This window comes from Gouania willdenowi, chromosome 20, assembly GCF_900634775.1.
Source record: "Gouania willdenowi chromosome 20, fGouWil2.1, whole genome shotgun sequence".
Classification (NCBI taxonomy): domain Eukaryota; kingdom Metazoa; phylum Chordata; class Actinopteri; order Blenniiformes; family Gobiesocidae; genus Gouania; species Gouania willdenowi.
In genome coordinates, this window is record NC_041063.1 from 16,159,176 (window position 1) to 16,279,302 (window position 120,127).

General features: G+C 37.4%; 6 protein-coding genes and 1 pseudogene across 11 annotated transcripts; 4 read left to right on the forward strand and 3 right to left on the reverse strand.

The window, feature by feature from the left end:
* Positions 1 to 14,233: 14,233 nt before the first annotated feature.
* On the forward strand, positions 14,234 to 22,507 carry agtr1b (angiotensin II receptor, type 1b). The gene is made up of 2 exons (XM_028434594.1): positions 14,234 to 14,809; positions 20,437 to 22,507. Exon 2 carries the CDS (start codon positions 20,531 to 20,533, stop codon positions 21,620 to 21,622), a length of 1,092 nt encoding a protein of 363 aa, XP_028290395.1. The 5' UTR covers positions 14,234 to 14,809; positions 20,437 to 20,530; the 3' UTR covers positions 21,623 to 22,507.
* A 237-nt stretch (positions 22,508 to 22,744) lies between these two features.
* cpb1 (carboxypeptidase B1 (tissue)) lies at positions 22,745 to 31,319 on the forward strand. The gene is made up of 11 exons (XM_028434593.1): positions 22,745 to 22,829; positions 24,599 to 24,674; positions 24,756 to 24,880; positions 24,983 to 25,082; positions 25,161 to 25,262; positions 26,895 to 26,999; positions 27,085 to 27,195; positions 27,295 to 27,385; positions 28,968 to 29,170; positions 30,660 to 30,744; positions 30,939 to 31,319. Exons 1-11 carry the CDS (start codon positions 22,765 to 22,767, stop codon positions 31,124 to 31,126), a joined length of 1,251 nt encoding a protein of 416 aa, XP_028290394.1. The 5' UTR covers positions 22,745 to 22,764; the 3' UTR covers positions 31,127 to 31,319.
* Positions 31,320 to 34,121: 2,802 nt separating this feature from the next.
* gyg1b (glycogenin 1b) lies at positions 34,122 to 50,116 on the forward strand. 3 transcript variants are annotated; one of them, XM_028435128.1, is made up of 8 exons: positions 34,122 to 34,275; positions 36,096 to 36,231; positions 36,342 to 36,516; positions 36,594 to 36,756; positions 43,396 to 43,522; positions 46,870 to 47,086; positions 49,091 to 49,129; positions 49,350 to 50,111. In XM_028435128.1, the coding sequence occupies exons 1-8, from the start codon at positions 34,269 to 34,271 to the stop codon at positions 49,494 to 49,496; spliced, it is 1,011 nt and encodes a 336-aa protein (XP_028290929.1). In that variant the 5' UTR covers positions 34,122 to 34,268; the 3' UTR covers positions 49,497 to 50,111. The 3 variants fall into 3 exon arrangements, with proteins under 3 accessions (XP_028290929.1, XP_028290930.1, XP_028290931.1); XM_028435129.1 differs by lacking the exon at positions 49,091 to 49,129 and having other exon boundaries at positions 49,350 to 50,115; XM_028435130.1 differs by lacking the exon at positions 34,122 to 34,275 and having other exon boundaries at positions 36,138 to 36,277; positions 49,350 to 50,116.
* Positions 50,117 to 51,321: 1,205 nt separating this feature from the next.
* bdh1 (3-hydroxybutyrate dehydrogenase, type 1) lies at positions 51,322 to 58,493 on the forward strand. Of its 2 annotated transcripts, none has more exons than XM_028435126.1 (5): positions 51,322 to 51,557; positions 51,778 to 51,888; positions 54,364 to 54,505; positions 54,575 to 54,727; positions 56,663 to 58,493. In XM_028435126.1, the coding sequence occupies exons 1-5, from the start codon at positions 51,345 to 51,347 to the stop codon at positions 57,127 to 57,129; spliced, it is 1,086 nt and encodes a 361-aa protein (XP_028290927.1). In that variant the 5' UTR covers positions 51,322 to 51,344; the 3' UTR covers positions 57,130 to 58,493. The 2 variants fall into 2 exon arrangements, with proteins under 2 accessions (XP_028290927.1, XP_028290928.1); XM_028435127.1 differs by having other exon boundaries at positions 51,488 to 51,601.
* A 705-nt stretch (positions 58,494 to 59,198) lies between these two features.
* On the reverse strand, positions 59,199 to 89,960 carry nck1b (NCK adaptor protein 1b). Of its 3 annotated transcripts, none has more exons than XM_028435122.1 (5): positions 89,795 to 89,960; positions 77,518 to 77,568; positions 75,601 to 75,841; positions 63,608 to 64,362; positions 59,199 to 62,284 (listed from the first exon to the last, which is right to left on the reverse strand). In XM_028435122.1, the coding sequence occupies exons 3-5, from the start codon at positions 75,824 to 75,826 to the stop codon at positions 62,084 to 62,086; spliced, it is 1,182 nt and encodes a 393-aa protein (XP_028290923.1). In that variant the 5' UTR covers positions 75,827 to 75,841; positions 77,518 to 77,568; positions 89,795 to 89,960; the 3' UTR covers positions 59,199 to 62,083. The 3 variants fall into 3 exon arrangements, with proteins under 3 accessions (XP_028290923.1, XP_028290924.1, XP_028290926.1); XM_028435123.1 differs by lacking the exon at positions 89,795 to 89,960 and adding an exon at positions 88,848 to 88,881; XM_028435125.1 differs by lacking the exons at positions 75,601 to 75,841; positions 77,518 to 77,568; positions 89,795 to 89,960 and adding an exon at positions 73,229 to 73,399.
* Positions 89,961 to 95,879: 5,919 nt separating this feature from the next.
* slc35g2b (solute carrier family 35 member G2b) lies at positions 95,880 to 98,568 on the reverse strand. Its single transcript, XM_028434562.1, has 2 exons — positions 98,230 to 98,568; positions 95,880 to 97,236 (listed from the first exon to the last, which is right to left on the reverse strand). Exon 2 carries the CDS (start codon positions 97,210 to 97,212, stop codon positions 95,962 to 95,964), a length of 1,251 nt encoding a protein of 416 aa, XP_028290363.1. The 5' UTR covers positions 97,213 to 97,236; positions 98,230 to 98,568; the 3' UTR covers positions 95,880 to 95,961.
* Positions 98,569 to 107,664: 9,096 nt separating this feature from the next.
* Positions 107,665 to 107,778, reverse strand: LOC114454604 (uncharacterized; annotated as a pseudogene).
* Between the last annotated feature and the right edge of the window lie 12,349 nt (positions 107,779 to 120,127).

Below are 120,127 nucleotides of genomic sequence, written 5' to 3' on the forward strand. Positions count from 1 at the left end.
GCAACATTTCATTAGGTGGGAAAATAAAAAAGAGGGGGTAGTGTTACACCCTACTGTGTGGGGGAGGTGGGGGGGCTAGGGAGAGAGAGTTAAGGGGGCATTAAAAGGAAGCTAATGTAGAGATATCCCAGATATACTTATCCAGCTTCGTAGTACAAGCCCTTTAAGACACAATTGTTATTGTTGTGTGATCAGGTATTAGGCCCTCAATCTTGTTTTTATTGTTTATTTGTTAGATGGTTTTTATCCTCAAATGAACAGAACCATATTATCTGTTATGTGTTCTTTCATTGTTCTGTTTATCTTTTCTAAGTAGTTGTCAAAATGTTGGTTATTCACTTTTGTATGACATCTATGCATTTGCAATTGGAGGACATGTGCAAGTACAGGAAATACATATGAGTAAAAGTTTGTTTTTTCAAATTAAAAGCGGAACACACTAAAGTTTCCCATGTCCAAATACCAACTGACGCACTGAGGCCGGATGAAAATGCTCAAGAACCTGCAAAGTGCCTGACCACTGCAAACCTTAATATTGCCGCTTGATGATTCAAGTAATGTGTGCCTTATCGTACGGGAAAATTCCATTTTCATACCATTCTTTGCAAAACTCTAGGGACTGTCATATGCGACAATCTCCGGAAATCTGCAGCTTCAGACATACAGCAGAGACATAGGCACCAGCAATCACCCCAAGGTCAAAATCAACAAAAGCAAAACTTACATCTGACATCCTGAGTTTTTTTTAATAGAACTTCCTGCAAGCCTGTGACGTCAACGCCAATGATTTTGTTAGAAATTTGTTAACAGTCCTGGATGGTATTGTTGAAATTCCGAGAATGTAAATATATGAAAACAAAACCACATTTTCAGTTCTAATGAAGTAATCGAAACAGGATGTTACAACCACAGATTTTCTGATTTGTGGAAGTGGAATGTAACATGATGGTAAAAATCAAATAGTTATGGTTCTTTTTAAATGAGAAGTTGTGAACATGACCTGCAGGTAAAAAAAAAAAAAAAAAAAACTAAAAACTGAAATAAAAAAACATGCCGATAAACTTTACTCTAATGGTGAAAGATTACCAACTGGTAGGTTATTTCCAAATTCCCAAATTCATAAGAAATTGCATGTTTTTATTGACTCATGTTCATATTTTCTGTGTGTGGTGAACTTGGAACACATAGATTCATCTTATCTCTTATTTCGTCACCACAGCAAGTCATTTGCGAGTTTCTCCATAGAGTTTGTATAGTTTAATCCAAATACCCTGCTGGGACTAACTAACCGGAGTCTTAATATTCTCTTAAATTTTTCAGATATCACAGCAGGAAAAATTGGAGGACTACTCATGATAGATACATGCAGTGAAACATTTATTATCTACGTGCACACTTAAATTGGTCAAAACACAGACTAAAAAATTGACATTTTAACAGTAATAACATTGTAAAATTTGAGTTTGAAAACATAAAATGAATGTACCTCAAGTTCTGATATAACATATATGTCCTTAATGATCTTAGTGTTATTTGTGTTGAATGCACTCTAATTGGGTCATGTTGGGTTGGGACTAAAGACATTTTGTTTATTTGGTATGAGGCCGAGTTGTCAAAGGCTAAACTTCTTTGAGAAACATCTGTCAAATGCAAAACTCTTTGTTACTTCAGAGATGAGAACTTGACAAAACATTGCCAGCATGGATAGAGTCACCAACCTCCCTGAGGACGGGGGTGTTTATTCGGTCCAGAGGGCCTCATGGTTATTGATTCAGCTGAGTTCTGAACGCCCCGGCAGTCCCACACAGTAACAGAACGACTGAAGGGGGTTAAAGAGGAAACGGGTACGAGCCGAGATCCTGCACGTAACTCTTCTTTTTTTTCTTCTTCTTATTTGTAAAGACGTGTATCTTACCACAAGACACATAGACAGACGTGATTTATATCCACATGTATATATATATCCTTTATTTAACCAGATAAAAGCCTCATTGAGATTAGAAATCTCTTTTCAAGAGGGACCTGGCATGTGAGTTCTTGCTTTCTTTTCCCATCTTTAAACCATTTATCTATTTTCTATTTTTAAGTTAGTCTGCAATGCAGAAAAAGACACAAGTCTTGTTCACGTGCTGTTTACATAAGGAAAGCCAGGCAGGGGATAGGAACAGGTTCCAGACTCTCTGGTGCACCAATGAGTGTCTGGATCTGTTTTGTCATGTGGACACAAACACACAAAGACCACGACAGCGTGAGTAAACAGCCTTGCACAATGAACTTTACACTTGCAGCCTTGTAGAGACTCTGAAACTTTCTATTCACAATAAGTTGAAAGACAAAGCAAAGTAAGCATAGAGGTCAACTGTTCACTAGACCCCCTTTAAAACTTTAAAGACACAGAGACAAAATGATCCATTTGAATTAGTGTTATCTCAGCTTGACAATAACCCAAACTAACCTTTAGCGTAGCTTCCTATAGCTCCGAGGCACATCTACCTCTTCCTCGTTTATCTTTAGCAGAACTTGAAGGAAGTAAAAAAGCATCTGTAGGAGGTTCTATCAATCTTAAATATAATTCCACTGATAAACCTGAACGGAAGGAAGCATTACTGCCCTTTTATCCTCCCTAGATCTAACACCAGGCCTAAAATGTTCATGGGAGAGGTTAAAGCAAAGGAAAAGCTGCAAGCCTCCCTCGGCATAGCCCCCTCTCTAGTTTCCCATCCCTCCCTGTGTGGAGATGTAAAGAGGCAACCTTGGGGAGGCCAGACCAAAACAATATGCATCTAAAGGCCTTCCCACCACTTCTAGTCCAATATCTCCGATACTTCCTGTTTGTGTAACAGATTTGTTGTTTTTAACATATCGGCTGACGAGTAGAAGCCACCGTTATTGTACATATCTAGCCTCAACTTGGAGGTCAGTCGTTTCCATGACGTTGAACAAGTAACAGAAACTCCAGGGTAAAGGTCAATCCAGGATCGCTCTGAAAACAGGTTGAACACGTGCTGTACTCCGTTTCTTGCCGTATCAACCAAAACAAGACGAAACAGACGCCGCAATGACAAAATATGACTTTTTCTACGGTCATCCTTTGTCCTTCTCCCACACGACCACATTTCCTGAGTCATGAGGGCGACAACACTTACGGGCAGATCCCTTCCCTGTGTGAGATGCAGTAAATATTTTCAGAGCCTTGACGGCACCAGTGGGATAATGAAGTCCTTGGCACCTCCGCAGCACAGAGAAAAACATAATGTTTGTTTTAGTTCCACTGGAAAAGTCCCCTTTTAGAAATGTAAGACTGATAATAATAATAATAATAATTATAATAATAATAATAATAATAATAATAATAATAATAATAATAATAATAATAATAAATAAATAAATAACAGGGTTCCTACAATTCAAGACGTTTTAATACTTTTTATTGACATTTGAAATTAAATTTAAGAACAAATTCAAACATACTGTAATTGGGGGAAAAACGCCACATCAATTACATAGTTAGGGTCATTTTTTGCTGTCACAAAATGACAGTAAAATACACAAAAAAACAGACTAAAATAAACAAAATCACTCCAAAAACACAAGATGGCTACAAAAATAGCCAGCAATCTATAAAACAACAAATATACAAAAAATAAAAACCATTAAGAAAAATAAATCTTTGTGAGACAAGCAATTTGTGTTAAATTTACGTTTTCCCATGTTGTTTATACATTAAAAAAAAAAAAAAAAAAAAACCTTTGTTACCATTTATTTTGAAATGTGAGATTAATTCCAATCATATCATACTAATTGTTAAAATTTAAGATTTTGGAAACATTGATTAAAGACATTTTAATGACAAATAAGGCCTTATTCTTAGATTCATGAATTTAATGCCTTTAAAGACTTATTAAGAATCCGCGGGAACCCTGAATAACTAGATACATAATAATAAATGTAATGCAGAGTGTTTAGTTCTGCAGTGACCCTGACCTGGACATAGATTTTATACTATGTTGGTGTTTTTATTCTATAACAATGAAAATTATTATTATTATCATTATTATTAATAATAATTATTATTATTCTTATTATATAATAATAATAATAATAATAATAATAATCTCTCGCTGCACATTAAACAGTTTTTTGGTGTTTAAAATAATTACAATAAAGTGTATTGTAATCTATTCTGTAGACGTCAATGCTGTGTATTAGATATTAAGGCCACTATTTTAATATTCTGTCGATATTTGCAGCTCAGTATTAAGCAGACATGTATATATCAACATGATGAACCTCTAAAGCAATTTAACAGACAGTAGCTCTTCTTACGGATCACATTATATTGGCCAACCTTCGCACCCACATGCATGAGTAAACCTGTCACAGGTTCACTGCTTTTCCCTCCTGGGACTATTTTTTATGTACAGCCCCCTTCAGACCAGAACAAGTGAGTAAAGTAAAAAAGTTAAAAAAAAAAAAAAAAGTTTAATAATAAAGCTTCTATAATGGCAGACGCTATGCTAATTATTTACAGTTTGCTGTCAACTAGCATATTCCCAGAAACCTTTTTTTTTTTAACTCTACTTAACCCTTTATGGCACAATGTACAGGTTCTTCTTACCCCTAAGATTTGATAAAATGCTCTTAAAATGTTCCTCAGTTAATGCAACATAAATATTTTCACTCATGCAGAAATGATCTTACAAGTCTTTTGAGTTTTCAGTTATAAAAATACAAAGTAAAACACCAGCTTGATGTTTTTCCTTCTTTAAAAAAAATGAGAATAATGAGCCGGTCGTGAGAACAAACCCCAAACAAAAGATAAGATATGGACATAACAAGAGTTGACAAGTTAAGCCTTGTTTATTTGACGCAGATAATGACTCGCTGTGCTGTAAATGCACGCTAATGTTAATGTTACGTTCAGTCAGTCATCTTTCATGTTGTTGTCAGTGGGACTGAGGAAAGAGAAGATGGATGATGGTACTTCACGTGTAGTAAACATCAGCTTAGTGGGAGTTGTTCCTCAGTGGATTCGCTAATCCCAGCAAATGAATATGTTCAATTTACCAAAGTGCATTATTTCAAACCACAATCATAGAGTTCATTTGGTTTTCCGGATTAAAATATGGTTTTGTATTCATTTGGAAATGTGTGTTTTTCCTAATAGTGTCGGATGCCTTCAGTTACTCCAACATCTCCCACACCCACCAAACTCTGGAGTCTCTATAAGTCTATATAAAGAGTCGGAAGTATTAATGATATTGATAGACAATGACAGTAATTGATGTCTGATGCTAAATGTTATCACACCCTGAAAAATTAAGTTTATTTTACATTATAATAATACTAAATATCAATGAATAATAATGGTGGTTGTCAGTGAGGTATATTGAAGAATTGTTCCACACCTAGACCTTTAGCATCATAACAGCCACGTACTGTATGCCCCGCCCACCAAACAAAGATGAGGCTAAAAGTGTCAGATATAATTGTCAGTATGCAGGTGCAGTATGTAGAATTGTGAGACTTGTATGGAATCAATCACGCTCCCCCCTCCCCTCTCTCTCTCTTTCATATTCATCAGTATCATCATGAACGCGCTCACCTGTGGAGCTCTTAGCAACTTTTTTCTCAATAGAGATTAGTGACAAATGTAGGGACTTTATTTTGGGTTATTGGAGATTTTTCTGATGTTTTAGAGACTCTGACATAAATGCACGTATCACTCTGTAGTTGCTGTCCTGAGCAGCTGGTGCTGTCGTGAGTTGCCAGTCAGAGCACCACTCCGCATCCGGACAGCAAATTAATTGCGTCTGTTCTCTCCACCTTCAAAATGTTTCTCTTAAGTTTACATGCGACGTATCCCGTCTGTTATCAATCTCCCTCTGAAGCCATTATGTGGGGCGGACCCTGCACGGACTCAAAGCAGACCTCCATGGAGTCCGTTCCACCCGAGTATGTCTGGGACTTTAAACTGTTGGTTTTTCTTTTCCTGCTTGCTTTCAGTGTAACCGTTGCACCGTTGGGGACTTCTGCTGGAACGTCCACCATTGAACTTTACTACAAAGGACGTGAACACACATCGACTTTAGTCGGGCAGCCAATAGTAACACCCCAAAACAGCTCATGGACCACACTGTTTATAAAAAGATCTCTGATTGGCCGAAAAGTTGAATCACACTCCTGGATTGCTAAGGTGCAGATGGTGCAGAGGTCCCGTTTCCTATCAGAACCCTTTGAATTACAATAAAAGGTGATTATGAACTTTTGACCAAATGAAGCCCAAAAAAAAAAAAAAAAAAAGAAAGAAAAAGATACACACTGCAGTTTTAAGTTACCAGTTTACCATATATTTTCATAAATTGTTGCAAGTATAATACCTTAATATGGATAAATATGACAGTTTCCAAATTCAGAAAAGCGTGAAAACTTCTTGTGGCAAAAAAAAAAAAATGTGTGAACAGTTGATCCAATAATTAGATTGTAGCTTCTTGAAGTTTTGGTCCAGTGTCAGAACACTTTAAATTACAATATGCTCAAAGGTAATTATGGATTTTTGACCAAATGACAAAGTCACACCACATTCCCAAACAATTTTTTTGTTTTGTTTAAAATATTGTTAGATCTTGGACTTGAATGCAAATCCCAAAGGACTTATTGGTAAAATCTATGCTATTATTAATTCCTGGGATCTGGAACCATTGTCTCGTGTCAAAGGAAAGTGGGAGGAGGAACTTACAACTGTAATCCCTGAAGATGTATGGCAATCTGTGATAGATAATATATATTTTTCTTCAATTTGTTTAAGACATAGGGTAATTCAATTCAAAATTGTTCACAGATTACATTGGTCAAAAGTGAAACTGACAAAATTTAAATCTGACCTAGACCCCCATTGTGATCGCTGTGAAACCGAGCTAGCGACTTTATCTCACATGTTTTGGTCCTGCTCAAAACTGACACACTTTTGGGGATCCATATTTAGATTTCTTTCGGATGTATTTCAGATTAATGTTGAACCGGCCGCCACAACTGCAATATTTGGTATTGTACCTCAATTTTCTAAATTTAATCAAGAACAAAAAGATGTGATCGCGTTTACTACACTTATTGCCCGAAGGCTTATACTGCTTAAATGGAAAGACAAACGCCCTCCATCGCTTAGAATCTGGTTTGCTGATCTTTTGTCTCATCTAACACTGGAGAAGATACGATATTCTATAAGAGGTTGTGTCAGTAAGTTTTTTACTCTTTGGCAACCCATCCTGGATGAAATTAAACAGGTGGATCCCTCACCTATTCTATCAGAATGATGTCGTATTCATATTTCTACTCTATTGGTTACATTTTTTTTTTTTCTTTTAGGTGCAACAGGGTGGGAGTGTTCTGCGGGAGGGGGGAGGGGGGTTATATAAAAAAAAAAGAAGATTGTTGTATTTCCTTTTCTTCTGTTTTATATCATGCCTACAATAAAAACACTTTGAACAAAAAAAAAATATTGTTAGATCAGCGCAAAATAAAAAAAATGTAATATTCCTCACACCCTTATTTTCAAGGCAAACAACCAAAAAAATGACTCCCAAAGCCTCCAGAGAAATGTGATGCTTTCATCTGCATGCTAAACAAGAACAGGCAAAGTACAACAAGAGCTGAGGCCTCACATATTGCCAAAGCAAACAGTGAAGACACAAACACCGAAGGGCAAAACTGACTAAAGCCTTCAAAACGGACACAGGAAGATACGTTAAAGAGCCGAAAAGATACCTTTGAAGGAAGTGTGTGACTAAAAACAGGAAGCTGTTACCTGGAAGAGCTAAAGCCCCTTGGATCTATGACCTTGGCTACTTCTTCCGAAGGAAGAAGCATCTCCTCAAGGCTGGATTAGAGATCAGCAGCAGAAGCTCAGCAGAAAACAAGAGGACCAAACTGAGGAGAAGCACAGAGGGCCATTAAATGCATGAGTTACTTATATTTCAACTTCATGATAAAGATTAGTTAGTAATCAGCATCTTTTTTCAATTCTTCACACAGCTATCATATCTAAAACACTTCCTAAATGTAAATTAAAAACAGAATTTTACCATTTCACTATGATTAGCTCTTGTTTTCTCACTATAAATTTGAATGTCACACATTTTTCGAGTTTTCAAATTCCTGTTGGTCAGGAAAGCATCACCTTACAAGGCAAAGTTGGAAATACCATTTTTTTTTTCCTATGTGTACATGGTGTAATTATTAGCTATATTAGTTCCACCTGTGCACTGCCGTCTGAAACCACTCAACAAGTCTGGAACTGTGAAGAGTACATGGTCGTTTGGAGTATGGGGAAATAAGTTTCATAACAAGAACTATGCTTATTGGAAACAGAGAGACTTTTGAAAAATGACACACGGTCAGAATATAGCGAGTGAAAAATAAGACCAACCGCCAAAGGGATGTGTCTAAATCATGGAGGGAAAATCCAGTATTACAGCTAGAATAACATGAACAGAAAGTTTGGGAAAACGGGGACTAATAATTGTTTCTTTATTCATTCTGTTCACTCACATTTGCAACAAAATAACGAAACCAAAGAAAAGTGAACTATCATCTAAGTTTTTGTTTTGCTTTTGTTTTTTTTTAACAGAACAATCTAAAGATTTGATCTGTACATCTGTAAGTACATCTGCTAATGAATAATTATTGGTGAACTAAATCATTCATTATTAGGTGAACTTAACTAAAGGTTGTGTAAGATTGTTCCAGGTCTTAAAACACAGATAATATTGGATAATATTACAAATATTAAATAACTTCACTTGCAATTGTTTAGCAGGTTTAATCTGAACAACACAATCTCAGCTTTTGAGCAATTATTGTTTGATAAACACTGAAATGTGTCATTCTGCTGAACCCCCACGCCTCAGTAAATTAAGAGATCAATAGGAAAATAACCAGTCATCCTACATGTACAGTATACTAGTACCATTCAAAGGGTGGGCTGGGACAATAATGATCAGCGGACACCATGTAGAAGTTGTTATTAAGTCAGCGATTGTCCACCTGTGGCTCTTTATGTCTTATTTTTAATTATTCCCGCAGAAAACCTAAAAAGGGGAAACTTTTTATTTTTAACCTTTTTTTTTTTTTTAAACCTAATTCCTTTGGCCATTTTTGCATCTTTTGACACTTTTTTCAGACTTTAGTTACCTTTTGCCAATAAATATAATTTTTTTTTCATATTTGTTATCCAGTTTTTTGACACTTTAATCCAATTTTTGTCCTTTCTTTAATTTTTTGGCCACTTTTCATCCAAATTAGCTAATTTTTGCCCAATAAATACCACTTGTTTCCTTTTTTGCCCTACATTTTGCCTGTTTTTGTTCCACACTTTTGTACCTTTCCACTACTGTTTGCAACATTTTGCCCATTTAAGCTACCCTTTGCCATTACATAACACCCGGTTCCTCTTTATTTGCCCATTTTTTGGCCACTTTTGACTGCTTTTGGCCACTTTTCACTTTTCTTTGCCACTTCTGGACCATTTGTAGTCTCCTATTACCATGTCTGCCTCCACTTGCTCATCAACAAATAAAAAAAAAAAAGTAGGGGACCGGACCGCCCTATACTTTGGGTCGCCGGCCCACTGGGACGATACCCAGTATACCAGATGGCCAGTCTACCCCTGGTACCATTAAACAGATATTATCAAATTAACAGTGTAATTTAATGACAGCTCATCAGAAGTGTATAAAGCAAATGTTGTCTCATGAATTTGAGAATAAGAAACATAATTCAAAACGCAAACCAAGCATATAAGCCAATTTTTTTTTTCTTTTGAAGTATTTGCATTTCTTTAAGATACAAGGAGGTTTAGTCAACACTGAAATTATTTAACTTTTTAAAAGTTATTCATTAAAATATTAGTCAGGATGACAGGGTTCTGATGGAGATTATCTCAACAATTTAACAACAATAGATCCCAGGTTTGTACTCCTTTGTACTCCTCACCCACCATGCTGCCACTTGTCTTTTTTATAATAAATTCAACATATACAAGTAAGCGATGATGCATCAGTCTAATCCTTTCTGATCAGCACATTTTGGCAGGAGCTCAGTATGCAGAGTATTGTTGTTCTTGAACAGGTGGTCGTGTGCTGGTTTAGCTATTTCTTGCCCTGTTGTTGTGGTATAAAAAGTCAATTCTTCCCTGCAGTGCTCTGTGTTACCAGTAATTACCAGAGCCATCAATTCATTCTATAACCACTTAAGTGAGAACACAGCTGATCTCATCAGAGTAATTTAATTAGCCAAAACCCTCCAAACTACAACACCTCTGAGTTTAAAAGCAACGCCCTGGCCTCTTCCTCTCTTTAATAGCCCAGAAATTATGCATTGTCCAAGAAATGAGCAATAAATTACTACACTTCCTTGGAAAGAGTAATCTTGAGTTTCTTCCAAATTGCGCAACGTGAATTGAAAAATAATCTTGAAGGCACCATTTAAGGCAGGAGTGTCAAACTCATTTGAGGTCAGGGGCCAGATACGGACCAGTTTAAGTTTAAGTGAGCCACAGATTTTCTGTGGGGAAAAAGAGCAAATTAAACATGAATGTACCCTGGTATATCAGTCCTTGCAGGATCTTCACTAAAATGTCCCTGATTTTGGGAATTTGGCAAAAATTCGTAGAATAATCTGAGGAAGATTTGCCAGATTTTGGAAAAATCGAGAGTTCTTTTAACAGTTTGAGGTTAAAAATGACTTCCGTCATGTGATATAAGAACTGGAAAACTGACTTCTGCAAGTATAGTGACGTTTCATAGAATCTTTGTATTTAAAAACTGAATTAATTGGTGATGCTCTGAAGGGCCTTGAGTTTGACGCATGGGATTTATTTTTCAATAATGCTTTTATCAATGCATCGCTATAAGAAAAAAATTGAAAAAAATGTATAAAAATAAATGAATAAAAACCAGTTACTGTTCCTGAAAAGATACTATTAAATAGAAAAGATAAAATCCTTCTCCATCTTTTTCGATCTCAATGCCAAATCATAAACACGTGTTTCTCCTTGGACTGTAAATCAGTGTTCTAGCGTGGGGTTTTGCAACAACATCCTGTTCTTCCAGAGGGTTATTTTCATGTCGAAAACACAGTTAGAAATTCTGAGCTTCTCTATCTTCACTTCCTGAAAGGTCTCCTGGGTCAGATATAGTTTGTTGATAAGTCTTGTGGCAGCAAAATCAAAACTGTGAGCATGACGTGACATCATTCAGCGGCTCGCTCCCGTGGCAGGATACACAATAAGATAATGTGTAACTAATGGACGATTCTTATCGTTGATAGGGATTGAATACCTAATGGCAGCGGATCATAATACCCTTGAGGTGTAAATTGTTCCGTTGGTGTGTAAAGTGACTTACCATACTCCAGGGTTGGGCTCAATTACATTTTTCAGTTACAATTACATCTTCAATTATCCACGTTCAATTACAATTCAATTATGATTACAGTTACCAGAATTTGTTCCAATTACAATTAAATCACAATTATTTTTTTTATCCTCAGAAAGTCAATTACAATTACATTCTAAATTACTAAAGTTCAATTACAATTAATCACAATTATTGAGCCAGAAATGAATAACCTAATAAAAGTTAACCTTCCTCTTGTGTTAGCTTTCTGTTAGCATCTCTTGTGATAACGGGTCATAAATCAGCTGAAAAATACACAAAAAACAAATATCTATCACCTAATTCCTTTTCTATCTATTGTTTACCTTGTTAGGCTTCATAATTAATGAAAATATAAGTTTTAATATTTTTGGTGTGGGCGTTCGAGCCTTTTTTAATGTCAGTATACCCCTCAATTTAAAGGGGCAGAAAAATTCACTTCCTAATGGTTTTGCTACAGTGATATACATTCCTTTAGCCTTATTCAAAGGGCCAAAGTTGAAAAAGTTCTGTTTCCTTCCTCCCTTGCTATTCCACATTTTGTAAAAAGTCAGCTCCAACCAGGCGAGTTGGATTTTTCAAGTGTTGTGACATCACAACCTGAGAAACTCCTCCTCCTGACAATCCTGGCTCCTCCTACCCTACATAAGGTTATGAGCTCCTCCCTCTCAGACTACCTCACAGGTAAACCAATCATAGCGACGCCAGGTTGATATTACAGTTAATATCTTTATGTTCAGTGTATAGATAATCCAGTAAATAGAAAAACCGAAGAGCACTCACAATCAGTTTCACTTTTAGTAGCCGTTATACCGCCTCAAGTTTGGGAAAATAAATCTTAAATACTATGTTGTTGGGGTTCTTAGAACAAATGGAGTTGGGTTAAAAATAGCAAAATACTGGACCTTTATATATATTTTTTTTAATGGTAAAATGTGGGAAAGCTTGATATGAGACATTTTAATAATTGTTAACTACATATGTGTAGAACTGTACATAGAACTATGACATGGTTTCCCAGTTTAGCGTTAAATATATAATTGACAATGTTTTATATAATTTCTATGGCAATTACAATTACAAAAACGATTACGACAGCAACAGATTTTTAAAATTACGCAATTACAATTACAATTACCCAACCCTATTCTTCCCTGAAAAGTAGAGCAGAGCCGCTACTCTCATATCTTTTTACACATCACTGTATGTATACCTGTTGCCTTTTGACCTTTCCTGACCCCAGAATGTGGCTGCCATAGAAAAAGCTCCACAAATGCGATGATTCTCGAATGACAAAGTCACACCCGAGTGAGCAAGAGCCACCAAACAGGACCTCCATATAGTCCAAGTGTTTGTTTTTCCTCTCTTCCCCTGTTTGTCTTTAATCCAGGTGATGGCTTTCTTCATTGCCCAACACTGCGGCTAGTGAAACCACGGAGATTTAAGGGACGACAGCCTTGCCTGCACATCCATCACTATCCATCTCCATGACATTTGCTATAGGCTGCGGCTCAGAGGTGAGGATTTGACCCACTTCTCAACACCTGTCAAGCTGTTAGGAAAGAGTCGAAGAGTGAGGAATAAATAACTTCAGCACTATGAAGCGTAATCAGGGTTTCTACAACTTCAGTCAAATTAAATTCAAGACTTTTTAAGACATTTTAATGTCGTTTGAAATTCAATTTCAGACTGACTTCACAGAAAACACAATTGCGGGAAAAAATGCCACATCAATTACATAGGGTTAGGGTCCATTTTCTCACTGTAGGCGCCCAAAGTAAACGCACAAAATGACAGTAAAATAATCAAAATCACTCAAAACACACAAGATGATGGCAAAAATAGCCAGAAATCTATGAAACAACAAAAATATAAAAAAATAAAAACCCTTAGGAAAAGCCATTAAGAAAAATCTTCGTTGGACAGGCAATTTTCTTTAAATTTACATTTCCCGATGTTGTTAAAAGTTGCTAAAAGCATCTGCACAGAGTCCCGCTGCTACCACGTCACTGTTTTGTAGTTGGTTCTGTTGTCGTGATTATGCAATGTTACAGTAAACTAACATTACCATTTATTTTGAAATGTGAGACAAATTACAATCATAAAATCATACGTATGTGTTTTTAGACATTGATTCAAGACATTTTAAAGACAATTAAGGCCTTATTGTTAGATTCATGAATTTAATGCCTTTTAAGTCTTTTTAAGGATCCGTGGGAACCCTGGTAATAATCACCCGTGTGCAGCAAACCGAAAATGAAAAATGCCTTTTTGATACGACCGGATTGCACAACTATAAACGATCCAAGCTGCGCAATTAATCCCACGTGTCAAGATTTAGTTTTGTTTTTTTTTGCACCAAGATCAGCTTTTATGTACATTCACATTTGCCATCACTTACATGGCTTGGACACACATGCATTGCACCATACCTACTCCGCTCTTTACAATGTATTCACGTGTTGGAAAGGGAGCTTGAGAAATGTAAGACAGCTGGAATGCACAACGCAGAGTCGGAAACATCCTCAGGAACCCCAGGAATGAGCAAAAAAAAAAAAAAAAAAGAAGCAGTAACATAACACACCAGCTCCAGCCATGCAATTTTTCCCCTCTACCCTAATTTAAGCTTGGCTCGTGGCAGCTATTAATACAGGGTGCTGACAGGTCCAATCACAATCAGGCCCTGGCCATTCCTTTCATGCTGGGAAAAGGACAAGGGACATGGGGTTGTCAGGAGATGAGAGACGATACAAGTATAAAGGGAAGGGTGGTCTAAAATATGACAGGGAGATTAACAAAGAGCTGCCTGTGATCATGTTCATCTCATGTTATTTAAACTCTAACGCTGAGCTGAACACAGCAACAGGCCCAGGTAGGCACTTACAATAGAAAAAGTTAGCACTCAGTCTTAAAGTAAATCAGCGTTCGTCTTCATCCTGTGTGAAAGACTAAAGTTATTGATTAAAAGCAGACATTAGTGGTAAAAAAAAAAAAAAGGGGGGGGAGGATTTGCCTGAAGAAGAAAAAGAAAAGGAGGAGGAGAAAAAAAAGAGGAGGGAGGAGAGAAGCTGATTTGTGAGAACGCGTGTGGTTGTTTGTTGGCCAGAGAAAGAGAGGACAATATGAAGTAAGTGTGATTGATTCTTCATTACTCGAGGGAGATAGAGAAAGAGAGAGGAAGAGGAAGAAGAAGAAAAAGGGGTGAGGAGGGTGTGCGTTTGTATGTGTGTCAGATTAGGTGTTCCTGCTCGTCTCGCTCCACCACTTAAATTGAAATCACAGACAATCTGAGGGCACACGGCGGTGGTCCCTCCTGTCTCTCAGTCTGCTCTGATCTGCTCTGAACGCATCAGCTGCCTCTCGGTTCTGCTCCACAGGTAAGAGCTCACATTACATCACTCTCAGGACAAAAAGCAACAACTCAGAAACACAAATATTAGTGGAAAAGTCCAAGGTTTCTCAACTCGTCTTCTCGACTGTAAAATCTGACTGAAAAGTTGAACATCACCCTTTAAAACACTGTGGTTTGTGTCATTTAGAGACTGTTGTGAATATTCTGTGTTGGATGTTTATTTAAACTGGGCTCTCAGGGTTAGGGGTGAGAAGGCTTTTGAGACAACTCTGCAACAGCTTTAGAAGGATGGAAGTAACCCCAAAACTCTCCTGCGTACATAGAACTCATTTGTTATCAAAACAGAAAGGGAATATAAATGTTTTTCTGATTGAATTTCATCTGAAAAAGGCCAAAAAGAAAAGGAAGAACTTCGATTCTAATGATGTTTATATAGCTTTAATCAGGACCAGAATAGAGTGAGAAAACATGTGATACGGGATGATAAAGAGCAAACATTCGCTGAGGAAATGAAAACAAACATATTTTCCTTTGTAAACAATCATAGTCCAGTCTCATGGTCATTAGCCAAACTTGTAAAGTGAGTGGAAAAAAGTCAAAAAAAAGTTTAATCATAAAAACAAAGGATAAGAGAAGAAGAAAAAGACGCTGAAAAAAATTCATTTAATTGTGTAGGTCATGTTAAAATGTCATCCACCTCTTCTGCCACTTTCAGTCTGTTTTTTTCTGCTAAAATGTTGTATTTACAGTAGAAAAAAAATAACAATTTATACCTTTTTCTAACCCAGAGTCAGAAAAAAATCTGTAGGAGGCCACATAAATACAATCTGTTTAAAAAGTCTTGATCCTGAAGAAAATGTGTTGACTGACAGTTTTGGTCTGTGGGTGATTGGCTCTAAATTTGGACTAACGTGTCTTGTTTAAAGACCATTGTTACAGAGCATCCTGTTGACTATTGAGGGTTGAAACCAAACAGCGGGGTAACCGTGAGGTGGTAGACAGGAGGTAGCGTATTCCCATTGAGAGGTACCTCACTTTATAATGAGCTAATATCAATCATTAACTCCATCAAACTGACATTTGAGTGGCTCTCTGTGGACGACCAGATGGTGGTGCTACAATGAAAAAGCCTGCTTGATATGACTTAGTAGTTGTGATGTTGACTTTGTAAATATTTAGCTTCAAATTCCTCAAAACATAAGGAAGATGTTTGCTTGTACTGAAAAAGATGAGTCCCCTGAAATGTTGTTCCAAATCCAAATTTAGGAGGTTATTCTAAGCAGCCTTTTTGTGTGCACAGCATTCGGCCCCCCGCTTCTTTGTCTTGTCCGAGAGGATGCACCTTGCTCATGTACATTGTGAAGTAGATGTTTACCTTCCTGTCTGTGGTCACCCAGGGTTTATGGCTACCATTCAGATATGTGCCATCTCACTTTAAGCTCTAAGTCGGTGGAGGCGGCCACACCAAACAACCTGCTTCCGACTCGCCTTCTGTCGGTGTCACCTCAAGCTTTATTATCACACACACACACACACACACACACACGTGCGCGCGTATATAAAGAGCAATCACTTTCACCCTGTTTACAGTCTGCCTGCACACTCATCAGCTTCCCTCTTCGTGGAAAAACACTGGTGGTAAACGCTGTTCCATCTTCTGTTCATTTTAGGATTTCCTTAAACTCCTTAAAATCCCCAATTTTTCGCCCGTGTTGATTTTGCTTATCTCTCTTTTGCGCAGTTTGAAATTATCGCCGCTTGCTGTTTTAATCAAATAGAAAACATTGAATAATAAATCCCAGTGCTGACATCTGCCCAGAGGTGAAAGTGACAGATTACAAGTACTCACGTTACTGTGGTTGAGTTGCTTTTATGGGTGTGTGTACTTTTTGGAGTCTATTTCTAATTCAGTCATTTTACTTGTACTTATGTATGTTTTAAAAGAAGTAAAGTCATTTGTTACATTTCTACACCCAACCATTACTGAATAAATTGTGATTTTTGTGTTTTAAAGTGATCAACGGACATTGTGAAACTACAAAAAATGAAATGAACAGACACCCATCAAATGACCAACCAGATTATACGTAATGCATGGCGCCAAAACAGCACTGAATGCTGGTTATTATTTTGCCAGTTTTAGAATTCATAAATGTAGCTATACTTAGAGCCTGATAACTTTATTATTTTAATTGAATTAATTGGTGCTCCAATTGTGCAAGATTTCCTTTTTAAGTTTATACATGAGATATTTACTGTACTCAAGGGAACCATGGCAAGATTCATTACCAAATTAAAGAAACTACTAACTTTTACTTTGAGTACTATTTAACTGAGCTACTTTTTACTTGTGTTTGAGTATTTTATGTATGACTTACTTGTACTTGAGTACAATTTCAATCGACTAACAGCACTTTTACTTGAGTAGCATACATCAGTACTCTTTACACCTCTGCATCTGCCTTAGTTCTTTCCACTTCCTATTACAGGTGCAGGAAACCCAAACAGATACTGTACTATTCTGTTGCCCTTGGCAGCAGCACATCTTCCCTGCTCCACAATCCCCAACATCTGCAACCGACACTGTTGTTGCGTTAGCGGAAAGGGGATCTACAAGGAGGAAAAATGAGAGGATGTATGGCTTTGAGATTAAATTGTTCTGTTGCTAAGGCTGAGACGGTCCTGATGCCAAGCAACCAGAGGGCAGCAGAAAAGCAGGCGTGGATGGTTTTACTTTAAACTGTCTGCGGTCGCTGCAAATATCATCGTGAGCATTGAAATAGAAAATACATATAGAATAGAATATCTCTCTACCTCTCCATCATTATGACAACTTCATTCTGAGTCAACCATGAGGCGTAGGGATCTGAGTCTTTGAGCAACCATTGCCCTCTTGTGGCAAGAACAGGGGTTATCAGACTGGGTGCCAACTATGCAGTAAAATAAATACTTCACGTAGATTACTCAAAAATTCTATGAATAAATGTGCACTCCACTTTCAGAAAAATAAACATTTTTTTTTTTTAATTAATCTGGTACGGTAGTAATTAAGTAATGCTACATTATTTAGAAAAAAATATAATATTATATCAAGCTATGCATTACTTGATGAAATGTTAGATTCACTACTTATTTAGCAGAAACTTCATAGTATAAGAGTACGCTGAGCAAAGTAACACAGGCGAGTGACTCATGAGAAAATAAAAAATGAGTCTATGAGTCTACTTGTGCAATAGCCCAAAGCTTGCACAAGTAGAATCAAACATTTATTTCTTAATATTATCTTGCACTCCCACCTTCAAAAGAATCAATCAATTTCTGTACAAGCAGCTTATAAATGTTCATTCCAGTTAACATATGTTACATTCAGGGATGGACAGGTCATCTGGCATACCGGGCATCGCCCCGGAGGGCCGCTACGACCCGCCACATTTTTATTTATTTATTTATTTATTTTTTGAAGAGCGAGTTGAGGCAGACATGGTAACAGGTGTCAAAAAATGATCCAAAGGTGGCAAAAACGTGGAAAGAAAAGCGTGTAAAGTGACTAAAATGGGAGAAAAAAACAGTCAAGAATGGGAAAATAAAGAGGAACATATAGTGCATTATTGGCAAAGGGCAGCTTAACTGGACAAAATGTTGCAAACAACAATGAAAAGGGGAAAAATGTGGCAAACAATAGTGAAAAAAATCAAAATGTGGCAATTAATAGTAGAAAAAGGGCACAAACGTGGAACAAAAAAAAGGCCAAATGTAGAGAAAAAAGTGGTATTGGGCAAAACTTAACTTATTTGGATGAAAAATGGCCCAAAAAATTCAAGAAAGGACAAAAATTGGATAAAAGTAGGTATTTATTGGCAAAAGGTAGCTAATGTTTGAAAATGGCAAAAATGGGACAAAGGAAGTTGCAAAATGATCAAAGGAAATGGGTAAAAAAAGATTCCCTCTTGTAAAGTTTTCTGGGTGAATGATAATTAAAATTAAGACATAAAAAGCCACATGTTGAGCATCACTGACTTAACAATGGTCTCTACATAGTGTCCGCTGATAATGTAGTGGGCTGGTCTGGACAGAAAATGCCAGGGCTGAATTTTTGTCCCAGTCCACCCCTGGTTCCATGACCATTTATGAAGGTTTTTTCTTATATCAGTTTAAACGTAGGTACTTCAAATAGGCTGAAATAATGAGTGTTACATTATTCCTGCAGACGACAGACTATGTTCAGGTATTGTTAGTGTTGCCAAAAAGATTTCTTTACATTGGTAATCGAGAAAAAAATATTTGCAGCTATTCAGATATTTTATGACTCTTGTGCTAATATTGTCCCATCATCTCCTCTAATGACTGGGCTTTTCTATTGAGCATAAAGACATTAGAAGGAATGGATTCCTCACGTATTGCTGGTTCAGATTAGTCAGAAAAAACAGACAATAAAAAAGAAAAAACAGCCTGAGGCACATTTTCCACAGCACGCAGGTTTGATTTTCTCACAGAGCAAAGTTTCCAGTGAGCCGAATCCCTGCTGTCCAGTTTGTTTAGGTGTGTGCTGATTAGAAGTTCTCATGCTGGGTACAATGTCTCTCAGCACACAAAGTGTGTGAAACGTGGCATGTCATGTGCAGTGACTTGAGCCCCAAACCTCTCTTTCGATCTCCTCTATGTTCCCTCAGTACTTTAGTGTTTAATGGTGTTGTTAAATCCAAGTTGACACTTTGTCGAGCACAGGTTACAACACATGGTGTAAATGTTGTAGGTGCATAAACACAGTATTTTTTGTGGCTGAATAGTTGTTTTTAGGCCAGTTTAAAGAAACGGGTTGAATGAAGATTTATTTTAATATTAAATAGCACCGTCACAACATCTGTATTTCACAACTTTGTATTTTAACTGGATGAACTACATTTCCCAAATAAAATGCAAGTGAGAATGGATAAGCTGAACCCCCAGAGTCCGAATTACCCCTTGGAACCAGTATGTATAACCCCTGAAAGTCAGAATTACCCCTCGGAGTCAGTATAATCCCTCAGCGTCCGAATTACCCCTTGGAGTCAATATGTATAACCCCTCTGAATCATAATTACCCCTCAGAGTCAGAATTACCCCTCGGAGACAGTATAACCCTCAGAATCAGAATTACCCCTCAGAGTCAGTACGTATAACCCTCAGAATCAGAATTACCCCTCGGAGTCAGTATGTATAACCCCTCAGAGTCAGAATTACCCCTCGGATTCAGTATAACCCCTGGGAGTTGGTATTATTAACACAGTAAAACGTATTCAAAATGACTACAGTTTACTCTCGTCATTAGTCAAACCATTGTCTCAATAGGTTTGAATGGGATTTAATTTTGCCAATTAATCAATAACCGTTTGTTTTGTTTTTAGTTTTCTTCAATAACCGTTAGTATTAGTATTAATATTATCAGCATTTTGTACAGTGGGAAACCCTGGTCAGGATAAACAACTATTTTATAATAATAATAATAATAATAATGTACACTGAAATCAATACTGAAGATGCTAAACATCCTTACTAATAATAAAAAGTGCCAGGTCAGCTTTTAATGAGCTGTGTATGGATTAGCGTTTCTGGGCCATGACAGAAACGCTGTCACAAACAGCCTGTGACATTTCTATTGTGTTTGTTTTATAGGACTGACAGAGGCCCTTCAACCAAGGCCAACATCAGTCACCACAGACGCCAGCCCCGCATTGGAAGTCCTTGGATCGAGGACTATAAAGGGAAAATGCAGAATGTAACAACAGGAGTGACAGAAGGCATAGCGCTGACATGTGGCATGTCTGGGAGCCATGAATTCATCTTCACCCTGGTGCCCATTGTCTATGGCTGTAACTTTGTCATCGGTATTATTGGAAACAGCATGGTGGTGGCCGTTATCTACTGCTACATGAAGCTCAAGACCGTGGCCAACATTTTTGTCCTCAACCTGGCTGTTGCTGATCTCACCTTCCTCATCACTCTCCCTATGTGGGCAACCTTTACCGCCACAGGGTATCATTGGCCGTTTGGAGGGTTCCTGTGCAAAGCCAGTGCGGGCCTGGTGATATTTAATCTCTACACAAGCATCTTCTTTCTTACCGCGCTCAGCATCGACCGATACCTTGCCATCGTGCACCCGGTGAGGTCACGCCGGTTCCGGACAGTGGTGTATGCTCGGATCACCTGTGTGGTGATCTGGATTTTTGCCTTCCTGTTGAGTGTGCCCACTGCCCTGACCAGGGATGTCCACAACATCACAAACTCCAACAACACAGTGTGTGCCATCCTGCACCCGAGCAAAGAGAATGCAAGGACACTGAAGGAAATCCAACTGGCCAACAGCCTAATGAAAAGTTTGCTGGGATTCCTGGTGCCCTTCATCATCATCATCACATGCTATTGCCTGATTGGACGAGCCCTGGTGGGGGCCAAACACATACAGAAAAGTTCCCGCTCCAGGGACGATGAGGTCCTAGTGATGCTGGCAGCTGCTGTCCTGGCCTTCTTTCTGTGCTGGGTGCCCCATCAAGTGTTCCACTTCTTGCAGTTGCTCACTCAGTTGATCCTAGTGGAGAACTGTGCAATCCTAGAAATCATAGATACGGCCATGCCCTTCACAATTTGTATCGCCTACTTGAACAGCTGCATTAACCCCATCGTGTACGGCTTTGTGGGGCGCAACTTCCGCAAAAACCTGCTGCGGCTGTTGCGTTGCTCCCCAAGCGGCGCCACCAGGCCGCACCCAAGCATCAGCTCCAAAATGAGCGCGTTCTCATTTCGTGCCTCAGAGGCTTTGAGCCTCACAGTGAAAAGCAATGCCTCCTCTGACATTAAGTAAAGAAAATTGGAAACAGGGTTGATTTTCCTTTTTTTTTAGTCTTCATACAGGGGCTTATTATGAATGCACTCTTTACTTTTATCACCCAAACTTTATCGCAAAGCTTTCATCCATGCAAAAATGTCCATTGTTCAAATGTTGCATCAATATTTCTATCTAGCTTTTTCATCAACCACATAGCAGCACTCGAGTTTGTCACATACTGTACCTGTTCGTAGTTTTACCATATAAGCATGTGAAATTAATCTCAGTGTCAGATTAAAATAATCTACTATTCAAACACATTAACAGAGCACTGTCCTGCTGGTGAACACCACACATAACTACGTATCACTTATATAACTATTTATACAAGATGTGCATGTTCTGCAGGATTTTGTCAACGTTGAGTCTTAATGATGCCGTGCAGTAATACATCGTCCAGTGATAACCAATCTGTGCGCTCAGCAGGTATTTTACCAGTTGTAACAGTGATCAAGTATTCAGCAAGGATTCCAATGCAGAAAAAAAATGATAGTACATTGTACACATGGAAAAATACTCAAGTGTCGTAAAGTGGTTGTGCAAAGTAAGAACTGTGACTCTGATAACCAATGGTTTAGTTATGGGAACACCAATTCCTCTGTCTTGTAAAAATGTAAAATATTTGTTTGTATCATAAGACGGATGTTTTCTTTTTATATATATATATACGTTACCGTCTGGGTGTAACAGTGGTACACAAACGCTCTAGGTTGAGTGATTACTTTTATTGTTGCTTGTGGTTGTTTTTGTGGTATTTAAAATTTGTTTTGATGGTTGTTTGTGTGTCTGTGTGTGTTTTTTACTCTCTACATGTACATTCTGTAAATATACCAATATAAATAAAGTATAAACACAAATCTGTCTGACATTTACTTTTTTTCTATTTTAATGGATTCCTTCAGTTTGTTCAAATCAAGTCAATTGAGATGGTTTTCCAGGCACCTCCGATCAATCATTGACTGGTTGATCACAGAGCGTCCACGTAGCAGCTACATCATGCAGGGTGTTTCAGGGTGGATGTATGACACGGTGCTCCAACACAAACTGGGATTGGTGGATGGGAGACGAGCCGGGTTATATAAGGGGTCTCAACCTGTGGGGCCAACCTCACTGCCAACATGAAGGTCCTCCTGTTTTTTGGATTGGTGGCTGTTGCCCTGGCCGACGTTACTCGCTATGAAGGGTAAACCTTTACTTTTTTTTTAAATCTAAGCAGACATTACAGTATATGGCAGTATATTATTGACAGCTTTTGATAGTTTTATAAAAAAAAGTATGGTAAATAATTTCTAAGTCAAGAAAATGATTTTGATACTAATCAGGTATTGCAGAATCTATAGGAGAGCATTAATGCCATAACATGCAAACTATTCTATGAAGCAACACTAACATTGTTTTCACAGAGTCTAATTTCACCAATACCTTATAGTAATGTAATTCAAATAATTCCAGTTGGGAGTGTGTGATTATGACACTTAAGCTTCTAAATTAGCTTAACAACTTGCTGCCTTGACACAAAGTCATAAAACTTCTTTAAAACTGTTGCAAAGTCACTTGAAACTGATTTGTGCCAGAAAAACAGTCAATTCCATTCAGACACTGTAACAAAATCCCTGAAAATAGCTGCTGCGAAGCCTGTGTTAAAAAATAAAACACTAGATGCCTACTGGTAAATTATAGACCAATTGTCAAACTTATTTTCCTGGCTAAGATCATTGAGAAGGTGGTCTTCAACCAACTGAGTCAAGTCTTAAATCTGCAGTATGTATCGTAAGTTTTGTTTTGGCTTCATTTGGTCAAAATTTCATACCAACCTTTGAGCATATTGTAATTCAATGTGTTCTGAGAGGACACTGGACCTCTGCACCTTCTCTTGGCTCTGTATTTAGTCTTTAGAAAACAAGAAGCGTGATGCTCCTTTTCAGCCAATCAGAGATATATCTACAGTGCTCCATGAGCTGTTTTGGGGCGTTACTAATGGCTGCTCAACTGAAGCCAATGTGCATTCAAGTTCCATCAGTAGTAAAAGTGCAATGGCGGACGTTCTAGCAGGAAAAAGTTAGGCACAACGGTTAGATGGCAAAGCAACCCAAAAAAAAGGAAGACCGTCGTGGAGAAGCAACTGAACGCCACGGAGGTCCTATGACCTATACTGCAGCCAGTCAGCAGGGGGAGCTCTAAATATAAAAGCTTCACTCCACCGGGGAGCTTGTCCCGTCCATCCTTTTTACAGTCTATGGTCTGGAAGTGGAGTGGTGTGCGTCTGCTCTGACCTCTGGCTTTGTGGCGGGGGAGGGGCTCACGACAGCAGGTGGACAGTAACTAGAGAGCGATATGTGCTTTCACGTCTCTAAAACATCAGAAAACTCTGATAACACAAGACAAAGTCCCGAGATTGGTCACGAGATGCTATTGATTAAAAAAATAAAGCCGCAAAGAGCTACACAGTTGTGTGCATTCACGAGGATGCCGGTGAATTTGAAACAGAGAAGGGAGGGAGGAGGGTGGTTGATTCCACACAAGTCTCACAATTCTACATATTGCAGCTTGCCTTTAACCTTCAACAGAATATTTGATACATTTCAGCCAGGCTTTGGTTCATGTCACAACACAGAATGAGCTCTTTTGCACTTTTAAATATGTAAAGCACATTGAATAAATTATTTTGTTCCATTCCCTTAGATTGTTCTATTCAGAAAAATACCTCCTAATTATATACATTTTTTGAAGACCTTTTGGTCAACGCTGTCATAATTGTTTCCATTTTAGTAATTATTTGTACCACAATACTTGTATTCAAAAACATAACTGCCAATTGCCTTAATGTGTATTAGAAATTTAAATTTTTTTTTTTAAATATGTATATACTGTACTATTGCCATGTTTTCTCATATGCTGCAAACTTCACCTAAAATATGAAGAAGCGTTTGGTTTTTTTTTTGTTTCATACAGAGACAAGGTGTTCCGTCTGAAGCCTGTGCTTGATGAACATGTGACCCTCATCAAGGATCTGGCTAAGAACATCGAGGTATAACTGCTCACACAGTAAATATAAATAGCTTCTCAAACAGTTCAATACTCAACTGTGAGTATTTGGCGCCCCCTGCAGGTTGACTTCTGGAGCCCTGAAGGAGCTGAGCTGGTGACTATTGACATGGATGTGGACATCCATGTACCTGCCCAGTACCTGAACATTGTTTTCACCATTCTGGATCAGAATGATATGGAACATGAGTGAGTCACTGCAACTTTTTTTTCACCAGGAACTGAGTTTGAATATTTAAAACGTAGGGGGAATGAGCAATGATGATGACATTGTACATCCATCGTCCTCAGCGTTCTCATCGAGGATGTTCAGGTAGCCGTCGATGGTCAGGCTGACGGTGGACCCACTCCCAGAGCACACAGCTACACCAAGTACAACAACTGGAATGACGTAAGATTGACAACTACACACCCAAACTCAATCATTCAACTGAACGATTTCATAATTTCAGTTCATATTCAATTTCAGATCCAGTCCTGGATTGCCTCCATTTCCTCCTCCAACCCTAATCTGATTAGCAAGCAGGTTATTGGAAACACATACGAGGGTCGCCCCATGACTCTTCTGAAGGTAATTCAAGATTAAACTCAAATACTAATATCTATTCAAATCGGTGGAGATTTTGATGTCGTTTTGGTATGTCATTTTTTTTTTCTCGTCATTGTCACTTGAAAAACTGTTGTTGACAAAAACTATGACAAAAGTCTTTAGTCAGTAAAATTATCGCTGATTCTAACAACGTAAATCAGACATATGAAACTGGCAGATGATTTTGTGTGGCCCCCAAAACAAAATTATAATTAATGAAGCTGGAAGTAATATGAAGCCCAACATAACACACAAAGCTCCAGAAAAATTGAAAATGACAGCAAAAGGCACAAAATGTCAACTAAAGTACACAAAATGATAATAAAGACACACTAAACAACCACTTGAACACAAATTGACTACAAAAACAACAACATATACAAAAGGACTTCAAAGACACGCAAAATGCCAATGAAATTGCACAAAATGACAGAAAAAAAGACAACAATAACACAAAATATATAACAAAAACACACAATAACTTGGAAAAACACTCAAAAAGGCAACAAAAATGTTTTATATTGACAAGAAAATAGATAAAAATAAATTAAAAACTCACGAAATGTAAAAACTCAGAAAACTCACACAATAGGACTAAAAAAGACTAATTCATGCTCAGATTGGTCTTTATTCTAAACTAGTACAGTGTTCGTCAGAAGTACAGTATGTATTCATATAGTGGGAGCTTAAGTAGAGTTGTCAATTATGGCCAAATGAGTATGTGTTTGAAGATTGGATGTACAAAGAGGTGTAATACTTTAGTGTTATAAATGGGTACATTTGCGGGTGCAAAGTAAAATAGTGTGTGCAGTTTCCCTGGTTTAATACTTTGACCTATGGGACATGCGCACGATAAATGTGTTTGATTTTTTTACTCATTTTTATTTTTTTTGTTTCATGTATTTTTATGTAATGTATGTTTTTAGGAGTCATTTTGTGTATTTTTGTATCTTTCTGTTGTGTTTTTGTGCATTTTTGTATCTTTCTGTTGTGTTTTTGTGCATTTTTTGTATAATTATTGTTTTTTATTGCCATTGTAGTGTGATTCTGGACTAATTTTGTGTATTTTTTTTAAATCTTTTTTGGTGTAGCTTTGTGCATTTCTGTTGTCATTTTGTGCATTTTTGTATAAATATTTAGATTTGTGTATTTTGAGTCATTTTCATATTTGTGTTGTTGTTTGGTGTAATTTTCTGTAATTTATGTTTGTTGGAGTCATTTTGTGTGTTTTTGGAGCCTTTTTGTATATTTTTGTGCATTTCTGTTGTAGTTTTGAGTACTTTTTGTATAAATATTGTTTAGTTTTTTGTTTTACCAATTTATGTGTATTTTTGTATCTTTCAGTTGTCTTTCTGTGCATTTTTTGTATAATTATTGTTTTTTGTTGCCATTGTAGTGTGATTCCGGAGATATTCGCTCCACACACACACACGCACACACACACACACACAGACCTTTCTGGCTTTTATTAGTAGATACTAAATGAATGTTGATAATGTGGCCCTCGAATCAGACAATCACATTTTTGTGGCTCTCCGCTCTGATTGAAGTTGCCCATCTCTGACGTAAATCATTCATTTGGATGATTTTGACTTTATTTCTTTACAATAACAGCTTGGTAAGAAGTCCAGCTCCAGCAAGCCTGCCATCTTCATGGACTGTGGAATCCATGCTAGGGAGTGGATCTCTCCTGCTTTCTGTCAGTGGTTTGTTAAAGAGGTAAATAAGAGTAATTGCAAAGCATTGTGGATGTTTTTCTCAGGCTTTGTCTGATTAAACTCCTGAATAAAAAACTCCTGCCCAGGCTCTGTCCACCTACGGCAGCGACGCCCAGATGACCAGCCTCCTCAACCAGATGGATGTCTACGTTCTCCCCGTCTTCAACATTGACGGCTATGACTACACCCACAAGGGCGTATGTTAACATCTACAGCGTTAATAGCTTTTGATTATAAAGCGTTGGTTGAATGTAAATGTGTAATGCACATTTGTTCTGTTTCTTTGGGAACTATAGAGCAGGATGTGGAGAAAGACTCGCTCTAGGAAATCTGGATCCAGCTGCATCGGTGCTGATCCCAACAGGAACTTCAACGCTGGCTGGTGCAGTAAGTGCACTAAGAATATAAAGTAACAATCATTTCACGTTGCATTTTCACAGCTGCAGGCTATGATATAGACCTCAAACAAGTAGACTTTATTATTCCACAGTATGAATCCCATCCTCCAAACACAGAGACGATAGCGCTGTAAGTTACAAAGCTTCCCAGCCTGTTGAACACCTGTCCGACACATGGCTTCCTTCAAAGCCTTTAACCCACGCCAAAAACCACTCCTCTTTTTCATGTGAGCCACATGCTAGAAAGCAGATGAGTGGACCCACTATCTGTCTTTACCTCTGCCAAGGAGGTAATGTTTTCACTGGCGTCCGTCCGCTAGTCAAAAAGTTCTCAATGGATTTAAATAAAGTTTGGCGAGTTGATAGACAATGTCAAAAGGAAGAATGAGTTTGAGTTCGGAGATGATCCGGAAGGTACTGTAGATACAGTTTACGGGAGAAGTTCTCGAGCAATGATTATTCAAAAAGTTATGAACAGATTTAAATAAAGTTTGGTGAGAAAAGGAAGAACGAGTTTGATCTTGGAGATGATCCGGCAGGTCTTGTGGATACAGAAGGACTGGGCGCTATGGACAGAAACTCATATCTCAATATTTTTTCTCAGATATGCAATATAAATCTTGATAATTTCAATTCAAATTAGGTCTGACCAGAAAAACAATTCTGGGTTAAATCTGCTGATGTAAAATACCACACAGGCACATTCATTAACAAACACAAGCATAATGTGGCTTTTTCTCCTCCAAGAGACAGCATGTGTGAGTGAGTTCTGTAGTGTGGCTTGTGTAGGGGTAGGCCTGGGTTAGGACGTACTTGGAAATCCATCTAACTGTGCTTTTCAAGCTCTTCTGAGAAGTAGTGAAAGCAGCGACTCCTTAAACAAGTATTTTGATACAAAATAAGCTATAAAAAATATGAATATTGATATAGGCGATATTGTAATTTTAAATATTGCCAAAATACAAAACTCAACGTATCTTAAATATTGATATAGTACCCAACCCCAGGAGACAGTATTCAGAAAAAGTTTTGGAACATAAGTGGATGTTAGGCCAGTTATACAGCACCGCCTGCTTGTCACTTTGCACCTCTAAACTTGGCGGAGGTTTACACACATTAAAGTATTATACCTACAATCTTTATGAAAATACATGGTAAACCGGCAACTTAAGATGAAAGTATATGTTAAAATTTGGTTAACTGCGAGTCTTCCTCAGAGGTGATATGTCTCTATGTGACCCTACAACTCATAAAGAAAACATCAAAGCATTTTCTGATGGTTTTCATGTTTCCCTTTGAGTTTTTTCTGGGCATGGTCAAACTAAATAAACAAAACTTTGACATGAAAAAACACTAAATGAACTTACTGGAATTAAGATAAAAGATTCATTGGTGATGAATTGAAGTGGAAATTATGTCAGAGTTTATTTTTCTAAAGCAAAGGCTGTAAGAGATATCAATGCTTTGTTGGCCACATTTTTTTTGGGTGGGGGGGTGGAAACAAAAAATAACTTGCAACTAAACAAAACAAACCAAACCAATGCCGACTCAGCAATGCCTTTCCATTGCAGCCCTCGGAGCTTCCAGCAACCCCTGCAGCGACACCTTCTGTGGCTACTCTCCTGAGTCTGAGATCGAGGTCAAGAACGTGGCCAACTTCATCCGCAGGAACAAGGCCATCATCAAGGCCTACATCACCATCCACTCCTACTCCCAGCTCCTGCTCTTCCCTTACTCCTATACCTACGATCTGGCCCAACACCACAGCGAGCTGGTCAGTCCGCCTCTAATACCGTCCAGGAATCGGTGTACAATCACAAAGGACATATAATTGTGCTTCATAGCAGTGTTACATGCCTCGCTGGAGTGCTGCAGCACTCTGAAAGCATTTGAGACTCATAAAATAATCCTAGCAGAATTGTTTAATATATTAGATTGTTAAGATCAAACTGGCTCTTTACACAGAGATCAGATAAAATATATGATTGATAGCATGAAGCAAATTGAGTAGCCTTAACTTTTATGTTTTTACATCACATAGCTGTGAAAACCACAAAAAGGGGCTGATTGTAATTGTAGTAAAGTAATATTCATTAAGATCTCAACCAGTCCAATCACTGGGTGACTCTTATCTAAAAGCCACACTGCTGTAAATCATTTGCTCCCTCATTCTCATGCCTCTTTTACCTCTCACCAGGGTGTCTGAGGGCTGTGCAGTTAACACTCACACGCTCGCACATCTCTGCTTCTCTATTACTTGCTCTGTGCCAAACAAAGGAACGCCGTCAATTCATCTGCCCATCCTCGAATGTCATTTCCTGCTCATGCATTTCTCACAGGGTTTCATTTCCTGAATCTTTTTTCTCTAATGTGTAAAATCCATCAGAATGTTTTTGATTTGAAGCCGTACAGACGAACACGAGGCTGCATTGCTCACAGTTCTGTTTTTTAAGAATCTAAGGATGAATCTTTAACCCTACCTACAGTATGTTCTTCTTATCCACACAGAAAACCAAAATCTATATCCCAATTTCCTCTTTTTCTATAAAACACAACATGTTTACTCAGATATCAAACACATAATAATGATATAAATACTAATAACGAATATTGATTCTAAAATGTTAAATATTACAAAACACTTGATTTTTTTTTTTTTTAAATAAAAGTAAAAACCAATATTTTTACTTACATATTTGGTCAAAAAAAAAAAAAAATTACAAGTATTTGATTTTGACTGTGCTCAAAATTACCTATAAGTGTGTAAACAATAATAATAATAATAATAATAATAATAATAATAATAATAATAATAATAATAATAATAATAATAATAATAATAATAATAATAAAAGATAAGAGCTATTAAAATAATTGGTAAAAGTGCAAAAAAAAAGGTGAAAATGCATTCAAAACCAATGAAAATTGTAAAATATAAAATAAATACAAAAATACATAAATAATAAATAAATACATTTAAAATAAATAAATAATAATTAGATAACCTAAAATCTTAGGTTTCTTAATAAATCTTAATGTTTATCAGTAATGAAAATATTTACCAATTTTGTCTTTAGGATCACAAAACTGCAAGCTTCACTTGTTTAGCATCATGCCTTATTTATTATTATTATTATATAACTATATTATTTTGTTAAGTAAGAGTAAACACATTTTCTTTGCTGTGAGGAGTTCAGTCTGTTTTAAATATGTCAATAATATGTAGTTTGAAAATACCAATGATTTCTTTGCTCTTTGTGCAGATGCAGGTTGCTCAGGGAGCCTCGGCTGCTCTCCGTAGTCTGTACGGCACTCGCTACACTAGTGGACCTGGAGCCACAACCATCTGTAAGTGCAGCCTAAACATGATTGTGTATTATTGAAAAGAAACGTTTGGAGGGATGAGGCCTTTACAGACAACAAAAGGCAATCAAGTATCCCAAGCAGAGGAGTGGTTGTGGTTGTGGTTGCATCCCCCCAGAAGCAGAATTTGTGTCCCAAATCATCCCTGAGTAACCCCCCCTCTCTTTATCTCTCCATAGACCCCGCTGCTGGAGGCTCAGATGATTGGGCCTACGACCTGGGAGTGAAATATTCCTACACCTTTGAGTTGCGCGACACTGGTCGTTACGGCTTCCTGCTGCCTGAGTCTCAGATCAAGCCCACGTGTGAGGAGACCATGCTGGCCGTCAAGTACATCGCCGCCTACGTGCGGAAGAACATCTACTGAAAAAAAAGAAAGAAAGAACTGCCAAGACCCCTGCCAACTCAAATCCTCTGTACCAGCCCACAAAGCCCCTCACCCTCTTAGCTGCTCCCTGTCCGTATCCATGGATACGGGCACCACCCGTCATGTTTCCTCCCAGTGCTTGACGGAAAGTCAAGATGAGTACAAACAATAAAATCAATGATCCGTTACCACATGCTGAATCAATTTTTTATGTGTATATAACAATATAACGTGGGGTTTACCGAGCTTTTTGCTATTTGGGTGAAAATAACAACAAAACGGCGACGTACAACAAAGAGAATGAAGCTAACACTTTATAGCCCATTACTAATAGGTCAAACAACCTTCTGTACTCACACCAGAATATCAGCTTAACTTCTGTAGAGTGCACTTCAGTCTAGAAGCGCAAACAATTCAGTGTTATTAAGCATGTTAAGAGTCTTTTCAAAATGTCACCCTTGAGCTTGAACCTTGGAGATTGCACTTGTTTAAATGGCTCAGATCCAGGCAGCAGTGGACACTGACAGGGTGAGACTCAGTCCAGGCAGCGACTCAGCATGTTAGAGCCTCTGAGTGATTCTTGGCAGTGTCTTCAAGCATCTGCCTCGGTGTGGAAAAGAAATGAGCCAAAGGGCCGTAGGACATCCAGCTACCCTGGTACTATTGGGCAAATAATACAGAGGTTAACCCCGAGGAACAGCTTTTTAATATTTTAGAAGGTTCTTTCTAAGCCTTAGTCCTAAAGCAGTGGTTCCCAAACAGGGGTACGTGTACCCCTAGGGTTACAGGAGCACATTGCAGGGGGGTAAGATAAAACAATTGATTAAAAAAAATATCAGGAAATGCTCATAGTTCATTTTTGGGCTCATTGTGGATAAATTCACCACTAACTAACACTACTATATTACTATTGCGCAATAAAATACTATATTTTCTTCTCATTTATTGAAAGAGGATTATTTTATGCTGTCGAGACCATTTAATCACACTTCTGACAATAGGAGACAATAATTAGCAACATTTTACAAAGGAGACTGTATTTTCTTACTATTGAAGTAATCACAATTTTTTAATAAATTCCACCCATTTAAAAAAAAAAATGTAGATTCAGCCTTGGGGAACCAATGTTTTGAACCAAAGTGACACAGTACACATGATTTCACAAAAATGCAACATGAGACAAAAAAGATTGGGAACCACTGCCCTTAAGGGATACAAAACACACATTTCATAGACGGCTCAACTGAAAAATTGGTATATTTGTAAACTTTACGAATAGGAATGATGGGTAATTTAAGTAGTTCGACATCAAAATCCGCCGACCGAGTCTTAGGAATAATGTCATAACGTCCACGGAACTTGATGACATGTAACTAGGCGCTAAGATATCAGATCAAAATGCTATCTCTCCATAGACTCTCTATGGGAGTGGAAATACAAAGAATAATCCTGACGTGACATCACCATAGAACGTAAACGCTCTAAATTGGCGATGCCCACATATTCTTATCTATAACCTGTATTCATACATGTAGTGGCATTGAGACAACTTGTTGTTTTCATTGGAAACCTCTCTTAGACGAATATACTATTATTTTAAAACATATAACAGAAGCGTTAAACACGTGTTAAATGCAACATTGGGCATAAAAAGGAATAATGTGTGTGCTATTTGAATGCTAAAAGTTCATATGACTCTAAAGATTATCTAAAGTGCATTCATGTAAAGGGTTAAATATCGCTTTTATGTAAAACTGGACTCAAATATTAAGATTGCATGATTTACAGCTAAACAACTGGATCAATATTTTTGACAAGGTACCTAATTTATTTGTGAAGTTTGGGCAATTCTGAAATTAAGAATATCCATAGATTATCTTGTCATAAAAAAAAATTAAAATAAATGAAAGTGCTAACATAGATTGCCTTTTTTTCATTTTTCTTAATCTTTTAGGCCCGTTTTCTTTTTTCAATTCATTTTAAAACATGAGAACAGGAATATTGTTTAACCTCCACACAGTAGAGTTTTGGTAAACAGTCTTTTACAAAGCTTATCAGTCTGAATAACTGGAAAACCTTCCAAAGAGCAGAGGTTTAGCTTCAAGGGCCACATCGCAAGATACCTATAGAAACAGTATGTATCCACACTAAAGTCAGTATATAGAGCGTTTTTCACAGTATCATCCCGTCTAAAGAGAACATGGAAGAATAGTCACAAAGAACATGGGAAACAAGAACAGGAGAACTGTATATGCTTGTCCATGTATAGGCCTATGCAATAGTCTTTTATTGCTTACTATTATCACTTATTTATATGATTTTATCTTTACTGACTTTTGTAAGAATTGTGCATAATTGAAAAATTGCATCAGCTCAGATGTTTGTTTTTTTTTCTTATTATTATTGCATTTTAAATAAAATTAGAACAATATTTACATTTGACAAAATTGCGTTAATTTAATTTGAAAAAGAATGATAATCTAAAAATCTGCAATTACTACTATTGTTTTCATAATCACTAGACACTTTAAGTGAACCCATTTAAACTCCAGGCAACTCTACATGGGTTCCCGACCCCAAGGTTGAAAAACACTGTACTGGTAGTAGTTTTTTTTTTTTGTTTGTTTGTTTGTTTGTTTTTTTGCTGACAATGCCGTCATAATTCCGCCAGATGGCGACATTTTACATCATGTTAAAAGGAGAACATCTTGTCCCTGAACTGAGAGCAAAAAGGGCATCACACGATCCATCGCATTTACTATTGTCATCACCACCAGTGAAGAACAGCAAAGCTTTGGTCTTTATAAATGTCAAGGCTGCGCACTGATAATGGCCTGCGTGCACGCGCATGTCAAGGCTCTGGGACCCGCTAATAGGCCTCCTGTGTTTTATATAAGACGTATTAAAGGCTTCTAATGCTCAATGTATTTGAAGTTTATAATTGTATTTGTGGATACAGTTGGAATTTCTAACAGCTCGTGCAGACAGCGGGTGGGTGGGTGTGTAGCTGGTCACGTGACGTGGTCCGTGGCTGCTGTCAGTGGTATAAATCCTCGTCAGCGCGTGTCCTCGGTCCTTTTCTCCACGCCAACACTCCCCTAAAAGTCCGGGCTACCTCGTAGCTTCGACTTTCTCCTCCGTCATGGCTGGTATGTATCATTTAAAACTACTTTTTTACTTTAAAAAGAGTCGAAATTTGACGACTGTCATTTTCTTTACTCCACCGCAGCAAACTTTTTATTTATTTATTTTTGGGGGGTCATTAACCCTTCGGGCGAGCGCGTGGCTTTTATTTTGAAAGTTCATTGAGGGCTTAGATTAGAAATAGAATATTTTGTTTGTTTAAGGTTTGTTATGTAAGTGGCAAACAGTGGCTCCAAATCACACAATGTTCAGTTTGTGTTGGATTTCAACAGGGTTATTATGACCGTGGATGGCAGACATGATTCAGAACTGTTATTAATTGTTATGTAACTGTCAATAGATACAATTGCATGTTTTTTTTTTTTTTAAATGTAGTGTTTTTTATTTATTTATTTAATTTCGCAAAATGTAACCATTTCATGACATTGGAGCTTGTTTAGAAAACTCCCATAAAGTCTAATATCACTAAAAAAAAACTTTCCAATCTAAACCATTAAACCCCTTCAGGTTGGATTGGTTTCCTTCTCTGTGCACCAGTCATGTAAAGTTATGCACAAAATGTACAGCCCTGTTTCTACCAATTGAAGAAGGGGCGTGAGAGGGAGGAGGTGTGGTACTGCTGCTGACTGGGAGGACGTTTCTTGGCGAGCTCCAGTAATGGCCCCCATTGTTCATTCCCAAATAGCATTTAGTTATAGAAAATCAAAATCAAGTACAGACTGTGCAAACCCAATGTTCCAATGTTGGCCAGGTCTTGGTCGTTATGTTGTTAAAGTTGGTAGTGTTTTTGTTTTTTGCTTTGCAGTCTGCAGATGTGAACTATATTTCAAAGTATACAAGGAAAAAGAAGAAATAATATAGATAGAAAAAAGAGTTGGCCAGGCATCGTTATTGTTTTTATTTCTCAATTAAAAGATTGGATCAACTCTATTTATTATTTATATAACATACTTAACTATAAATAAATTGTATAAAACAGTGTTTCTCAAATGGGGGTACGTGTACGTGATGGCACTTCATGGGGTACTTGAGAAAGAGAGAGAGTGGAAAATTAACAAATAAAGTGTCAGTTTTGGTCCCACGCCAGGCGTGATATGACCTGAAATGATAAAAACTATAGAAATAAATCTATTCAGGAGCCACTAAATCAGTGTTTTTCAACCTTGAGGCCAGGACCCAATGTGGGGTCGCCTGAAATTTCTGATAAATTGAAAAAGATTTTTGAATTATTATTATTTTAAAAAAATAAATAAAATAAAACAAGACTATAGGTTCTATGCTCTATGGTTGTTTTTAAATAGTTTTCAAAGCAAAATGTTGCAGTCGGACAAAGGGGATACATGGATTCAGAAATAAGAGAAAGGAGGTACTTGAGCCAAAAAAGTTTGAGAACCACTGGTAAAAATAACGCCTTTGTAATTCAGGCCAAAATTCGTTCCGTTAAATGGTTCAAACCAAACCTGAAACTCCCATCCATCATAAAAAACATTTATTAAAAGGCTAATGACTGAGTTCCAGCTCCACATGGGGTTCATAGAGTGCTACTGCCATGATGACTTCATGCCCACTCACAGGCGAGTCATTGTGCTAAAACATGACTTGGCAGGTAACTGATATATTTTCCCCCCCTCCGGTTGTCAAAGGCGGTTTACAGAGACGTCACCGCACTGTAAATACAATACACTTTAAAGATGTGCATCCTCTACAGTAAAGTGAAGTCTTACTTTCAGTTGCAGTTTGTTAAAGTCTTAAATTGTGCTCAGAAAGTTGCTGTAATTCTGTCCGACATCATTTCTTCCATTTGTGTTTGTTTCCATCTCTCTAGATCAGGCCTTTGTTACGTTGGCTACCAATGACAACTACGCTCGTGGCGCCATGGTTCTGGGCAAGTCCCTGCGGAACCACAACACATCCAAAAAGCTGGTGGTGCTCATCGGTCCACAAGTGTCAGACCCATGCCAGTACGAAACGCGAGCTGCTACCAGTGATGCAACATGACTGACCCATGTCAGAGCTTAATTTGGAGCCTCTGGTTGATGTGAGCTCATTTGTTATTGTTGTGATTCTTTAGGTGTGTGCTGAAACGGATCTACGATGAGGTGCGGGTGGTGGATGTGTTGGACAGCGGCGACGCGGCGCACTTAGCCATGATGAAAAGGCCTGATTTGGGCGTCACTTTCACCAAACTCCACTGCTGGACCCTCACGCATTACTCCAAATGTGTTTTCATGGACGCAGACACTCTGGTACGTGTGTTTTCCTGCTCTGTGGAAGCTTGACGCACATTACTCTCCATGACTTTGTTTTTTGTCCGAATTTGTAGGTGCTTTCAAATATAGACGAGCTGTTTGACAGAGAGGAACTGTCGGCTGCTCCGGACCCTGGTTGGCCCGACTGCTTTAACTCAGGCGTGTTTGTTTATCGTCCCTCGATTGAAACTTATGGCAAACTGCTTGAGTTTTGTACAGAACACGGTAGCTTTGATGGTAAGAGAGCACGTTTCCTCCTTTTTTCTTGACTTCCTTTAACCAACATAATAGGCCTTTTCAAAATATTTTGTCTTTCTCAATATGTCAATGAAATCCAATGTTTTTCAAATGTTATAGAAACTCTAACAATCCCAGAAATTAGATTGTTTCATAACGTTATGCACTAAATCAGGGGTTCTCAACTGGTCTCGCACTGGGACCCACATTTAGCCGCAGTCATTTAATCACAACCCATTAGAATTCAGCCAAACAAATTTAGTTGTTCAAAAATAGCTGTTGAAAAAACACATATCTTTTTTAAAACATAAATCTATATATTCAACATGCATTTCACAGCATGCTTTCTCAAAATTCTAAATAAGACAAGTCCACCATGAGAGACAGTATTTGTTGATTTTTGACCAACTGTCCGCAACCCACCCAGTACAGGTCCGCGACCCACCAGTTGAGAATCGCTGCACTAAATATCACTTGGAGGACATTGACCAAATTGGCCGAATCAGACAAGCATGTTTGGGAACATTATAGCCAGATTGTACAAAAGTAGGAAAGAAAAGAATAGATTTAGGTTTGATAGGACATTGGTAAAGAATGAGAATTTTTAAACCGAACTACCAATCAATAATCACACAGTATATTTGATACATTTGTTGATTACAGATAGTTTAATGTCTTACAAGATGAAATATTATTTCCAAAGAGCTTTTATTCCTTCCATCTGACACAAAGTGGGTAATGAGTGTGTTTGGGATTCATGTTTAATGTGTTTGAGTAGTAGGGTTAGTGGCGCATCCAGTTCATTTCCATCTCGTTATTCATAAGTTGACGGTTCAATTTTTGTTGGGGCTGTTTTTCATCTGGTTTTCTCCAATTTTTTTTGTCATTCTGTCATGTTTTGGTGATAAAAATCACAAAGAAAAAAAAATAATAATCGGAAAATAAGCTTGACCAATGAAAGTATTTTAAAAACCCAAAGTGACCAAAGCAGGCGTCTGATACGACTAGAGAGGTACCGACACACAACGATCAAACACTCTGCGATAAGACACACCTATAGGTCATGACGGAGCCCGATTAGGAGATAAGACAAACCTCGGGGAATCCGATTATCTTACAAATTTTCCCAAATTATGTTTCAGGATTTACCCATCTCCGCTTGAGCATCTTTCCCTGTTTAGATGTCTTTACTTGCTATTAAACTTCCCGAAATCATACCAGACATGTTAAATCGGTCTAATAGACTAAACTGCTGTTGCATTTTATGTTTCAAATGATTTTGAAAAAAGGTTACGCTGAAATCAATTACGTCACAAACACAGCGTTAGCACAAAGACTTAGCCGCAAAGCTAGACCCTCACTCACCTGTGTAATGGGGAAAAATACCATGAAAATGCATGAGATGGTCCCAAAACACTATTTGTAAAACAAATAATTAATGCCAACTAGCAGTAATTAAAACCCAGAGCATCTGTGTGATTGTAGATGCTTCTGCTGTGACGTATCTATCTATCACAGAATAAACCATAACACGGAACAAGAATTTTTAAACGGGATTATCGGCAGAAATGGAAATATTTGTCACATTTTATAGACATTCAACCACCCTTCTCTTGTGAAAAACAAGTGCAACATTGTCCCAAAAAGCGCATGTGAAGCATGTTAGGGCCTTTTTTTTTTTTTAAATAAACAAGTCAGATTGCCTTTTCTGTGTCGAATTGACTTTACGTTTCAGAACGTGAAATCTGTTTATTTTGTCCTGCACACCCGAGTGGAAAACAGCAGGTAGCCTCATCACTCTCACAGCACACAGATGCTGACAAGACAGGGTGCAAAGACACCGACAGGAATCCATTACCAACAGAAAAAGACAAGACTAAGAAACGAAACATGCTGCCAGCTGAAAAACAGCTCCAACAGAACTTAACCCAACAACATATGATCAACATAACTCCATATGCCACTATCCAGAATATTTAAAAATAAATCCCAAACACGCCCATCCCTCATATCAAGTCACAATCATGTGTTCATATGCTCTGTAACATAGCGTTCTCTGTAACGTGATGGTAAATGAAGCATGTTTATCTAAGTGAGGAGTCGGACTTCTTCAAACCCAATGCTGGGACACAAGGCCTTCCAGTTAGAGACTTTCAGGCTCTGCTGAGTTATTCTCAGGGGCTCCTCAGGGTGGGGTGACGGGTAAATTTGAGAGGCCCTGTTTTGGCCTGAGCACTGTTTGACATTCACCATATCATCTCTGTCAACTGTAACTGAATTGTGGTCACATATTTGGCTCTGTGTCAGGTTCAGTGAAAAGCTCTTCTGAGAGGAGTGGCTCCTGTTGGTCATATATAACATGTTTACCACTTTAACCTATACCAAAGGGGCAAAACAAGGTTTTTAAACATGATAGAAACAGACACCCAAGGACTTGACTTGAGCTTAGACAGGAGATTCATTCTTGGTAGCAAATATATACATGTGTGTATATATATATATATATATATATATATATATATATGGCATAGGGTGAGAGCTCTGTAACACTGCTGCCAGTAGCTTTACTCTTTTTCACAGGTTTAAATTTAGATTTTTAGTTGTGAATCTTTCAGATACAGAAACACAAATTCCTCATCTCATCCGATACTTATTTTATAATACTTGTCTTTTATTTTACTTGAGATCTTTTTTTATTTTATTTTCACTGCTATCATAATAAACTCCTGATGCTGCTTCTATCGAGTAACTATATCAATAGATGTAACATTGCCTTTGCATTGTATTTGTCAAACTCATGGCCCAGCGGCCAAATCCATTTCGGCCCGCTGGAGAAAGTAATAATTACAGAGAAAACATGAATCATTGTGTAAATTAGACTCAACCATATTTGCAGGGACTTGTATCACATTGTTGTAGTCATTTTAATATTAAATCGTTGAAAAAAAACTAAAAATTCTTACTAAAGCCTCCAATTTTCCTCAAAATATGACATATTTCCCTTAAAGCCACACCGTGGACTTTGTAACCTAAAGAGTTGACACATATGAGTTATTTTAAATGATTCCTCAGGCTAATATACTGCGCTCGACAGTATCAATGCTCCGAGCGGAGCTGCCCTCTTTAAATACCGCCCATGTAAGTTTGGAGAAGACGGACCATCATTGGCCAGGTCATGTGACCTGGAGAATGAATCACTTTATGACAGTCACGTGATCACAGGCTCTGATATACTCATGGAGCTCAGCTAAGGCTTTTGCTACTATTTTTCCACCTGATTGACTCCTGGTCATGGCCGAAGCAAGCAAAAAGTTTAAAACTGCTTCTGAGGTCGCGTTTGACCTAGACGCTCAAATCACGCAAGTCACGCCGCTTGAGGGGGGATAACTTGATTTGAATGTAACCTAATCGCTTCAGTCACTTCAGTCGCGTTCGGTGTGAACGCACCATCAGGAATTTCGCACAAGCAACAGATTCCTACTTACATAAAACTAACTTGACTTTTCTTTAATAATGAGTGATCTCTCTTCAACCAACAGGTCAACTATTGTCTGCATACACAATCAAAAGACAAGGAAGGCTGGCCCGACTGACTGTTTGTTGATTTTTGTGACAGTGCTGCGGCGCTCGTGGCCACAAAGTGTCCAAAAGTTACATTTCTAGCACCTCTATTGGCCAAAAGTTACACAGGGTTAAAAAGAAATTGGTACAAAATCAAGGAAATTTAAAGTTAAAATCCTGTTGAGGCCGATATCTATCACTTATTGCATAGATATGGTTGTTTCTTACATATTTAGTATTTTATGTAAATGTAGAAGTCAAAACTAGGGCACAATAATGTTGAAATTACTTGTTTTGTGGCCCACTTGAGATCAAACTGCTCCGTATTTGGCCCGTGAACTAAAATGACTTCGACATCCCTGCTCTACATACTTAGATACAGTAAATACTACTACTTGTAATAAGGTATTCTAACCTCTGCTGCTTCTCATCCAATTAGCTTTAGCAAAGGGCTCACCTAATCTGTTGAAGAATCCGAGATGGTTGAAGAAAATGTGAACATCGAGAAAAATTCCTTTGTTCTCCTCAAATGACCTCGAAACTTTCACTACACAAAGAAAGAAAACAGGATGTAGTTTATGGGTCAACGTAGCGGTACTACTGTTTGTTCTCGTTTTTGACATTGATTCTTTGGAACGTTGAAAGACACGCTTTTATTCTCATGTGAAAGAGATTCCTCATGGTGGAGTCTGGGGGGAATAAACCAATTAGTTAGCTTAAATGAGCCAAAGCTTTTAAGTGCCAACTCATTGTGGTTACAATGGTATTTTTGGGCATGAAATGTACACGTCACAAGCTCACACAAAACATAGTATACCATTCATTAGTCTAATAGTCTCATAGTCCATGATTAGTTACAAGTTCTTCAGCCTTTACTGTTGTTTCATTTCCTTTTTCTCAAGCCGACGATTCAACGTGATGCTTAGGCTAGCCTCTGTGCGTCTGATGGTAGTCTAGTCTAGTGCGGAACCAGTCTTATTTATAGCCATGGATGATCCTTTCATGTGCACTGGAGCATGTGTTGAAGTTACTTTGACCTTTTGGCATTTCACTTCCACTCTCTTACGTGGAAAAGCCTGACCTGTGTCTTCAGCTCTGTATACAGTGCAGCTCTTTGGAGAAAAAAACAAGAAAACAAGTGGTTGAACCCAGTGGCCCCCAGTGTCATATGATGCCAAAACAAACTGGCAGGGTTTAAATGTACATTCTTGAGGACCTCTGCTCATTCCCGCAAAATGAATACACTCAGTTCAATATTGTGTTTCAGTATTCCTCGGGAGGAGAGGTTACGAGCCCAAACAAACATCAGCTCTGTATGCTATTGTGTACTGCAGTGTTCTGCTGTTTTGCAGATGGTTCAGTCCAGAGTTGATCATGTGTTATGTTGTAACTCTCGATTGCTAAACTTGTGCCAGTTTGGTGACTTGTTACATTACCAGCGAGTAGGAACCATGATGTTGCATATCAAAAGTTCCCCTTGATTTTAATCTTTTGTTTTGTGGATCTGAGAACAAAAGATGTAACATACAATATGTATTTCAGGTTGTGTTTCTGTATTTCAGCTTTAACTAACTAGCCATAAAAGCCCATCTCTGCAGCCCCATCCACAGCTTTGAGATTATGAAAGTCAGCTTCATGAAATGAGCACCTCAGTTTTAAATGAGCCAAAGTCACCATGAATTAAGGGCCTTCAGTTAGACCCGACAGGCCTCGCGCAACTTGAGTGCAGTTGAGAAATGAGCAAATGTTCCTTTACAACACTAGTGCAAGAAAAGAGCAACGTATGCACACACTTGTGTTTGCTTATCTTATTTTAGATTGGGTGTTAGGTAAATACAGCAGGGATTTGTTTGACCACTTTTAAAGCATGCATTGATTTCTTCTTTTTAAAAAAAAAAAAAAACTTGACAAGTCTTTCCAAACCACAGCAATGTCTAACGTAAACTGTTTTATTGCACTTTAAAGAAGTGAAATAAGGCCACAGTAGATGTACTGTATGCAACCTAGCACTAAAATCTAATTTATTAAAAAGAAAACAGTGATTTCAATCATACAATGGTACATGTGTCACGATTAAAGATGTATAGCACTATCAGTAACAAACCGTAAGCACATGCTGAAATACTGACAATAAGACTGGCCTGGATGTGTATAAAGTTAAGAGAAACCATTACCTTTTCTTAAAGTATGTCCTAAAGAGTGATTGTCCATGTTCTAGGGTTACGAGTAGGTTTATACGTGGATTAAATCATAAAGTATTGTTCATTACCAAAGAGTGAAGAAGTCTTCTTACAGGCTTCATACTAAAACTCATCATGTGTTGTTTTAGCTGAATGTGAACTCCAAAGTATTACATGTTATTGCACCTATGTCTAGCGATATACTGTATCATTGTCAGATGTAAATAACCGCAGTGATGTCTAAGTGTTACAAAGGTTTGATATATTTCCATCACTGAACAGTTGGCTATCATATGACAGGAATGTTCTATACATTGTGCCGTAACCTTTTGTCTCCTCATTGCTCGGAGCCTATTGTTCACCGACCACACAACTTTGCACAGGACTTTCAAATCAAATGTCTTAGTTCAATGTATTGTACACACACGTATGTAGGAATAAGTTAAAAAAAAAAAGCTTTTCCTGTATTCTGACTTTAGCTAATGGTAGCTATATGATGCTACAGCTCTTCTCTGGACGAAGTGGATATACTGTAACAATAATAGAAGCTGAAATATTACAAGCATTAAGAAAGATTGGTTTAAACTAACCTCATTAGCCTTATAAGCATTTGCCATATTGTTCTTGTATCTTTGAAAATATTTCCATTCCATAATGTATTTTCTGTTTTTCTTGATATTTGAATGAAAAATGATAAATTAAGGGTAAAAAATTAAATCAACAAAAATCATTAAAATTTCAATATTTGGAATTCAGGGTTGTGAATATGCAAAATATAGTTTTTAAGTATGTAGAATACAAATTAACTTGTCAGTGTTCAGTGTAGATACCCAGTGTTCAGCTTTCCGTAGGTTTACAGGCTTTTGATTGTAATGCTATTGGTGTTTTTCTCCTGCAGGAGGGGACCAGGGAGTATTAAACGGCTACTTCAGCGACTGGGCAACAGCTGATATCGCTAAACACCTCCCCTTCATTTACAACCTCAGCAGCATAGCTATCTACACATACCTTCCAGCCTTCAAACAGTAAGTCATTCACCAAGTCACTGCAGTGACGCTTTCTCAATGCTTACACACTTAGGAAACTACTGCAGTCTCTCCAAGAGACTGAAATCAGGTGTTAAAATTAAAGCCAAAGTGTAAGTTGACTCCTAATCACATGAACGTTTCGCCACAATTCGGAATGACATCAGGTTTCGAGAGCGATGAGCAGTGAGATTCCCACAGCTGAGCTTGAGCGTGCTCCAGCAGGGCTTCAGCCTTAGCTTGGATATCCACCCTCAGCCTCCAACAGCTGATGTGAGCCTTAAAATAGAGCAACTTTATTTAGAGCTCTTTTATGTTTCCCTCAAGCATTGCTCTTTGTGCAGTGTCTTAAGCCCACTCCCCTCCCATCCTCGCTGCATGTTTGCCTCAACACATCGCCCCTCATAGAAACAGGCTCATTAACACGCACTCAGAGTTTTTGGTATACACGGTGTCCACAGCAGACTGACGGGTATGATTAGCACCTCTGTCTTGTTTGTGGTTACCAACAGCAGTGCCTCTGTCTAATTTCATGAGGCCCCCAAAGTAAACATACAAAATGACATGTATGAAAATACACAAAAGAAAAGCAAGAATACATTAAAAAAATACAAAGAATTACAACATTGCAGGAAAATACAGTAAAAGACAAGAAAAACACAGAAAATACTCCAAAAACACACAAAACTACTACAAAAATGAATAAAACAACTACAGTAATCCACAAAATTACTCCAAATAACAAAAAACAACAACAAAAATACACGAAATGACAAAGAAATATACAAAAGTACACAAAAAGACAAGAAAAACACAAAAATGACTCTGCAAACCCACAGTACTAACAAAAACGCAAAACGACAATAGAAATAAACAAAATGATTCCAAAAAATGCAAAATGACAATAGAAATACACAAACAATACTACAAAACATTCAAAATTACAACAAAATACACAATATGACTCAAAAAAAACATACATTTTACAGGAAAAATACACAAAAGAAAAACATAAATGCACAAAATGCAATCACAACAGGCAAGACAACAACAGACATACACAAATGTACTATAAAAACTCGTTCTTTCCTGTGTTAATGCTCACATTAGTCATTATTCTAAATGCTGACATGAATGTTGATAATGTGGCCCCCGCTGTGATAGAAGTTGCCTGTAGAGGCACATTCAGGTTTATTTATGCACACATGCAGTTTTGTATTACTTATCAGGCCTTTTATCTTCAAAACTACAATGTTTTTAAGAGGAAACACAATACAGAATGTACATGATTCCAAAGCAACTAGCAGCTGATGATTTAACTAGTAGCAATCGTCAACATTTAGTACCTGTAAGTAACCTCCTCCAAACGGTGTTGATTTACTGTCTTGTGCATTTGTCCCTAAAGTGTGGGCTGCAGCCCCCTGGTGGACCTTGACGGTACTACAGGTGGATTGGGAATGTGTGAAGTACCTAATTTAAAGAAGAACGTTAAAGTTACTGAAAATCATATTAGTGCTGTCAAAAGATTTTTTAAAAATGTGTGATTAATTAGTCATGCTCTGTAATTCATTAATGAATGTCTTTTAATCACTCCTAAAAAAAAAAATGCCCTCAACAGATGCAGGCGTAGCCATTTACATTCCTCTGCCTTTGAAACTAGTCCCAAGGGCTACGTATCATATTGATGCGTACTTTTGTCAATCTCCAAATAATAGAAAATGCAAGTGAAATAAAACGTCATATGTAGTGCTATAAGTTAGCACGTCATAAACGATAACAATACTTTGACACTGAACTTGTTTTCTCTCTCCTTCAGATAATAATATTTATCCAGTAAGTTTGTTCATTTGTCAGTCATGGCGTGCAGCATGTAGCAGTTATCACTGTCCGAGTGTCCGTGCTAGCTGCTACATGTTTAGCATTGAGGTGGTAGTTGGGGCTGCAAAGCTCCGGTGATAAGGCAAACTCTTTCTTGCACAATTTGTAGACAACTAGGCTTTAGTTTTTGATCCAGTGTTTTTAAAAACCAAAATTAACGCAAATGAAGCTGAGCAGCTCGGCAGTCTACCGTCTTGTATTGTAGTGTGTGCATCAGTATTATGGGTATACCGGGAACACTTGAAATAAGATTGGTTCCGTGCTGTTTGAAGTGCTACAAAAAAAGCGATTAATGGCGTTATTTTTTTTAAGCACGTTAATTTTTCCTGTAATTAATAATCACAATTAATGCGTTAAAGTGAAAGGCTTACATATATAAATGCTCATTTATATCAAAGGGTAATCCAATGCAATGACGCAGGCAGACAGTTTTTATATGATCCATATTTAAGTACACTACTGGTCAAAAGATTAAAAACGACACTCTTTTTCCCAGTTTTTCACTTTATTGTGTCATTGCTCTCTGAAATGAAAGCATAGAACAAATAAGAAATTTCAGTTGAAAAATAAATAATGGAATCCATGAACAATACTGTTCACATGACGCTCATGAAGGTCTGGTACCACAGTGTGTTCCAAGTTCCAACACTGGTTTTATGCAGACAGAGGGGGTTGTAAATAACACCAGTAAGAATTAGTAGCACCAGCTTTCAAGGCTGATCCAACCTTCATTGCTGCAGAACAGCTTTAAATTATTAACCCACTTCGTGTTCACTGAAAAAGGCCTTTTTGTATCATTCTGAAATTATTGGGGGTTTTTTTGGGGTTTTTTCACCTCTGGCTGTTCAGTACTTACCTTTGTACCTTTGTAAGCTATTCAATGGACTTGCAAGACTTGAATTGCAATACATAACTGGAAAAATTAGGGTGTTCTAAAACTTTTGACCTCTAGTGTATTTATCGCCTCCTTTGGCGATAAATATTTTCCCTGGCATTTATGTGTTTGTTGTCTGTTAGCAGGATTACATCAAAAGTACTGGATTTTGACCAAAATGTTACCAAAAATAGAAAGAAAAAAAATCTTATATCTCATCATTGGCAAAATTTTGAAAATTCACATCTTTGTCTCGGTTATGTCTTGTTGGTTCCTCAATTCCTCCGGATCAGATCCAGATAGCGCATTTCATTGCAATCTTTCAAAGGAAATGGGAGTGTCTACACATTTAGACCTACTGTATGGTTATTAATTGATAAAACTGTTATACATTTCTTCCTAGCCTTTAATGTGTAAATGATCATGGTGCCATGATCAGGATCATTGCTCCAGATAACTGCCAATATCTGGAAAAGAGGATATTTGGCCTGTGCATAGTCCAAACTCTGGTCATTCTGTTAAAAACACAGTGGGTAGAAGCATTGGTAAGCAATCCATTATCCCTCTCATTCTTTTTTTCTGTTGTATCTTCCAGATTTGGTGGTAATGCCAAAGTGGTGCATTTCCTGGGGAAGACCAAGCCATGGAGTTACACATTTGACCCCAAAGCCAAAAAGATTTCAGGGAGTGAGCAGGATGTTAGTTCCAACCCCACGTACTTACTGGAATGGTGGATGCTGTATTCTAGCAGCGTGGTGCCTATGCTGCACGAGCAGTACGGAGACCAGACTTTTCACTCTGGATGCGTCGAGGTAAACTATTCATTGATCAACTAGCAAAACATGCCCTTTTTTGATGTATCAGCCAAAAACTTCTTACATCTTCCATTCATCAATCATTCCCTCCTTATGAATATAAATGATGTGCTAGCTTATAACCAGGGGTGCAAGTGCAACCAAAGCGACCAATCCGCAAAAGATCAAGTATTGAAATGTGCATTTGTGCAAATAAGTTTTAGGGATGAATAGAAGTGAACAACAGGAGTCGGCTTCTGTTTGGGAGATGATTAGTTTTAGTTTTTCAGCCACACGTATAGAGCTACAGACATCGTCCAGTGCTCTGATCGCACATTCTACAGGAAAAGACGGAGAAAATGGATTGAAAGAAACACAAGTTATGCAGAGACTAAGTGGAAGAGGTGAGGGAAATGAGTGAAAGGAAACGGAATAAAGTCTGGACATATTTTAATATCATGTTGAGTTCCAGAGCAGAGAGTAGACTGAGTCCTCTAATAGAGCCTGTGTAATATAGAATATTTAGACTTTAGACTAGGCTTTACACCGATCTGATCGGCTCCATCGGATCAGCCGATATTTTGCATTTTATGCAATTAATGTGATCGGCTGTAATTCGTTATGTCTCATTTACACCGAAGAGTTGTTTGCTTTACGTGACATTACTGTATTTCACTCACATTTGTGCACAAAGGTGAAAACCTATGAGCAAACTGCAAAAATGTCTCTCGGTTGGAGCGGGGGGGCCAAAGCTATTGCTGCCTAAAAAAAACCAACCTAAATTCATATGATCGGAGATCGTTTTTTTAAAACTCACTGATTGGTGATCAGCCCAAAACTCCTGATCGTGTAAATCGTACTTTAGACTTCATTATACTACTATTATTGTCGCTGTCTGTTTGATGTTAAAGAGTAACTAAACCCATAACCACTTTTTTCTGCTGAATACATTTGTATTAAGTAGCTAGTAAGTTAGCATAGTATATATCGTTCTTTGGCGATTTTATAGTATAGACTGGGCGTGTCTTAACTGCTTAATTTCCCCCTAGTGGCAGGTCAGCAAAAACCAGAGGTTTAGTTACTCTTTAAAGATCTCATATCATGCTATTTTTCACCCATCTTTATTTGTTCTAAGAAACCCAAAAACATAGTATTTGAAGTTTATTTTCCCAAACTCACCTGTTTTCCAGAGTTTTAGCCTCTGAAAAGTGACTTTCTGAGCAAATCTACACAAACAGGCTGATTTGAGTCCTATTTATGAATATTCATGAGTGGGCATGTCTATAGACAGGACACTGACTTCCTCTCCCCGCACAGTGACGTACCCACCCACTCCGTAGCCGAGCTCATGCTGCTCTGTAAACACGAGACAGAGCGTGGGGGCGGTACATACATAGACTGTAGAAAATACATACATAGCACTGCGCGAAGGACGCTGAAATCCTCACCTTTGTGGGCGTGTCTGTTTACATGTCAATCACAGCAGAGAGCTTCCTGGAGGCGGGGCTTCTCCAGCTCAGTGCCGCGTCAAATTCGTCGTCGAAATGGGAACGTGTCATCAAATTGGAGTGTGTATGAAGCTCTAATAGCACTTTATGATGTCTAAAGCACAGAAAAGTAGATTTAGCCTAACATGGGCCCTTTAAGTATGCAAATAAAACCTTAGATGTATTAAATACCTTATGTAATTTATGTATTCTATTTTCTTTCAATAGTATATTTATTAACTATCAAAGGAGAATGTTTTAAAATAAACTTATTTTATCGACTATCAGTGGGAAAAAACAGCTGATACCGATTGTTTTTCAAAAATGCGCAATATTGGCAGATATAATCGGTCGTGCCGATTATAAGTTTATCTAAGTGAGCACTAAGCAACAACCTGAGGTGCTCCCCAGAGGTACAAACCAAAATAAAGTTATGTGCACCCCTGCTAATAACTCCAAAAACAATGTAAATAGTGTAAATATCATGTCCATAGTTCATGTAACATCCTCTCTGTCTTCCTACCATCCCATAAAGTTCCTGTGCAGTGAAATGATGACAATTGAGATTGAACAGGTATGAAGGAGATCAACTGGTTTGCATAGCATAGTCAGCCATGACCTGCATTGCTCCCAGTTTACTGCTCCCTCCTCTAATGTCCCAGCTTTCGTGTGTGATTGGCTGTGGCCATTAATTTGGATCGGCTACATATGCTTTTAGTTTTAAAGCCAACATCCATCAAACTCTCTGTGTTCCGTCGCTCATTTTGTGTTTGTGCTCTTCTGTGTGTGCACAGAGCGAAAGCACCTTGTCCCTCCCACACTCCCTGCCTCAGCCATCCTCACAAGAGCGGAAGCAGAAATGGGAGCAAGGTCAGGCCGACTACATGGGAATGGACTCGTTTGACAACATCAAGAGGAAGCTCGACACTTTTCTCAAATAAAAGAGAAGAGAACGTGATGCGAGGTCTAGTGCACGAGCAGAAACTGCCACCGCAGCCTGCACTATCCTTCCTACCTGACTTCTAGTCTACTGAGTCAAAATTCTCTTCACCAGCACTAACCCCTTGTACTCCAGAGAGTCAAACTAAAATAGTGAAATATAATAAAAAGCTTAAATGGTCTTTAGACTATAGTGAAATAAAAAAAAAAAAAAAAAAAAAAAAAGGTACTTCAGATTTTATCTTTCACATCAAACTGGATTTTTCTATCTGTGTAACTAATGACAGTCACTCTTGTGTACATTATTTTTTTTTACGACACAGTCAACTACAATCTCTGTGTGTGAACACAAACAGTTTTTGTGCAACACGGACGTTTAGCAAATGTTTACAGCACTTTTTAAAGCTTGGTCACATACTGTTTGAGTTTAAACACGCATTATGACTCGATCTTTAGTGTGTCAGTCAGTGTCCTGTGTTGTCTTTCTCCCTCTACTGCCTTCAGCTGACCAGTTTTTAACTTCCTGCATCTTTATTTTTGACCATCATGTTGATTGTAGTCAGAAAATGTTTTTTTTGGTTGTCGTTTTTTGGAAAACATTAAAAATATCACTTTAAGCTTGGAATTTGTATTTGTGGTTTTTCTTTAAGCAAAGGGTTTTTCTTACCCTTAGAATTTTTTGTCTTGAAAAATTCTGAAATATAATAATTAAATCATGCCAAAATCACAAACACACAAAACAAACTCAATGTGGTTTGCAAATGCAAAACATTCACAAACTTATGCATTTTGTTTTGCAAATAAGAAATGTACACATCAAACAAATATACCATGCTTAAAAAACAAATAAAGCATATTTTACCCATACAATTACCAGAAAAAACAATCCCTCAAGTACAAGAAAACTAGTCTACAATGAAAAACTGTCACATGACTTTTGGCACTTGTTTACTTTGCAAATCCACACAAAAATACCAGTAAACTTTCTACGAAATGTCCTTTTTTGTTGTTGAAAGGCATGTTTCTTTGTATGTCTAATAGGTACATTTCTTATCTGTGAAAACAAAACACATTTGTTTGCAAGCTGCACTGACTTTGTGAATTGTTGGGCGTGAGTAAACCATGCTTTGTGTGTTTGTGAGGTTTTGACATGATTTTAACTGCATACCATGTGTTCTTCCATTGACTAAATAGCTAGATTTAATACAAAACAAGAAACACATTCATGTTTTATAATCTGTCAACGCTGAAGCGGATAAAGGGACTCAAAACGGGTTTTGAAGCGACATAAACCAAACGGGTAAATACTCACATTAGTCCGTCCAATGACTTCCTCAATCGGTGACGCTGATTGGCTGGCCAAGTCGTCATTTTAGGGCAGCCAATGGGGACTCTTCCTATTAGAAGGTCGCAACACTTGATTGAGATAGTTCCCGCCTTGCACTTCCTGTTTTGCTTTCCGGTTTTTTATAGGGTTTTTTTTTTTTTTTTTTTTTTTTCTGATACACTTTCTTGTCTTGACAACAAAACCTGATGATTTTTGTTTAAAAAATATCACAATTTGTATTAATTCCATGGGTATTTCTGTCGTTAAGTGGTTGTGAAGGCAGTGGTTTTGCGTTTAGCTCTGTATTTCTTGGTCAATGACCTGCGGTACCATAACCGCTACTTTACGTTGTATTTATTACATGTTATTGTCTGTGAATGTATTGATAATAAAGATGTCCGCTTGTAAATGAATAGTTTTAAGTTAATTCCTGAGTGTTTTAATAAAGGATAATGACACAGGGGGCGTTCCGCTAACACACAGTAAAGGTAGAACAGTGACCAGTGACACACACTCTGCCAAGATGGCTCCACGCTCCGTGTTCAGGGTCGCTCTGCTGCTCTCATTCTCCGTCTCTCTGACCGTGGTGCTGGGCTTCGGTCTGCCTGCTCTTCTCAATGCCTCCATGAGGATGTTGGGTTTACCAGAGACCAGTGTGACCGAGTGCATAGTGCTGGTTTATGCGGTGCTCGTGTTGTATGTCGCCTCGCCGCGGCTTCCCAGAGGAACAGTGGAGGTAAAGTCTGTCCTATGGTAGAATCTACTGGAACTCAGTTTAATGTAAGCAGTTATTATTTAAAAATAATAATAAAACAAAACATATATATAAATATAATGGAGGTAATTTTTCCAATCTTATTATTTACTGTAGGAATAAAAGCATATAATATTTATTGATATATTATGGTAATTGTTGGTTTTAACCCACATTAACTGTGTGTTTGTCTCCTGTGCAGATAAATAACAAAGCAGTGTTGGTCACAGGCTGTGACTGTGGGTTTGGACATGAACTGGCCAAACATCTGCACAAGATGGGCTTCACAGTGTTTGCAGGATGTTATTTGAAGGTATGGAACACAGGAGACAAAATGTTCTAAAAGCTCTCCGACTCATTTTGTGAAGCCCCCAAAGCGAACAAATAAAATTACTATTCGATAATTTAAAAAAAAAAAAAAAAAAAACATTAGGGCTGTCCAGATTCAATATTGATATCGGATATCGAATTTTATCAGACTGCATCTAAAATCTCCGATATTTATATTATATTTATTCAATTGTAGAATACTGTAGATATTATGATGTCATACCTACTGTTGCTGACTATTGTTCTGTTTGAGTAACATCACGTGTAGTGATGTAACGATATGAAAATTTCACACAACGGTAATAGTAACAAAGGCTGGGCGATATATTGAGTTTTTAATAAATATCAATATATTTATTTAAGAGATATAGCATAGGGCTGTACCATAATATTTGATATAAATTCACGTAACATTAAAGGTTTCTTCTGTAGAGCAGCCAGTAAGCCCCCCCCCCCCCCCTCACTCACCTTTGCAGCCACAACATTAGAGACAGAGTCGAAGGAAGAGTTATTTAGTAAAAAAAATAAATAAATGCTTTGGCTTCAGAATGTGTCCGATAACGTTATAAACAGGACTCAAAACATGTCGTTACGTCACGCTGCACGTTTATTGTGAGCAGGAGAAGCTCAAACACTGCTTCTGTGTCACAGTAACATTAAACTCCATCCATGCTCTCAGTACAAATCAGGAAGAAACAGGTCAGACTCCACTCTGTTACCATGGTTTCCTTAAAGGGACAGTCCTCAGAAGGCCATCATTACAGCACGTGTGTTAGTAGTGGTAAATGTTATATGATTATACTTTGGATAATAGTACCTGATAAATTGACAACTGTCAGTAATAATAATAAATAAATAATAGATAGGTAATTGTAATAATAATGTACGGCACATTGGTCGGCTGAAGTTGTTGTTTAATTGTATCATTTATAAATGATGAAATTGTTCTAGACTTATGTTAATAAAAGTCCCTGTGTGACATTTGTTATGAGGCTTTACCTGACTTACCTGAAATAAGGAAAAATGGTTTCATTAAATGATTTTTAAAGGGTTTTTAAGATTTATTATAGGGGGTTTGCCCCTAAAAAAAGAAACTAACAGGTACGCTATGCTATAATAGTTAGGGGAAACCCCAATTACATCACAGAGAAAACATCAATATACATTGACTTTTGCCATTCTGGTTCCATTTTATGCATCAAAGCATCATCTCAAGGCAAGGGCAAAATATCGAGATATATATCGTGATATAGTTTGAATATATCGAGATATTGAAGAAAAAAGGCCATATCGCCCTAATACTGACCAAAATTATCACGGTTATCGGTATAATGTGGTATTTTTAAAATGTCTTCAAAATGTTGAAAAAAACACTGATAATTGAAATAATTTCACCAAGATTTATATTTAAATAGATTTGTTATATATTAAAGTCTTGACAATAACAACCTGAACAAAACACCGCAAAGTTAACATTAACTAAGTATATTAGAAAAAAAAAACTGTGCAACATTAAATACATTAAGTAAAAAAGTCTGATCCAAACTGTGCAACATTAACAATAGTCACAGTAAAAATGTATCCAAACTGCAACATTAACAACAATAACTGCAACAATGCAATAATGACCACAGTAAAAAAAAAAAAAAAAAAACCTGATCAAAAACGTGCAGTTTATACCATTACTATCTTTATTTTTTAATGAAATACAGCAAGAAAGTGTCAAACCTGAGAGACAGAGAGAGAGTTTTTTTTTTTTTTTTTTTTCTTAATGACAACAACATTGCACGTGACAAAAGAGAAACAAAAATGACTCAAAAAAACAGACAAGATGACTGAAAACACAGAGGCATTTGCAAAATGACATGCATACTGTAAATACACAGAATAACTAAAAAAAAAAAGATACAAAAACTCAGGCAGGGTTAAAAAAAAAATGACAAAAACACACAAAATGACTCGAATAACACACAAAAATACAGTGAATGACAACAGAGATCCACAAAAATAACCAAAAAAAAAGAGACAAGACAGAAACAATTCACACAAAAATCAAATTAAACTAAAACAAATATAAACAAAATGTTTCAAATTACAGAAAAATACCAGCAAATTCTACAAAATGACAACGAAAATACACAAAATGACAACGAAAATACACAAAATGACTTAAAACACACAAAAATACAGATGATTAAAAATGCACATAAATAACAGAAATATACATAATCACAACAAAAACACAAGATAACAGAAATTAAATAAAAGAACAACACAAATACACACAAAACCCTTTATTCTGTCCTGTATTAATGCTCATTATTCTAAATGCTGACATGAATGTGGATAATGTGGCCATAGTCAGATCACAGAATCACTATTTCTGTGATTAAAGATGAAGGAACTATATTATTTGTTGAAAGGATTCAAACCAGTCCAATCATTGTCTTTCTTTTAGGACAAAGGTGGAGAAGGAGCCAAAGACCTGGAGGACTTCCACTCAGAGCGGATGAAGGTGCTTCAGCTGGACGTGTGCAGTGATGACCAGGTGAACAAAGCTGTGGAACTGATCAGAAACCACCTGCAGGACTCCCAGAGAGGTGACCACCGTCCCAGTGAGAAACATTAGTGGTTCCAGTCTGAACAAAGCTGTTTGTCCCTGTGAACAGGTCTGTGGGCTGTGGTGAACAACGCAGGCGTGTCCACGTTTGGAGAGGTAGAGTTCACCTCTATGGACACCTACAGACAGGTGTCAGAGGTCAACCTGTGGGGAACCATCAGGGTGACCAAAGCAGTGCTGCCTTTGATACGCAGAGCGAAAGGTGAACCTGAGTTACACAGTTATTGTGTTTTTATGCTTTGAGGTGTACATTCACAATATATGGTGGACGTGCTACTCGGGAGCGTTGGAGGTCCCGCTGTGTGTCCCACACCTCCTGTGCGGCGCGTTGTGAAGCTTTCCGTGCGGCCGACACTGTAGTTGGGATTGTTGAACTTTTGGGGTGTATCGCGGCGCGTCAACCAATCAGGAGCGTTCCCCAACCGTGACGTATTCAGAGTAATGAAAAAAAAAAAAAAACACACTAACCGAAGGCGGAGACAGATGGACAGACTCTTCTCAACACAATGTTCCACCACTTCACAGTCACTGGGTGAATTATGAACGTACTGTAACTGATTGCCACAATATCATCCATTATATGAACACCCCCGGCAACAGAGAAGCCCCTCCCCTCGACGTGCATCCCGAGCGTCTTCGACGTTGGTGACAAGCGTCTGTATTCAATGAGTACAAGCCTCCAACTACGCGTATGAGGCAGGATTTTCACGCGTTTGGTGTGAACGCACCATAACAGTCAAGCCTTGTGTGGAAAAAAACTACGGTATCTCTATCTATATATCTATATCTATCTATCTATACTGAAAACACAGAGTTACTCAGATGTAACACGACGACCTTTGGTTCTGCCTTGTGAAGGATTAAAACATTGTTTACATTCCAGTGTGAAACTTAGTCAGTCAGTGGTTTGCCATTCATGCAAATGATTAAAACTAGGATAAAAAACCCAGGATCACACCTAAGTATTCAACAAATGTTAGATTTAGCATTTACTGTAAAGGAAATAAAAAATACAGAACTGCCATGCAAATTAAAACTCAACGTATTTATTGTGAAACTGACATTTTATCTATGGATTTGATGCCGAATCAATTCATTTTTTTCACTAAAAAGTCACAGAAACTTAAAAAAAATGTCAAGAAATAACCGACAACAACCAAGCGCTAAATATCCTCCTCGTCACATATTGTTCTGGATCAGTGATCCTGATCATGGTGTTAGGATTATTCACACTTTAGAAGCTTGGGAAAAATGTCTATCCCATTAATAACCCCCATTTTTTCAAAGTGTTGTGATAAATTGCGCAATCCAGATCCAATCCAGATAAAACTTGGTAGAGTAATTGAGGAACACCAACCCGACATAACAGAGTCAAATTTCATTAAGATTGGTCAAATTACTAACCACTAATATATGAATTTTGGAAATGTTAGCCATTGATGCGTGTTAAAATGATGTTGGTTTTATTCTAAGATACGTGTGTCAAACTCGAGGCCCGGGGACCAAATCCGGCCCTCTAAATCCCCAATTCGGGCCTGCAGGAGAAAGTAAAAAGACAGCAAAAACATGACTCATTGTGTAAATCACCAACTAATTCAGTTGTCGATAAATCTTAGTACCTCAAAATACACAAATTCAATAAAACTGCAAATTTTTTCGAGGGCTCAGTTTTCTCATGTCTGTATAATACAAGATGACAACAATGACGAAGTACTTAGTTTTTCCAAAATCCACCAATTTTCCTGAAATTATTCCTCTACGTAAATAAAAAATTGGCCACAAAATCAAGGAAATGTAATATCTGTCACTTATTGCTCAGACATTACATACTTTAAATATGTTGGCATGATAAAATAGCTTGTTTCACTTCAATGGAACCATCAAAGGAGATGAGAAGACGAGCAGATGACAGTGGAAACATGTTGGGAGATGAACATTTCCTGAAAAACCTTGTTTGAATAAACAAAACCTCAACTTTACATGTTTGTTTCACTTCCTGTAATCTGTGGCCCACTTTAAACTGGTGAGTATTTGGCCCTTTGAAGTAAAACGACTTTGACATCCCTGTTCTAAGACGTGTGTGAATCAGTTCAAAACATGCTGTTTTTAACCCCTCCCCCTCCCCGTGTGACTGCAGGTCGTGTGGTGAACCTAGCCAGCATGTACGGACGGATGGGGAACGTCATGCGTTCTCCGTACTGCGTGTCTAAATACGGCGTGGAGGCGTTTTCTGACTGTCTGCGTTATGAGATGAAGTCCTGGGGGGTCAAGGTGTCCGTAATCGAACCAGCAAACTTCATCGTGGCCACTGGGATCCTGACCCGGGACATCGTCGCCGCCACTGCTGAGAAGTTATGGAGCGAAGCGCCCGCCGGAGTCAAGGAGGATTATGGGAAAATCCACTTCGACCAACACATGGCTTTGATGCGTTCGTACTGCAGCAGCGGACTGAGGGGCGTGGCCCCCGTGATGGATGACATCACAGACGCACTCGTGTCCAAACGGCCGCACACGCGCTACAACCCTGGGGAGCTACACTGGTGGATCAGAGTGCAAGTGATGACACACCTGCCGGCCGCCATTTCTGACTTCCTCTACTTTTAGGAGATGATTCTAGATTCAGATTGAAGCACATTGATCAATGTCATAGTATCTGATCAACACATGGGGGGAGGGGTCTCTCTCTCTCTCTCTCTCTCTCTTTCTGCAGGCTTACATTTTCAGTTGACCATGTTCACCAACAATTACAGTGACTGCCATTTTTAAATATTTACAATTAAAATACAATTAAAGCTTTTTCTAAAATTCAATTACAATTATAATCTCAATTACTAAAGTTTAATTATAAATACTGCGCCTGAAATAAATTCAGTTATATTCGTTTTTTTGAGATAAATGTCTAAAAACGTTTTTATTATTAACTTCATCATAGCATTTATAATGTAAACTAATAGAAAATTATAGAACTACGCGAGTAGCTCATTTTTTTTAATTACATGACAGTAAATAAATATATATATAATTTACTTAACTTTGAGAGCTTCACACATTCTTGATTTCTCAAATGTATTTTCCAATGTTTACACAATTAAGCCTCAGAATCTCTTTCCAGGAACATCCAAAAATATGATCATAGTAGATTATTGAAATAAATTAAACTAATAACTTAATATTTCCCACAATTTTGCATGTAATTGAATTGTAATAGGTACTTTGAGTGGAATTTTCATGTCAATTACCAATTCAATTATCTTAACTCAATTAAAATTATATCAAAAAATTGTAATATTTTTTACTCTGTAAATGTAATTATCAGTTATACTATTTAAATGATAACTGATGATCATTAGCACTTGAAAACATTCACTGATTAAGCCTTAAAACATTATTGTATTTTGTTTTAAAAAAAAAAAAAAAAACATACAGCAAGAATAATGTATCTATACATATCATGTTCTATGATAAATAATCACTTTAATGTTTGGTTATGATTCCCTCACTGGAAGTAATGTTGAATCCCTTTTGTTTGCAGTTTTCTCTTTGAAAATGTATTAAAATGGGAAAAAATCTGCTGCTGTTAAATGAAGGAATAACAAACCTGGGTCTGATTCTACAATCCTAGAGTTGGACTTACTGTAGCTGAACTTATTGTTATGTAATAAGGGCACAAGCTCACTTTATCTCATACTCTACAACCAAACTTAATGCTAAATCAAGGGTTGCACGTTACTAAGCCTCATGGCACAAATTCATATAAAATCCTTTATTTTCCATTGCTAGTCATGTTTTCAGTGTTGATGTGAATACGTGATTTCATTTTTGAAATGTAATTTTTGTCTGGGTTTCAAAAGCATGATTTAAAATGTCAAACTCGAGGTCCGGGGGCCATTTCTGGCCGTTCGTAGCATCCAATCTGGTAAAAAAAAATACAAAAAAACCCAATAAAGAATCAATGTGTAAAATGTAAATGATCAACTCATTTGATTGTAGATATTGCATTACTTCAAAAATACACAAATTCAATTCAACTTTACAATATTTGCGAGGAGTTCACAATGTTTTTAATCACATGATGGCAGTCATTTTTAAAATCAAATTGTTGCAAGAACTCCCAATTTTTTTCCGAAATCCTGCTATTTTTCTTTAATTGTTCCACAAAGTTTCCCCAAAATAATTACAAATTAATCAAAAAATCAAGTAGATGTAGGTGACATGTCAGTACTTGCTTGGATATTGTCGGTGCCTTACATACTTTTAATATTTAAACGTGGAAGTACAAAATAGGGCATATTATTGATTAAAAAGAAACGTATCATCTGCGACCCAATTAAGATCAGACTTGTCCGTATTTGGCCCCTGAACTAAACTGAGTTTGACACTCGGCTCTGATTTAAATTAAAGTATTTAAAATGTGTCTTTATGATGAAGTAGCCATTTTAAAAATAGCCACTAGGTGGCAGACTGACATTATACTCAGATTTTGTGCTTTCACCAAACCTTCACATGACAGATAACGTCCTAATTCATGCAGCATTACAACTCAGTGATGCAGATATTTAGACTCTCTGGCCTTTGTTTAACCTCTTTGGTTAATATGATTATTATTATTTATGTCAAGTGATAGACCAAAACCTGGTTACAGTAATAGATCAAAACCAAAAGCACAAATCAGGTGATTTTATGCTGTTTATTAAGTCTTTTGAACACTCTAATAAACTCTTTCTAAACTCTTACACCTCCATAAAAACAGTATTTAATAGCATGACATTAAATTTTCACAGCACTGCCTTTTTCTCTCCCTCCACAGCATCAAACTACGGTAGTTTGCTTCACCCTCTCTCACAGAAAGCACACTCCTCCAGACAAAACAACACAGTCCAAATTTAAGCAGCACAAAAAGCACCAAAGTGTGAAAGGAAAGCCGCTTAAAAAGATTCAGATTATTCTCAGGTGGTGGTGGTGGTGGTGGTGGCCAACGCTTTGTTGATCAAAGGATCAAACACCGTCATCATGGTTACAGCTGACTTTTTATCCCCATGTCACGTGAAAGATCCCAGTAGTGAAATACTGTTAAAACATTAAAGTACAAGTGAAACATTTAACGCATCAAGGCTCTTTTTGATACATATTTAAGTGGCTTGACTTGCACAAGCTTTTACATCCAGACCAAAAAAAAAACAAACCATCCTAAACCGTCACAGTTTGTTTGTAAACAGCAGGACTTTTTAGGTCCACGTCTCAGGTTTGGGATTCTGCACATACGGCAATTCTTCTGACTGTTACATGTAGGCATTTAGAGTTCACCAAAGAAGAAGAAGCTCGACTCAGATTTAAGGTCACTTTGAAACCACAAACAGTTTAAATAAATGGAGAACGTTTTCAGCCCACATCGATATACTGTAAGGACATCCCTGTCCACCTTATTCCAGGGTACAACTTTCTGTGTTAACATAAAATGAACTATCTACCCTTTCACGACAGCATCTATACATTTATAATCAATGCATTACTTTCAGGCCTTGTGCCTTTCATTATCACATCTCCAGTAGCGCCTCCAGGAATAAGGTGAAAAAGGCTTCACAACACATCGCTCACTAATCAGCCAATTGACACACATGCAAAGCTTGAACCGAGTTGCACAAAAAGGTGACAAACAAGTGGGAAGCACGAGATAAAATAAAATAAAACTAAACACTAAACCTTTGGTTGACAAAAAGCTGTGAAGGCACATTAAAAAATCTCCTAAATCCCTTAAAGTGGAGCACGGGGCTTTAGCGGCTTTGATGCAGAGGGAGGGAGGGAGGGGCTACAGAAAGATGCTTTAAGACGGAAAATTAGGGGAAGAAAAAAAATGGAACCGGATTTCTGCAAATATTGAGGTGATTATTAGAAAAGAAAGGAAAAGGATAATTGTTTAGTATCTTGAGGCGATACAAACGTTCTGGTAGAAGCTTTTTCAGCCCCTTTATGTTTTTATGTTGTGATCAAACAATTTGTGCCATAAATAAGACTGAAGTTGCATCACTCCACCAATCACAGGCCTCCGATACGTCAGCGTTGTCCTCAAACTCTCAGAAAAACATCCAAGTCTCCTCCTCGTTCTTATTTTCTAATGTCTACGTTTTTCCCCTTTCTTTCCCGCTCACTGAAGCCTCTCCCTCCCTCTCCGTGCCACAGCTGGAGAAGCCATCATGACAGGCATCTAGATGATGATCATCATCAGCTCCCTGCCAGGCACCATCCCTACTACTGCTGCTGTGCTCTACATTCAAACGCGACTTGATCCACTTTCACTCCACAAACGCCCTTTCGCCAGAAAACCGTGTAAATAAAAGCCACATGTGCCACTTTCAGCGCGTACGATGACTAGTCGCACCTTACAGGGTTTTTAAACCATCGTTTTCAACAGTCGGATGATTTAGTGACGGAATGAAATGGCAGCAACATCAAAGACAACACGCTTTAAAAAAAAAGAAAAAGAAAAAAATCAGCCTGGTTTCCTTTCATCAGTGCTTTGCCTTAAGGAGCTACTTTTTTTCCTACTGTGGAGCATGTGGGCGTCTCCGAGGATGATGTATACATGCACAAACACGGCCTCCCAACGACCCCCCCCCCCCTCCCTCTCTTTTTACTCCAACGATCACTAATTCAAACCAGTGACATCATCCTCTGCACAGGGTGGACAGTGCTTCCATTTCCCCTCCAAAGTTACGTCTTTGAATCCGGTGCAGTTCTTTAAATGGCTGCTAATGCTAACGTTTAAGAACGTGGCGTTGATTTCAGGAAGTTTCAGAGGAAGTGTCGTGACTAGATTTCAAAATAAATCCCAAGATTGTGAGAGAAAGCGTTTTGCTGCAGAGAAACAAAGGTTTTTTTAAAAAAAAAAAAAAAAAAACCAAGGAAACCTGATGAATTCATCAGAAAATAAACTAAAGTCGCTGCACTTCTGTCCTCACAGAACTCTTTCAATAAATAACATTTGGTCACTTTACTTTTATTCGTGTTTAGCAGTAAGAGGAAGTTGTGGATTAGTGAGTCCACGACCTAAAGATGGCATTAAGACAGAAAAGAAAAGAAAAGTAGACCTCAAGGCTTTGAAGGAGATGAAGAAACCTTCAGTCAGATATTTGCTGTTTTCTGTTTATAGTTAAAAAAAAAAAAAATCTAATTTTTAAAACAAACTGTTAAAAAGATTATATATTATCAATGGAGGAAAAAAAAAAAAAAAAACTAAATGTAACTAAAAAAAATGGAGGTGGAAATACAAGATGCTGCCTATGACCTAACATCTGGATAATTTAAAATAGTCAACCAAGAGGTCTGTAGTTCCACTCCACGCAGTCTTTTAGTCTCTCCCAGGCTTTTCCTCTTGGAATGCTCACAGATCATTTAAGTCCAGATGATGCATTGTGTCTTCAGGCCTGGAGCTAAAATGTTAAAGAGTTTGAATGTCATTAACAGTGTGTGTGTGTGTGTGTGTGTGTGTGTGTGTGTGTGTGTGTGTGTGTGTGTGTGTGTGTGTGTGTGTGTGTGTGTGCGCGCGCGTGTGTGTGTGAGATCAGGAGGCAGCCAGGGCCTTGATCAGGTACAGTTTGTCCCCCTGCTCACTGGTGAAGATGGGGGCTTTTTTGTAGTGTTCCACCAGCTCCTCCATAGAGTTGAACTTGCGCTGTCCGATGCAGTAAAGGTTCTCCTTCAGCTGCACTTTGAAATGCTTGTTCTTGCTCTGAGCCTTCAGGGAGATGGAGAAGTCGTTGGGCTGCGATGGAAACAAAATGGCCACAGTTACACACAGTGACAGTTTGAAGTCTGTACGGGAGAGAAGAACGCTACGGAAACCACTCAGAGTTCACTGTCATGTGTTTTAGGAAATCCCTCTATTAAAAAAACAAAAACATGTTCTCATATTTGTTTCCACTACGACAAAAATTACTCCTAAAACAGCAGATTATTGTGTCCTGTAAACTTTAAAAGAAAAAAGGTTTTTGAATCATTTTAAGACATTCCACTTAAGGAGACTTAATCTCAGAAACACCTCAGACACAGAACGACTAAAGAAGATTCATTATGTGTTCAAAGTAAAAAAAATGTTGTGATATTTAGTATAATCTTTATAATATACAAAGTTACAAAGGAAACTTAAGAAAAACAATATTTTAGGCATTTTATTCTTTTAATTCTGCTTTAGAATTTAACGGTTACCTAACTTCAGCATCTAAATTTGGTTTTATCCCAAATTATAAGTTTTAATTCCAATTTATGTTTTACCTTTCTTTCTATTCTGTAATTTGAAAAATAAAGGAAAAATGACCAAAAGGAACAATGTCAGTCCTATAAAGATACATACATACTTAGTTTAGTCAAAATGTAGTCATCAGGACTATTTCAGCTATAGTCTAGTTTTAGTCTAATAATGTGTTACAGATAGTCGACTAAAAAATAAAGATTCAATTATTGCTCAACCTGATATTGGATGGTATCGTTTGAAAATAAACAGATTTGATGATATCGTCCCATGTGAAAAAAATCGCCATGTTTCGATTTTAATAGTCGTCAAAAATGTAAATAATTTTCTGATAATAGTTTTTAGTTAAAATTCTATATTTTTTTCCTTAAAATCAAAAAAACATGTAAAAAAAAAAAAGTCACGGTCTAGTTACTGTCACATTAAAATATGCAATGAGTCACTGGTAAGATAGTGGTTTGATAAACATTTCCAAAATATTTAACCAAATTTCCATGACTTAGTTCTGAAGATTTTTTTGCGTATGCATTTCCTGTTTTTTAGCGTACGCCAGTTAAAGTGATCTTACCCACGCACAGTTTCATAAACAAGTGAATTTGTGAGATCTCGTGATTCCCGCTCAATGATGCTGCCGATATGCAGCACTTTCACTTTGAGATAATGCTCAACATCTTTGGAGTTTAACATATTTCCAAAACTTTTTCAAAATAGTTCAAATATTCCATGACTTCCTTTTTTTGAAGTCCTTTACTTTTCCAGGAATTTCATGAGCGTGGGAACCCTGTACGTAACTATTCCTCCTCCTGTAGACAAAGGGATGAATGTGGAAGTACTGACCGATGACTCGCTGTCTCTGATGAGGAAGTCTCCCTCGGTGCCTCTCTGATTTAGCGCTACCTCGGCCTGGTGCCGCGTCACCTTCCCGTAGTACCACTCCTTCCCTGCGAAGCGCCCGCTGCCTGAGGGGGAGATGTAGTCACAGTCGGGCGTGGGTGGCCCAGCGGGCCCCGCTGTGGCTTTATGGGAGCTGGAGTCCAGGACGGTCACGTAGTTCTTGGGCACCAAGCCCAGCTGTCCGTCCGCCTTGCGGCACTTCCACCACTCCGGGTCGTTCTCAGGCTTCTCCACCACCTCCATCACCTCGCCCTTCTCAAAGTTCAGTTCCTCGTCGTTGGCCGAGCTGAACGGGTACAGCGCCTGCACCGTGTGCAGCACTTGGCTCCCGTTAGCGGTGCTGTTCACCACGGCGGCTAGCTTCTCCGTTAGGGATCCGGCCGGGTCGCAGAGCCCGCCCACGCCTCCGCCCCCCGCCGTCCCGTCCATGTCCTCCGTCACGTAGTTGGAGGGAAACCAACCGGATCGTCCGCTGTAGCTGCCTCGCCACCAGCCGTCGCTGCATTTCTCCATCACCACCACCCGTGTGCCCTTCACCAGAGACAGCTCGTCCTCACGCTCTGCCGTGTAGCTGAACTTAACCAGCGCCGGTACGTTGAGGTCATACAGCCTCTCGCCATTATCAGCGTACATGTCTGTGTCAGCGTTGGAGGCTGTGTCTCTCATGCCTCCCTTTCCTCTCTTCACCTTCCCAATTCCTAGAAACATAAGAAAATAAAATTCAGTCTGATAAATAACATCATATTACCAACCCAACCCCAACTAGGGCTGGGCGATACGAACCAAAACCAGAAAGACAATTCTGAGTTAAACTTGCTGATGTAAAATGCCACATATCTTGATATTTTTTTCTCAATGCCCATAAACAATATAAAATTTGATGTTTTTAACTCAATAATGTCTTACCAGACAGACAATTCTGGAATAAAATAGAAAACTTGATATATCTTGAAGTCATTCGTGTATTTTTGTTGCACTTTTCTGGCACATTTATTAACAAACAGCTGCACAATATGTGCGACTTTTGGCTTTTCCCCAATAAGCAGGTGTGAGTGAGTTCTGTAATGTGACTTGTTTAGGGGAAGTTCTGGGTTAGTACACATAAATCCATCTAACTGTGCTTTTCATGCTGTTCTGACAATTAACACAAGCAGCGACTCTTAAGCGAGTATTTTAATACAAAAAAAGATATAAAATATATATCTCTGAAAAATGGAAAAATTGTAAAGAAGGACACTATTTGACTGTATTCTATGAATAATATAAAATACCAGTATGATGTGATTTGTACTGTGTGATTGTATAAATAAAAACAAGTTAAAAAATATAGATATATCTCGAAATAGTTGATAGTGTAATTTTTAATATCGCCTAAATAGAAAACTTGATATATCTTGAATCACGATGTTGCCCAGCTCTAACCAGGGTTGGGGACTATTGCAATTGTAATTGTGTAATTGATAAATCACAATTATACCATAATTGTAATTAACAAAACTGTTGCAGCTCTTAATTAAATTGTAATTGAGTTTAAATAATTGACTTTGTAATTGCCATGAAAATTCTATAAAAATTGTCAATTATAGTTTAACGCAAAACTGGGGAACCATGTTACAGTTCTATACATATGTAGTTAATTATTACAATATGTTTCACACCAAGTTTTTCCATATTTTACCATTTCAAATAATAAAAATCTACACCCTCAGCAAAAATATTAAAACCTGTATTTTCATTGATTAGGAAGCCTAACAAGGTAATCAATATATAGAAAAGAAATTAGAAATTGTTTTTAGTGTACAGCTGATTTAGGACCGTTATCATAATAGATGCTAACAGAAAGCTAACACAAGAGGAAAGCTAACTTTTATTAGGGTATTTATTTCATGCTCAGTAATTGTGATTATTTGCAATTGAAACTTAGTAACTGAGAACGTAATTGTAACTGAAAAATGTAATTGACCCCAACCCTGGCTCTAACCCCAACTCATTATTTTATTCTTTATATTTTTCATGCTAATCAAACTTTGCTTCACTGTGTGGATGCCGAATACGTCACAAGCATAAGCAGCAGTGAAACGCCGTCTGTCATCAGACGATATCCAGAAACAGACGCAGAAAGCTTTTTATCTTTCCTCCAAGTAGAAGCAATCATTTATCTCAAAAAGTGGAACATCTTCACAGAAATATTTCTCTCTTAGCCCAACAGAAGCAGAGCAAGCCTCAACTGAGCAATACAACAACCCCTAAAGCTTTCACATACTAATCATCATTGTGCACACACACATACACGCACACGCACATGCACACACTCTTCCAAATCCAAAAACATTCTTTGGGATTAGGTCGAGGTGAATAGGAAACAAAGAAAAACAAAAGCTGGCATGATGGGGGAATAAAAGATGATGCAGTTGGTTTAATTGGGACATAACCAACAGAATGAAAAACCTCAAGCCGTGTCCTCTGGAGCAGCTAATTTACACACTGATTATTCACTACACAGATTTAACCAAGACTCTGTGGACAAAAAGGAGTCACTTTTCACTGTTGCTAATCATACTGAACTAATCACCTCAGCTGCTCAACAATACCGCTTTATATCAATATTTGCTCCCACTTCTGCCAACTCTCCACTTCCAATCCTGTTAACCATTTAGCATCTGAGCTAGAACCAAGTAGAACATGTGAGTAACATCCAACATGTCTCAGAAGTGTTTTTAGGTTTAGAGATAGGCCTGGGCAATATATCGAGATATAAAAAAATTACAATATCACCAAAAACGATACAGTTTTATTTTAGATCTCATTTTGAATTAAAATCCTCATTTTAGGAGTCGCTGCTTTCACTACTTTTCAGAACAACATGAAAAGCAGTTAGATGGATCGCTGAGTGCGTCCTAAACAAGCCATACTACAAAACTCACTCACACGTGCTGTCCCTTAGAGGAGAAAAGGCCAAATGTGGTGCATATTGTGCAGCCGTTTGTTAATAAATGTGCCAGAAATACACAAAAGGACAAGAAAAATACACCAAATGACAAAAAAAAAAAAATAAGGTAAAACAAAAATACACAAAAGTACACCAAATGACTCAAAAAAACACAAGGTATACATAAAAATACACAAAAGGACAATAAAAATACAGAAAAAGGCAAAAAAAAAACTACTACAAAATAAACAAAAATACATAGAATGACTCAAAGATATATCGAGTTTTCTATTTTCTGGTTAGACTTTATAGAGTTGAAAACATTAAGGTTTATATCGCCATTTAGAGAAAAAATATTGAGGGATGAATTTTGGTCCGTATCACCCAGCCCTAGTTGGGGAATCACCAAAACGTTGGAATAATCTTAAAGCCAAGTGAAGCGCAAAGACGGCCATAAACAATGTTTTGAATCATAAAGTAAACATGTGGTTAAACAGGCCAGAGGCTGACTGCAGGATTACGTCTATTCCTTGGCACTGGAGCCATGAGGTCAAGCTCTGGATGGCTGATGGTCGTCATGTTACTGGTGTGTTGATGGCCGTTTCAAACACACTCATGTATCTTGAAGTAGATGGATACAGCGGGGCGTTTATGCCAATGTTAAAACTGATGAGACGGGAAACTCACACCAACATTATGACTAACCAGACTGAAGTAGAGGCCTTGATTTCTACTGCTTGCGTAGTCAGAAAACAGCTGGGTGAAATTACATAGCGCAGTGAGATGCAGTCTTTAAGGACATGTTTGTATTCTCACAGTGAAACATGAGACACATGTGGTGCGGTGCGTACGCCCTACCCCACATACAGCCTGACTGAAAGGTGTCTGAGTCAAGGAGCAGACAAATTTCACGGTGGCGCTGAGAGTCGACGTCAAATTGCTTCCAGGTAGAGCCTGTTATTAGCTACGCCACTGTACATAACTACAGGCTCAGGGCAGGGTGTTAAAAGCTGATGTCTGTTGGGTCACGATGGATAGCGCACCAATGCTTGTTATGAAGTGTTTGGGGGGAGGAAAGCAATCACACCCCCAAGATAACGCCCATAGATAACACACAGAAAAACCATACAAAAACATTTTAAATGTGTCTCATTTTAGGTTTTATATTAAAATGAGCACAAGTGGATAATCTTTAGCATTTAAAGCTCTTAACATGACCCGGAAATGGCAACTTTTGAAGATCTGGGCCCTGCAGAGTTCCATAACTATGAATACCAAAGTAAACAGATTTAGTCTATGTCTGAGAAGTAAGTTAACACTAAAACAATGAAAGCATACAAAGCACCATCAAAACTACGGCAGCTACTGCGTGCTGTGAAAAACTACATACAATTTTCGGCAACACTTTTATACATAAGGCTGACATTATGCTGTCATTATTATGATGTGACAACTGTCATTAGCATGAATAAGGTGTCATGAAGGCTGTCATTAAGTGTTGTTCACTACCCTAACCTTAACTCTACCTAACCCCACTAGATCCCTCCACCTAACTCAAAAAATGCAACCATAGCTCCAAAGGTGTCATAATTTAGTGAACAACACTTATTGACAGCCTCCATGACAGCTCATTCATGCAAATGACAGATAATGACGGCGTAATGTCAGACTTATTTATACAACTTTAAGTAAAGTGTTACCCAAGGATAGACTGATTAACAACCGGGCCGATTATTCAGCATTTTGATACATATTGCCATTGTCTCCAGCATTGTGCCACTCACCCGACTGGTTACACACAAAGCCACAGCTTGAGTAACAGCCAATCAGCAGTGAAAGCTGTAAGCAGCACCTAAACACACACTAGCAGATAAGAAATATATAAAGTAAGTTAAGGCAGCAGACGCTCCCAAAATTGTAATAACCATCCCAGTCATCTACAAATCAACTGCTAGTAACTTTAAAGTCAGCTTAATAACATTTTTATAAACATAAGCAGCAGCTCGGCTTGTTTGTTTGTGTCCGTCTAAACACGCTGTCCATAAAGCAGATTCTGTCGGAGAGACTGGACCAAAAAGTCCTGGTAAGTTCACTGCAGTCTTTTTCACTCATAGGATTGTTTAGGATACATTATCGCTGCTATTCCCTGTAATTTCCGTAATTTCTACCAGCAGTTTTCCGGTACCGCTCCTGTAGTCCACAAACAGGCAGGATCAGTCCTGAAATAATACATATTTTTGATACAGCCAGGATCGCTCCGGACTTGATACGGGAGGGACCAATAAATCTTATCAGCTCACATCTCATTGTTAAATCCATCCTGTCCGACTGTGTGCAGGGTGCTTTAATCACTTCAAACAAGGTTGCTGATAGTATTAACAGGGAAATAGTCAGTGATATTATTATCATAATGTTTCTAGTTTGTTTTTGTTTTTTCGCACCATCCACCAAATCACATTCCTCGTATGGTTTTAAACTCTACTTGGCCCATAAAGCTTTTCTGATTCTGGTAATGGCAAGAAGTGTGTCACATGAGAAGCTGACCGCACCTTTAAAATGTTGAAAGTCTGTTTATTAAACCGTTGCGTAGTAAAGTAATTTACCGGTAAACAAAGTTACAGCTGATATCCGGAGTTTCTCAATGTCCCGCCCTAAACAGCTCCACTTCCTCCCACTAGCATCCTTGACTACTAATAATCAGTATCAGCCCTGAAAAATACAATCTCTCTATGACGACAATTCTTTTTCTTACTCAATTCTTGGGTAAAAGGCCAGTTAAATAGTTTGCACTGGAACGTATTGTCTCTTGCAACATCACATGCTTTCTCCTGAGCATTTCTTTAGAACGGAACGAAGAGGAAGGAAATCGTATTGCCTCACCGACTGCTAAATCACAGCCAACGGCAGAGATGATTGTCACCCTTTGGAAAACGTAACTTTTTGTTTAGATGAGCTGTTGGCGTCACTAGAAGTGTGGTGGAGTTTGTTTGGCCGTCAGTGACGAACAGGAACCACAAGCTTTTTAAAGCCAGCTTCTCCACGTTGACCGACTGCCCATTGTCTGCTGCGGCCCTTTTGACCTGTTGGTTTCCCTCCATTCCAGTGCTCTTCCTTTGTGGACGACAACACCCCGCGTCAGCCTGTCTAATGCTTTACCGTCACCCTGCTAGCAACCAGAATTAAAAATAACAGACTTTAAAATAAGTCCCCATCACAAAATGGCTGTTTGGCAAAGAAATACAGATTAAGTATTGTTAAAGCAAGTTTATATCATGGTATTAGCTCCAATGTGACATTTGTCTGGAACATCCAGCTGTAACCTTCAGCATTATGGTCAGGTGTAATTAAGAGCATTCTTAGAAAATAGACATTCAGGAAAACGCTCTTTGAAGAATACAAAATTAAATTTTTTTTTAGTATTTTATCCAATGGAAATGACTATTGAATACCTTTTTAAAACAGTTTAAGCGTTAATTCCTTTCCTAACCTATACTTGAGAATCACTGTGCTATAATTCTTGCATATTTAATGACTTGAGTGAGTCATGCAGACCTAATGGAGCATTACTTGAGTAATGTTCTGCTTTCTTTAGTCACTCCAGTGTTTGATGGCTTTTTGGCAACACTGAGTTCTTCCTCTCTCTGCTGTCGAGGGCTTTAGATGTTGCAGACATCCATCTTTGAAATGCAGCAGAACCTGCAGTGGACACCCACAGAGCTCTGTTCATTTACCTCCCTGATAGTTCAACGTTACCACGATTTAAAAAAACAACACAACTATATTTACACCTCCAACAGAAGATTAGATGGTCTGCTGGGATAGCCCTGATTTTTGTTTTAGTTGTTCTGTATTGATACAGCAGCTACTTTAGTGAGGAACACACCATTTACAAAAAGTTTTTTTTTTTTTTTTTTAGGCTTTAAGTGAAATTCTACAAATTACATGAAATGCTTCAACCTTTAAATCCAACATTTGAGATCCCATTTATGGTTGTTAGATGTTGAAATGTTCTGGTTTGATGACAGTTTGTATTACCAGCCCCTCTTATCACACGGTTCACATTTTACCATGAGACCGAGACCTTCAAGGACGCACGAGGAAACATTTTGTGTCTCTTCCAGACATAAATACTGAAATGGCCTACTTTCATGACTTTACTTCCCTTTTAGGAATTTCAAAGAGTTTCCAAGTTAAATATTGATCAAATGTGTAGTATATTCCTTAGTACTAATGTTTAAGTTATAGGAATAAAAATAGTTTAAATTTCAAGGTTCCTACAGCTTCAGTCAAATTAAATTCGACTTTTTAATGCCATTTGAAATTCAATTTAAGACCAACTTCACAGTAAACACAATTGGGGGGAAAAAACACCACATGAATTAAATAAGGTTAGGGTCAATTTTTTCCAGTGTCTAATGCAGATGTGCAACTAGTGGCCCCCAAAGTAAACACACAAAAAAACAGTAAAATACACAAATAAAAGACTAAAATAATCTAAATCACTCTAAAAACACATACAAAAATAGCCAGAAATCTATGACAAAACAAAAATACAAAAACATGAACAAAAATCTTCGTTGGACAGACATTTTCTGTTAAATCTACAATTCCCCTGGTTGTTGAAAGTCCCGCTGCAACCACGTCACTGTTTTGTAGTTGGTTCCCCTGTCGTGATTGCGCAATGTTACGGTAATAATATATTTTTCAAAAAATTAATGTTACCATTTATTTTTAAATGTGAGACTAGTTACAATCATAAAATTATACTTGTGTTAAAATGTAATACTTCTGAAACATTGATTTAAGACATTTTAATGACAATTAATGCCTTCATTTTAGATACATGAATAAAATGCCTTTGAAGATCCGCAGGAACCCTGTAATTAAATGTAAATTTCCTCATGAACTTCAGAACTTATGTTGTGTGAAACTAAAAATGTGTACTAAATATAGCATAAAATGTGAAATATTTCAGATCGTATTAATATTACTTTGCGCTTGTGACAAAAGTTGCGCAATCTAACACAATGGGTATTTTCTAAGAAGCTGACACCACTTCTCACTTCTATTCAAGCATTTCTTAAAGAAAGAAAAAGAAGGAAAACTCAAAAGACGGGATGACAAAACACAAGCAGCACAACACTCGACTCCCCCACTAATCTCCTGATTGTTAATAACAGCAATCCGGGAATTGGGACTAAAAGCTGTCAGAGTTCCATATAATTCGTCAAGACTGCGCACAATGATTCAACATCCTAACTTCTCGCTTCCTCTTTGGCTTGCACTTCTCCAAAGTGGAGAGAGAAATGTGGCTTAAATTAGAGTTTCCGCTCGCTGGGGAGGCTGAGAAACAGGAAGGGAGGGGAGAGAGAGGGAGAGAGAGAGAGAGACATGTCTAACAGCACTGAGTTTACACAGACAAAATGTTTGTTGGCTCATCTCTAAGTCGTTCCCATCTCTTTACACTCCCTGGATTCACACACACACACACACGCACACACACACAGAGAGAGAGAGAGAGAGAGAGAGAGTAGGGGACGATAGACAGGGACAGAAGAAGATACCACTCAGCAGTTACAAGGCCAGATTACAGTGAGGGTGTGCGCCAGGCTTTTGAACAGGGGTGTCAGCGTGGCTGTAAAGTATCAACGACCCACGGTGCTGTCCCGGGATGTGACATTCCTCTGATAACTAGCCGAGGTGCGGGAGATGGGAGCCCAGGTCCCATCAATCAGCAGAGACCCCCTTCCTCCTCTCAGCACAATGACTACAGTGTTCTACACCAGCACCCAGCCACCCTCCAACTGTAGCTTATGGTGGTTACACTGGTGGAAGGGGATCCCCTCCCACAGTGTGTGAAAGCTTGTCCCGAGTGTCGTATAAAAGCACCCATACACACCCCCCCGACACACCACCACACACACACACAGCATATGTCTTGAGATATTCCTAAAAGGGGTGGGGGGTTCAAGCATGATAATGTAATCCACCAAGTTACAGCCCACTCCCTGGGACAAACGAGAGAAAGAAAAGATAAAGTAACTCTGTGTGTGTGTGTGTGTGTGTGTGTGTGTGTGTGTGTGTGTGTGTGTGTGTGTGTGTGTGTGTGTGTGTGTGTGTGTGTGTGTGTGTGTGTGTGTGTGTGTGTGTGTGTGTGTAAAAGAAAGAGGCAGAAGGATTCCTCGAGCAATTACAGGCTTCAGCTCAGCAGACTTTCAAAAAGCATATCCACCCAGTCTCTGCAGCGGCACACACACACACACACACACAGAAACACACACACACTCAAACACACACACACTCAAACACCCACGGCCTCAAAAGCTGTTCAGACGCCTTCTCACACTCTCCCTGGCAGCAGCAACATGTCAGTACAGAAAAGAAAAAAATCTGTGTCTTCCTGGCTGCTCTAAATCCTCAATATTCAGTTAGAACTGACGCTTAACCACACATTTAAGAAAAAAAAAAAAAAAGCAAAAAAGCAGAGTGGGAATTTAGGGAGGGAGGGAAAAACAAACCGGCTACTGCTCTACAAAGTCATAAAAGATTAGGAGACACTTCAATAGTTTTAACTAACAAAACAAGTTCAACCAACGTTAGAGAGCTACTGAAAAAGAGAAAAGTTAATCACTCACGAAAGAAATGTTTGAATAGGTTAGCCATTTCCATTTTGGGCTGGCCGTCGCTCTGCCTCTTCCCGGGCCCTGCTCTCTTCCCACTGCAGCTAGTGAGTTATTCCATGTGAACACCCAAAGAGCTGGGTGCAGCCTACTCCTTTCACCATGTGTTCAGGCTTAGCCAATGAGAACCCAGGACAGAGAGGCCTCCAGTCCAGCACTGGAAGGCAGAGTACAGAGGCCTCTTGGAGAGGGGAGGGGGGAGGGAGGAGGAGGGGGTGGAAACTAAGGGAAAGACCAAAAGAAAAAAAGAAACGAGAAGAAAGAGGCAAAAAGTGACGAGCTGGTTCCTCAAAGGCAGTCGATAGGGAGCCGGTCTTGTGTTAGCAAGCACGCTAAACAGTAGGAATATCTGCAAGGATGCAGGAGTGGTGGTGGAGTGAGTCAGCAAGTGCTCAGTGTCACATGACTGCAGTTGTTTGTAGAAACACACTCCGAACTTTAGTTTATAACCAACACAGAAACGCACGCAACAACAAAACTGAGCTATCACTCACTCAGGCATTCTGTTAAATAACTACAACACAACTCACCCAGCAACAGCACAGTAAAAGCAAGAGATGGTCTAACATGACATACAATGCGGTCTCCATGCTGCCTCCCTCATTGTGGAAAAACACACCCATCCATCCACCAAATTCCCTCGAAAGCATTTACTACTAAAAACAGCACAAATCATGCTGGTTAGAACTGAATTAGCTTTTAAAACAAGGGTTGGAGTGGAGTAAAAGGATATTTCACATTTGTCTGTGCTCTGAGGTCATAATTGTGAGTGAGACATAACTTCCCTCTGCGTCATCCATGCAGCTGTTCACCTGAACCACTTAATCAATGGGCACGGTGACAGGTGGGAAGTCATTGGGAGAAGTCTCGGCTGGGCTCTGCTTTATGCAAACGCTCCAGCATACGCACACACTACACATAACACATGAAAGAATAAACCCAAACACTTGAGGGATAATCAGACAATAAGTACAGTATCTTATATACTCGTGCCAGGCAAAAACAATCATTTCTCCAGGTCTGACTGATTGCACTTTTAAAGATTATGCAGAGAGTATCAAGTTCATACATCCCACAGATGAATGATTTGTAAACACAGCAGTCCAGTGCCTTAGACAGACTGAAGGCTACAATTTAATCAGCACCCTGTTATTTCAGAGGTTCACCTACATAGAGCATGTCAGCTAATTGATCAAAAACATTCCCCAATTTCCACTAACTGGGTCGAATTAATGCGTTTTTAAGTAATCACATAAGGTGCAGTGGAAGCTTGAAAAAAGCCAACCAGTCCAGTTTTCTGTCAAACAGTTCCAGATAAGCCAAGTCTAAAGATTATTACTGTAGTGTGAATCAATAAAGATTTCTGTAAAGAAGTGGTTCCTAAACTGGGGGGCGTGACGTCATGAAGCGGGGAATGGGGGGGGGGGGAACCAGCCTTGCTCAAAACTGAATGTGAAAAATATCGTTGCACTCAAATAACTTTCTTATTACCACTGTGAAATGTGATAGCACATTTTCTGTTGTTTTAGAAGAATAATAGTCAGATATTTTTGCTTTGCTTTTTAGCTAAAGCATGCTGTGAAAATAATGCACCATATAAATGCAAGATCATTATTATTATTATTATTATTATTATTGTTCTAGAGTAACGGGTGTCACACTGGGTGACATAATATCTTTTTTTTTATTGCTGGAAATGTATTGCAGGTTTCCCTTGCTTTCAGAAGACCACTGAGCTAGAACTAAAAGACAAGACTATAGGTTACATCAGAAATGACCAAAAAGGTTTTAAAGGAAACGGTATGAACGGTATTTTATAGTAAAGAAAAGGACACATTTAGTATAATATACACTAAACTTAATTTTCTAGTCAGGTTTTTGACCAGGGGATCTCAATTATCTTTGATGGATGTTTACTTTATTAATCCCAAATAGGAAAGTGTCGGGCTCGTTGGAGAGCATACACTGGTCACTGGTCTTTGCAATTTGAGATGCTCAGATTTTGTCATGTGATGCTGACAAAGAAATCCGTTCTCAAACCTGTATCTTCACAAAGCTTCAATATGTTTGTACAGGAGGAAAATTATATTGATAGAAATTAACTTGAAAATCTCATCCTAATCCCAACAAACTAGCCGTTAAAGTCAATTTAAAACACAAGTCCTCAGAATTATGCTTTAGTTGAAGGGATGGTACTGTTTGAAACATTAACTATATATAAGATTGGTCAGGCAACATTACATACCACTTTCTACCAACTGAGAAAATGTCGGCCATTGAACAAGCAATGCATTTGGTTTCGCTGTGATGACTTTTTTTTTTTTTACCTAGTGTATCTTTGAGGTTCTTGACGATGGAGGCTTTCCTGGCGCTGTTTTTCCTCTCCACGTAGTTAGAAGGCACAAAGCCTGTCTTGTTGGTGGCGTTTCGGACCCTCCACCATGATTTGGAGTCATCGAGGAGCCACAGGCGCTCGTTTTTCTTGATGTCCAGCTCTTGGTCCTGCTGGGCCATGTAGTCAAACTTGGCGATGACAATCACCTCTTCCGCCATCTTGCACGAGGTACACTAATAGATACAGGAAACATGGGAGCCATAACAACAAGTTGTTTAACTTTAACTAACAAAGCTGTTAATTTTCAATATAAATTACAAAAATTTAACATTGAAAAACTCAATTCGACCAATTAATTTCATCCATCAAATAACTTTCATCCTTTTCTATTCATTTTTGGGCAGATGAATTCCCACAATTTTTGATGGATGTAAATATACAGGGCTTTAAATTAACTTTTTAGATCACCAGTCAGCATGGATAGTAGATTCTTAAAGTTACCAGCCAACCAGATTTTCCACCAGCCAATTTTTTTCCAGCAAAAATAAACCCAATTATGAGCCACATAATAGATTTAAGCAGTTTTTATTTTAGTTGATTGCCGAAATATATTAAAATGGAAAAAATATAAACATTTAATTCAAAAACAATGTTGTAACAATGCCTAAAAGGTGCAATATGGAACTGGGTGTGTTGGAGAAGTGAACCTTTTATAAAGTATGTTCTCATAACTTAATAAACAAACTTAACTCAAATGAAAATTGGATCCCTGGAAGTTCCTGGAACACTGTTTAAAGTTAGCTAAAGAATAGAAGTAATCACTAATCAGTCCTAAGAATGAAATGCACTGTAGAGAAAAAAATGTTTTACTAGCATGCATGCTTAATGTAAATAAATCCCACTCCCCACAAACTGTATAGTGCACATTTTAAAAGTGAACAAATGGTGGAATACCAGCCACTCACAACCCGACGTCCATTTAGTAATAAAACTCTTCAATTTCTTCTGTTTTTCAGATCCTCTTTCATCTTCATTTTCCCCTGTGTCGATAGCAGCTTTCCTTTTATGCAGTTCATGAATATCTCCACATGTTTGTTTGTTTTTCCCAGCTAATTTTACAAAGTATTTTCAGATCCTATTGTTTGTTTTGCACCGTTCTGTTTGTCTTCTCCGATACCAAACCATAACAATCATGCTAACGTAAGCACGTAGCCAATTGTTGAATGACACGTCAAGACATAGTGTTCATGGGAAATGTAGGATTAGTACAACAAGCGGTGTTGCCAGATACACATTATGTTTTAAAGTCTAAACACAATAAACAACCCTCAAATTTCTTGGCAGAAAACAGCCCAATCTGGCAACAATGACTTTCTGCAGCCCTGCCGATAGTGGTGTTTCATCCTTCACCAGCCAAAATGGCTAGCAACGCTACAATGTTACCTGCCAAAGTTAATTTTTACCCACATTTGGTGGGTTGGGAGGTGTTCATTTAAAGCCCTGCAATTAGATATAAATATATATTTTTAATGTATCATCTTTATCACTTAATACATTGTAACTTATCTGCAAAATAATTGTTTATTACGACTATTTTTGCCTTTTCATGGATGGATTTGAGATGAGTATGGAGTTTGTAGCTGGATGTGGATAGAGAAAAATATCAGATGTTTGTGATAAATAAGGAGACTTTTCAAGTGACTGCAACAATGCAATTAAATTTAAATACATGGAAACTCACATGTTTAAAGCTTTGTTTTAAAGACACTTCAGCCTGAAGGTTCCAAAGATTTCTATTCGTTTCCTCTGTCTGCTCCAACATCACACATTTTTTTTCTTTTTTACCTTATCTGCTCTCAGCACAACTGACAGTCTGAAAGTAAAATTAGAAACTGATTAATATTCATACCTGTACTGCATCAAAGCTGAGAATTTCAAGGGCTCTCACACTTCCGCTGGCCTAAAAAAACAAAAACAAAACATTTAGAATGCTTTTGTAACGTATTTTAAAAATGTTTTTTTTTTTTTTTAGTAAAGACATTGTTATTGCTCACATTTAAAGATAACTTTTATTATCCCCACAAAGGGGAAATCCATTGGCTCATTGACTTGCCCCAACAGAAGAAGAGGCCAATAAGCAATTATCCCATTGCTCGGTCACTGCTAACATTGCACTTCCACAGTTAAGTCTGTAATCTTGAAAACAACAAACAAAAGAGACTATTCTCTACGAACTTCTCTGTAAATGTACACAGTCGATGTTTCCTCTGAAAAATCCAAGCCAACAATTGTCCTGTGTGGGAGGAATAAATGAGAACCTGGGATGTGGGAGGAGAGGAAAGACTTGCAGAGTAAAGCTTTCACTGAGCGATAATGTAGATTAGAAGATCACCAAAGGTTCTGTAGTTTGAAGGCTATCTAGTCTGCAGCAGTATATGCTTAGTTTGTTTTGGCTGCTTCTTTCTTACAGTGTTGCACAAGTGCCCCAGGCAGTCTAAAATGGTCTGTTTTTGTAGCACTGTGAAATCCTGTATGTCCTTTAACAATGACTGCATTCACTACAACAGGTCTTATGATGCTCATAACATCAGCACTTTTCAGACATGCTCGAGTAAAACTACTGATGGAGGAAGTGAAAAACCAATAAGAGTAAGATGTTACTCTGTTAATAGGATAAATGCAGTGCAAAATGGAAATGATGGGAGTTTCTATTCTCCAACTATCCTCATGACGACTCAGGAACCAGGCACTGACCTCATCGATGGAGAGATCTAGTTTAAATTCAAAACAGCCGAGTCTACAGCTGGCCTTCAGATTGTTCAAGAACCTGATCTAAAGCAAACATGAGTGAGAGCAGGCGAGGTAAATTACTTTTGGAAAAGGAGTGAAAATAGTCATTTAAATAGATAAAACTCAAAGCTTAAAGCAGCCAAACTCCTGAGCATTAGGATGCTCAATCTACTTATGAAATGGCACACAGAACATTGAATAACAACTGCTTTGTACTACAGTCTGTGGCCCTAATGTGTGTTCTAAATAAATCAATAAATAAAACAAGTCAAACTGAGGGTGTCCCAATCGGATATTGATAACAGATTAGGGTCCGATATCAGCAAAAAATTAGTAAAATTTAAAATCTACAGTATAATATATATTGTATTTATTGAGGTAATTTTTCAGGGTATTATAATTTATTTATTTATATTGAGGTGCCTCGATCCGATATCAAATATCGGTCCGATATCAGCCTGAAAATATCGGATATCGGATTCAAATTTCCAATTTTCTAATTTTTAAAAAAATTTAAAATTCAATTCATTTCCCAATTCAATTCCCAAATTCATTTTTTTAAATGTATTTTATTCAATTGTAGAATACTGTAGATATTATGTTCAAGGTTAAAATGTATGTAACCAATTGGTTAATAATAAATGGGTCAGTTTTTCTCTTACCTATTGTTGCTGACTATTGTTCTCTGTTTGAGTAACATCACTTGATCAAGCCTTTTCTAACATTCCACACTACAAAATCGGCCGAAACTCAAGGCTGCATTATCGGTATCATATCGGAAATGAAAAAGTTGTATCGGGGCATCCCTAATTTATATTAATTTATGTATATATCGTTCAGTTTCAAAAACTCATTATTGCTGCTGACTAGTGACTACTGCTCTCTATTTGAGTAATATCACTTATTAATAAGGCATTCTCAAACATTCCTCCACACTATAAAATAAGACAAAATAACAAATATAAGTATGCATGATTCGCACTGATATCGTATTGGATTTATATCGGGCAAAGCGAAAGAGATTTTTACATAAGATATGATAATAAATTCACTGAAATATAAATGTAAAGATGCTAAAACGACTTTGTACACATTTTAAAACTGCATACAATCAATACAACGCTACATGAAGAAAAATTAATAAAATTGTAATTGAACTGTAGTAATTGAGAACATAATTGTAATTGATTTTCAGGGGGAAAATAATCATAATTTATTTGTAATCGGAAAAAATGCCCTAACCCCAACCCTGCATAAAGCTATAGCTAATTATTATAATTATAGATGCAATGGTAGGACATGATTATTTGCTTCCTTTCTATATTCAAACTGATGAATGCTGGGACAAATGAGCAGGAGACAGCAAATAAAAGTGAATTTACTGCTCTCCTCAGAATGACAAAAGGCAATGCTTCCTCTATCCCCTGGTGTGTGCAGAGACCATCTGTCATCATGCAGAAGTGTTTCTATATCCACCTCCTTTTATAACATTCCTCCCAAACCACAATGTTTCTACTCGACACTCTGCCCACTCCACCGTGAAGGAAACATCAGTGTTGGGCTATCGTTTGACCAAATATCACCCCCCACACTTAGGGTGTCTGAGCAGTCAGTGCACATTATCATGGCTGTAACAGTGCAGATGTGAGGGAGGATCAACAAATGAGGGGACAGATGCTTAGAGTCATTGCCAGTCCTCATTCTGGACTCTGGAACACTAAATACGAGGTCAGACAGGTCAAACTGCTCAAATAGTGTCACATTCACATCAAATGAGGGTCTCCGTTTACCCTGCTGCACAGCAGAAAACAGGCAAGACTCCGCTGATTACATTTCTATTGTCACCTAGGATTGGGCAATATATCAAGATTCAAGATATATCAAGTTTTCTATTTTGGTGGTATAAAAAATTACAATATTGCCTATATCGATATTTTTTTTTTTTATCTTATAGCTTATTTTGGATTAAAATACTCATTTTAGGAGTCGCTTCTTCTCAGAACATGAAACGCACAGTTTGATAAATTTCTGAGTGCATCCTAACCCAGACCTTCTCCAAAACAAGCCACACTACAGAACTCACTCACATGTGCTGTCCTTTCTAGGAGAAAAACCAAAAGTGGCACATATTGTGCAGCTATTTGTTAATAATGTCCTAGTTCCATTGTGTATTGTGTCCTCCTTTTATGTATTTTGTTGTCCATTGTTGTTGTTCTGTGTATTTTTTAATAATTTGGGAGGTCTTTCTGAGTTGTTTTGTGTATCCCATGTGTATTTTTTCCTTTTTTGTGTCCTTTTCATTATTAATGTTGTTGTTTTTTTCTGTGTTTCTCCATTTATTTGTATGTTTTTGTAGTTTGTGTGTTTTTGTTGTCCCATTGTGCATTTTTTCCTCCCTTTGTGTATTTGTTGTCCTATTAATTATTTGTGTATGTACAGTACTTTTGGGGGCATTTGTGACACACGCACAAGTCATTTTTATTTGGGAAAAAAAATAAAACTGACATGCATTTAAATGTATAACATTTTTAAAAAAAAATTGTAAATCGAATCACAATCGCAATATATGTCAGAAAAATCGCAATTAGGTTTTTTCTGTCAAAATTGTGCATCCCTAATGCCCGCACTAGTTGGTTTCCGTGGTTTGTATTACTCTGATCTCCAACTATATGTATCTACATTAAAGGGGAGCTTTCTCTAAGTGATCCACTGAAGAAAGTGCAACTAAGTGCTTCTTATAAAGGTCCATCAGATGCTGCATCGTTTGAGTACATTATTGTCTTATTCAATGATAATGAATATCATTTTGTTCAACAATGTATAAAATATATTAATGCATTACAAAATATATATGAGGAAAACCAGGCAGTGTAGCAGACACGTTTAATGCAGAAAAAGTTCTTTATTGCAGTTCTTTTTCATTATTTTATTTTCTTATAATATAATAAATAAAATTTGCGGGATTGATTCATTTTTACTTAGTATATGAACATAAATAAGCAATAAAATAATGAAGATCAAAAGATGCATTAGAATTCTAAACCAATCAGGTAATCAGTGTCAATGCAAAACCTGATAATCCAAGTCTTTGAAAGAAAGTAATTAAACAAATGTATTTATGTATTTGCACAATACAACTGCTAATCAATGGCATTAGCATGTAAAAACAATATGATACAATATATTCTCACTACATTAAAGTGATATTAGGTAAGGAGCTGAGCTCTGGGACTTAGACCACGTTATCTCCTGTCACAGCAGCTGTGGCCAAGTGAAAGGTCAACACTGTGTGACTATCAGGGATCCACTCATGTTCTTACATGTCCAACAGTTGCCACAGCTGTTTACCGCCATTACCATACATTACTAAAATAAAGCAGGTTCTGGAATATTTACTATATAACAAGTACGATAAAAAAGTTAAGTCGCACTTTATAGAAAACATTTTTAAAGCTCATGAAAACTAAAAGAAGCTTTAAAATAAAATTAAAAAAAAAGAAAATAATAACCACATGGATGCTCATGCATTCAATGTTGGGTGCAACTTATGCTAAAATGAATGTTTAGTGACAGTTCACCACATCCTGTAGTTTACACCTGCTGTGTCTACATAGGAAAAACTACAGTTAAACAGCACCCCTAGTGGCCAATGAGGGAATGCAGTTCAAAATGATGAGAAAACTGGAACTATAATGATAATTTGGTTTCTTGTTGACGTTAAAGAGAAATGCAGAGACCTTTGTTGAAATCCAAGGCTGGACATAATGATAGTAAGGCCAAAGCAGCCTTATAGTTATGGACCAGTGTGTAAGGCATATACCAGAGCTCAGTGGGACTGTGGATCTGTGGAGTCTGAGACAGCAACAGCATGAGCTCACAAAGGCAGACAGAGTAACATAATCCTAGTGACAGCATTCTAAAATCACAGGGCTCTGCTTCCCTCTGGAATGTGCTTTGGTTGCTCACTCCTCATTCTCCTCCACAGTCCTGCTGTACTTCCTACAACTTGCTCAAAATATTGCATTCTCGCCACAGGGCAGGACTGCTTCACGAAGCTGACGGTGCAGAAAGGCAGTGGAGCGCCAAATCGTCTGTGCCATTTTTTTCTCAAACTTAAAATGTGGTGACTGAAGCCCATGAGACTGCATTTCATTTCAGATGTCCAACATCTTCTCAAAACAAAACAAAACAAAACCGCATCATGGAAGCAAAGGGTCATGGGAGACTTGGAAGACGAGCTGTGAGACAGGAAACGTGGACACGAGGGTGACCTGATGATGGAAAAGTGATGCAATCTGAGGAAGTGCACAGCTTGAACCCCTTGGTTTACATATCCATCTTTGTACAAAAATGCTGACAAACTGTACAATTGTCTCTACAATCGATATCTGTCAAGTATCCAAATGTAAAAGGAGGATTCAGAGCGCGGAGATGACACGGTCTGAGAGCAGTTGGCTGTGCAGCCTCAGGATCACCCTCGGCAATTGGGAATGGCCTGAAATAGGATGTGGCTCGCGTCCCTTGTGAACTGCATGTGATTTACTCTCATGGCAACAAAAAAACAGCAGAAATAATGATTTATTGCTTAAACTTCACATCAAGATGCTCATACAGCACTCCAAACAAATCAATGACAAGTGGCCTTGTTTGAGAGAAGTTTCTTGGCAAGGACAAAGAAAAGGCCGAATCTGGGAAGAAATGTATTCGACTCATCTGACTACATAATCATGTGGGTAACACCAACTGGGGCTGGGCATTACCAAATATCTGTCATTCAACATTTGATTATTATGTCTGCATGTTCTCCTGTGTGAAGAAATGACATTAATTACCTGGCTTGTTATTCTGTGATACAAAAATAAGTTTAAAAAAGTAAGACAGTGGCTGTATTCAAAATAGCATTCTAACATACTACACATAATGAATCTGTCGTCAAAATTACCGGTAGTGTGTGTTGCATTAGATAGTATGAAAAGATATGTATACTATATCGAGACATTTTTTAAATTTGCACGGTGGGCACAATAGTTATACTGAAGCATTGCGAGTGGAATGTAAAATTGTCCTGCGACCGACTTCAAGCTAAAAATCTAACATCCCCTTTTCAAAACAAAAACGTTTATTTTTGTCTTTCATTAGTTTTTTAACGCTTTTGTAAATAGGGCTCTTGTTTTGAAGTTAACCGGAAGTTTTGTCAGTAGCACAATGACGGGTCTCCGAAAATCTCAGCATGAAATGTCTACATGCGAGTTTTATTTATTTAATTATTATTTATTTTATGTTGATATTCTACTTGGTACTTTCATTCAGAACTTTCAAAGGTGACGAATCAACAGATATTTAGCCTCGGTGTAATTCAGGTTTTTGTCGTAGGTTTGAAATGCATCTTGGGAAACTTGGAAGTATACTTCAGTGTTAACGGTCATTATCGTTCATCATCTTTAATCATACTTATAGTAGTAGACAGTATACACTCATTGAGTTTGTAGTGTATGGTCTTTCTTTTTTCATCCTCAATGCTCAAGATTTTCTTTTAGGTTATAAATATATCAATAAAAAATTATGTCATTAAATAAAAATATTAATATGAAAGATAAAAACAAAAAAGCAATAACTTTTGTTTAGGTTTACAAAAAGTGGTTGGCGATTATACCCCAGGTTTTTGTTTGGATGTTTGTATAAATAAAGTTTATCAAAATGACAAATCTGATCTCTATACAAATATGAAATTTTTCAAAATGTTCCCACCATAAACCATAACCAATATTTACTCAAAAATCTTCCAACAAACCCAACTGCAATAACAGATTGATTGTAAGACAGCCTCGAATCAAAGCAATAGTAATTTAGAATAGGATCAAAGAGCTCTATGAGTCAGAACTGTACATGGGACACGTTTTAGGACTTGTGTCCAAGTATGAGTGAACAGGATACATTATAGGTAACATGGCCATGCCACAAAATCTGAAGTTGGCACAAAATAATCAACAAGATTATTGATAAGAGGCAGAAAAGAAAGACAACATGCAGAAAGTCTGCAACTCAATTCTGCCCAACAACAATGGCCTACACACACACACTGTGCACACTGCAAACACTGTTCTTCATGTAATGAAAAACATGAGGCTGACGCAAATAAAAGTAAATAACCAATAGGCTATATGCACGCATCATTTCTGCTGTTGGTGTAAGGATGCAATGATATTTCCGGTCACAGCGTTCTGAATGAGGAATTACCAGTGTTGAAGTTGCTGCTGCAGCAACGGCAGATGTGGTCAAAGAGGACCAGGGTGCTAACTAAGCTGCCCTCGTTGATGCCGGGTAGCTTTTATTTACGTTGTACAACTGTTTAAAGTGTTAATATGTGATTGTGTTTGCAGCTCTGTGTTAGATCTCGGAAGCTAAGCAGGTCTGGGCCTGGTTAGTAGTGGATGGAGACCACTGAGAATTCCAGTTGCCACAGTGCGGGATGGTCGCTCCAGTGGTATCTGTCATTGTGTCCTTGGGAAAGACACTTCACCCACATTGCCTAGTATGAATGTAGTGAGTGAGTGTTGGTGGTAGTGGTCGGAGGGGCCAACGGCACACTGTGGCAGCTTCGCTTCTGTCAGTCTGCCCAAGGGCAGCTGTGGCTACAACAGTAGCTTACCACCACTAAGTGTGGTTTTGTAAAGCGCTTTCAGTGTCTATGATAAAGTGCAATATAAAATCCAATGCATTATTATTATTATTATTATTTAGAATTGCTTAGAAAGTAACTTTTCAGAGGCTAAAACTCCAGAAATACTATGTTGTTGGTTCTTAGAACAAATGGAGATGGGTGAAAAATAGCATGATACTGGACCTTTAAATTAATTAAAATTGAAAATATACAAACAATATGCATCATCATTTCCATTTCAGGAAATTAATATAATGAATACAGTCTGTTTTCCATAATCATGGATAATGGGATTCCCTACTTGTAGCTTTACTGCAGGCACAACAACATCTATTGTAACTGTAAGTGAACTTGTATTCTTTTAATCACATTGCACAATGCAGAGAGAATGGTTCAGTGGTCAGAAACAGCTGGAAACCACACACACAAACACCTTCATGTTTCTGTGGCCTCTTTGACTGACTTTTAGGAAAACACTGTTGTGGTAGACCTCTAGACTGCACTCTAGTCTGTAGGTCCAAAAACGTACACGAAACATCAAGGTGGGTGGTGCATGGCACTGCTTTCCTGTGAGCATTCTGACTTTTACTAACCTACATAAACAGCTGTCACAACAAAGATGATTGTGTTTGCACAAGTACATAGATCCTCATTTTCACTCTGACAAAACCGATAAAAAAAGATGGCCTTTTTACCATCGTGAGTTGTGGGGGAAAAAAGCCTGAAACTGCATACTTCTTTATTTTCAATCAAATCTCCCTGTTTAAATGATGACTGACAGAAAATGTATTCACCACAGAATAACAAAACTATCAGATTTTGCAGAAGTGGGGAAAAACATGGCATCACAGCCCATGCTACTCTTCAATAGCAAAGCTTAGGGATGTTCTTTGAGAGCACATTAGGGACGTCAGTCAATACTTAATATACAGTATAAAGATGAGAACGTTGATTTTTTCCTTACAAATATTCTCATCTTAAGTATTGACTTTTCACTACTGAAGATGCTACCAAACCCAAAAAGAGAAGGAAACTAAATTGAGAATATGTAAATAAAAGACTTTTCCCTATCAACTGTTGAAAGGCATAAAAACCACCCAATAGACCAAATTCCAGAGCTTGTCATTTGACTGAATTAGTTTTTTGGCGATCATGAATTGCACAGTTGGCATTTTCCCCCTAGGCTAAAAGGACAGATTTGACTGCTTGAGGCAATTAACCACACACCAAGGCAACGCTGAAAATGACAAAGGGCAATTCTATAAAAGCGACTTATTTTTATACTAGTAGCTGGCACAACATTTAACCACATATCTGTACGCTTTAGATCATAGGGAGACCACAATCATGCGCATTAGCTCACAACTTGGCAGAAAAGTGAATTTCCAAATGAAAGCATTTTCGTTCGTCAAGAGCTTCCTTTTAAAGCTATCAAACTAAGCAAAGCATATAGAAATTAACTTATTCTGCACTCATTGGGTCTGTGGCTATCATTACCATGTGACTGACTAGTGCCTTGCACCAACACCAAAGCTACAGCAGATAAAAAGCCTCACTCCCTCTTTTTGTTTGAAACCTTTAGTTTACGCTTCCAACGCTGCAACTGTTTCCAAAAACAAACCTTCAATTTTCAAGTTATATTATTGCACTGAGATGAAAGCATAGATTTGTTTTGAAATCACTTTTTAAATTTCTTAATCTGTCAGTATGGCATTTGAAACATTTTTGTGGTTTTGAAGGTTTTGGTTGCCTAGTAATTAAATAAAGCCATTATTTCAGTGGGACTGAGAATCTTAAACATGCCAGCTTATAAATGGGTTAATGACCATATAAGGATTTTCATAGCATGATATTTTATAAGATGGGCATCCTCTGGCATAGTTTGCAAGAATATTATGATGAAAAATAGAAATACTTTGAAATCTTATAGAGCACTATACTATAACTAGGTCAGAAAATACATTTGAATAGAGAAAGTTTTTTTTTTTTTTAAATGAATTACGTATATATATATATATATATATATATATATATATATATATATATATAGTGTAAATATGTGTATATTATAAGAGGATTATTGTACAGTACTAGATACAAGGGGTAGGATCATAAGTTTTTGAACATGTACAGGCTTCATGAGCAGGATTTTGTACCAGTTGTTCTCTTTTTGCTTTGGTGATTTATTTTCTTTTTTTACATTATTATTATTGTCATTATTAGTTTTTTTCATTGTGGTAGATACACTGCTGTTGCGCTCATGTCCGAAATAAAATTAAATCAAATCAAATGGCCAGACAGTGGCACCACATGATATTTTCACACTTTAAATAACAGAATAAACTACACAGCTAATTTAGTAAGTTAAATACATTTAAAAATTCAAAGTGAGCACATATATAGTATTAAGTTATTACCTATTTGGTATCTTTTTATGCATTTAAACATTTTTTTTTACCTAAAAGAAATGCAGTCGGACAGAATATTTAAGTGTCAAGTCATTAACCCAAATACAAGAATGAAATATTTTGGTTTGTTAAATAAATAAAAAGATATTTCACATATTAAAAACAAACAAACTGCCAAGGGAAGTAAAGAAGTGTCACTGGAAGAACTAAACATCCATAACATAGTGGGAGGGGAAACCCTGCATGAACGAGAGGGCTTCAGGTGGTTCAACGGTTCTGTTAAGCAAATGTGCCAGAGAAAACTGAAAGCACGAGCTGCAAGAAGTCTCTCTACACAGTTTTTCTAGCAGTCGAGCGTGACATTTAATCCCACTCTGGGTGTGTTCAGTATCAACACTGATCAGAGAGGTTTAGAAATCTTCAATCTTAAACCAAAAAAAACAAGTTTTAAACCAAAATACACATTTGTTATCATCACCATAATCACACATAAGGGATTATAGTTATAATAAGCAATATTCTTTGGGTATAAACATGATTACAATTTGAGTATGGAGTTTTGACGATCCCCTAATAAGATAGGTGACGGCTGTGTGTCTGTTTTTCAAAGCAGAATGAAAAAACAAGAGTTGGACCAAGGTACTAACTTCAGTAAAAACGGACACTTCTCCACCCTGAAACATTAGAGCAGGTATTATCTATTACATGTCATAGCAAACCAGAGTCGCATTGGCCACCAAAGTATGTAACGTGGCTCAGAAAAGCCAATCCTTCCCATGTAGCAGGGTTCCCGAACACAAAGTCATTGCCCAGAACTATTTAATAAAAAAAAAAATATATATATATATATATATATATATATTTTTTTTTTTTTTAATAACTAAATACTAAGAAAAAAATCATTTCCTCTTCAGTAAATTTATTGCTAATTCTCCCCAATGCAGTGTTGCCTACTTAGCCATCTAAAAACCTAGTGACTGCCTAATGTAATCGTAATTATTTGCAGCCCGAAATCACGTAGATATATTTTAAAATGCACAAAAAAGCTTCAATAACAATGCAGGCAGTTTTAATAGTAAAACACAAAAATGTTAATAAGATAAGACTAACAGCGATTGGGTAAATAAATTTAGTGATCACAGACCGTGTTGCAGAATCATCACCAAAAATCATTCATCAAATTGGATCTCTTATTTATATCATGGCAGTATGAGGACGGAGCTTTATATTAATATTTGCATGAACAAAAATTGTATTAAAAATATCGATTGAAACACTGAAAAGTTAAGGTTACCTTAGCATATCTATCGAGGCCAGTGTTATCTATAAAATAACTGATATGTTGTTGTTATTATGACGTGGAAAAAAATATGCGTTTACCTTATCGCAGTAGTAGTATCGAAGTGTCTAAAGGATACTGCTAGTTTTTAGCCTTCTCTGACTGGTGTGTGTGTGTGTGTGTGTGTGTGTGTGTGTGTGTGTGTGTGTGTGTGTGTGTGTGTGTGTGTGTGTGTGTGTTCCATCAAGCTTCAGGAACTACTGTAATAGTTAGATGTGTCTTCGTCATCATCAAATCTTACCTTACTATCCAACACGTCCACACACTGAATTTAGTTTAACTGAAAGGCTAAAACACCCCTGTCCTCCTCACACTACACATCCATTGTTCTACAAAAGGAAAAATCCTGTTTCTCTGCAGACAAATTATTTTGGGGTTTGGGGCTTTTGGTCAGTCAAAACAATCTGGAAATATTACCTTAGTTTTTGGGAAGGAGAGTTTAACACTTGACTTTTGCATCCTGTAGTTTTCATGATGAAGTACCACATTATTACATTAGTACAGAGTATCACATCATTGCCTTAGTTTCAGGGAATGCTACCAGTGGTACAATATGATGGAGAGGAAAAAAAAGCTTATGATGACCAATTGATTGGACTGAATATGTGGACATAACGTCAAACTAACCATTTTACCAACTCTATTCCAATCTTTAAAAGGACCTTAGCTTTTCTGTCTCGTATAAAATCTGAATTGAACAGTATTGAATGCTGTGCTAACACACTAGAGTAGAGCTGAGGGGGGAAATGTCTGGAAAGGCTGGAGTCTGTGGTCAGCAGCGTTAGCCAGCAGGGCAGCCGTGTGTTAGCCATGTTGGCAGGAGACAGGCTGCTTCAGTCTGGGTTAACGTGTAGCAGCAGTTAGCCCCCATGAAGTCATAGGCTATAGCATGTGCTAGTCTGCGGCTGGGATGGGAACCGTTAGTGCGGCACCCTGGTTCTCACTAGTCCTCCATCAGCAACAGTCACTCACTCACACTGAGTCTTACCCGACTTCAGCCTCTTGTTCTTTAATGTGATGGTGTGGAACAAATGGTGTCCGTAGTCAGCTCTTCTCTTCAGTTGTGCGGGGCTAGCCTAGCTGACTGGACGCTGGAATAGCATTTCTGTATCAAAGCATGTCATTGCTCAGCGGCACTGCTAGCCGAGGCTAATTTGGGATGCACCAGACATTCGGGGTAGACCAACAAGATCCCGCCCACTGGCTTCCAATTGGCTCCGAGAGAAAAAAGTCAGCTGTGATTGGGTGACTGAGCTGTCAGTTAATCACACTGCAGCTGAGGATGTCTCACATTTCCATAAGGATTCTATTGGGATTTGGGCCCTTAGGGGACAAACAATAACATAATGATAAACTACATTATGTTCATTATTACACTTTTAAACTTTAAAACTCGTCTTAAACAGTGGCTGAAATCCAACATGTCCTGTGACCACTAACTTTTAACTTGTTGTGTGCTATGTTTTACTCTGAATTATTGTCCTATATTGACCTTTAAATTCTCTGTGTACTGTTTTATATTCTCTTTACTGTGATCTACAATTCCATTGACTTTTAACTTCTTGTGTAATGTGTTTCCACTGTGATTTATAATCTTATTTATTTTCTTCTTGCTAAGTTTGTCTTTTACCTTCCTGTGGACTGCAGATGCAAATTAGCATTTTATTTATTATCTTTTTTTTTTTTTTGCTATAATCCGGCAATTAACATCTATTGCTGCCAACGAGATGATGTGCACTGTCCCTATCAAATAAACAAATAAATACAAAATAATATCTGCACTGCCAGTCCTATTCTTTTGTTGCGTCTGTAAATATGAATATGTGTGCAACTTCCTGTGTGACCACAAGGCAAAGCAAATTTATTTTTATTGCGCATTTCATACACAAGGCAATTCAACGTGCTTTACATGATCAAAAAGTGCAACAGAAAACATTCAACAGCTTAAAAATCAATAAGAACATTAAAATCAGCAGTAAACACATTTAATCAAAAATAACATGATCATACGCAGTTACATGTTTATGTTTTTTTCTTTTTCTTTGATATTTTAAGGTAATGATCATCATTGCACTTGTTTTTTTTTTTTGGTTTTTTTTGAGGGGTTTTTTTAGGATTTTTGTGAAATAAACTTAGGAGTTTTAATTCTTTAATTTCATTTCCATATAACAGACCATTAAAGGGATGCAGTCATGCTTTTTTCCTTCTTTTTCTTTTTGCATTCATGCTTGATCAGGATATATTTTCTGAAGTCAAATAGCAATGGTTGAATTTGTATAAGACTAAACATTTAAAGATTGTCTTTCTCACTGTGTTTATTGAGTTTTTATTTGTTTTTCATACAGACATAGAGAACAGTCAGCACAGAACATTCAATGCAAACCACATTACCCATAACCCCCCACCCTCCCTCCCTCTGCCTCCACCCCCCACAGAAGGTAAACTACAAGATAAATGTAATATTAGTGGTGATGTTAAGTATTGCATTCACTCAAGGAAAATACAAATGACAAAAAAACAAAACATCAAGAATAAAAAATAGAATAAATAATAAATAAAAATGACATTTAAAATTAAAATAGAAAATAAATATGTAATTTAAGTTAGCAAAATAGATGTAAAAACCAGGCAGTATCCAGAAATTCTTATAAAAAGAATCATTTAGAGTCAAAAGTGCAGTGAATTCAACAATAGATTATCCTTGCTAATGAATACTGACCTTTAAAAAGTTGGAAGTTGGAAATCACTTGATTGGAACATACTCCCACGAGAAATCCGCTCTTTATTTTCTCTGCCTCTATTTAAAAATGCTCTTGTCCATCATCTCCAGAATGTATTTTGTAATTATTTATTGTCCGTTTGGCTGTGTCTGTCATTTGATGCAATCTTCAGGACCCCCTCGAAAATGAGATGATTCATCCTCTAAATAAATAAATAAATTTGAATTTAATGTTGAAAATCCCAGTTCTTAAATGCATAAAGCTCACCAGTCTTCTAGAAGCTAGAGCAGCATCTGATGTCAAGAGACAAAAATCAATCACCAGTGGCTTAAGAGAGATATATTGACAGCTCTGGGATGTGATAATCAATCGGTAATACCGTGTAACACCAGAAGTTAATGTCAAACATTCTGATTGCCATTACAGATGTTTTATCGTTTGTATTTTATTCTTTTTTAAGTGTAATTTTTGCCCTTACCTGATCTATAATATTAATGAAACAGATGTCACAACATTATGGTTAAGGTTGTTTAGAAATGAAGTGACAAGTAATAGCTCAAGGCTCTTTTGTCGTCAACTGTTTGAAAACATCTAAAAAATGCAGTATATATAACGTACACGTACACGTACTGGAGGCATTCATTGGATTCTTGTGCTTATAATCAAATCAAATCTGCATTTCTGATTAAAAAACCAATTACCTCAATTTAAGACAGTAACAAATGAAGGTGTTTTACATTACAAATGTGCAAAAATTAGCTTTATCAAGTTCAGGTTTTAAACTAACCTTTCATCTTTTTAACTAAAAAAAAAGATAAATGATTTGCACTGAGGGTTACAAATTTTACCATTTTTTTTCCTTCTTTTTCTTTTTCCTAGTTTATTGTTTCAGCTATTGTGTCTACGATGTTACCACATTGCTGCCAAATATAGAACCATCTTCTCACCTGCACCAGAAAAGAGACATTCATGCATCGAACAACTCGCCTGACAACTGACGATACATTGAATTAAAGTGTATGTGGTTAGAAGAGCAACATAGAAACTTGGAAGGTAGTGCAGCTTGCTGCAGGATGCAGTCTGTTTCCTGTTCTGACAGATGGGCCTCCTCAACATGAATTCTGCACCAAAAAAACTCCATTAATACCACATGATTATATAAAGCACGCTCGATCTCATTTAAATATATATACACTGTATTTTCTCTTTTTTTTAGGAAAATCAATTTTAAATATTATTCCTGACAAATTGTTTACGCAGTTTAAAGAAAATTCTTGATGAAACTTGTGGTTTTAATAATCAGTTTATTACAGTAATATAATAAATCATCATACACAGAGTGGAATGATTTCAACAGAATTTGTCCAGTGTGTGGTTCCCATTTTAGTAACATGAACTAATTTTTAACATTCAACAGTGACATCGATTGTTGATATCGCATTATTATCATGTGTCAAACTAAAGGTCCGGGGGCCAAATCCGGCCCTTTAGAGTGGTAGAAAGGACAAATGACAGAGAAAACATTAATAATTGTGTAATTAATTACCAAATAATCCAGTTGAAGACATCTATGTACATTTTGAATACACAAATTCAATGAAACTCTACAATATTTACAGGGGCTAGCAGTTTTCTGTGCCAAATGCAGTCGTTTTCAATTGCAAATTCAAAAACCCTCTTAAATGTTCTAAAAAACCTGTAATTTCTCACAAACAATCCTGCAAAATTCTCCTTAATCATACACAAATTGGTCACAAAAGTGAAGATCCTGCATGCAGGCACTGATAGCTGTAATTTAGCACTTGGATCTTGTCAGTGCATCAAATACTGTTTATATCGATTATGCACGGAATTGCAAACTTGGGAAAAAATAATGATAAAATTGATTTTTTTTTTTTTTTCTGACCCAGAATCTGTGGCCCACTTGAGATCAAACTGCTTCGTATTTGGCCCTTGATTAAAAAAAATGATTTGAATGAGTCTTAATGTTGTAAAGAGAAATAGATTATGTGCTGATGAATTCTGCAGTTTGTTGAAACATTTCAAATTAGAAAACATAAACTGGAAAACAGAGGCTCGGGGCCATTCCAAAGGCTTAATAACAGGGCATGTCACTAAGTTTGATCTCAAAGGCTAAATTGTGCAGTGTGAGAAGTGGTGAAACAGATCATGAATGCCACCTGCTGGGTCCTCAGTGAAGCGTGTCTCTTGTTTCCCTTGTTCCTTCATTCCTCTTTGCTTTATATTCATTTCATTCCACGATTCCTGCTGTTCCTCTGGGAAATCAGTGAGACTGGATACCTAGTCTTACACCGAACATAACGAGCCACTGGTGAACCAGCTACAGCAGATGAACACCATCCCAGTTGTTAATAGTGACTCTAATTTAATACACTGCACTTGCCTGAGTGCATTAGTGTGATACGTATCTGAAAGTAAACAGAAGCTCCTGACCCTGATGTGTTCACCAGAGTTAGACGTCAACCATGATGGGACCAGGATGTATGTGATATGACAGGTGCAGGTAGTAGTGCATCATCCAGAAAAATATTAAAAAAAAACCCCTCAATTTACATGAACAAAGAACATGGAGTCTACATGTAATTTTAGATGGATTTTTTAATAACGATGTCACACTGTACACATGACAAAGACTTCTTTTCCATCTCATAAAATCATACCATCTGATCCATCACTGGCTCTCCACAAGATTATGAACACCATATATTAGTTGACACAGATTAAGGCTAATTAAATCAACACCTTCTTAAAATAATTACATATCCACCTTATTCCTGGAGTCACTACTTCCTGGTTAGGGATGCAACTTCCTGTGCTATGTACAGTTAAAATGCACTTTAAAAAAAAAACAACAAAAACAAAAAAAACAAATCTAGAATTGATGTTAAAAGGAACAAAAGGTTGAACTATAAGTGCTGCACACACAATTTTTGTCTGTATGTAGTGTAGTGAGAAATTGGACACTAACTGCGACTTGATAACACAGGAAGTTGTGTGCATAAAGTTTCCACAGTAGGAGCTCCAGGAATAAGGTAATTAACTGAAATTCAACACGTCATCAATACACAATCTTAATAGAGTAATAAATCAAAATGTATGAAAATAAATATATAAAAATGTTACATTTTTAAACTATAACTTATAAATAAATAATCAAAATTGCAAAGAAATGTATCTTTTTGTCTTTAAAAAACATTGACAGGTTGGTCATTATTTTTGAGAAGGTGATTAAATATAGGTGGGGTTTGTATTTTCTGCTTTAATCCTTGTATGCTCGGGGCGTGCCAAGTGTGGCAGTGCAACAACAGAAGAACAAGCTCCACCTTAAAACTGCCATTCAAATAATCTGATTGAGTCAAAGTCATTTCAGCATGTAAACGCATTAAGTCAGAGGGGGAAACTGTCACCATATCATTGTACATGAGTCTCGGCTTTTATTTCACACACAGATATTAAGACACTGGTTACACAACTGGCACTCGTTTGACAAAACAACTATACAAAAATCATTAGATTCAAACATTCTCCAAAATTGCACGACCGAGCAACACTGTAAACAGATAGGCCTGTATGGGGCACTGATTATATAGTTGTGCATGCTAAAATAAACAGCATTTGCAACAAGCCATGTTTAGAAAACATGTGAATTTTTTTTGTTTGTTACTTTTGACCATATTTACAGCAGTATTTGTGAAATTTGTGATATTCATTTTCTCGAAAAAATATTATGTCAATGTTAAATCTAAATCTAAATGTTAAATCTAAATCTAAATGTGAAATCTAAATCTAAATGTTGAATCTAAATCTAAATGTTAAATCTAAATCTAAATGTTAAAATTAAATTTAAATGTTACATTTACATATAAATGTTTAGTCTAAATGATGAATGTTATATCTAAATCTAAATGTTAGATCTAATAGGTAAATCTAAATCTAAATGTTAAATGTTAATTCCAAATGTCACGGGTGAAACTAAATATTTATATGCTAATTCACCAGAAGTACCAAAATAAAAGCTAATTGATATTTAGATTTAACATATAGATTTAGATTTCATATTTAACATTTAGATTTAACATTGACGTTATATTTTCGCGAGAAAAAAACTTCACAAATTTCACAAATGTTGCTGTAAATATGGTCAAAAGTAACATAAAAAAATGTCAATGAGCTTTTATTTTGGTACTTAGCATATTAGCTAAATATTTAGTATTACCCATAACATATAAAATTTAGATTTAGATTCAACATTTAAACTTAGATTTAACATTGACATAATATTTTTACGAGAAAATAAATATCACAAATTTCACATATGTTTTTTAAAGGAGGTTTGTTGGTAAATGTTGCAAAAAGTTGCTGTTTATTTTAGCATGTGCAACTTTACAATCGGTGCCCGATAGGCTTGACATAATCATTTGATGGGCGAGTCAAGGATCTCTTGGTAATCCTGTCGCATGGCTCTGCTCACCCTGTACAGCTTGACTCCTGTCAGAGTGAACACGCTGATCATGATGACCAGACCTCCGATGACATCATAGACTGAAGGTATCATCCTCAGAACAATGAGCTGGAGGATCATGGCCACCACGATCTCAAGGTGCTGCACAGTGCTGACTAAGGCTGGATGGAATTTATTCAGAGCGTAATATACTCCGAGGAATGCCACTGTGGAGCAGATGCAGATCCCGATTAGATAACCCCAGGTCTCCCCGTCCAGGGGAATGATGGGCTCCTGCATGATGAACATGGTGGAGGCCCCCCACACCGTGCCAGTCCAGCCAAAGGTAAACAGTGCCGTCCACATACTGACTCGATCCTTGATCGCTCTGTAGACGATCATGGACAGGGCAGCAGTCAAACCGGCCATCACTGTCATCGTGTAGCCAAAGGCCTCCTTCCAAAAGCCCAGCCTGGACTTCTCCTCATCGGCTACATTTGGCACCATGACCAGGCACAAACCGAACACACTTCCCACCACTGTGACCACATCGGTGTATCCCAGCCTCTCATCCAGCAGCAGGAAAGCCAGTATCGCACTGAAGACCGTAGTGGATGCACGCCACATGATGGTGCCATTACTGGGCGGTACAATGGCAAAGGACGTGTAGGCGCAAGTGATTGAGATAACATTGCAAACACCATAGAAGAAGAGACGAAGCCTATAGCCCTTAGGACCAAAGGGGGACTCATGGTAGTAGACGACCACCAAGATGGACAACACTTGGATCACAGAGCGGATGAAGATCAGCTCCAGGGAGGGAACCTTTGACCGATCGGCTGCTAGACGAGTGATGAGGGCCACACAGCCGTGAGCCGCAGCCGCTCCAAACAAGGCCATCCAGGTCACCCTGGACGCCAGGACGTTGGCTTCACCAAAGCTGGCCAGCTGGCCTCCGACTCCCTTGTCTCTCTGAACACTTGGCTGCTTAGGTTGGGTCTCCATGGTCCCAAAAAAAGTCCTGCCCCCTTTAACGTCTGACACTAGCCTCTTTCCGGCCTTTGCTTCCTGGAAGGTGCCAAAGTCCTCAAAGGAAGGAGCATCATCATACCCTTCATCACCAGGTTGGGGGAAGTGGGTGGCATATTTCGCTGTCACTGTATTTGGGTGGATCTTGACCCGCTTTTTAGATCCGTACTGCAAGGAAGATGAAGATCCATCCATTTTCCCCCCTTAAATGTGGTATTTCTGGGGAAAACAGAAAACAAATCAAAAGGAATTCAAACATTGTTGCTTTGTTTCTCAAATCAGGTCCAATTCTGGGTTTCGACAAAGTGAAAAACTGTTACATTTCTGCTCTGTTCTCAGCATCCATCCTCTCCCTCTCACTCACAGTTCCACATCTGCTCAAACTCACGGTGAAAAGCAAACACTTTTCACCCCACACCTTGTCAGGCTTACACGTGTATTATGGTTTGTCTATATATATATATCCCACGCAAGCTCATATAAGCAGAGCAGCAAACATTCTGAGGCTGATGCAGTCGGATGGGAATGGAATTACATAACAGGGAGCCACAAAGGGGATAACACAAGAATGTGAGCTACTTCAGAGATGAATGGAGTGGCACACTATAAATAAGACAACCTTGTATGAGACATTGGACAGTGTTTTTTTTTTGTGAATATTTGGAATTAATATTGATTTTAGTTGCAGTAGCTTAGACAGTTTAATTAAACATGTTGAATGAACACATTTAAATATAGTTTCTTTATATTGTATGTATTTCTTAAAAACACAATCTTCCTTCAAGATTGATGGTTTTCTAGTTCATTTTATAATACACCTCAAAATAAAACCACAAGGGGGCAGATTGATACCTTTATTTTCTATTTTTCCCCTCCTTAAAACACAGCAGCTCTTGCTCTTAATGATTTTTTTTTATTTTATTTTTTTTAATAAACGCTTATTAAAGCTGATTTTAAAAGGGGAAAAGGCTTTTGGTTTGCTGTGGTATAGAAACAAAAACAAGTAAAAAAAAAAAAAGAAAGATTGACACAATACAAAATGAATGAGGTTTTCTACATGCAGAATGTTATTTCAACATCATCATTGAGGAAAAAATGAATCAAAAGTCAATATAATAAACTATACAGACATAGGAGTGCATTCTTTTCACATTTGGATGTGAAATAAATGCAAAGGGGGGGAAAAAAGGCAAATTCTGGTAAAAGTCTCACCTTTTGTGTCTAAATAGTTCCTTGTTGTGTCATAGAAGAGGATTTATTGGCATTTCCTGACGCTTGTATTTGTTCATCTGCAGCTGCCATTTCTCCATCTTCCCTCTTCTATGGAGAACCTCTCCAACTGTCGGATTCACGCTGTCAGTGGCTGTCTCTGATGCTGCTGATGCTGGTGAAGCCGAAGCTGCTGCTGAGGCGGGTGATGATGATGATGGTGATGATGATGATGATGAAGAGGAGGAGGAGGAGGATGTGGATGATGGTGGTGATGAAGCTAACACAGGAAAGCCGCAGAGAGGAGTTGTCGCATGCAGCCAGTGGCTCTCACCTTCTCTTCTAGACCAACACTCATTTATATCAGCCATATCCCCCCCCCAGTGGGAAATAAGATGTGCTTTAGTCTGACTTCACCATCATCATCATCATCATCATCATCATCATCTTCTATGTATTTGTTTGATGTCCTTTAGCCGCTACTTCAAGAGTGTTTTTATATTTTAAAATAAGTGCAGAAATAGAGAAAATACTGAATAAATCTAAGTCGTGGCTATTGATACAGAGAAGTATGAATAGCCTGCCTTTCGATTCATACGCAGCACCCCCATTGGCCAGTTTAGGTGACGTGATAGGTCCACCACGTGACTTAAAGTTCTGTCAGTTTTATTTCAGCTCATGTTTATTTTTAGCTCCCCCGCTAACCCTTTTATTTTAGCCCTAACCCTATACCCAACCCTAACCCAGGAATTACCCTAAAATGTTTATTTTTTTTTCGTATATATGTATTTCAAAGATGGAATTTGCCATGTTAAATATGTTAAAATGAAAAAAATATATATGACAAAAGTGGTGTTTGAACCCACGGCAGCGTAAGGAAGACACTTCCATAAATCTATCACCATCTGGAGGGACGACACATTTTATGTTTAAATGATAATGTATTTGCTATTGCTTTTTAATTCTTCTTTATCTATATCACATTATTTACTTTGACCACACATTTTCATTATCGTTTTCGTCTACAAGATTTTTCTTTTCTTTCTTTCCTTTGTCTACACATGCTCTCGAAGTGCAATCTTTTATAGACAGCGATGCATGTTTTGTTATTGCAATTAAATAAATGCATTTATTTCATTGCTAAATTGTGACCATCACCAGCTCTCCCTAAGGAAGGGTAAGAAACACTTTATTATAGAGAGGATATAAAAAGAGAGGACAGTGTTACGCCTAGGTGCGGGGGAAGGGAACAGGGAAGAGGGAGTCAGGGTAGTAAATTGAAGGGGTGGGTTAGTGTTAGCCCAAGACACGCGCTCATGGCCAATGTTTATTCAAGATTCGCTTTTGCAAACCAATAACTAGGTTATGACTATTTTATATTTTTAATCTCAAAAATTTTAGCTGATTATATCTGTAACAGATTTAGTCGACTAAAATCTTAATGTCATTTTGTTGACTAAAACTAGAGCGGATATTTTACTAAAACTAATATTAATGTATTTTAGTCAAAAGACTGAATAAAACTAAATCAATGCTGCACATTAGCATTAAAAAAAATAAAAATAAAAAAAATTAATTATATATCTGAACATGTGTCAGTTTCTTTGTTTGTTCAAAATTCTCACAACACTTCCTCAAGGTATCTGCTCATTTATTTCTGGTGGAGTAGATCAATACCTGTAGTCATTGCACATTTTTTTCATCTCGGCCAGGGGTGTAAAATTTTACTTCAGGGGTCAAATATGGACCAGTTTGATCTCAAGTGGGCCACAGATTATAGACGGTACAAAAACTAATTTCATATCAGTCCCTGCTGGATCTTCTTTTCAATTTCCTTCATTTTGTATGACCAAATTCTATTCACTTTAGGGATCTTTGTAAAATAATTTGAATAAGATTATGGGATTTTAAAAAATGCCATCATGTGATACAAACATGGGGAAATGTGAGCCCTGCAAATATGTGGCGTTTCATTGAATTTGTGTATACGGTACTTGGAGGGTTTGAGATATCTACCAACTGAATTAGTTGGCCATTTACACAAGAATGAATGTTTTCTTTGTCAGTTTTATTTTCTCCGAGGGCCAAATTGGATTCTCCCAGACCTTGGGTTTGACATATGTGATCTAGGCTGTTTCCTAAAACTTTCCACAGTCCCTTGTAGTAATTATGAGGTGACGTTCCTCTTTTCAGAGGAGCCATGATGGGGGTTCTGTCAGGCTTGTGCAGGATAACTCTGGTTTCTGTCATTTGGAGTTATGCAATGGCAACAGATGGATACTATAAGATTATTATCATGACAAATATTTGATGTTTTCATGATACTATGTGTCGCAGAGTCCTTGGACAAAGACACTAAACTCCAAGTGTCTTAGAGTTTGGTCGTTGCAATGGTCGTCCAGCACCTTGTATGGCAGCTCTGTCCTGTTGGTGTGTGAATATGAGTGTGAATGAATTGATGCTGTAAAGGCTTTAGGACTACTTCAGGGATGGTAATTGCCATCAGAGATCACAGCAACTGCTTGTTGACGCAAGAATTCCCTTTGACACAAAATCACATACATTTATTTTTTTTTCCCAGGAAGTTCATTTATCTATTTAGGCTACTAATCCAGCTAACTGGATAGACTTATGCCAATGCAGACTTATGCCAATGCAGGAAGCTTTAGGACTGGCTGGTAATCCATTATAGGCAAACACACTACTGTCAGTTTTGAGCCTGACTTGATATGAATGTTTCACTTGAAAGTGTTGGGAAAGATAAATTAGATTTAAAAAGAGACTATCTGGAAAAAATGTTGGCTTGAGGTTGAGTTAGGTGGGAACTGAACACCTATTCTATAATTAAAGGTAACATCTTTCTAAATAATTTAGTTTGCAATCCATCTAGGGGGTTAGCCAATGTTATTTCAGTCTTCATACAAGGATCACATTAAGCTAAACCAAACTAAACGGTAGCATTAACAACCGGTTGAGTACCACAGAGTAAACAGAAGCTCCTTAAAGACGCTGAAGCTATGTAAACATCCAGTATCTCCCACATGACTGAGTACAAGGTCCAAAGATAGAAATGAAAATCAATGCTAACTGTAAACATGCTCACAGATCAGTGAGCCACAAAAACTCAACTCAACGGTAAAAGTGTGATATTTCACCAGTAAATCATACACTGGTTGTGAAAATTTGGAGAATGAAGATGTTACAGAACATGCTGAAGGTTTTCTGTTATTTGTATCGAGCTGTGAACTTACTTCTTTTAAGAATCAGCGACATAAACCTTCCAAACGCTAAATATCACATATCCAAAATCAATATCCTGCAGCTCGAACATTTGTTTACAAAAAGATCATTTTCTATGGGTTCATGGCTCAAATTAGATCAATAAGAACTAGTTTTTTGCTATCTTTTTGATTTGCAAGCAGCTTGTATTATTCATAATAGGAGTTTTTGTGAAATCAGCTAATTAGGCCCGAGCGCCACGAGCTGGCGAAGGGCCTCTGGCTCTCATAGTGGCTACACTACGAGGGAATGGGCGGAGCCCATGCGAACGCTACATGCTCGTCAGTGACCAGTGACCCTTGCCAGTTCATCGGCATGCCCCTGTGCTTTCCGAAAATGTATAGTTCATGGTACTCAAAAAGGTGGGAAACATTGTTATTAAGCTGGAATATTATTCTTCCTTTCTTTCTTTCCCAGTGTCGGAACCAACTGACCTACTTTTCACCCCTGAACCATTATGAAGGGTCACAAAAATTCAAACAAAATTAAATTTAAATTTCTCGCTATTTTTGATTTTAAAAATGTAAAAATTTGACACGCCCCCAAGTACGCCAAAAATGCATTACGACCTACCCAGGGGCTCACTTGGGGGACCGCAGGGGCCGGCTTGTGTAGCTTTGGGGGGGAGAGAAGGGTGAGTTGTATAGAAAATAAAAAATATATATATATATATAAAAAAAAATAATGCATTACGACATAGGAATTGCCAAAAAAATTAATTCATTGTAGAATCATGAAAATTGACACAGAAGTTGACCATGACAAGACAAGTAAAAAATATTACTATGACCATGCCAAAAAACACACAGGCAACTCGGCGAAGGCGGCGAGGGAAAGGCGGCGCAGTTGCTGAAGGCGGTGCAATTTGGTGAAGGCAGCGCGGCAACGGCGGCTCGGCAAAAGCGGCTCGGCAAAGGCGGCGCGGCAAAAGTGGCGCGGCAAAGGCAACGCGGCAAAGACGGCACGGCAAAGCGGTGCAGCAAAGCGGTGCGGCGAAGGCAGCACGGCGAAGGCGAGGGCCGTTTATCGCCGCTTGCTTCTATATTTTGAATTTGAAATAATGTCAATATTTTTTTCTCTCCATCACATCTTACCACATCCTCATTGATCTCTCGAAATAAGACACCTCATTTAAATGAAGTGCTTTCTCCAATTGAGCCAAATCTCAAACAGTGGCTCCTTAATTGATGATTACAGAGTTCGATCGCTGTTTTTATTGGCTGGAGAGCAGAGAACAATAAACTACTGCTGTCAGTCAGTTTATCGATTAACAGACAAGTTAAGGTGCGAGTGACAGAGAAAGTGAGAGGAGACTAAACTCTAACACAATAGAAAATGAAGTAAATCAAGGTTGGATAATGGCTGAAATAGATCAAGGGTGAATAAATAGATGTGACTGTTTTAATACTTACAATAAAGAAAAGAGAATTTATAGCTGGATTACATAATTAATCACAGCAAAAACTAATACTTTCCATGAATTACTATTGATTGTAAGAAAAATGATGGGAGTCAGCAAAGTCTACTATTGAAACCCAAACAGAAGTGAGCAAATTCAGCATGAAGGGGTCCTTTAACAAGGCCTTTTTTTTGCCTATTTACCGAACCCTAAAATAAAATGTGCTTCTTTCCAGAAAACATGAGAGGATGACTCAGCAGTTTGTTCCAAATTTAGGCTTTTGCACAATGCATGAGAAGAAGACGTTTCCCCCTGAGATTTGTCCCTCGTTCACCTAAACCTACAAAGTAAACTAAATGATTACACAATGTCTTTCCTGTAGAACTTTTCATTTAAAACAACTATGATTTATGGTTCATTTCACCCTGGTTTGCAAACCTTTACACTACGCTTAGAGCAATAGTGGTGAACACAAAAGAAACAATCCAAATATCATGTATGTTAGTGTTTATTAGGTTCTAAATGATCAACAGGAGTGAATTAGTGAATGAGCCCTGTGATCAACAGGTATAATGACTTGGGTCCATTTCCAGCAAATCCTGTGCAGGTTAATCCAAGGGTAGAATATGATGAAATTTCTTTTAAAACTTTAAAACCAACCATCAACACATGAGCATGTGGACAAGGGGTGTAACTTCCTGTTACAGAGATCTCCAATTACACCAGAAAAGACACATGATTGGCTCCTTTTTTGACAGCACTTTATTACATAGAGCACAGGTGTGGTTTTCACACAAGAGGTGATTTCACTGAATTTTCCCACAAAGCCTCAGTGAAGGTGTGAAGGAGTTTATTTGGAGAAGCCCATTACTTTTCTTCCACAAACTGACTGACAGAAGCATTACCCAGCATCCTTTGTGTCTACATAATGCATGTGATGCCTCAAAATAGACTCGACCTCTCTCGGGGATGCCCTTTTCTGCCAGTCCAATATTTCAATTCTTCTCATTTTGGTCATAAATAGCTTAAATAATGACATTTATTGCCAGTTATTAATCAATCAGGTGACCCTGAACATAGCTTTATTTAAATATGGATTTCAGGAGCACAAAGAGCTGCTGCGTTGTGTTCACTGCTATCACAGAGCAACTGTATCATCTGTATCATAAAGTGTGTGTAGCTATTTAGGGCACAGAGGAGGCTTCAGTCACATGAGGTGAGAAATCAAACAAAATGAAGCATTTAAAATAGCTTTGTAATAAATCCCTATGGAAACCAGACAATGGCTCCATAATCTGAGGTGGGTGTTGAACGATGTGGTGTAGTTTGATCATGATGGTATGAATGATCAAAAACACAAATTTAGCTGCTTTATGAACATATGTCTATTATAGAAACAATATTAATCACTATTTTTTTTTAGTCATAATTGAAATAATTCTTATTCAAACGCTTATTTGAGAGCGGAAGAGCTTGCATGCGTGTGTGCATTAAACAACTCAAAGTTAATATTGATAATCGTTTTTTTTCTTTTTTGTGCCAAGCTTTATTCTTTCTAGATATCCGAAAATGTTGACGTTTAATCAAGCAAACAAAAACGCATGTAAAATGAAAAAAAAACAAAAAACTAAAAAAATCAATTGAATTTTTTTCTTGATTAAGTCTTTATTGTAATCGTTCAATTCAATTCAATTCAACTTTATTTATATAGCGCAAATGACAACAAAGTCATCTCAAAGCGCTTAACAAAAGATAGAGTCCATAGTAATGGACAAGCATTTAGCGACAGTCGTTGAGTGTAATAATCGAAAACGTAATCAAATTTCGATTAACTGCACAGCCTTAGTGTATTATATACATTCAGATGACAGATCAGATTAATCAAAATGAAACAGACCAGTTACAAAGTAAAGCATGTCAATAACATTAATTACATTCTGTTCTTTGTGTTTAATTCACATTAAAACTGTAAACAATGCCAGGAACTGTCTTGCAAATAAATATTTTACCACTGAATAGTCCTTGGACAGAGACAAAAAATTAATAGACGAGTATTCTGAGTCAATTCCACAGAGGCACAGAAGCCATCACTCCAGAGAGTCTTAATAAAATGGATTTCCTGCACAAACAAATGGGAATCAAATTGACTACACTCCTGAGAATTAGTGTCCTTCAAAGTCTTTTTCAAAGTCACTAGAACAGTCGCTCAATATATAAACATCCTTTTTTTCCTGAAAACTCGATACATGCTATATGTTATTCCCACAGTTATTCCCAAGGAAGTTTTTCCTCTCAGAGAGGGAGGACAAATTGACTTCTCACTAATGAGACAACAGTGTAGTAAACAACCGACGGCGTAACGTCGAAGCAGATCATCTCAGGAGGATAACGTGTTTGATTATTAATCATGTTAATCGGCATCAGATGAGTGTTGTGTAAGCATCGAAGCACGAGTGAGGAAGGTCATTGACAGAAGGATTTACTCTGGTGGCGTATAATACAACAGAGACCTAAATCACAACTGCCCATTCATCTGCCCAAGCACTTTCACTTGTATTGCCTATACACATAAAAAAAATGATGCACTGCTGGTTGCTGTCACTATTTATGCCCTAAAGAACAATTCATTCTTGTTGAAGTCAAAGGCTTGCAAATATGACAATGTTGTATTTACAGTTGAGGAAGATTTGTGTCCAGGTCATGTCTTTTTTTTTTTTTTTTAAATGTTCCAATTCTTTAGGTTTCCAAAATAACAAAGACAAAACCGAACATAGGAAGAAAAAAAAAAAAAAAAAAAACTAGCTAACATTACTGTCTTTGATGCTATATGCTAATTTGCAGTGCCGGCCCTAGGCAATTTGGCGCCCAAGGCAAGATTTTTTTTTTTTTTGCATCACAATTAATTTCCATGCATATTTAGATATCTTTGTTAGTGTTTCTTCTTTTCATTTGTAGTATTTCTCGAGCCTCTCTGACAAAGCGATTTCCCCCTGAGGTAAATAAAGTACTTATAATTCTGATACTCTTTGACCATTTATTTTATTATTAATGGACAATAAATAGAATACTTTAAATAGTTACAAAAAAAAAAAAAAAAAAAAAAAAACACATAAAATAATAATAATAAAAAAAAGATTTAAACACTATTTCAGCATAAAAATAAAAAAGTCTAAACAAAGTGTAAAAAAAAAAACTGTAAACAATTGACATTAAATAAGGTATAGATACAAAATTAATAAAGCACTGCGCAATATAATACATTATATCTTTTTTTTTCACCATTTGTCTATACTGCCCAATGATAATTTAGCATGCAAACATGCTTATCTTAGTTGATGTGATAATATTTTCACTCTGAGCAACTGACTCCCATGCACACATTTTCATTTTGTGTTTTGATTTTACATAATGTCAGAATTAGCAACCAGAACCCAAAGGACAGGATTATTCATCTTCCAGATGCAATAAACAACGATTCTCTTTAAATGGAAGATGAGTAGATAATAGTAAATGAAATAAGCTACTTTTAAAAAGTATTTAAATGAGAAAAAACTTAGATCTTCTGTCGTAAACTTAATTTATGCTTAAGAGAAATGCAGTGAATCAAAAACTATTATTAATTCTATTGGATTAGTAGAGATGAGCTCCGTCTGCCGCTTTTATCAACCTCAGTCCATAAATTTAATGACAATCATTTAAACAGTTGGGTAGCTGCGGATGGATGACGCATTAGCCTACCTTGTCATTAGTGACGTGCGACCACATTACATTAACATATGGCACTGCATGCTGAGGTCTGGCAGTGCCGTCAGTCCAGCACGAAACAAAACGTGTGCAGAATAAAAATAGCAGTGGCTACCAGAATCCTATATACGATTTTCTACAGCCTGCTAGTGTTAGAGTAACGTTCTGCTGAGCTGTTTAGAAAAGGAAAAGTCATTTTCTAACAAATCAAATCTCAAACAGAAACAAAAACAGATGTGCTTCTCTTTTTTTGTTGAATGTATTTGATTAGAATAAACAGAATGGTAGGTAAAAGCAAAAGAAAAAAAATAGGAAATTTAGCGAGTTGTCAGGAAGCTGCGAAAAAAGATAGCTTAGCTGTTTTTTTTTCATTTTTCAATTTATGATTTTTGACAGCTTATAACAACATAACAAATACAATAAATCTTTTCTTTGCTGTACATTTTCAAAACAAAAAACCCCAACGTAGAAAACAACATAACGAGACATTCAAAATTACGCAACTTAGCATTTTAAAGGCACACAGTGTAACTTTTGGCCACTAGGGGCGCTAGAACGGTAACTTTCACGCAAGTACCACTAGTGGCTACAAGCCTCAGCACGGCTGTAAACAGAGGCAAACTCCTTTCAGCTGCCCAAAGCAATGGTGCCGGGTCGGGAAATGCCCGTATGTTGTGACGTCACGTGGAAACTACAAATATCTGAGCCTGTGATCATGTGACTGCCGTAAAGTAATAATGCATCCATTTTATATAGCGCTTTCTCATAGATACTCAAAGTTGCTTTACAGATTTAAGGCATTACTCTTTCACTGCACACTTAGTGGTGGTAAACTACGACTGTAGCCACAGCTGCCCTGAGGCAGACTGACGGAAGCGAGGCTGCCAAAGTGAGTCATCGGCCCCTCCGACCACCACCAACATTCACTCACACACTACATTCATACTAGGCAATGTGGGTGAAGTGCCTTGCCCAAGGACACAATGACAGATACCACTGGGTGACTGCCACCCCACTGTGGCACCTGGAATTCTCAGTGGTCTCCCATCCAACTACTAACCAGGCCCAGACCTGCTTAGCTTCCGAGATCTAACGGGATCGGGCAATGACAGGCTGATATGGCATTCTACAGGTCACATGACCTGGTGAAAGACGGTCCGTCTCCTTCAAACTTAGAACTCGCTCGGAGCACTGATACTGTCAAGCTCTGTATTTTGGTCTGAGGAATCATTTAAAATAACTCATATGGGTCAACTCTTTAGGTCACAAAGTCTATGGTGTACCTTTAAATACCAATAGAACAAAAAAACATACACAAAAAAAACACACACACACACAATAAATAAATAAATAAGTAGAATGCAGATTTCCAGCAGTTAATCCATCACATTTAAGACTTGGCTGATTTTTCCTGGTATGGTGCACATTTTAAAAGTTTCCATCTATTTTAAGAATGGCTGCCAAGCTTCTTTAAATTTAGTCAATGAACCAGTTAAGGTACATCTCAAATGCTCCATGTTTAGAAACCTCAATAAGATCAGTGATCCATTGGTCATGTGTTGGGGGATTTCCCTGTTTCCACCTTAACAGTATGAGATGCCGTGCAAGCAAAGAGGCAAAAGCTATCGATGTTTAATTAAATACTGTAAATGCTAGAGGGTTTCACTCCACAAAGTGCAGTTAAAACAGAGGGAGTGAAAGTAACTGTATACACCTCAGAAAAAGTGTTGAATATAAATGTCCAGAAGGTATGCAAAAGTGAACCAATATCTGCTTTACAGCAATTACACATTTTAGAAGAAAAATACATCAATGATTGTAGAAACGTGCAGCTAAAACAATATGCCTTCACAAATTATTCTTTCTCATTTCATGGACAATTTGTCAGACTACATTTCGCTTCAATTCAGCTTTTCTATTTCACCAGGAATTCTTGATTTAGCTATCAGAGAGTGTTGAGAAAATACACTAGTTGTATATCTAAAAGTGACTGTGACAGCAATTTAAAATGGTTTCCTGTTTTTCCCCCCACAGACCATGTCTAGGCACTTATAGACATGCTCAAGGCTATTGATCAAAGCTGTCAGGTCACCCCATTACATTTAGCTCTGCAAACACAGTTGCCATGGCACAAGAGCGTTATTTCATTCTGCTGACAAGGTTGACATGAATCAGATAATAGCGCGGAGACAAGCAGGTAGAAAGCGAGATAACATGCACTGTGGGAACAGCATCGCCTTAGTCAATAAAATGTAAAAACAGCTAGCTTGTGATGTGTCAGTCATAGCTTCATATGGTAATAGCTTTGATTACAGCAGCTTTGTGGCCAGGAGTCAACACTGGCTCCTGGCCAACAGATTCTTAACTCACTTGATTTTAAACGTCCTGTAAAATTGTAGAATGTAGAAAATGACCATGAAGTTTTACACCTCCGAATTACGACATCAGCCACACTTTGCATTTGGACCAGCAAAAACAACCCACGGAGCAGGTGAAACCGTGTTATTGATGGGCCACCTCTGGCAGGGGCCATTCACTTTACTGGCTTTCTTACAAGATGGAGTCCCTAGCTGCTGGCACACAAAGGCGGCTAACGTTGAGGGTGAAGGGCTCAGCAGTAGCACACAGAGAGAGAATGTACACGTCCCTAAAGGAAGCTTATAGTCATGTTGTAGGATTCAAGTGATGAAAGGGTGTTTGGATTAGCTGTATCCACCAGGGTTGGGGTCAATTACATTTCAATTACAATTAAATTATGATAATGTTTTATCCTCAGATAGTCAATTGCAATTACGTTCTCAATGACTAACGTTCAATTACAATTAATCAGAATTACTGAGCCTGAAATAAATAACCTAATAATGTCCTTTTGTGTTAGCTTTCTGTTAGCATCTCTTATGATAACGGGTCATAAATCAGCTGTAAAATACAAATATCTATCATCCACTTCATTTCCTATCTTTTGGAAATAGGCTACCTTATCAATGAAAATATTGGTTTTCATATTTATTAACACGGTAAAATGTGTGAAATCTTGATATGAAACGTATTGTAATAATTGTTAACTACATATGTGTAGAACTGTACATACAATAGAACTGTAACATGGTTCCCCAGTTTTGCGTTAAATTATCATTGACCATTTTTTATAGAATTTTCATGGCAATTACTAGGGGTGAGAAATGGCAAGGAAATTGCAATACGATGTCTATCACGATACTTGGGTCACGGTACGATATTATCGCAATATTCTACCCAGTTAATATCAAAATTAAACGTAGAGATGAAAAATTAAGTTGCTGTATGTGTTCACCAAAAAATATTGATCATTCAGAGGACAAATTGAGTAAAAACTATTAGCTTCAAAACATCCTATTTATAATCAATGTTTTTGCACATTTTCACTGAAAAAAAGAAAGTATGATGGCAGTGTTACACACTGCCATCATAAAATAAAGTGCAACAAGTTTCTTTTCACTGAAACTACTGTGTAGAAGTCTCAAAGTAACCATGACAACATAATGACGGCATTGTAACGACTGTTAGTGAGAACATTAAGGATAAAGCACCCTGAGTTTACTGACAATGCACAAAAATAAGAAAAATTCAATCAGACATTTCTTTAAACTATTACTTCTTATGCGCGCATTTAAAGGAGCAGTCCGCAATATGGGAAAGCTAGGCAAGACCTCTTCTGAGCTCCAACCCCTCCCCCCCTCCCATGAATGCGCATTTGATATATAAATTACAAATCTCACAGAAGCAAAATAAATATTTACTTGTGTAACTGAAAGACAGAAATCACTGCATCACTTTTCAGGCCCTTCAGGTTAACTCATTTGTCTCTATCTTTTAAAGTTCTACAGCTAAGTTTACTTGGTATTTAATGGAACGGTGTCACACAGGATTAGACATTAAGACACACGATTGGTTCTTTCCTTTTGGTCCGAACGGCAGGGATTGGTCAGAGTTTTTACAGAGGTCTGATTCTTTTTCTTCCTTTTCCTGAACAGATAATGTTTTGACTATACTCTCAGGATGATAGGACCATTCCACCCAGTATAAATAAGTGTTTTTGAACAGGAGATCTTAACTTTAATTGCATGGAAGTGCTGCTTACTTAATAAACTATCATTTTGGAACCAGATTGAAGCATAAGGGCATCATCTTTTGCATCTTTGAGTTAAGTGCTCGATCAATGCTAGAATGCCGATGCTTGGCAAAACCTATAATATTAGAATGGCTGTGGATTTAATGTCATTTCATGGCAATCTAACATTATGTATTAATTTGTGTTCTGTTTTGTTGTTGCATCTCTGCTCTGATGTCTTTACAGAACTGATCTTACTTCACCTTAGGTTCCATTCATTCAATACTTACTTTTTTTTTTAATTAGTAAAATGATTATGATTATACTTTTATTTTCTTTGTTTTTTAATTTGTGTGGCATCCAGAAACATGTTTCTCTTAAATTTACATTTGTTAATGACATTTTTCTCACTGAATAGGGTTTGTGTTTCTCTCTAGCTAACAACGTTATGTAGAGAGAAATGTAAGTAGTTTTACAGGGTGACTCAAATACCGCTGTCAGGGAGACATTACTCGTGGTGTCTGTTGTGTGTTGGTGACTGTTTTAGCACTTCAATCCCAAATGGCCTCATTAAGAAGGAATCTCCTTGGCATTTCTTCTTAAAATAAAGAAAGAGAGTCTTTTCTTTTTCCTTCTTCCTGATATAAATCCACCTGAGCACATGATGAGGGATCGGCACCCTTCCAACTGTTATCACCCCACATCTCTGGCTCTTGTTCTCACTCCTGTTTCCCTCAATGTGTGCCTGGCCTGGAGGATCCCATTGATGCACTAAGCAGCTGTCAACAGGGTACGCTGCAGAGTCGGCTGAAAAGCGACAAATGCTATTTCTAGACACGGAATACAAAACTGATGCTCAGGAGAGAATGAGCAGTGTTCTATGCTGAACGTTTGAAATGCACAGTGGATGTGTAATCGGGTCATGTGGGTAATGGTGTTTTCAGTATCCGTTGTTCGGCTTTCTGCATTCACCCTTTTTCTGCTTTGCTTTTTTTTTTCTATGGTATGAAAAGAAGGAGAGGCAGGAGTCCGTCTGGTTGCGTCACTGTGGGCTTTAATATGTTTGCAATTGTGTTCGTAAGAGAGATAAGGATGGAGAGAGGGAGAGGGGGAAAGGGTGGGGGTGTTGGAGTGCAGTTAAAGTCGCAGTCGCAGCACAATTTGGCATGACTCATACTTACGGTGACGCAGATCGTTGGGGTCAGATACGTATAACCTGTCACGCAGTTGCAGCGTCAAAGGCTGCTGGGTGTCACATTATATGCAAGACTCCCAGTACCAACAGTTACACTCACTGGCTGCTATTTTTGGAATGCTCGGTGCAGTGGTTCCTCTTCTTCAAAGGAAGTGTTAACCTGGCAAGAGCCAGAGGAGAAGATCCAGTTCTCCACATCGATATGGTTCTGTGTCTGACAAATCCTTTCGGAACCAGGGAGGGACATGAACAGAATGCTTGAAGCTGATTGGGCGAAGCACCTGTCCACTATGATTTGTTTTCGTCAATGTCGTCATTGGCATGCGCCGCAGAGACGCTGCTACAACAACAACAACAACAAGGCTCCGCTGGTGAAAACATTCCTTTGGTATAGTAATGCTGCGGTCATTATGTTCCAGAGCCCCTAAAGGGACACAGGTTATTTTTTTATTTATTGCGTGCTCACGTCAAGGTTCCACACGAGCACGTGATACGAATACGTGGACTGTTCGCGTAAGGGGCAAGGATGTTTTAAATTTTTTTTTAATTCATGCTCACGTAAAAGTTACACTCGAGCACTTGATACTAATATTGCTTGAGCGAGCACGTAAAGGTAAATGTTTACCCCAACCCTAAGACCGAAATAAAGCTTTACTAGATCCGCTAACATGATAAACTCCTTACGAGCAGAGCATGCAGTCTGATGACCGACGTTTATAAGCGCGTACGTAAAACATTTTACGTACGCACTTAAAACTACTATTAGAACTACTTTTACGTGCCCACGTGGAAACTTTATGTGAGCATGCAATAAAAAATTAAATATCCGTGCCCCTTTAGGGGCTTAGTATTATGTCGCTGAGTGACTTTTGCCGTTTTTGCAACACGAGTATGTGAGTTAAGGGCACGTTAACCATCATGCTAACAGCGGTAGCGCAGCAAGTTCTTCTCCACGCAACTGCGCATGTGCCAGTTTTGCTTTGGCGCTTCCGCCTTTGTCCCGCCCTAAACCACAACACTGCCTCGTGATTGGTTCTTACCATTTCGGTTCGGTTTCGAAAGGCGAAGGCGGGAACAGCACAAGATGAAGAATCCATCTTGTAGGCAAGGTTAAGGAATTGCCTGAGAACTCTAAATGTTATATTCTCTAAGTTTTCATCAGATTTCTGTATTTTTCTTTATGTTTTATGCCCTTCCAGTCATAAAAACACAATTTATTTTTTATTTATTTAAAAAAAAAAGAAGCTGCAAACTAGGTCAACAATTGATAGGAACATTGATTTTGATGCATTATTACTCTTAGAGCTATGAGCATTTATAAAAAAATTAAAATAAAACCCTACACTATTTGAGCTTAGGTACCAAAACAATACCCTTCATAAAAGTGTCTTCAAAATGTCATATATAAATTTTTGTTTCCACGTTTTTCACATCAACAACTTCAGACCTAACCAAAAATATAAAATTCATTATATTTTTTATACATTTTATTTGTTTATTTCATTTTTTGTCATAAAAACACAATTTTTTCAATGAGAAAAACTCAAATTATGCATTTTTTTTTTCAAAAAAATAAGTTGCATTTTGTTGTTTAAAGGTAGAGGCTTAGTTTTATTAGGTATATATGGGAAAACCACTGTTATATGTCAGGATAACAATATATCCAAAATATGTGGTTATAATGGGAGTCAATGGGACCAAATCGGTGCAATAAAAGTGATCATCGAATCATAAACATAATATTTATAAGAAAACTCATACAAAGTTCTTACATTTAGTCTTTAAACTGAATGAGATATTGAGAATTTTAAAAAGTTGAAAAAGCAGAAAGTACACGTTTGGTTCCCAAAGGTGCCCTGAGGGTTGATACATTTGAATTAAACATCACGAGCTTCAAATCCACTCCACATGCAAAATGTTTTAAAAAAACACTAGTTTATTTTATATAAATCATGTGTTTTGAAGTTTTAATTCTTTTTAAGCATTATTAAAAGCATGATAAATCAGCCGTTTATTGAACACTGTGTCCCAGACACTTCTGAGCGCAGCCTGTCATCCCTTAACATTTCCACACATCTCCAGAGAAAATATGTGAAAAATAGTTTGGAAGGTGACTCATGCACTAAATTTAATGTACTGAATCTCAAGCTATGAAACAGGCAGCGGATATGGCCTGGCAAATATTAATGTGTTTAAAATCTCTGCAGGATCGTCAAGAGACAGACCAGAATTTCTCCTTGATATAGAAAATAAAACCTATCTTGGTTAAACACAGGACGTCTATTGTTGTCATTATGGGGTTGTTTTGATGTGGGATGTAACAATGATTATATGTGACAGGAGCCATTGAATAAAAGCAAAAATGTGGAGTTATTGTTTAACCGAAATACAAAAATAAATGCTCAACAGTGGAAAAAAAAGAGGCTTTTTTGAAAATCCAAACCCGAAGAATCCAACCAGCCTCACAGGACTCTTTAGATGAGGTTGTTCATAGTATTTATTATATTCATCTTGTAGATGCCTCAGACAAATGTTATTAGGGCTGCAGGATTATGGCCAAACTAATGATTATGATTATTTTGATCAATATTGTAATCACGATTATAATCACAATTATTCATTCATATTAGGGAAGGGTCAGTGTATGTTTTGGTCATTGAATATTACGTTCAGGAAAGGAAATTGAAAACCAAAATACGAGTGGTTACTTGATTTCTGTTTTTCAAATTCAAGGCATTTTTCTTCATTAGGGTCAAGAAGGGATAAACAAACGTTTGAAAATCGCCAGAAACAAACATTTTTGTTTAGAAACAAAAATTGAAAAAAACAAAAAAAAAAACAGAAATACCAGAGGACAAAAACAAACCAATAAAACATCCATTTTCAAAATTATGTTGAGAAATTATGTTGGTTTTAGAAAAATTCAAAATCAACTGATTTTTAAAACGTTTTTCAATCCCTTCTTCACCCTGACGAAGATATACGCCTTGAATTTAAATTTTAGCTTTTAAATTTGAAAACAAAAATTCAATAACCACTTGTTTTTTGTTTTTCAATTCACTTTTCTGAATGGAAAATTCAAAGACCAAAACATACACTGACTGGGAAGAATCTGTGTTTTCATTGCACTACTTTTAAACAAACAATATGTGTACAGTTTACAGTGCAAACTTAAGCTTTAAAATGGAAATATAAAAAAAATTAAAAATTAGCCCAAAAATGTTAAATGTACCAAAGGCTAAATGAATAAATATGCTTCCAGAGTGCAGAGCCCGTATAATAAATGTAAATATTGCGGACGATCAGGTTAATGTAACCATGGCAACCAAAATCGTAATCACGATTAAAATTTGATTAATTGTGCAGCCCTAGGGTAGATGACTAAAACTAAATGAATTAAAATTAGACTTAAACGACAGGTAATAAATTATGACACATTAATATTATCATGTACTTTATCCATTACATTTTGTTATCTGATTCTTTAACAAAGCAATAGAGAACTGATTTTGCATGTGTGTAGGACATGTAGATGTGTCTAAATTTACATAACACAACATGTTTGTTTGGGTTTTTTTTCGCAATAAAAAGGAAAGTAACTGTGCACACTGAAAATGCAGATGCAAATAAAAGCATTACGGTCCTTGTACGACAACGACAACTTTACTGAAAAATCACCCAATTACCATGAGGTACCGGTACGTACAATTAACCAAACATTTAAAATGAAAAAAAATGTTGAAAACATTGCAATTTACACTCAATTTTCTGTGTTACAAGTAAACAAATTATGAAATAATTCCCCCTGAGGGACAACAAAGCTGTTGTCACTGCATCATAATTTTGATGTCTCTTTGTATCATATGAGCAAAGGGATTATTTGCAGCTTTGGCTCCTGGTGGCAGCTGTTCATTTACAATGTGGAGCAGCCGTTTTGGAAAACCATTTCCATCTGATATCACACATGCCTCTTTGTGAATTCTTACAGAGCCTCAGGTAAACAGGGAAGGCATACAAATGAATGGAACACCTGTACCAATAAATACACAGTTGTTCACTACGATTCTCACTGGAGCTATAACTAAATAAACTTGAAGGTGTTCTTTTTAATGATAATTGACAGAGAAAGAAGAGGTTCATTTTCTATTATGTATCTGACAACATTTAAACACAGCTGAGCTAGGCTAGGATAACCAGAGGTGAAAGTGACAGACTACAATTACTCACATTACAGTAATTGAGTTGCTTTTATGGGTACTTGTACTTTTTAAATCGGTAATTTTACTTATATTTAAGTATGTTTTAAAGGAAGTAAAGTAATTTGTTCGATTTCTACACCCGACTGTTTCTGAGGAAATGTTTTTTGTTTTGTTTCATTTTAAAATGCTCAATGAACATTTGTGAAACTACAAAAAAATGAAATGACCAGACAACAATTAAATGCATCACATCATAGCCGACCAATCAGATTAAACGTAATGCACGATGCAAAAAAACAGCATTGAATGGAGGTTATTTCAGCCTGAGAATGGTTTTTATTTTGAATTAAATTTATTTGTGTTATTTTATTTAAAGGGCCCATGTTATGCTAAATCAACTTTTCTGTGCTTTAAACATCATAAAGTGCTATTAGGGTTTCATACACATGTCCAAAGTGTTTTTTTCATTGATTCCCTCAATCATTAGTTAAAGGGTGATTTGCTCCTTTCTTATTGCAGGGTGAGCCTAAACACCTCGCTCCAATTTGATGACACGTTCCCACTTTGATGACCAACTTGACGCGACACTGAGCTGGAGAAGCCGCGCCTCCAGGAAGATCTCTGCCGCGATTGACATGTAAACAGACACGCCCACAAAGGTGAGCATTTCAGTGTCCTGCGTGCAGTGCTATGTATGTATTTTCTACAGTCTATGTATGTACTGGTGAACGCCCCGCCCCCACGCTCTGTCTCGTGTTTATAAAGCAGCGTGAGCTCAGCTACGGAGTGGGTGGGAGGAGGGCGGGCCGTCCTCTGGTCCTACGTCACCGTGCGGGGAGGAGGAAGTCAGTGTCCCGTCTATAGACACGCCCACTCATGAATATGCATATAGGAATCAAATCAGCCTGTTTGTGTAGAGTTGCTCAGACAGTGACTTTTCAGAGGCTAAAACTCTGGAAAAAACCACAAATTCTATGTTTTTGGGGTTCTTAGAACAAATGGAGATGGTGAAAAATAGCAATTCCTTTAAAAAAAAGAATTGTACATTTCGACAAAACCTTTATTTTATACAGATGCCTTTGTGGAAAATGAATGAATTAATCTTGTTTCTTCCTTTTCAAGTTTATACATGAGATGTTTACTGTATGCAAGGGAACCGTGGCAAGATTTATTCGCAAACATAAACGTGGGGGGTGAAAGTTACTAGTCACTTTTACTTTGAGTACTATTTAATTGAGCTACTTTTGACTATTTTAACTAACAGTATACTTCTACTTGACCCCTGTGAAGATACGCTAAAGCAAACTAAGCTAGGCTAAGCTAAGCTAAAGTAAACAGAGGCATAGCTAAGCTACATCTAGGCTAAATAAAGGCTGTTTTGAAGTGAGAGGGAAATAGTAGAATTACTGAAGCGACAAATGAAGCCCAGCTTTGTTTACAGTGCAGTGTGTCTGGCTGACAGCAGCAGGCTACGAGCTGTGCATTGTGTTGCAGTGTCAATAGTATTTTTAATGCTCTGCTGCTGCTGCTGCGGTGTGTGCAGATTAGACCTCTGCCAAATCAATGGCTGTCATGACAGCAGTCCTGTCAAGCACATACAAGCGGTGCTACATTCTGCACTTAAAAAGCACTCCAGTAAATGGAGGGGAAAAAAAAAAAAAAAAACAGCCAACGATTTGTTGGAAACCCTGATGTGTGGGGGATAAAAACACATTATTTCAACAAAACGTCAATATTATATGCTTCATTTTTAATGATTTCTCAATCTGCCAGTTTTAGTCTGTTCCCATTTCTGACTGATTAAAGCAGAAATGATTTAACTTAATTTTGTATCGTCCATTTTCACATAGCTCGCTCGCTTCAAAGCTAAATGTAGGCTACTGATTTCTGCAGCAAGCTACCATAGGACACAAAGAGAAATAGATTTAGGCTAGTGCAAATATAAAATTAAACAACGTAGTGCAGTGTCAGCGTATTACACCGGCGGTTCCCAACCTTTTTTTGCCTTGTGCACCCCTTGAGCCTTGTTGTCATACCATGAGTCCCCCCTCACTCATACGTGTTCAGGATTCTCCAAAAGTAGAACATAACACAACTGAATATTCAACGCAAATCATGATGTTGCCTTCAAGGCAATAAAAATGCTCAATATAAGAAATAATATTATAGTAAACGTTTGTATTAATAATACTAATATATTATGATTATATTATTAAGGAAAAATAAAAAAGTTGAAATTCGAAAAAAATAAGAAAGATAAAAATAATAAGTAATATAAATAAATAAATACAAAACAAATAATTAACCTGCCTGTGCTATATATAAGTTTTGAGATGACATTTTACCACAAAAGGAGCTTCTTTGAATCAGTCCCCTTTAAACAGGCATTTAAACTTTAAAAACAAGTCATAGCGCACACGTACCATTTTATTGACGGAGTTGTGAAATGAGAATATTTTTTATTATCTTGGAAATACATTTTTAATTTTTCCACATACCCCCTGTAACGTCCTCACGTACCCCTGATTGGGAATCACTGTATTACACAACAAAATGCAATAAGTTCATGCATGAAGAAAAACATTATGTAAAATGCAGCAACGGAAATGATTAGCTTCTCTTTCGTAACTAATCCCCCTTATTTAGTCTATTTTAATTTATGATAATCTGCGCCCCTGCAACATGTGTTTATTGTCAGCATTTACATTGTACAATATAGCCAAAATACTCATGGATGTCTGACAACATTCAGGTTAAGTTAAAGCTGGATTATGAAAGATGTCTTAAAACTAGCAATGTTGAAAGTGCAGAACTGAGTGTGATGAATTAATGACAGGTTGTTGTTGGTAAATATGTAGATAGATGTTTAGCATATCAAACTAAAAGCTACCTGAAGAACCATTAAAGCGATATACTACCTATTACATACTGTAAATGCACTTTAGATGATAAGTCTAAAGCTGCATAATAACACTGTTACTCATTTGTGTCTTAGGAGTCATTTAGATCAACTTTTAGCCTTCAAACATGTAATTTTCTTTCATATGTGGGCAGCAGGTTTGGGGTCAATTACATTTTTCAATTACAATTATGGGTGAACAATGTAGGCGGTGTTCTTCGTATAAGAATGACAGGAAAATATATATATATATATATATATGTACAGTATATATATAAAAATTTAAATAAAACTGTTACATATAAGAGCTTGACAATAGATTGTCTTAACATTGTTGGTAACATAACTTTTTGTATATTTAAATGTGTATATATAATTGTGTATACGCATGTATGTTTCTTGCATGTAAACTGTTCATCTGTAATGTTAACTGTTTTGTGAAAGGAAGCAACCACTGATATGAATTATGACAATTACAGGGGTGGGAACTTATGAGTTTACTTTCTCCTACTCCTTTTCAAGTGTATGTATATATATTAAAGTATGCTGATTTGAAAAGAGTCATGTGTATATGTAATGTACATTAAACTAGGAATAATCAATCAATTGCCAATGTTCAAATAAAATTCAATCACGATTACAGTGACCAGCATGTTTTCCAATTACAATTAAATTACAATTTTTTTTTTCTATCCGCAAACAATCAATTCCAAATACGTTCTCAATTACTAAAGTTAAATTACAATGAATCCCAATTACTGAGCTTGAAATAAATAACCTAATAAAAGTTGACATTTTTTTTGTGTTAGCTTCCTGTTAGCATCTTATGATAATGGGTCCTAAATCAGCTGTAAAATACACTAAAAACAAATATCTATCATTTAATTTATTAGGCTTCCTAATCAATGAAAATATAGGTTTTAATATTTTTAGTGTGGGCGTCTGAGCCTTTTTTGTGTCAGTGTATCCCTCTATCTATTTATTTCATTTTTAATTGTAAAATATGGGGAAGCTCGATATGAAACATATTTTAATAATTATTAACTACATATGTGTAGAACTGTACATAGAACTGTAACATGGTTCCCCAGTTTTG

Coding starts and splice junctions, on each gene's coding strand:
- agtr1b (XM_028434594.1), top strand. CDS start 20,531: ATGCAGAATGTAACAACAGGAGTGACAGAAGGCATAGCGCTGACATGT.
- cpb1 (XM_028434593.1), top strand. CDS start 22,765: ATGAAGGTCCTCCTGTTTTTTGGATTGGTGGCTGTTGCCCTGGCCGAC. Junction 22,830..24,598: donor GACGTTACTCGCTATGAAGG/GTAAACCTTTAC, acceptor TGTTTCATACAG/AGACAAGGTGTTCCGTCTGA. Junction 27,196..27,294: donor ATGACTACACCCACAAGGGC/GTATGTTAACAT, acceptor TGGGAACTATAG/AGCAGGATGTGGAGAAAGAC.
- gyg1b (XM_028435128.1), top strand. Junction 36,757..43,395: donor AGAACACGGTAGCTTTGATG/GTAAGAGAGCAC, acceptor TTTCTCCTGCAG/GAGGGGACCAGGGAGTATTA. Junction 47,087..49,090: donor TTCACTCTGGATGCGTCGAG/GTAAACTATTCA, acceptor CATCCCATAAAG/TTCCTGTGCAGTGAAATGAT.
- bdh1 (XM_028435126.1), top strand. CDS start 51,345: ATGGCTCCACGCTCCGTGTTCAGGGTCGCTCTGCTGCTCTCATTCTCC. Junction 51,558..51,777: donor TTCCCAGAGGAACAGTGGAG/GTAAAGTCTGTC, acceptor TCTCCTGTGCAG/ATAAATAACAAAGCAGTGTT. Junction 54,506..54,574: donor CCTGCAGGACTCCCAGAGAG/GTGACCACCGTC, acceptor CCCTGTGAACAG/GTCTGTGGGCTGTGGTGAAC.
- nck1b (XM_028435122.1), bottom strand. CDS start 75,826: ATGGCGGAAGAGGTGATTGTCATCGCCAAGTTTGACTACATGGCCCAG. Junction 64,363..75,600: donor GAACCTCAAAGATACACTAG/GTAAAAAAAAAA, acceptor TTATGTTTCTAG/GAATTGGGAAGGTGAAGAGA. Junction 62,285..63,607: donor TCAGAGACAGCGAGTCATCG/GTCAGTACTTCC, acceptor TTTCCATCGCAG/CCCAACGACTTCTCCATCTC.
- slc35g2b (XM_028434562.1), bottom strand. CDS start 97,212: ATGGATGGATCTTCATCTTCCTTGCAGTACGGATCTAAAAAGCGGGTC.